This window comes from Nelumbo lutea, chromosome 1 (assembly GCF_056320005.1).
Source record: "Nelumbo lutea isolate HS-2025 chromosome 1, American lotus-T2T, whole genome shotgun sequence".
NCBI classification, from domain to species: Eukaryota; Viridiplantae; Streptophyta; class Magnoliopsida; order Proteales; family Nelumbonaceae; genus Nelumbo; species Nelumbo lutea.
This window is the reverse complement of record NC_142684.1, coordinates 60946646-61075464: the sequence shown is the minus strand read 5'-3', so window position 1 is coordinate 61075464 and position 128819 is coordinate 60946646. Positions and strand designations below refer to the sequence as shown.

The window sequence follows — 128819 nt, the reverse complement described above, 5'->3', positions numbered from 1 at the left end:
AGTGACTTAAAAACCATCCACACCCTATTCTTTTTACCTAACATCAACTTTTTTTTAGGATGCATGCATATTATGGAAATGAGTTCCAATTCCCTTCCGAACCAAACAAGTGAAGAAATTAGAGATTCCAATTCCAACCACTAACCAAATGGACCCTCAAATTCTTACATGCTGTCATAGTATTATTACCTACAAGGGACTAACCTAAGCCTTCAATTGATCTTGGGCCATTGATTACAAAGTGGGCAATGATTATGTTTTACTTTAAAAATGGACATACCTAGTCCATCTCAATATTTCATTGGGCGAAAGAATGAATCCAAGATAGGCCTAGGCGAGTGAACAAGAAGAGGATCTCACATTTCCGCTCCACACCACATCCCCGCTGTGTATTGGGAACATTTCCCCATGGAGATGTGGATTGGGGCGTTGTGGGACAGCTCTCTATGGGGCAGAGATGTGAACTCCAAGAAGAGAGTGTTCAGTGCCACCAAGAGAGATTTGTCTAAGTTCAGAACCGGGTGCCAAGAGTAGGGCTGGCAATTTCCACAGGTAGGTTTTTTGTTTAAAATTTTGATTTTGGGGTGGAGACAGGTTTGGGGATTTTACAATCTATACAAGTATGAGTAGGGTATGATATTAGGTTAGACCTAACTTTTTCTTATATGTATATTGAAATAGCCATGAAGATAACCCATTTTGACACTCTTCAGCTTTTCTATAGCACTTTGATCTTCAAGCATGCTTTAACTAACATCTCAACCAATCTGGGGGTATTTTTAGAATTTTACAAAAATTAGTGTCTAAAGGATCCAAGACCATAGGTACTTAAAGCTCAAAAATCTAAATACAATGACACCAAGATCACCTAAATCTGATACCATTTACCTCTTCATCTTTAGACCTAAAGTCAGAACCAATTCCGATCGTCCAATTGGAGACATTTTGACCCAAAACCGCATTTCACACCAAAGTAGAAATCAAAACTACAAGTATGTAGAGCCCAAAAATCCAAATCCAATGGCACCAAGATCACCCAAATTTGATATCGTTTACCTCTTCATCTTTAAGCCCAAAGCCGAAACTTATTCCAATCATCCGATCAAAGTCATTTTGACCCTGAACCTCAATGCGTTCACAATGAACTACAATATGAATAAGCTGAATGTCAGCGTCCAGGAACTTAGCAATATGTTGCAGAGGGTCGAGGATCTACTCAAGAAGGATGAGCCTGTGGTTATGCTTGCTGAAGCTAACAAATCGGGCAAGAAAAAGAGAAAGGCAAAGAAGCCCTAGAAGAAAGCTACCAAACCCAAAAAACATAAAAAGAACAAGGCATCTGATGTCTGTCACTTCTACAAGCAGACCAACCACTGGAAGATGAACTATCCTACCTACCTGGAATCTAAGAAAGGTAACGTCGAAACTTGTGTCATAGAAACTAATATGTTAGTTACTTCTGTGTCCTAGTGTGTTGACTCCGAGGCTTCAACTCATGCGTGTAACTCATTGCAGGGGTTCAAAGTTAGTAGAAGATTGAGTGAAGGCCAAGTGACATTATTCTTGGGAATGACTGCAAGTGTTGCAGCTGTGGCAATAGGAACTATAGAATTAGTTTTAAGAGAATGAGTGCTTGTACTTAAAGACTGTCTTTATGTATAGAACTTGAGAAGAATTTTAGTTTTTGTTTCTAAACTATGTGTTGATGGATATACTGTTTATTTTAGTAATATGATTACTGTTAAAGGAAATAACAAATTCATCGCATGCGGGGAACTAGAGAACGGTCTCTATGTTCTACATCCTTCTCAAATTAACTTAGCCAAAACTACGTCGGTCGAAAATCCCAAGAAAAGGACTTGAGATATAGTGAATCCCACATGCCTCTAGCATTACTGACTTGGCCATATCGGTGTTGACCGAATCACAAGACTGGTAAAGGATGGTCCTTTGGATTTTCTAACCGTAGAAAATCTTCCCACTTGTGAGCCTTGCCTCCAAGGTAAGATGATTAAGCGGCCATTTGATGGTAAGCTTGAAAGATTTGCAGGCACACTTGACCTAATACACCTGATGTATGTGGTCCCCTGAGTGTCAGGACACGAAATCAATACGTGTATTTCATCACCTTTATAGATGATTTTTCACGATATGGTTACGTGTACTTAATGAGACACAAGTCTGAATCCTTTGAAAAGCTTAAAGAGTTCAAACAGGAAGTCGAGAAACAGTTAGGGAGAGAAATTAAGGCCCTTTGATCAGATTGAGGTGGCGAGTATCTCTTTGATGAATTTAGGGACTACTTAAAGGTCAATGAGATAGTGTCACAATTAACTCCTCCTGCTACACCTTAACTCAACGGTGTTTCAGAGATGAGGAATAGGACCTTGTTGGACATGGTCCGGTCATGGGGGGCATGGATTAGAGACTGCTATCTACGTGCTGAATCGGGTTCCAACCAAACCGGTTCCAAAAACTCCATATGAACTATGGACCGAAAGGAAGCCAAGTGTAAGACACTTGAAGATTTGGGGTTGTCTTGCACACGTTAAAAGAACAAGTGCGGACAAGTTGGAGTCCAAAACTAGTCGTTGCCTATTTATAAGCTACCCAAAAGATTCGGTGGGTTATCTATTTTATGACCCAAGTGAACAGAAAGTGTTCTGCAGTCGAAATGCCCAATTCTTAGAAACCAAATACATCCCGGACACCCATCGTCAGTAAATAGTTCTTGATGAGGAGAGCTCAGGAGCAGTGGGAGATATCCCACAAATTCCAGGTAGTGACAAACCTAGAAGATCCACTCGGGTATCCAGGCCACCAGTCTGATAGGGTTATGACCAAGATAGTTACTTGGTGGAAGCCCTAACTAGCGAGGAGGATCCCGTAACTTATGCAAAAGCTATGTTAGACATAGATTCCCAGAAGTGGGTGGAGGCCATGAGAGCTGAAATGGACTCGATGGAGACTAATGGAGTCTGGACTCTAGTAGATCCGCCCTCCGGGGTAAAAGCAATTGGTTGCAAATGGATCTACAAGAGGAAGAAGGGCCCCGATGGCAGGATTGAGACCTACAAAGCTCGATTGGTGGCGAAAGGGTATACTCAGAAAGAAGGCATCGATTATGAGGAAACCTTTTCGCCCGTGGCCATGCTTAAATCCATTAGGATCTTGCTAACTGTAGCAGCATACCATGACTACGAGATTTGGCATATGGATGTCAAAATCGCGTTCCTGAATGGAGATCTTAGTGAAGATATCTACATGCAGCAGCCGCAATGCTTCATAGCTGCTGGTCAGGAACACATGGTATGTAAACTTAATAGATCCATATATGGACTTAAGTAGGCTTCTAGGAGTTGGAACATCCGCTTTGATTCTGTCGTAAAAACATTTGACTTTGAGCAAAATCCGGATGAACCCTATGTTTACAAGAAGTCCGGTGGGGATAAGATCACCTTTTTGGTGTTGTACGTGGACGATATCCTAGTCATTGGGAATGATGTAGGAATTTTGACTTCGGTCAAGGTATGACTATCCCAGGCTGTTTACATTGACAAAGTTGTCAAAAGATACAACATGGAGAACTCCAAGAAAGGAAACGTTCCTTTCAGGCATGGAGTCACTCTCTCCAAGAATATGCTCCCAAGACTTCTGAGAAGATTGAAAGCATGAGAGAGGTTCCCTATGCCTCAGCTGTAGGGAGCATCATGTATGCCATGCTGTGCACTCGCTTGGACATTGCTCAGGCGGTGAGTGTGGTAAACAGATTCTAGGCCAACCCAGGGCAAGAACATTGGACTATTGTGAAGAACATACTCAAATACCTTCGAAGGACAAAAGAGTTTTGTCTAGTATTTGATGGTAGTTCACTACAAGTTCTAGCGTATACTGATACCGATTTCTAGTCGGATCCAGATGATAGAAAGTCTACATCTGGGTATGTTTTCACCATAGGATCGTGTGTTGTTTGCTGGAAAAGCAGCAAACAGGGGTCCACTACAGATTCCACAACCGAGGCCGAGTACATTGCCGCAAGTGAAGTTGCCAAGGAAGCTGTGTGGATGAAGAAATTCATACACGAATTAGGAGTGATTCCGTCTAGCACATCACCAATCCCGTTGTTGTGTGACAACAATGGAGCGATCGCCCAGGCTAAAGAGCATCGGGCCCACTCGAAGTCAAAGCACATCGAGAGGAAGTACCACGTACTATGGGAGATCGTTGGTAGAGGGGTCATCCTAATTCAGAAGGTAGCATCAACGGATAATGTGATAGACCCATTGACTAAGCCACTGACACAGAAGGTGTTTGAGAAATACGTGGAAAGTATGGGACTCCGACTTATACCAGATTGGACCTAAGTGCAAGTGGGAGCTGTTAGACAGTTTTGTATGCCCTTAGCTTCAATCTGATTTGATGTACTTTTGTTATTTAGTGTAAATAAATAAAACGCATGCTTGATTCATATCGTTTGGTATAATTCTGTGTAAGACCCTAAAACTGGACACTTATAGAGACTCGTGTTAGTTTTAAATGTTCACAACCATTGGATAAGTCTGGGGAGATTTATCCTGCCAAGGCTGATACTGGTGTGCCACCAAGTGTTGGGATGGCCTGTCTCGGCCACCAGGGTAAGACCCAAGGCACATGCAGTATGGGATTACTTGAATCCTTGAACCGGACCATATTTCCAGTATTGCCCTGGACCTTGGAGACAGATGGACAAAACTAGAAAGTTACACCTGACCCCTAGACTCAATTATGACACTTCACTAGGTGTCGAATCGGACTGTCTTTGATATGTCAATCAGTAAGATCCTTAGCGGGGGTCAAAACCTGGGCATGTTGGGGCAGTCTGAGAATTCATTTGAGTGAGTGATCATAGTGACAGGATTAGCCCCTTTGTCAGACACTGGTAATGATCAAGAATACACTCTCTCTTATGGAAACTAAACCGCCAGCAGTTGATTTCGATCATTGGAATTTTGTTTTGCAAAATTAATATATATATATTTGTACGGTTTCAAAATGTTTGCAAATGGTTTTAATTCCCGGGATCCATGTGAGTAGAGAGTGCGGCACTGTTCCTTGTAGCCGAGGGAGAGGTCATCTCTTGTCGGATAGTGCTTGATCATTAAGGGCTGAGAGGCTAAGTGTAAGACCATTTAGGATAGTACCTGATGGGCTAATCTTGCACCTGCCCACAGTCCCTGGGTTTTTATAAGATGGCTTGGCCCAGGGACCACTTAATGTAAGTTTTGGGCCCATAGGGTCCATGTGATGGGTTCAGGGGTTTACTGAGATTTTCAGTGAATTTAGCTGGGCCTTGTAATAAAGGCTGGGCCGAACCCATGTGACTGGTGTGTAGATCAATGCTTGGGTCCCATGCCATACAAAGAAGCCCAACTGGGCAGCAAATTGGAAACTAGTTAAGCACTGAACACTTAATGGGCCAAAAGCCCATTTTGAGCTGGGCTGATATAATCACCCATCTATGGGGCGGATCTGAGATTAATGTTAGCAAAAGGATTGGGCCTTTAACCTTATCCACTATGGGATACCAGATTCAAATCATATTTGAATCTGGTAACCTCTTGACAAGATCAGGAGTAAGCTAACTTAATCTGGAGATAGGATTAAGATCATCTCCTATTCAAATACTGACTTGGATTAGGATAACTCCTAATTAGGAGGTTTCTTAATCAAGAAGAAAAGAGGAGAAACCCTAAGAGAGGAAAACAACCAAATTTCAAACCAAGGGTTGTAAGCAAGAAAGCTTCCTGCGAATTGAGATAAGATCTCATTCACACTCCAGAGAGAAGAAAAGCAATTCAGCCATCTTCATCCCAGGAGTTATCCTCCAGCCACCGCCATAACTTCTTGCAAGATTTGATCTTTGCATAAGAAAGAAATCAAGAAATCAATTCTTGACATTAATCTTGCAGAAAAGACTGTAAAAGATTTGGTGCTCAGAGTTTCCAGAGAGTTCTTGAGAAGGATCCAGTGTGTAGGACGCACTCTGCTGGTTCCGTTCCACCTACAGTTGTGTCATCTTCAGCAAGAGCGGATCTTGGTGTCCTCTTTGGGCGTGAACACCAACTTTGGGAGATACTGCTTCTCTAGATCAGGTATAATCCTCCCTTTTCCTTTTGATTCAGATCTAGTTCGATTATGGTTCAAGTAGGATCCTTGAATATTGTATTCTAAATTTAGGGAATATGATTCCTAGTTGGGAGAAGGTAGGAAAATTTTTGAAATTCGCCCACCCATTCCGCAAGATGGATCCTACCATTCTTTCAAAGGGAGTCGAAGATAAGTGCTGCAATCGAGATTGAAGTCTGAGTAAAATTCTAAAAGGTTGTTGCGTAACAATGGAAGAAAAAGACAGTTTAAGCTTTCTACGAGTCATTTCAGAGGTATACCCTTATCATTATCCCCCTTGTTTTCTACCATGGATGTTCTCTAGTGATGTCTTTGTTCATCTAGGTTGTAATGTGAGTAGTAAAATGCTGTTTTTTTTCTTCTCTGGGTTGTTTTCGAATTAGATGATCGTCGTTCAAGTCATTCACTTCATGTTTCTGTTTTCATAGTTTACATGTTCCAAGTAGCAGTAGGATTGACTTATACCATGGTTTTCAAAACCGAACCGAATCGGACTGTACCAGTAACAAATCAGGCCCCCAGGTCCGGTTACACTAAAAACCAAAAATCTTTAAAAAAATGTTGAAAAAGTCAAAAAAATCGCTAACCTGGGTGGTCGGACCATTAAACTGTTCAACCCGGGTAGCGGTTCGCAAGTTCTCTTTATTATTTTCAATGTTTTAAATAAAATAAAAAAACAAAAATAAAATTCATTTAATATCCCCATTTCAAATCAATTAATCGAATCTAGGGTTAGAACCCTATTTTCATTCTTCCCTTCTCACAGCCCACACACCCAACCAAGCACCTATGGCGGCCAGTACCTCCGGCGTTCGACAACGACTGGCGATGGCAAGTTTGTAGCGGTGGCCAACGTTTTTTGTGATTTGCAGCACTTCCAGGCTTTGCGGCAGGAGATTTTGTAGCGGCGGCCATCCCTCACACCCAACCAGCCACCTGTGGTGGCCAGCACCTCCGGCATTCGACGACAACACACATCAACTGACTGCGACTAACGACGACTGGTGACGGCGAGTTTGCAGCGGCGACCAGCATTTTTTGCGATTTGCATCACTTCCTAGCTTTGTGGCTGGCGAGTTTGCAATGGTGGCCAGCACCTCCGACGTTCGACGGTGACAAACACCGACCAACCGCGATTAACGGCGATAGGCGACGACTAGCATTTTTTGCAATTTGTAGCACTTTTAGGCTTTACGGCAAGCGAGTTTGCAGCACTCCAGGTAAAAATTAGTGTAATTTTTTTTATCAGTTAGGTAAAACTAATGTGTATTGAAGTCTTTTAAAGATCAATCTTGGTTGCATAGCAATCTAACATTCTAGAGTGAATGCTCATATTTCTCCCCTTTTATTTTGGTGCCAGGGGAATCTATCTCTGTGAATCTTAATTTAGGTCAAGGATTTTTCCATTTTAGGACTTAACATCCTAGAGTTTTTTTTTCTGAATTTTTTGTTTTATTTTTCTGATTTTTTTTTTTGTGTTTTTCTGTATTTTTTAGAATTTTTTGTATTTTATTTTTATATTTTTTATGTATTTTGTACTGTATTATTTTTATTTAGATAGTTTTATTTTTTATATTTTCTTTATTTTTTGTTTAAATTTATACTATTTTTTATTATTTATAAATATCTTTTTTTTTTATTTTTAATTTATTTATGACATCATGAGTTGAACCATTCGACCCGAATGGTTGAACCGTTTAACTGGAAACCGATCCCCTGATCGGTTCGTTTTTAAAAACCATGACTTATACTATTTGTCGGAAGGTGAATATATAATTTCTAAATTTTCATTTGTATAATATGACATATTCAAATAAATGATTTTAATTCAGATGCCTAAAGCTTCATTTCAGTAGTTACATGTCATCGTCTTTCAACTATTTTCTTATTGAAATCTGCACTTTTTTTCATATTTTTAGCATCATCGCATATGTCATCCCTTCTCATTTTAGTTTTGCTAACTCTTATAGTGTCATTTGGTAATTTAGTAATTTAATTTCATCTTTTTGTAGCACTTAGCAAGCCAACCCCTTTTTTATTATCTCTTTAGTCCATTTCCAAATAGTGATGGTGATCAATTACTTTTCATTCTATGAGTCTTCTAATTCTAGTACCCATGGTTTTCAAAATCGGATTGGACCGAAAAAACTGGGAACCGATCAGGTCCAATTTTTCTTAAAACTGGATTTTTATAAAAATCATTGATTTTGGTCAGCAAATTGTTGACCCGGGCAGTTAACTGTTCGAATGGTTTTGACAAATTTTTTATTCTTTTTTTGTCAGAACGGATCGACCGTTCAACCTGGTAACCGGACCCCTAACCGATTCGGTCTCTGGGTCGGTTTTAAAAACCATGTTAGTACACATACCCATTTCCTTTGGTATTTACTAGTTTTTCTTTCTTTTAGAATTTCTGTAGGCTATTATATTCGCATTTCAGCCATCCATAATATCCGACTTCTAGATAATTGCATTTGTTGATTGTCTCCTTACTATAAATTCTCTTTTGCATTCATTAATAGCTAGTTTCACCATGAATCATTCAGTCCACTGACTCTTAGCTTCCAATCACTTAGTATCATTTATCAATTTAGTTTCAAAGAAATACCATGTTCTCCAAGAGGTCGCTTCCTTTCTTGTAATAAGAATGTTTTCTTTTACTCTTTTCCTAGGTCTCTCTCGATCACAACCTCTTCTAGTTAGCTAGTTGTTAGTGTAATCTATTCATCTTTGGTATTTTTACTTGGTCTCATTACTTCATTCATTGTTTTGGCATTTCCCCTTAATAGAGTTAGTTCATATTTTAGAATGTATTATTTCATCTTGTCAATCATTCATCTTGCGCCATTTCATTTATGTGTTTGAATTTGTTCATTTTAGCTTAGCCTCTTCATCCATAATTCAATTTGTTTCATTGTTGGCTTTCTTTTGGTAAATTCCACTTCTCTTTTGTCCTAACAAATTTATCTTTGTGAAATTAAAAGCCCAAAATCATGAAAATTTCCTTGGAAATTGGTGAAGTATAAACCAGTTTAATCAAGCATGTGTGGGATGCCTAACACTTTTCCACACCATACGTTGGTCCCCGAACCCTAAGAATCTCATCTCCATTGGGCAATGAGTCACCATGGTTCTAATTGGCATAAGAATCGCTTGGCCTCAGTCTCAAAGCAAGGGCCATAAGCCTCAGTTTTAGTGGGGTGTAGGCCTTTGGCCTTTCGCCTCAATTTACATTAGGCAATAGCCTTAAGTTAAAGGGGTTTTGGGTGGGGAAAATTGGATTTTAATATAGGTAATTTTGGAAAAAAGTAAAAGAAAAATTAAAAAACCCCATAATGTAGGGTTTCCAGTGACCAGAATCTAATTTCTCTATTTTCGTTTTTCAATCAAACTCAAGAAGACCGAACTCATTTCTCAGCCAAACTCAAAATTCAAGAAGACAAGAATATTGGACGAAATCGAATTGTGCAACTGCATACAAGTACTCTTCCTCCTTCTTCTTCTTCTTCTTCTTGAATCTTGTGCATAGGTTCTCCTCCTCCTCCTTTTCATTTTTTTTTATTTTTTTTTGTCTCAAACTATTAGCTTGGAGGGGCGGCATATTTGTGGAAGGTCAGAGACTCATAGGTGATGGTGTGCAAATTTCTTTTAGGTTCACTTTCAGATAATAAGTGTTGTGGTAACTAATAACTAATGAGATGCTTGGATACATGTTGCCATGTTGCCATAAACTTATAATATATATTGTATCTGGATATGTTTTGTCATCTTTCATGAACAACTCTTGTCACAATCGTCAATGAAGTTTTATCATGACAGCCATGGAAATGAGTCTAATTCATTTCAAGATTTGTCAGAAACTTTCGAAAAGATTTGAACAATCAACAATTGTTGAACCATTGATACATTAAGTGACAAATAATTATATAAAACTTCAATTATTTGTTTTTTCATAATTTTTAAGTTTTTAATTTGAAGCTTATGCCTCACCTTTGCCTTTAGCCTTTTAAAACCTTGCGAGTCACCAAGAAAACAAAATGTTTTTCTTGAAAAACCCTAGGTTTTCCTAAATATCCAATCCCAAAATTTTAGGTGGCAACTCCATCCATATCCATATTTTTTCGTCCCCCTTCCAGCTTGGGTAGCCACAAGCCTAGTACATATAATTAGATTGTTGTTGTAAGGCATATGAACTTATGTATTATGTGTTGAATTTAATAATGTTTCGAATCTTATATGAAGGATAATTAATAGTTTATGTATTTTCTACATGTTTCAATCAAATAATTGGAGATTTGGTGTTTGTTCATGTCATTTTGCTTGTTTATTGCTTATATATAATAGAAAAATAAAAAGAAATTAGATGTCACCCACCTCCAAATGTGAGGAAGATAGGGCCAAGGAGGGTTTTGATTATGAAATACAAGCCCTTATGGGTTTTGGGGAGGGTACAAGTTGGGAGGAGGATCTAGAATTTACAAACCCCCTCCTCAAACCACCCCATTGCCAACCCTAACAAGAATCCATGTCTAATATGATTGATTACTTTCATATCTTTTCTTCAAGTTTGTTTATGACTTTTGAAACCTCCTCTATTACATATTTCGTAACACCTTCAAGGAACTATACTCCAATACAAATTCTTCAGTGTCATCATCGTCGTCATCTAAGCCTTACCCTAACTAGGAAACGATATGGGGTCTGTTACATGAATCCTAATTTACAATTTGGTTTTGTTCAGCTCCATATCCATCATTAAGTTATGGCACATACCATATTCGGTATATGACACCCATTATCATTTTTTGAAGGAAAAAAACAAATGATAACTAATGACCGGAATACATTAAATTGGAAAGAACCTATGTATCCCTAGGAAGTGGTGGGAGATCTTATATCATATACCATAACATGGTTATCTTGGTTTCCAGGAGCATTATATCATCAATTCCATACTGGTTATTGCTCAATTTTACATGTAGAAAGGCAGAAATTTATTCATAAGTCAATCTAAATATGAACTAGGAATAGTTATATCAAGCAAGAAAATATCTTATTTAAATGCAAAAATGGTGGTTGCTTTCAATATTGTATACCTTGTGTATTTCTAAAAACCTTGCTGTTAGCACCCGATTTTTGCTCGATCCGCCACCTTAACCCCAATTCACCCCAAATTCACGATCAAACCCTTCTAATCCTTCCAAAACACCTAAAAACCCAAGAAACCCTAATTTTAACCTAAAAACCCTCAAATCCACCATCAAATTTACCTGATACCAATATGATGGCCCCAATCAATCCCCAGTCTATGCTTTGACCCTCAGATCTGACACCACCATCAGACTCAAGACCTCCCAGAATACCTACCTAGAAAACTCAACTCAAACTTGCTTCGTTTACCCGCTCATCAAGAAAATATTTCATTTCGACTCCTCTTGTTAGCCTAAAACACCCACAACCTAGATCCTCTTGACCCAAACACATCTGAGCCAATTAGACCATATGATTAAGCCCTAAACACACCAAAACACTTGCCCATAAAGTTTCAACCCAAAATTCTTCCGTTTACCCTTTCATTTTCCATTAAACTAAGATTTTATCCTAGATCTTATCGTTAACCCAAATTCCCATGATCTTGACACCCCTGAACTGATCAAACATTGCCACCAAATCCCCAATACCCTAAAATACCCACCTATAAAATTTGAGCCCAAAACACCCTTGCTTACCCCTCTATCGCAACAAGATTTCATTTCAAAACTTCAGATTGATAAATTATGCCCTTTCCATATCTACCTAATATGGGCCTAGTTGGGCCCATTCGAACCTACCAATCAACCTAGAATGTTCAGAAACTCTACCTTGTTAAAATTCAACCAAAAACACCCTTGTTTACCCCTCTATCGCAACAAGATTCCATTTCAAAGCTTCGATTAACAAAATTATGCCCTTTCCATATCTACCTAATAAGGGCCTAGTTGGGTCCACTCAACCCTACGAATCAACCTAGAATGTTCAAAAACTCTACCTTGTTAAAATTCAACCAAAAACACCCTTGTTTACCCAACCATTTAAAAATATTCTGTTTCGACCAATCTCACTGGTCTACACATACAAAACCCCTCTACGATTAAACCATCAACCCTCTATTATTTGACAAAAAAATCCCCACCATCAAACCAGAATCCTAGTTTAACCCCCTAGACCCAGGTTGGCCCAACTTTTCCAAATTTACCAAAATATCCATGTATTTCCCTAAATTTACCAAAACACCCTTAGTTCCCTTATAAAAGCGAACCAGATCTCGGTTTGACCTAGTTCGCAAAATTTTAAAAGGGAATAGCGGTAGATCCATCCCCTCTAATTTTTTTCTCACACTCCTCCTTATCGTGTTCACCTTCGTCTTCCCCTTGACATGGAAAACTAGCAATGAAGCAGTAGTACTATTCATCATCTTCCTCGACGAGAACAACAGTTCCAATAGAAACGCAAACCCAATTTCCTACATATATTCAATGGTTTCGTGTTGTTTCTGGGTTTATTCTCAACCACCATTGTCCCTACCAGCGTTCCTTAAGGTTCGTCGCTTCACTGGTCATCTAACACCCTGCTGTCTCCCATCAATTTGGTCGTTCAAACAGAGTCAATTACAGCAATTGGTTTCCAAGATCTTCTTCTCAATCAACCAAAGAAACTCCCCTAGAAGCTCATCCAACCTCTAGAACACTCCCCACGAATGTAATCTTCATTTAAGGTCCAATAGCCTGAGATTGGATCAAATTAAAATCGCCCCCATTCCAGCCATTGTGTTAAGGGCAAAATCCCAACCTAGGTAAGTTTCATTCTCTCATGCTTTCTTCTAGTTCTTTTCCTCTTCTTTTTCTTTCTTGTTTTATTTTTCTTGTCTTTTGCCATGGGTTGATTGGGATCTAAGGAGACCGTTAGAGCTGGTGATGAGGCCATTGCCGAGCCAGCTTCTGAGAACATTTTGACGCCAACCCAGCCTAGGTCTTCCATGTCATTGGTTGCCTCAATTTTCTCATGTTGTTATCTTTTATAACATAAAGAATGCATGTAATCTTGTTTTTCAAAAAGTATTCGATCGTTTCTACTTTTCTAGTTATCTTTACCTCAGATGATATTGCTGATTACAGGTCTATCAATTTCATTCTATTTTTTTTTCTTCCTCTTTAAATATTAAATCCTATTGAACGAAGAAGCCAGTGGGTTACAAATCCATTAAAGTTTTTTTATGCTTAGTTATTTCTCTATATCAATTCGTAGTATCTGCCATGTTTAAAGTCGATCTGAGTGCAAATTTTTGTTGTATTCAACAAACTGTTGAGGAGTAATTTTTTACTGTGTTCGTAATACCTGGTTTACCCAGTTGAGTAGATGCGTATGAATTGAATAGCCTAATTGATTAATAAGTTAAAGAGCAGAGATAGTCTTTCAGTTTGAATATCAATCTAAGCATTCTCCAATAGTCCGAGAGATTTGAACTTCTCTCTCTTCAGACTATTCTACTGAGTCCAAGAGGGAGCAATCTTCCACCCTTTTGCTCAGGCCCCTGCATCCAAAAGGGGATTGGTCTGTGAGTTCGGAAGGGAACATCCTTTCGAGATGATAGAGGATGCGGGTCTTTGATCCGGATTGAAATTATGAAGGGGAATTAGAAAAAAGGAAAGAGAGAAAGAAGGGAAATGCAATATCAAATAGAATTCTGATAAAAAAGAAAATAAAAAAAAAAGTAACAAATAAAAAATGATAGAATAGGGTAAATAAGTGATAAGTCCAACAACTGATAAATAAATTAAAAAATGGGGTTCCATAAGAAAATAACAAAAAATAAAAATAAAAGAATGAATTAAAAAAGAAAGATAATGAATAAACAAATAAATAAGTAAAAATAGTTAAGATTTTCTGCTTTTATAGTTTAATGTCTTTAATGATTATTATCCTATTGGTTTGAATATTTAATTGTGTTTTTTATGCATATGATCATTTTGAGCCCTGTGTGGACCCCACCTATTGGACCCGGGAGAGGGGTGTCTAACCCTTTCCCTCTCCCATCCGTGTCTTACCCAGACTAGCTTAGCCGATGCCTTAGACTCTATAGTCACTATTGAACCAAAATGAATTTTGATGCATTTCCAAAGGTCCCATCACCTCCATTTCCTTAACTAATTGGTGGCGACTCCAAATCAACCCCAAGTGAGCCGTTTTCTTATGCTCACACTTGCAATTGGGATTGTGTGTTATTTTTCAACTGTTGGATTAGGTTTAAACTAATGGTAAGTGCGATCCCTATTTTAGATTAAAGTAGGCTTTGTATATAAAAGGTTTCTTTTGTATATATTTAGAATAAACAGACTTTTTGCTCTTTTTAATGTTGGAGAGGAAAAAAAAAGAAAGGTTGAGAGAAATAGGATGCTCTTGGTTTAAGAGTAGGTTTTCTCTTGTTTTGTCTTTTAGGTTGAGAGAGGAAAGGAAGATGGGTGTATAAGGGTAAAGGTTGGTTTGGGTTGCAAACCACAAGGTATTCATGCTTTTTCTCAATTTCTTTCATAGTTAAGAACGATTTTTGTTTCTCCTATAAATATAGGTGGTAAGGCCAAACTATGTAAATCGTTTGTATTCTTGGTGGTGCATGTTTCTATTTGTCTTATTGAATTCTCTTGGTTGCTATATTGTTTCAAATACTTAGTAGCTTTGTCCTATGGGTGGTTATTATAAGCCCCAACAAAGTAGCATCAAAGGGCCCAAGTTGTTGTTTATAAGGTGTTTGTAAAATTTTCTATGAAATAATGGTGATAAAAGGTGCAAGCTCTCAATTCTAGATTGAGAGGTTAGATGGAAAAAGCAACTTTATAATATGGCAAAGGAAGGTAAAGGAGATACTAGTAAATGAAGGTAAAGGAGTCATGATTCAAATATGCTTAATTAGAGCATTAAAGGAAAAGGATGGGAAGCTTGAAGACATAAAGAATGCAGATTGGGAAGACATCAAGTCAAAGTGTGTTAGTATGGTTCGATTACTCCTCTCTAATAATGTTGTGTTTAACTTTATGTAAAAAAAAAATCTACATTGGAATCGATGAAAAAGCTTGAAAACTTTATTTAGGGAAAATTAACAACAAAATGTATCACATAAAAAATGCTATTTTGCATGGAAAAGAGTAGGGATAAATCTAGAAGTGTATCAACTGCATCGGGTAATGATGGAGGCAATCTCACAACCTATAAAGGTATGTGCACTTTTTCTCCAAATGGTTATAGATTCTAGGTGTTCTATACATGTTTGCTTTAGGATGGAATCTTTTAATACATTCTAAGAGGGGAAGATGAGTGTTCTCCTTGAATGATGGATCTAAGTTTGACATCACGAGTGTTGAGATAATGGAAATCAAAATGTTTAATGGATTGATTCACACTTTGGATGGTGTGGCATATGTTCCAAAAGTGCATAGTAATCAAATACCACTTAGCCGATTAGACTCCAAGGGTTGCAAGGTCATTGTTTTAGGTGGAGCTATGAAAACCAAATGCAACGGTATAGTCTTGATGAAGGGAGAAAAGTGCAAGAGCATATATTATTTAGTTGAGAGTATGATGGTTCCCATGACCTTGATGAAATGCTGGAAATAGAGTGTACAAGATAGTGTGGCCGCACGAAGAGTCTCTTTAAAAATCACAGCAGAGACGAGTGCTATAAGTTTTTAGGGTACAAATGGTGAAAGGAATGTTCCTATAGGAGACAAACTAGTTAAGGTCCTTAGGAGTTAACTACGACTATTAAATTGAATTCAACAACACAAGCGCATTGACGATTTTGTTTGAATCAAATGGAGTCAAGACTGAGTGATTCAGGTTATTTATAGATGTTGGTGTTTTTCAATGCCAAATGGTGTTTGCAATATTTGTGAACAAGTAAAGGCACAAACGTAAGATCACTAACTGAAGGGATGAGATATCCATCATATGGAAAGCCAAACCATGTAGGAAGGTTGGGCAAAATTTCAAAAAATTTTTTCTCTCCCATGTGGGAATCACATTCCCTATTTTAGAAAACAATATTTTCAATGATCAATCTTGAAACCAAACCGGACCAGATCTAAAACCAAAAGGGAGTAGAGGGATATACCTGATACAAAGTAATAATAAACCCCCAGTGAAGGTGTTCACGCCCAAGAAAAAGACCAAAGATTGCTTTCACTGAAGATGACACGATGTAAGGTGAAGCAGAATAAACAGAACAATTCTTCAACAAGAACCAAATTCTTCAACAAGAATATTATGGAGGGCTGGTGAGCACAACTTCAAACCACCTCTTCTAGCAAAAGGCAATATCAAGAACCGTTCTTGATCACTCCCACTGGTGGAAATCGAACTGGGTAGGGCGGTAAGAGCAGGAAAGAACAAGAGCAGAAGACAAGTGCAGTCAAACTGTGTTGTCTCTCTCTGTAATTCAGCAGACTGTGAGTTGTTTTGGAATTCGCCCTGCTCTTCTATTTATAGCCTTAAAGAGAGGATCTCCTAATCCCATTAGGAGTTTCCTAATCCAAATCTTTTATTTGGATCTGGACTCTCTTTAAGAGATAAGGATAACCCATTATCTTATCTACAGATAAAGATCAACATTGCTGATCAAATTAGGAGTTCCTTTGATCCAAATCTTTATTTGGATCTAGACTCTTTAAGTGGATAGGGATAATCCTTTATCCTATCTGCTGATCCAAATCCCAGAACCGCCCCTTATTGAATTAATCTTATTAAGCCAGTTCAAATGGGCTTTAGGCCCATTAAGTCTATGTGTTCATTTAACCTCTTAACCTACTACCCAATTAGCTATCCTTGTATGGCGTGGGACCCAAACATTGATCTACACATCAGCCACATGGGTTCAGCCCAGCCTTGGTTACAAGGCTAGGCCAAATTCACTGTAGGAGACAGTGAATCCCTGAGTTCATCACCATGGACTCTTAATGGGCCCAACATTTACACTAAATGGTCATTGGGTCCAGCCACCTTATGAAAACCAAAGGACTGTGGGCAGATGCAAGATTAGCCCATCAAATATTACCCTCAATGGTCTTACACTTAACCTCTCATCCCATAATGATCAAACATTGTCTGACAAGAGAGGACCTCTCCCTCGGCTGCAAGGTACAGTTCTACACTCTCTACTCACATGTATCCTTGGAATTAAAGTCTTTTGCAAACATTTTGAAACCATAATGTAGATATATATATCTTTATATAAATATATTTTGCAAAAAAAAATTCAACGGTTGAAATCGACTACCGGCAGTTTTGGTTTCCATCAGAGAGACTGCATCCCCAATCATTCACTTTGTCCGACAAAGGGGTTGATCCTGTGACTATGATCACCCACTCAAATGAATTCTCAGATTGTCTCAACATAACCAGGTTTTGACCCCCTCTAAGGATCTCACTGATTGGCATATCAAAGACAGCCTAATCGAGTCTAGGGGTCTTGTGTAACATTCCAGATTTGCCTCTCCAAGGTCTAGGGTAATACTGGAATTTTGGACTGGTTCTGGGTTTCAAGAAAACCCACACTACATGTACCTTAGGTCTCACCCTGGCTGCTGAGACAAGCCACCCCAACCAACTTGGCGGCACATCAGTGTCTGCCTTGGCAAGATAAATCTTCCCAGATCTATCCATTTAATTAAATGTCCTAATGTACTTTATTCATTTATATTAAATGTCATAATGTACATCATTCTAATTAGAACTAAGGGCATACACTGTCTAACAGCTCCCACTTGCACTTAGGTCCAATTGGGTATAAGCCGGAAACCCATGTTTTCCATGTGTTTCTCAAACACTTTCTGTGTCAGTGGCTTACTCAATGGGTCTGCTACATATTCCACTGATGCTACCTTCTGAATCAGGACATCCCCTCTTCCAACTATCTCTCGTAGTACATGGTACTCCTCTCGATGTGCTTCGACTTTGAGTGGCTCGTGGCTCCTTAGCCTGAGCAATGGCTCTAGTGTTGTCACACAACAATGGAATGGGTGATATGCTGGATGGAACTACTCCTAATTCCTGAATGAACTTCTTCATCCATACAACTTCTTTGGCAGCTTCACTTGCGGTAAAGTATTTAGCTTCAGTTGTGGAATCCACCGTGGACCCCTGTTTGCTGTTTTTCCAACAAATAGCACACAATCCTATTGTGAAGATATAACCAGATGTTGACTTTCTATCATTTGGATCTGACTAGAAATCGGCATCAGTATACCCCTGGATCTGTAGTCAACTATCATCAAATACTAGACAAAACTCTTTTGTCCTTCGAAAGTATTTTAGTATATTTTTCACAGCGGTCCAATGCTCCTACCCTGGGTTAGATTGGTATCTGCTTACTACACTCACTACTTGAGAAATGTCAAGACGAGTGCACTGCATGGCATACATGATGCTCACTACGGCTGAGGCATAGGGAACCTCTTTCATGCCCTCAATCTCTTCTGGAGTCTTGGGATTCATACCCTTGGAAAGAGTGACTCCATGCCTGAAAGGAACGTTTCCTTTTTTGGAGTTCTCTGTGCTGTATCCCTTGACTATTTTGTCAATATAAGTAGACTGGGATAATCCTATTATCCTCTTTGATCTATCTCTATAGAACCAAAGACCCAATATATAGGAGGCTTCTCCAAGATCTTTCATGGAGAATTGTTGTGAAAGCCATACTTTCACCATAGTTAACATTCCTACATCATTCACAATGAGTAGAATGTCATCGACATACAAAACCAAGAATGTCAGGTGTAACATTCCAATTTTGTCCATCTATCTCCAAGGTCTAGGGCAATACTGAAATTTTGGTTCGGTTTAGGGTTTCAAGAAAACCCACACACTACATGTACCTCAGGTCTCACCCTGGCTGCTGAGACAAGCCACCCCACCCCAACCAACTTGGCGGCACATCAGTGTCTGCCTTGGCAAGATAAATCTTCCCAGATCTATCCAACGACTGTGAAGATTCTAAACTAACACAAGTCTCATAAATGTCTAGTTTAAGAGTATTACATAGAAGCACACCATAATAACATGAATCAAATATGTACTTTATTCATTTACATTAAATGTCATAATGTACATCATTCTGATGGAGCTAAGGGCATACACTGTCTAACACTAACATGGTTGAAAAATAAGCGAAGATGGAGATTGTTGGGATTGTGTCTTATTTTTCAACCATTTGATTAGATTTTAATCTAACGATGGGTGTGTTCCCTATTTTAGGTTAAGGTGGGTTTTACATATAAAAGGTTTCTTTTATATATAGGGTTTAGAATAGATATAGAGTTTTTGCTCTTTTTTCTTATTAGAGAGAATAAAAAAGAGAAGCTAATAGAAAGAGGATGCTCTTGGTGTAAAAATGGGTTTTCCTTTGTTTTATTCTCCAAGTTGTGGGAGGAAATGAAGAATGGGTGTACAAGAGTTAAGGGTTAGTTTAGGTTGCAAGCCACAAAGTACCTACATTGTTTTCATTTTCTTTTTTAGGCCTTGTTCATTTGTCGATATCTTGTGGAGGGGAGGAAAGTTAGTCAACCGAGTAATTGACTAACATACTTGTAGAAAATTTCTAATCTAGAGGGTGGGTAAGTTGCCTACTCACTAATGAAAAACATAATCATCAACCGCTGAACTCTTTACCCTGGTAAGTGGAAGCGCCAATTTACTCAGGCAACATTTTCCTAGGAACAACTTACCCAGGTAATTGTGTTACCCAAGTAATGAAAAACAAACAAGGCCTTAAGGTGAAGAACAATTTTTATCTCTTCTATAAACATACGCGGTAAGGTTGGGCCACATAAACCCTCTGAGTTCTTGGTGGTACTTGTTTCTATTTGTCTTTTTTTGGATTTCTTTATTTTTGTTGCTATTAGATTCTATTGGTTGTTATTTCATTTCAAATACTGTGGTTTTATCCCGTAGATGGTTGTTGTGAACCCCGACACTTGCTTCAACTTAATCAATCAATACAGCAACCTCAACAAAACACCATATTACCTACTTTTAGTTCATGGTCAAGAACAATTTTTTTTTGCAACATTTCTTCAAATATAGTGAATTGTCCCATGTTAAGTTTGCATAAAAATTTTCAAGAAATGTCTAGCCTAGTTGTCATTATGGAATAGGAAACCCATAAAAATCCATTCTATTTCAAAAAATAATAATGCAAGATTTATAATAGTCGTAGTAGTTCTTATTGTTAGTCTATTAGATGAGGATGGTCTAATAAGCCTAAAGTTGGAAAGTAAAAGTGCCAGGGATGAGAAGAACTTAGGGTTAGGAGGTTTGAAAGTGGAAATGGTTCGGGCAAAAAATGGCCAAGTATAAACAATGGGTGGAAGGAAGATCCCTATTTCAGGGCCTTGGTTCCCTATTTATAGAATCAGGAGTGAACTTACATGCATGAGATGCACATTCTAGAGACTCCTTTGCTTTAGCTAACACATGGGAAAGAAATCCCATTAGTTCTCTCCCCATGGACAAATGTTTGGGGCCACAAGAGGCCATTAGGCCACACTCTTGGAAGCCACTCTGAGTGTGATGTGTACCTGATAACTCTACATTTTGATGCCTTAAAGGCATCAATTCATGGGTATTTTTGGCTTTAGAATAGTCAAGATGTGCACTTTTTCCAGTTAAATGCAATGTTGTGGCCTCTAAGGGTTACTATACAAATTTTGGTGAAAACTAGGAAGTTTTCATGGCCGAAATGTAGATTTTAGGAAGCTGGTGTGAAGTCCAGTTGAGAAATGGGTGTTTTTGTAAAAAACTAAAAGCAGGAGGGCGCCTCCTAAATGCAAAACCCATTTGGAGCCCCTTCTACTGTATTAGCATGCTCTCCACACCTTAGCAAACCCTATGGCACCTTTTAACCCATTCTTTTCACTCTTAACAAACCCTAGCTACCCCTAACTGCTAAATCCCCACCTTCCATCCCTTCTAATCTCCACCATCCATTATAGGGCACTCTCTTTTTAGCATTCTAACCCTATGAGCCACCTAACTTCTAATCTTCACCATTCAGCCTTTAGCCATTAAATCTCATCCTTACATAATATTGGGTGCCTTCTCCTTTTCTTCTTAGCCTTAGGATCAGCCTAAAACCATCATAACCCTTCATTTTAAACCCTAAGGCACCCATATTTTTGCTAAAATCCAACTATCCCCCCCTCTTTCTCTATTCCTAGTTGTGTCCACCCTTCTCTATAAGATGGACCCCAAGGGCCCTGGAGAAGGAGTTGGTCAATTCACCCAATTAACAAGGCTAAGGTTTCTTGAGGAGTTCAAAGGTTGTAGAATGGGAGGACACCCAGATCATGTCAAGAGGGGTTCCTGTAAACTGTTCAACCATTCTGCAACTACCACCACTGGCTCTAATCAACCATTCTTTTCATTTCTTTATTTTCTTTTCTATTATTTTTATTTCTGCAATCTTTTAGATTTAATTCTTGTTCATTTCTTTGTTTTCCATATATGAATTTGTTCAGTTCAAGGCTAAGGTGTCTCGAGGGGTTTGAGGGTAGTAGAAATGGCGGATGCCCGGTTCTTGTCAGGAGGGGTTTTTGCAAGCTATCTGGTCGATCTGTAGCTACCACCATCGGATCCGAATTCTGGATCATTTTTTTATTTATTTCTTTTGTTGATTCCCATACTTTATTAAATTCTTATTTTTATTTATTATCTTGTTTAAATTCAAAACAATTAATTTCAGCAATAATAGATTTTATTTTTGTATTTTCTGCCATTCTCGATTGCATTCTCTTGTCCAGATCTAAGTATATATTAATTTTTCACTTGCTTCCCTGTGGATGGATACGACCCGTTCTCAGACATTTACTACGTTAGTAGTTGTTTGAGAAATGGTAAAAATTATAAATGTTTAAACTGGTGTTTCGGAGTGTTTAACAACATGCTCCATATAACACCAAGTTTTTGGCACTGTTACCAAGGAAGCAATGGACAATTTTTTATTTGCTTTATCTGAATATGTTTTATTATATATATATATATATATATTTTTTTTTTGTTTTATTACTTGATCCATTATGTCATTTTAATTCTTGTTTCTCTTTGATTTTGTAGGACGCAATAGCGAAAAGGTAGGGTACTAGAGTGTTGTGGGACTGTAGAACAAAAGAGAAGAGAATAAAAATTGGATTGTGTTTCAGGTGTAGTCGTTCCATTTTACTTTTGATTCTTTTATTTTAATTTTTGAACTCTTTTTTTAGTTGAATAGTGATTTTCGAATCTTTAATTATTTTTTCTTTCCTAGATCCGATTCATTTGTTTAGTATTATTATTTTTTTCTCTTCAGTTTTGTTTCTAGATCTATTTTTCTTTCTTTATTTTAATTTCTTATTCAAATTTATATCTTATTGGGTTTGTGCTTTTCTTTTATTTAAAAAAAAAAATCATCAATTTTATTTTATTTTATTTATTATCGCATAATTTTCTTTTGTTTATTTTATTTTTGATTTAATTTTTAGAATAGCAATTTTCTTGTTAGAATTTAATTGGGTAGTTGTTAATATTTTTAGCATAATTAATTCTTTTTTTTTCTGATTGTTATAATTATTTGTTGCCTTATCTAATTCTTTTTTTTGTTATTTAATTGAATAATTAATTGTTAACTAGGAAATTGTCCAAATTCTCGAATTTGAATTTAAATTTAAATTTCAAAATTAAACTTAAATTTTAATTTTAATTCAAATCTGAATTTGAATTTCAAATTTCGAAATTTAAATTTAAAATTTCGAATTTCAAAAAATAATAAAAAAATTAAAAATAATAAATACAAAAAAATAAAAATAAAAAAATCGAAAAAAATTAATTAATTTTTTTAAATTTTTGCATTTGCATTCCAACATTTAAGGTTTCATATTCTAGAGCTTGCATCATATAGGTTTATTTAATTACTAAATTATTATTGCTAGTTGTGAATGTGTTACGTTTTCTTATTTTAATTGTTCCTTTGGCTTATTTAATTTGCTTTATTATTTTATGTTATATTGCTGAATTGCATTTTAGAAATAATTGTGCATGCTTTGTAATTAGTTGTATTTGCTTTGTTTATTTTGTTTCTTTCTGTTAATCCATTTTAAGGGAATCCAACTTAATTAAGATAAGGGTGGGGATTTCATCACCCTTCCTTGGCCCAAAAATCACCTCCCTTCACGTGCAGTTCACCATAACCCTAATTTAAAATTTGGATTGCAAGATCCTTTAGGAAAGCCTCACATTTGGTTCAAAGGTGTGTTGAATTTTAGGAAAACTTGTGATTACATTCTATAACTGACGATTGGTGTCTAAAGAAAGAGGTTAAATGGCTACACCTAAGCAGGTTTTGTGGTTACTTAATCAGGTCCTTGTGAGAGCAAGGGGAGGCTCCCACATCCCCAACTCTTACCTGGCTAGCCAAAGGAAGTGGTGCAATTCCAAGTGAACCTAAAATGATTCACATTGGTTGAACCACTAGTTTGGGAAACCCTAGGTCAGCCCATAGGTCGTGTGTGTGTGTGTGTGAATTGCTTGCATTTTTTTATTTTAAAAATTCAAATTCGAATTTAAATTTCAAAATCTGAATTTGAATTTAAATTTTGAATTTCAAAAAAAGGAGAAAATAAAAAAAATTAAAATTAAAATTGAGTTTAAATTTTAGAATTTAAATTTCAAAAGCTAAATTTGAAATTAAAATTCAAAATTGAAATTTCAAAATTCAAATTTAAAAAAAAAAAAGAAGAAAAAGGGGGTTTAAATAAGATAAAATTAATTGAATGGCTGGAGTTTGTGGAATGAGAAACTACTTCTAACCTAAGCCACAAATAGATTGGAACCATGTGTCTCAACAACTAGACAAGATTAAGGGGATGGCCCACAGAATTGACCAAGTCCTTGCATATCGTCAACAAAGTAGCCTATACCCAACCTTGTCATCCTATCCATCATGTTCCATCTATACAAGCCCAACCCATCATGTTAGCCAATGCCCTATAGAGGGCCCATGTCAACTAGTCATTCCAAACCAAGTACATGCGGCCAATAGATCTTTCCAACCCAATGCAAACCCATTCTTTAGCCCTTACAACCCTAGATGGGGAAATCAGCCCAATTTCACTTATAAGGTCCAAAACGAAAAAACCCCCCTACTAGAGAGGCACTCCCAATGGTCTGAAGCCCAGACCCATTGGGAGTACAATGATTACCTTGGGACTTAACCGGCTCAACCATGCCAAACCTACGCACAGTCCCAACAATACCACCCATCTAACTCCATGGCCTAGCAATTTTAGAGGCCATCAGTACGAAGTTTGTTCCAGCAGGTGCACCCTAGGAACCAACCGGCCCAACCGTGCTAGGGTTACCCACAACCTCCGCAATCTCGTTTAGTAGACGATCAATTCATGCAGCTTTAGCAGCTTCTCCTAAATCAGGAACAGTTCATTGCTAGGTTAGAAAGCCAAAATGCAAGGAGAGAAGTAGGGCAATTACCGAGCCAACCGGTTGCAAACCCTAGGAATCAGCCACCAGGTTTTCCTCAACAAATTCAACCACCTCCTAAGAATCCCCAATTCGAAAATGCTAAAGTTGTTACAACTTTAAGGAGTGGGAGAATCTTGGAAGACCTGTATAAGAAGAAGAAAAGTGAAGAAGGAAAGGAGCCAGAAAACCCTAAGTTAGGGGGGGGGGGGGGGGGGGAAGAAGAAGAAGAAAGGGAAAACCTAGAAGAAGAACATAAAGTGAACCAACCTATGGTCCCCTTTCCAACCACACTCATAGTCGGGCCATTGCGGAAAAAGAAAGAGATTCACAACGAGGAGATCAAGGAACTCTTCAAACAAGTTCACATTAACGTCCCTCTCCTCGATGCAATCCAACAGGTCCCGGCTTATGCCAAGTTTCTGAAAGAGCTATGCACTCAAAAGAGGGAGCCACGATCGGCCCTACAAAAAGTGATGTTCTCGGCAGATGTGAGTGCGGTCCTCCTAAACTAACTTCACCGAAAGATGAAAGACATGGGTGCTCCTCCCATCAGCTGTATCATTTCTGGAATCACCTTTGACCGAGCCCTATTAGATCTTGGGGCCAGTGTAAATTTGCTCCCGTCCATCATATACGAAAGGTTAAGGATCGGCGAGTTGAAACCAACCCCTATAATTCTGCAACTCCTCAAGATGTTATCAAGGATGTCATTGTTAGGATAGAGAATTGTTATTTCCCTATAGACTTTGTTTTCCTAGACATGACCCCAACCAAAAAACTGAACCATAACTCGATAATCTTAGGAAGGCCTTTTCTAACAATGGCCAATGCAAATATCAACTACAAGTTGGGGGAAATGGACATCTCATTTGGGGAGCAGAAGGTCCAATTGAATGTTTTTAGTGCTTCCAAGTATCTTGACCTAGGGGAGATGGATTCACGATAAATATACTGGATGACTTTTTACATGACCTGTCTACCCCATGGTTAGCCCAGTATGAGCCTTGTTTGTATACAGAAGAAAATGAGTCTGAGAGTGTGGATGGAAGAAATGAGTGAATGTGTCTGGATGAAAATGTTAAACTTAACGCTAGTTGGGAGGCAACCCAACGTAGTTTTAGTGCTTCTGATTTTAGGATTTGAGTTTTTCTTTTCTTGATTCAAGACTAGGTGGCAAACATTGATCCCCTCAGGAAAACCCTATCCATTTTTCCCTTTGGCCAAAATCCTTTTTGCATCATTCTAGTCATGCCATTAGAGACAATGGCATTTAAGTTGGGGGTGAGGAAAGAGAGAGAGAGAGAGAGAGAGAGAGAGAGAGAGAGAAATAAAAAAAGTGAGAAGCTAAGCCTTTAAATATGCAGAATTAAAATTTCACAGAAAAATTTAAAATTTTTTTCCATTAAAAGAGATTCCCAAATAGAAAAAGTTTAGGAAACGGATAAAAGAATTTTGGATTTTGTAGAAATTGGTAGCAAGTGATAAGAGTCAAAATTGGTCTTTACTTAAATATTGTCGAAACCGTTTAGAAATTGGAAAATACTCCCAAGCTTGCCCCTGTCAAGATAAGAAGAGAAAGATTGAGAAATTAAACAATTTTTTTTCAAATTGTTAGAAATAGTGGACAGCCCTGAACAATGTTGCGAAAAAAAAAAAAAAAGAAGAAGAAGAGAGAGAGAGAATAAAAGGTCAATAGACACCCTAGACTTAGTAACGGGTCTCTTCACCTAAGTCAAGTGTCAAGATTCGTGTCAAACAGTGAAAGGTAACAAAAAAAATAAGTGTGCATATCAAGTTCAGGGGTAGAAATCTACTATAAAAATGATAAGAAGGATACCCACCTGATTTCAAAAAATCAATCTCAGCTTGTCAAAACAGCTTCCAAAAGTTCCTGTAATATTCAAAGTAAGACGATTTTACCCCTAAAACTCAATACCAATCTATACAGAGTTTGAGAATGCTGGAATCAGGATGCTTGAATAATTCTGCCATGGAGGATCTTGAGATGGCAAAGATCTCTATGATCAATGTAATTTTAAGGCTGCATTGCTAGGACTAACAATGTTTAAGTTGGGGGTGTGATAACTCTGCATTTTGATGCCTTAAGGGCATCAATTTAGGGGTATTTTCGGCCTTAGAATAGTCAAGATATGCACTTTTTCCAGTTAAATGCAATGTTGTGGCCTCTAAGGGTCTCTATGCAAATTTTGGGGAAAACTGGGAAATTTTCATAGCTAAAATGCAAATTTTGGGAAGTTGGCGTGAAGTCCAGCTAAGAGAGGGGTGTTTTTGTGGAAAACTAAAAACAGGAGGATGCCTCCTAGCTTCTAAACTCAGTTTGGCGCCTCTCCTACTGGTGTTTTTGTGGTATCTACCCTTCTCTATAAAAAGGACCCCAAGGGCCTTGGAGAAGGGGTTGGTCAATTCATCCAGTTAACAAGGCTAAGGTTTCTTGAGGAGTTGAAATGCTGTAGAGGGGAAGGATGCCCAAATCTTGTCAAGAGGGGTTCATGCAAACTGTTCAACCATTCTGAAACTACCGCCATTGGATCTGATCAACCATTCTTTTCATTTCTTTATTTTCATTTATGTTATTTTTATTTCTGCAATCTTTTAGAATTAATTCTTGTTCATTTCTTTGTTTTGCATATCTGAATTTGTTCTCTTCGAGGCTAAAGTGTCTCGAGGGTTTCGAGGGTTGTAGAAAGGACGGACGCCCGGTTCTTGCCAGGAGGGTTTTCTGCAAGCTGTCTGGCCGATTTGTAGCAACCGCCATCGGATCCGAATTCTGGATCATTTTTCTTTATTTATTTCTTTTATTTCCTTTGTTGATTCCCATACTTTATTAAATTCTGATTTTTATTCATTATCTTGTATCAATTCAAAACATTTAATTTCAGCAATAATAGATTTTATTTTTCATATTTTCTGCCAATCCCGATTGCATTCTCTTGTTCGGATCTAAGTATATATTAATTTTTCACTTGTTCCTCGGTGGATACGACCTGTTCTCACCCATTTACTACGACAGTAGTTGTTTGAGAAACGATAAAAATTATAAATGTTTAAATTGGTGAGTGTTTAATGAGGAGCTTCGGATAACACCAGTGTCCTCACAAACATCAGGTACAAACAATCATGGCTTACCTAAGGCGATTAAGCATCTCGCCTTACGAAGGCTACAACTAGGAGTGTCAATTGAATTAGATTTGGTTCAATCCAATCCAATCCAATTTGAAACCATTATAAATGGACCAGGTCCAATCCAATCCAACCAATTTAGACCGGTCCAATTTAATGTCTGGACCATCCAATCTATTCAAATTCACTTTGATTTAGATTGGTTTCAACCCAAACCCTATCCATTGATACATATATTCTTATCTTATTCAATGGACCATATATTGACTTAATCCAACCCAATCCAATATAAATTTAATATGGATGGACCAAGTCCAATCCAATCTAATAAACATTTTGGATCGGAATGGTCCAATCCAAAATGTCTTATTGATCCATTCAATCCATCCAAATTGATTTTGGATTGGATAGGGTCCAATCCCAAACTGGTCCATTGACACCCGTAGCTACAACAAGGTTCCATTTAGTCTCCATGAGATCAACACTAGTGGGATTACGAGGTTTTTCTTGTGTGGGGTTTTCTATAAGACAAATCTTTCACACTTGCAAGGTTACCTCTTCATATCATGCCCGCAAGGTAAGCATATATCTAGATCTCACTCCTCTAAAGTTCTCTTTGCTAACAATAATTCTTATTTTTCAAACATATTTTTGTTTAATATGAAGAATATATAATATTAATGCATATTCAAATTTTTTTATAAAATTAATAAAAAAATTTATATTTATATTTTTTATTATTTAATTTATGAGATAATAAAAATTACTTATTTACCAAGAGGAAATGCAATTGCAATATATTGTTTGAATATTTGTTTTTAATATTATGGTCAAATCAATTATACATATATATATATATATATATACCATTTATATATAATATATGTTATTTATTATTTATTTATAAATGTATTATTTATATTGCATTTTTGTAAACTTCTTATATGATGAAAATAGTTGAAAAATACTTATATTTTTTGTTTTCCTTTATTGCAACTATTATATTTTCTTTTCCTTTTAATAATTTATGATTTTTTAAATTAAATTGGATCGTATCAGATTCAGATATTCAACATCTTGATCGGATTCAGATTTGAATCAATATTTATCAAATCCGATAAGATCTTTGGATCTAATCGAATTCAAATATACCCTAATTCAAATTTGATATGATCTATTTGCATCCCTACCAAACCACTTTCCTACAATGACCTAGCTAATTAAATCATTGAACCATTTAACATGGTTAATGGGGTCATGTGTTAGACATTAATGTTCCTTATTTTTCATCCCATTTCTATCATTAATGAAAATAATTCTCATTAATCACAGTTTTTTATATGATGAATATATAATATTATAGAATGTACCCAAAATTATCTACAAATTTCTATATTTTCTATAATTTTATGTATTTTATTATATAATAATAACATCATGTGTTGATCCATTTGACATGGATAATTGAACCACTAACACACCACTTGGATGGAAAAACCCTTTTTTTCTTTTTCGGTTGATTTTAAATTATGTATTACATTTTCATCATCAATAAAAGTAATTCTTATTTTTGCACATGGCAATATCAAATGATGATGATAATAATAATCAGCAACCAAATGACCTTACTAGTTGAACCATAAACCTATTTAACCAAAAAAATGGACTATGATTAAGACACTAATTTTTTTTTCTTTGTATTTTAGCCATTTCTGTCTTTACTAACAATAATTATTATTTTTCAAATATATTTTTGTTTAATATGAAGAATATATAATATTAATGTATGTTCAAATTTTTGGATAAAAAATCTATATTTTGTTTTTATTATTTAATTTATGAGATAATAAAAATTACTTATTTAGCAAGAGGAAATGCAATTCCAATATATTTTTTGAACATTGGTTTTTAATATTGTTGTTAAATCAATTATTTATATATATATATATATATAGTATTTATATATAATATATATGCTATGTATTATTTATATATAAATATGATATCTATATTGCTTTTTTGTAAACTTTTTATATGATGGAAATAGTTAAATACTTTTACATATATATTTCAATTATTATATTTTCTTTTTCTTTTAATATTTTTTTTAAATAAATCATATCATATCATACTCGTATATCCGACATCTTGATCAAAATTGGATTTGAATCAATATTTTTATGAAATTCGATCGAATCTTTGGATCAGATCATATTTGAACATACCCTAATTCAAATCTGATCCTACCAAACCACTTGCCTACGATGACCTACCTAATTGAATTATTGAACCATTGGACATGGTTAGTTGGGTCATGTGTTAGTCATTAATGCGCTTTATTTTTATTCTAATTTTTATCCCATTTCTTTCATTAATGAAAATAATTCTCATTAATCACACATTTTTAGATGATGAATATATAATATTATAGAATGTACCCAAAATTATCAATAAATTTCTACATTTTCTAGAATTTTATGTATTTTATTATTTAATAATAACATTATGTGTTGATCCATTTGACATGGATAGTTTAACCACTAACCTACCACTTGGATGGAAAAACCATTTTGCTTTTTTGATTAATTTAAAATCATGTATTCCATTTTCATCATCGACAAAAGTTAATTCTTATTTTCATATTTATTTTTTTTAATATGATGAATATATAACAATAGAATTGTATCAATATATATATATATATATATATATATATATATATATATATGTGTATGTATGTATGTATGTATGTATGTATGTATGTATGTATGTATTTAATCTTCGTTACTTAGTTATGACATCATAGATTGACCCATTTGACCCGGAAGGTTAGATCATTGACCTACCTACCATCTAGATATGGAAATGGTTTCATTTTCAAATTGGTTTTAAATTTTGCATTTCATTTATATCATTGATAAAATAATTATTATTTGTCATTCTTATTTTTGTTTATATTATTAGTATATAATATTATAGATGTGTCCAAAATTGTTTTATATTTTTTGTACTATTCTATTTTAAAAAATTATTTTTAATTATACATCATGAGTTAACATATTTGACCTGAAAGGTTGAACCACTAACCCACCCCTAGATATGAAGATGGTTTAATTTCCCATTGGTTCTAAGTTGTATATTTGATGTCCATCATTAATAAAAGTATGTCTATTTTATCGTATTTATTTTTTAATGACAAATATATAATAATAGAAATGTGTCCAATTTTTTTCCAAATTTCTTTTTTCTATATTTTTTGCATTTTTTATATTTCTAAATTTGTATTATTTACTTATGACATCATGAAATTATCCATTTGACCCAAATGGTTGAAATACTTACCCACGACCTAGATGGAAAATATGATTTCATTTCTAGGTTTATTTTAAAAATATAAAATTACATTCTATTAATAATTATTGTGTATAGATTTATTAGTGGAATTTAATAATGATAAACAAAAGTATAAATGTTGGATTCAGTGAGAGAGAATGTGATTTATTTAATGACTTAAATGTAAGACTTAATGAGAGGTAATTAAATTTACTTAATGGTATTCTTTTAATTACATTTTCTGCCCTTTCAATGGAGATGAATTAAATTCAAAAGAAGGGGTATTTTAGTAAAGAAATTTTCCAGAAGCCAATACCTCCTAGGGATGGCAATTTTCCCCATTTCCCCGACCTGCCCCAAATGGGGCGGGGATGGGGATGAATTTTCCCCTGCGGGGATGGGGATGGGGAAATTTTCATCCCCATTAGCGGGGACAGGGAGAGCAATCCCCGCTCCGCGGGGACCCCAATCCCCGCCCTGTGGGATCCCCACTAATATATATGTATATATGTATATATGCACACATACATCTATATATTAGTATTTTTAAAAATATGGTTGAATATATTTGAATCTTTTTTAATAGGATCATAAATTTTAATTATTTTATTTTTATGTTTTTAAATAAAATAAAAATCAAAAACAAAATGGTTAATATTATAAAAAATCACGGGGAATGGGAATTCTCGTAGGGATGGGGATCCCCGCGGGATGGGATGCAGATAACCTTATCCCCTTAATGGTGACGGGGATGGGGATGGGGATGGGGAGAGGCTCCCCGTCCCTGCCCTGCCCCGTTGCCATTCCTAACACCTCCTCATTCACACTTTTATAGGTAGTATAAATAGATAGATGTATATTGTTTTTTGAGATTTCCTCAATGAATGCAATTCCAACTATTATCAATAAAAAATAATTACTGAAAATGATCAAATCTAGATTTTATTTGGAAAGAATAAATTCAAATTGAATGGTTAATTAAAATCAGACTATGAAGTTTATAGCATAGATGTGTTTCAAAACCAATAAATTATATATATATATATATATATATATATATATATATATATATATATATATATATCACCTATTATTCTTCCTTTATCTGCAAAATCTCATTTAAAATTTTCTTGCACACATGGACCATTTTGGAACCGAGTAATCCGTAGTAACAAAAAGGAATTTTGTAACAAATATTCCCAGCATTGTTGAGCAAAATGCTTCCGGCATCAAAAGACTTCTAATTACATATAAAGAATTCATTCGTACCCTCTATACATGCAATGTCCTCAAAAGTATAACCATTCCCATCCCCAAATGCTAGCTGACAAGAAGGGGTGAGTAACCAAAAAGGTCAAGGGAAAAGGGCAAAATAAGCAAGAGAAAAAACTCATTCACAGAGGATGACCATTGACCAGGACCAATCTAGTAAGATAACTCTAATCAAGCATTACAGGAAGCGAAACAGAGCAACTGTGCTTGATCAGCAATTGAAACCATGGCAAATAGACAAGACGATGATGAGAACCAAAGCGACGAAAATACCCAAAACAATAAGCTTTATCTTCATGTTCTCCCACCACATCTTCCTCTTTAATTTGGTTCCTTGCTGCCGGAAATCTTGTGCCTGAAACAATGATAAAAAAATGTATATAGATATCACTCATTGTACAAACAGAAGAAAATATGAGAAAAGGGATGACATGAAGATCAGAGCTAGGATAAAATCCATAATCCTCAACTGGGAAATGGAAATAATCTCCATATTTTTGTCAGTAGTGTTCACTTAGGCTGAGTTTGGAAAGAATACAAATGCAAATATGTACTGTGCAAATACATACAAAATAATGCAAAATATAAGGTTTTGCACTCTACATATTTGCATTTGTACTCCTTCCAAATGAGCCTTAGGAATACAATCCAAATGAAACAAAAAATAGGTTCTGGTCAAATTCCAACGTTAAACATTTCACCAGCTATCAAGTCAGCTGTTAATACATGGCAAATGCTTCAACTAACCTGCGACCTGAGGTTCTCTGTTTTGTCCACCAGAAGCTCTATTTTCTCACCTCGGTCAAGAACCTGTACATGATAAGATTCTTAATTAAGCATTCAACACATCCCAAACCATGAAACAGCATTTTTTTTTTCAATTGGAAAAAGCAGTGCAAATTATGTTCCAACTAATCTCTGACTGAAGCATGATAATGATATTTAGCAGCAATGTGGAAAAATCAGGTGAACAGAAGAACTTTTCGGGAGAAAAAAAAAAATTACAAGAAATTATTTTGACTTGCCTTCTCAATATTTTCCATCATCACTCCCTTAACTTCTGTAACCTGGGCCTTCACTTTTGCTAGCTTACTTATCTCTTCTGGATGATCAACACAGTATTGCATGTGCTGCTTGAGTTTTGGCCTAATGACATTGATGAAGAAGTATTGTCATTTCTATCATATAATTCCTTGATAACAAATATTGTCAAAAGGCTAGAGATAAGCAGAATACCCAAACTCCTTGTTCAGACTTTTGGCTGAAGCAGTAGTACCCTTTCCTCCTCCATATCTCTTGCTGAAATCATCCTTCACTCGTTCAAGAAAGGCAATGGGAATTTGTCTGCCAGCAGATTCAACTGCCACAACACAGTAAGCTGCAGGATCCAAGACAATAAAAATCAGAACTATGCAATGGTCAAGGAAAAATTTATAGTAATCAAATATTAAAATACTGCTCAAATGAGCACTCCTACATCACATCAATAAACAACTAAATTAGTAGAACAAAATAGATACTAAAACTGATAATTCAGCTTCTTATTACTTCAGGACCCCCATCCTCAGGACAAGTCATGACCATTACAGATCTTACGACATTGTCATTAGTCTAAGGAAATGGCTCCTCCCTAAGTTCAAATAAAGATATTTGATAAATGGCTCCTCCCTAAGTTGTCTAAGAGGAACTGACATCCCAAAGTATATAATATACAAGTCCTACTACATTGATAGTTGACTTAAGAAACTGTGTGCATCTGGATCTCCTCCATTCTTTTCTTGCACTTCCATTCAGTCTGTGACAACTGACAAGTATCTCCTTATATAAGTGAAAATACCCATACCTATGAGAAGACACATGTTACACTGAATACAAGTCTAGTAAAAAAGTGTAGGAGTTCCAGACCTTTATCACGCTTCCCAGACCCTACAGGCTACATCTTCAGATTGTTATTATAGATATAACTAGCTCAAAATATTTAAATTCTGAGACAATCTTTGAACCTCTGTTTCCAAATGTTGAATTCCAAATCCAGGACGTCCATTGGTCTGACCCATATTTACCTAATTTGTTAGATGACTCATAAATCAGGATTAGATTGTAAATCAGTACTTGTTAGATTTTGGAATGAGAAATGTTTGAAATAAATAAGTTAGATTGTAAACCAGGATTATATTAAAGAAACTGCTTGAAATAAGACATCTAACACACTTAGATTCCTATTACATGCATAAATACTCATGTAGATTTTTTTGTGTGAAATACAAAAATATCCCCTGAGGTTTTTGACAATTATAAAAACCTCCCCTGTAGTATTGAAAAAACCTATAGTTACCTCCTTTTCCTAATGCATTAGTTTTTCAAAAGTATCCATTTTACGCTTATATCTAAAAGAATTTTTCACTTTTAATTAAAAAATCCTTGAGTTAGATTGAAAAGAATAAAGTAATTTTACTCTATAAAAACTTTAGGTCTAGTGAAGTTTAGAAGGAAAGATCTAGCATTTTGAATTTTATTGAAAGATTCCCTACTAAGCTATAAGGGTAATTTCGTAACTTTGAAGTCTTCATTACTGAAACAAAGATGGAAAGGAGATAATTACAGGTTTTTGTGAAACAGGAGAGGTTTTGGGGAAAGTGAAACCTCAGAGAAGGTTTTTATGATTGAAAAGCATAGCAAATTAGTTAATCAACTAACACTCCAATAACAACTGAACCAGATTAATATGAACGTAGTAGTGAGTCATGAAGTACAAAACTAACTCAAACCAGCAATAAACTATAACATTTTGTGTCACGAAGATGTAGTTTATACCAGAAAACTAATCGCCGCTTGATTAAAATGCCTGAATAGCAATTCATATCGAAAAAGATAAACATTTACTGTTCATGACAGAAGCTGCAATCATTATCCTTCATCAATTACAATTATCCAAAGATGATCAGGTGCTTTGGACATCAAAAACTTCTTTCCAGAATGGTCAACAATTCAGACACTTAAGAGCAGTATAAGGTGCACTGAAACAGGAAAAAGAAAACTAATAACAATCAATGACTGAAATGTCGATATGCTTGATATGGGGTGTCTGAATTCTTGCGATAATAAGTGAAATATATTATAACTTTTATTAACTTTTGTGTCTACATGCAATCCAAATAAATAAAATATATTTATATTGAACAATTCTAACTAAAATAAAAAGAATAATATTCAAATTTGATATTTTATAAACTAATGAAATAAATAGTACATCCAATCCACATTTATATTTAAAAATGATTTTTAATCTCAAAAAAATTATACACTAATTATTAATAATAGAATTATTATTTTCTAACTTAAAATTTATAAATTTTCCTTGATAAGTGTCTTAAAATTTTTATATATTTTTATAAATTATTATTTTAGTTTACATTAAATAACAACATATTTATTATTGGGTCATTCGCTAAAGCGCCCCTTATAGTTTCATTGATTTACACAAACCTACCCTTTAGTTTTTGTTTTATTAAAACACCCTATAATCATTTTACTTAATTGACTTTTCATTAGATAACAGAGGATGGTGGTAGTTTTGACCTTAACATCCATTTGAATAAATTAATGAAAGGAAAATAAAAATGAGAGTACCATTTTTGCCGCTAGTAAGACATGAGCAACCATTCTATTTGGCTCTATTTGGTTGATTTTGTTTTCTATAGAAAGAAGTGTTAAGGGTAATTTTGGAAATAAACAATCATGGGCCCATGTCATTAAACATTTTTCATTTAGTTTAGGTGATCATGTTACTATTTTCAAATGGCAAAACAAACACTTCTTAGTGAAAGTCAAAATAGGTTGCAAACTATAGGGGTGTTTTAGTAAATGACCATTTATTATTCACAAAAAAAAATATTGTTCACAAAATATTTGAGAATATAATATTAAATTGGATATATCAAATACACTAATCAAAATCTATATCAAAAATTTTTTTTATTTCAGAAAAATTATAGAAATAAAATATTAATAATGGAATAATTATTTTAGTTATTAAAAATTATGAATTTGCATATGATGTATAAGAAAGTGGATTTATATAGTGCATTAACATAGTCGATCCAGTGTAAACCCAAGTTAGATTGAACTGGTTCAAACTGATTGATCACTTAATTTGCATCAATTTAAATACCATAGCTTTCTAGAATAATAACTGAAGGACAAAATAGGAAAAGATAAGATATAGGAAGATTCTAGAAAGTGGGAGGTCCAAAACATTATAAATAGGGGCCCATACCCATATGGGATCCATTATTAAGACCTTTATCAAACCCATTATGAAGGAGTAACCCATACTTTCTCTCTCCTCTTTTCCTCTCTCCTGGCAATCACTGACCCCTCCCATTGTCGCTCTCCTCTAGACCTTCGGAGGCTTGACCACCACTACCTTATCACACTTTGCAGGCTTACAAATAATTGAATTTTTTGTAACCCATATTTTAGATGAATTTTTTGTTGATGATAAAAAGTAAAAATAGTATAATAAAAAATAATTGATATAATAATTGCATATATTTTGTGCCTTGGATTTAAATAGAAAAAACAAAATAATGGCCATGTGCATGTATTAATTTGTAAAAATGTATATAACATGTGTATCGGACACTTGATTGATGAATCAATAAAATTATATGAGATTTATGCATCCTAGTATATTAATATATCATTAAAATTCACATTTCTTATGTATTTATATATTATTTGTGGATATTTTAACTTTAAATTTAGTGTTATTAATATATTTATAAAATTTGTATGTATTTTCTTAATATATCCAAATATTTCCATATTTTTCATCTATATCCATGCATTTATAACACATATTCATATTAGTATCAACATACAAGTTGTCTAATATAATACCCAATATGTTATAACAACAATAACCAGCTTAATAACAATGATCGTTTGTTCTCCTCGTTCGATGTAAACTTCGTGTGGTGTAACCTCTTCCATGCTTTATATCAATAACAAATGAGCATAAATGGATAAGTTAATGCATCTTCAACAATCTACGTCTAATTATCTTTACAGGATGTTTTGTTGACTTAGTCCACCAGTCAGAATGTCAGAAAAATAATCCCAATTCCGAAGGCGACGATATTGAAAACGACGTAAACAGAAAAGAGCAATGGATCTAAACCAGATTATTGTAGTCCTCCTTCAGATTAACAATATCAAAGACACCGGAAATGCACATAAACAGTGAAATCAATGAGCTGCGTAATGAAAATTATCCAAATCAACCAGAACATGCACCGAATGAACCAAAATCAGACGGAAAAGAGGCCTTCATCAGCAGATGAAAATTTAAATAAGTAAATAAAACAAATACTACATCTATTTAAAAAATGTTAACTCCTACGACGAAAGGACAGATCATCAACAAGGAAATATAAAAATCAAGCAAACCAAACATGAATCACACGGGAAACATATCAAAAGGAATAAGGAAAAAAGAAGAAAAAATCTATATGAAAATAAAGAAGAGAACATCCAAATATCATTAGACTTACTGAAACCATTTTCAACGAGATAGTTGAATGTGTGGTTATCGCAGTTGTACGTAAACTTGTTGTTGCTGGCGGGGAGCTTTTGAAGACATTGAGAAGCGACGCTGGTGAAATTCCCTTTGAACTCGGTGTATTCGGCGAGGATCACCGTTCCTCGAGCCACAAAGCTGTAGATCAAAGACTGTTGCCCCATCTCGCAACTCCTAACGCAGCAGGAGTTTCAGAGAGAGAGAGAAGGATGTCAGAGACGAAGATAGAGAGAGGAAGAGAGAAAGAGAAAAGAGGGGGATGAGGGAGGGAGAGAGATGAAGAGAGACGATCGGAGAAGGACGGGTTGGAGCGAAATGTTCGCCGAGATAGGAGAATTATTTTTATATAGAAAGATGTTTTGTTTAAAATGGATTGGAGCGTGAGGACAAAATGCTCCTTTTCTTCCATTTAGTTCAACAGTAACCAATTGCCATTCTTCTTGGCATATAATTACGATAACACCATTCAAATGGTTTATTTATTGCGTGACGTGGCACCTAATCTAAATAATAAGGATTGATTAGAGAATTGCCAAGACTACAGCCAAGATGGCGTGTGGGCCTTCCCTTGCCTCGGAATTCAGATCACCATCCGATTTCATGCAGAACATTAAGTGCGGTGGGTCCCACAAAGTGTTCTTTATGAACGGCGATATGGGTCCTACATGAGAACATTCCTCATTCCTCGTCGAGGGTAACCGGGAACCTTACGACGCTTCACGCTACGTGTGTTTTTTATTTTTACTTTCAATTATGGCTATCGGATCATATCCGAATTCTGCTATTATTTTGTCGGGTCCAAATATGGATATGTTATTTATTTATCTATTTATAAATATGTTGTTTATATTGTATATTGTATTTTTTTTGTAATTTTTTATATTATTTTTTATAAAACATATATAATTAAAATATTATATTTTCTTTTTTTAATAATTTATTTTTTTTTTAAATTAAATTGGATCGGATCATATTTGGATATTCAACGCCCTTATTGGATTTGAATCCAATTCAATATTTGTGAGATCAAATTGGATTGAATTAGACCTATAGTTCATCATATCAAATTCAGATATACCTTGTTTCGAATCCAATCCGGTTCATTTGCATTCCTATTAAGGTTCAAAATATCGATAAGCCGGTAGGGGCATATCGGACTATATCGGTATTGTTTTTTTCATTTTTTTTTTCAAAACTGGTTCAGGGGGGCGGTTTAAGGCTCCTCCACCCTCTGAACCAATCAAAACCCCGACACACCCTTTGTAGGGGGGTATCAAGGAACTCTCAAAACAATACATATCAACCGATACAGGCTAATACGTTTCGATACTTTGAACTTTGATCCCTACTTTCAATGGATCATCATTGGGGTTAATTAGAAAAAGCCAATGGTTCAGATCAAACTTGATTAATCTAATTTTGCCCAACCAATTATTATTCATTTCTATAAATTAGTACGACAGTTGTTCATCAAGTTGTGGGACCAATGATAACACCCACACCAGTCTTTTGATATATAGGACTCACAACCATTCAACATTTTCATGTAGGCCCATGATTTTATCACCTATATGTGGGATCTTATCATTTTATCATTGGTTTCGCAGCCCGTTACACAACCATCCCATTCATCTAAATTAAAAAGGCTGCATTTGGAAATAATGCAAATAGAGTATAAATCCCAGTTCAGGGTAAATTTGCACTTTGATTCACTTATGACTGTGTTTGGCAACATTACATTTATGCATTGACAAATGACAAACCAATGCATATTTATATTGATAATAATCTGTAAAAGTACATTAGTAAAAAAGAATTAAATTTGCATTTAAGTGGGATTTTGATAAAAAAAAAAGCATATGCTTTATTGAAATTCATGTTTACATTCATTACAGCTAAAAGTCTGTTTGGTAAGAAGGTAAATTTGCCAGTGCAAAACTAACCCAATTTTGCAATTTATATGAACCGTTTTACACTCTACATATTTGCATTCACACTTATTTGCATTGTTTCCAAACGCAACCTAAAGTAAACCCATAATTGAACTTATTATTAATCAAGATAATCCGGTCTAATCCGATTAAATCTTATTATACCTATATCTATAATCACTTAAGCTGCATTTGTTTGAGGTGTAAATTCAAATTTTATACCATGGAAAAAATTAACCAATTTAGTGATTGGTGGAAATTAAAACCGGTTGATTTTGAAAATTTACACCTACTTTGTTTGGTTGTCAAGGTATAAATTCGGTGAGATGGTGCAAAGGAGGAGAAGACAATCTACAGAGGAGGAGGGAAGCAGGGGAAGAAGAAGAAGAAGAAAAAGGGGAGGAGAAGAGAGAAAGAGAGAATGAAAGAGGAAGAAGAAAAAGAGGAGAAAATGGGCCAACTGGACTACTTTGTTCGGCGGTGATGAAAAGAGAAAAAAAGGGGGGGAAGAAGAAGAAGAGAGAAGGAGAAGAAAGAGAGAGAGAGAGAGAGAGAGAGAGAGAAGGAGAAGAAGAAGAAGAGAGAGGAAGAAATACCGGTTAATTTTACATCGATAATTTTGATGTATATATTACATCAACCGTCGATGTAAATAAAATTCAAAATGAAATTTTACCCCGATATCCGGTATAAAATTACATGTTTACCAAACGCCAGTAAAATCAAACCGGGGTGTAAAGTTTACCCCGGTTCGATTTTCCACCCCAAACAAACATAGCCTTAATTACATTTTATATGTTGATAAAAAAAGTGTTTTAACCATAATTATTTTATATACGATCAATGAGATTAGAAAAAAAATATAACAACAATTACAAAAAAAAAAAACAAAAAAACTTGTATATATTTTAAATTACATGGTCTTAATTGGTTCGGAACAGAAAAAATGGCCTCAACATAATTATAATGGAAATAAAGAAAACTTGAAATTAGAATCGGAATAAATGATTTGGTTTGACCCGACCCATTTACAGGTCCAATCAAATGATAACATTGTCTTCTTCTTTATTAAACAAAAGTGATAGACTAATTCCTAAATCATAACCCATTTAATAACATGTCAAACAACACTTTGGTGGGCCCATACAATTAGGGGTTTCAATTGGATTGGATTTGGTCCAATTTGATCCAGTCCAATTTGAGTATATTACAAATGAATTAGGTTCAATCCAATTCAATAAATATTTTGGATCATTTTGGATCCATCCAATTCAATGTTTGGATCATTCAATCTGTTCAAATTTGTTTTAATTTAGATTGGTTCTGTTAGACAGAGTATGCCCTTAGCTCCAATTAGAATGATGTACATTATGGCATTTAATATAAATGAATAAAGTACATATTTGATTCATGTTATTATATTTGTGTTTCTATGTAATACCCTTAAACTGTACACATTGAGACTCGTGTTAATTTAGAATCCTCACAGTTGTTGGATAGATCTGGGGAGACTTATCCTGCCAAGGCTGACACTGATGTGCTGCCAAGTTGGTTGGGGTGGCTTGTCTCAGCTGCCAGGGTGAGACCTGAGGTACATGCAGTGTGGGTTTTCTTGAAACCCTGAATCGGACCAGAACTCTAGTATTGTCCTTGACCTTGGAGATAGATGGACAAAACTGGAATGTTACACCTGACCCCTAGACTCGATTATGATACTACACTAGGTGTCGGATTGGGTTGTCTTTGATATGCCAATCAGTGAGATCCTAGGTATGTTGGGACAGTCCGAGAATTCATCTGAGTGGGTGATCATAGTGACAGAATCAGTCCCTTTGTCGGACAAAGTGAATGATCGGGGATGCACTCTCTTTGATGGAAACCAAAACTGCCAACAGTCAATTTCAACCATTGAAATTTGTTTTTGCAAAATATATTTATATAGATAAATACTTATATATATTATGGTTTCAAAATATTTGCAAAATGTTTTAATTCCCGGGATCCATGTGAGTAGAGAGTGAAGCATTGTTCCTTGCAATCGAGGGAGAGGTCCTCTCTTGTCGGGCAATGTTTGATCATTATGGGCTGAGAGGTTAAGTGTAAGACCATTGAGGGTAATACCTGATAGGCTAATCTTGCATCTACCCACAATCCTTGGGTTTTTATATGGTGGCTTGACCCAATGACCATTTAGTGTAAATGTTGGGCCCATTAAGAGCCCATGGTGATAGACTCAGGGGTTCACTGTCTCATACAGTGAATTCGGCCAGGCCTTGTAACAAAGGTTTGGCTGAACCCATGTGGCTGATGTGTAGGTCAATGTTTGGGTCCCACGCCATACAAAGATATCTAACTGGGCAACAGTTTGGAGGGTAAGTGAGTAGATTGACTTAATGGTCCTAAAGCACAATTCGAACTGGCTTAATGAGATTAATTAAAACGGGGTGGTTCTAGGATTTAGATCAGCAAATAGGATAAGGGATTATCCCTATCCACTCAAAAAGTCCAGATCCAAATAAAGATTTGGATTAGGAAACTCCTAATAGTATTAGGAGAACCTCTCTTTAAGGCTATAAATAGGAGAGCAGGGCGAACCCTCAGAAAACAACAGAAATCATCTGAGTGACTGTTGATTTCCAAAGAGAGACAACATAGTTTGACTGCACTGTCTCCTTCTCTCTTGCTCTTGCCACCATACCAGTTCGATCTCCACCTGTGGGAGCGACCAAGAAGAGTTATGGATATTATCTTTTGGCAAAAAAGGTAATCTGAAGTCGTGCTCACTAGCCCTCCATTAGATTCTTTTTGGAGAATTCGGTTGTTGCTGGAGAACCATCATGTTGATTCTGCATCATCCTGCACCGTGTCATCTTCGGTGGAAGCAATCTTTGGATTTTTCCTTGGACGTAAACACCTTCATTGGAGGTTATTACTACTTCGTATCAAGTATATCCCTCCTCTCCTTTTTGGTTTTAGATCTGGTCTGGTTTATGTTCAAAATTGATCCTTGAAAATGTAGTTTTCTAAAACAGGGAATGTGATTCTCACATGGGAGAGAGAGAAATTTTTGAAATTTCGCCCAATCTACCTGTAGGGTTTGGCCATCCATATGATGGATCTCTCATATGTAAGTCCATTACAAATGGATTAGATCCAATCTAATTCAATAAATATTTTAGATCATTTTGGATCCATCCAATTCAATGTTTGGATCATTCAATCTGTTCAAATTTGTTTTAATTTAGATTGATTCAACTTAAATCCGGTTCGTTGACACCTATATTCTTATTGCATATTAATGAATTATATATTAGCTTAATCCAACCCAACATAATATAAATTTATTATAGACAGATCAGATCCAATCTAATTTAATAAATATTTTGGACTAAATTAATCCAATTTAATATATCCTGTTGGTCTATCCAATCCGTCCAATTTGATTTTGGGTCCATTGACACACTTACGTACAACGGCCCACCTACGGGTCGAACAATACTTCTTCTTAGTGGACCCTTTTATTTGATTAATGGACAAGAAGACATGATCAACTACTTTAATTTCCTTTTCTAATGCTGTTTCTCGGATTCTAGATTTTCTCTTCGGTTGCCAGCCGTGTCCTCTGCTCTCTAACCATTAACTTGACTTTTTCTATTCAAATTTGGAAAATAAAAATATTTTCTCTTCGGTTCCTTCTAAATTTTCTCTTAGCTAGGTTGCCAGCCGTGAGGGAATTCAAATAGGGTCTCTAAGGTCAATGGGCCATTATCTTATATTTGTCTCATGTTATTTGTTGGTTCACATCTCCAAGAAGATCTTAGTAGTTTGTTGATGCAATGAAATCAACCTGAGGGAATTCAAGGGAAAAAAATCTAATGGAAATTCTCATGGTGCTGAAAATTTACAAAGATAATGCCCCACACCAATGCAATTTATGACTGTCATAGAATGCCTCGCGCCAATGATAATGCCCCATCCCAATCATAAATGCTAAGTTAGAGATTGAATGATTGTGGGACATGCAATGTTTGAGTGGTATTGGGTGTCACTATTGGTTCCACAGCTCACTTTATAGTCATTGCCAATTATACCTGTTCATGGGCCGGGTAGCCCGATGGCCCAGCCCGGCCTAGTTCGCACCTCGGTCGGGCTTGGTCATGTAATTAGGCTCGTGGGCCTGACCTCGGGCCTAACATAGTAAGTCCGACTGTGTTATGGGTCGGGTTCGGGATTTGTCAAAAAAGCTTAGCCCGGCCTGACTCAGCATTATATATTTTATAAAATACATAATGTGTATTTTATATATAATATAATATTTATTGAAATATATATATATTTATAATTTAATATATACATTTTTTTTATTTTTTTCTTTATAATTTCTCTCTCACTCTCTCCCTCTCTATTCACCCACTTTAGTAGTAGTAACAACATGGGATAAATTTTGGGCTCGGGCCCAAGCCCAGGCTTCAAGTTTTTTATGAGGGTCGGGCTCGAGCTCAAGTTGTAGGCCGATGGTCGGGCCGGGCTCAGGCCATAAAAAATCTATTAGTACAGAGTGAAAGCCCAACCCGAGCCCGGCCCGGCCCGGCCCGGCCCGACCCATGAACAAGTCTATTGCCAATGTATTAAAGGTTTCCAAGTTGATGGTTCAATCGTCCAGTTCAAATGGACAGTCTATTCTAACAAAAAATTAAAAAATATATATTTAAAATAGAATAAGCGGCCAAAACCGTTGAATGGGTCGAATGGAACAACTGTTTGATTGTATAGGTCAATCAATCATTAATCAATTCAACAGTTTTTTGTCAGGGGCCAGATTTGAATAAAACTGAATCAGTTATCTAGATGGTTCCCAAGCCGAACGGTCTAACCATCCAAGTCAACAGCAAATTCAAGACTGTTCAAAAACACTGATCATTGCATTCAATTAATCCTATCTCGTTTTGCTACACATTAAACCTAATAGCGGTTGAAAGTGTCAACTAACTTGCTAGTAAAATCTCTAATTGGTTGCAGCGGTGACTTGGGATCAAGTCTTGTCTTCACCTGGAGTCCAGGGGTTATAGGGAGGCTACCCTTGTTGTATAGCTCATTTACCAGAAAACATACAAACCTAATCAGGGGTAGTGGTAGCAATGATGTAGATTGGCATTCACAATATAGAGATTCTGGCCTTCTATTGGTTTGAACTCATGCTTCTTGAGGTTGTGTTTTGCTGTTTCTACTTGAAATGTTTTAGGCTTTTAAATAAAATGGTGAGAGATATGTGCTGACACATTACACATGAGAGTCACTTCATCTAGAATAATTAGTACCATGGTTGTCTCTATTTGAAACATCAATTTGATATTTCTACAAGCAACCTCCTATACATGAATTTTAAGGTATGCATGTTTCAATTATAAACAGCCGTTTATGCTGTATATCAATTTGTATTGATTAACCTAAAGCATTTTAGCCTTTAGGTAGAAACAACAATAGTACCAAATTCAACCTTAATTGGAGGGATGTCAAATGACCAATTAAAGGAGTTCGGATCTATGATTTATTGCTGAGGGTGTCAAAAGCTATTAAACATGAGTAGGGGGACTCGACTATATGTTGGATTTAAATGAGTGCCGTGGAGATTTTCGAGGCATGGGTAGTAAAATGGGTTGCACTGGGCCGGCACGGCATGGCCCGTGTGTGGCCCATGAAAAGTGCAGGCCAGGCCTCTCTCTCTTGGGATATTTTGGGGGGTTGGCTCAATACTGCCCACAACCCAAGCCCGCACAGGCTGGCCTGTGGACCAAGCCTTGGATCAGGCTAGGCTGTGGATCAAGCTAAAGTTATTTATTTAAAAAATTGAAGAAAAAAACATAAAATTTAAATTTTATATGAATTTTGATGTATACAATTGCTTATATATACAATAATTAAATAAAATAGTATAATAAAATTGAAAAAAAATTGTTTATTTTATTAATATATTATATACTATATATATTATTATATAATTATAATTTATATTATATATATATATGGTTTGTGCCAGGCCATGCCAGCCTGTGAGCCACGAGCGGCATGACACGCCAGTGTGAGCCATGCTAGCCTGACCTGCTGACCTGAAACCCCAAGCCCGACACAACCTATTGGCCCATACAATCATGCCCGGCTGCGGCACGGCCTATAAACCATTGAGCTAGGCAAGGTCGGGTCAGCTCAAAATCGTACCAGGTCGCGAGCGACACAACCCGATTTACACCTCTAGACATAGGGGCCATGACTCCCCTCCACCACCCCTGGATCTACTAGCTATTTTCATCCAACCATACATCAAGAACATCTCTTGTAATTTATATCACCAATATACATGTCATAAAATTCTATATATAAGGTGATTTCATTAAATTAAAACTTGCCATGTGGTGAAAGGGCGTAGAAATGGCCATGTAGGATTTTTGGCCCCATATGATGCCTTGGCCATACAAGTCCGGATCTTTTGAAAACAAAAACGGGCAAACACCTCAAGAGTGTAACATGCATCTTATTTCCCACTTGTGGCTGCATGCAAGTGCACCCAGCGAGGGTGTTCGTACCGTTTTTGCTTTTAAGAGCCCATCTCTGATCACACAGTCTTGCAGTGAACTCCCTAAACCGGTTCATGCAACCTCTGACCATCCAAGACTCCAGAAAATGATAGACTATTCATCATCAACGATAACTTATAAGTTAAGCATTCATCGTTGAAATATGGGCATTGAGATGGATTTTTTCAACCATTTATATAGCTTCTTCAAAGCAGATGAGGTAAAACTACTCAACAGAAGATTAAGCCCTCCTAGACCGAATCAATGATGACCATGAGCTCGGTCTTAACAGAAAATTTCCCTACACTAAGGCTGTATTTGGTTTGAAGAAAAAGGTAGGGAAAGGAATACCTTTTCCTTCAAACCAAACATAACTTAAAATTGTGCGAAAAAATAGAAAAAGGAAAGAAACTCTTATCTCTCTCTTCCATTCCCTATCTTATCCTTCAAACCGAACATACCTAATTGTCAAGTAACTCCTCAACCATGAGCATTTATAGATGCCTGTTTGTAATTTTATTACACTTGAGCAAATACATAAGACGTTAATATACAAATAGAATTGGTCAAAAACCGAAGTATGACTTTCCTTCATTTAATTTGACATCGTTGAAATTTCTTATTAGATATAAGATACGTAAGAAAAGCATGGGAATGCAAATTCAATTGGTAGATATTCATCTGGACCGTTGATCCAGCAAATTTCCTGGGCCAACCAATAACAACATGCCACGTGGATAAAACTAACTGGATTTAACTGTAGACTTAGTAGGAGCAGTCTCGTCAACCTCTTGAAAAGCCCTTACATTGTTTGCCCTTCTATTGATACAAAGAAGAAAGATGTTCCACAGGAATATAACCGTAATGTGGATGATGTGGGCCAGGCCACTTGCGGCCCAATTACTGTAGCAAATGGGTCATGTTAGGCACTGTCCAAACGAGCTTACATCTGTGCCCCACAAGGGGGCCACCCCACAACGTCCCACAGCACATTCCCGCCATGCATTGGGAACATTTCCCTGTGATAGTATCAGCCTCAATGATGTTATCATTGAGAGATGTTCTCAATACACAGCAAGGATGTACTGTGGGACACTGTGGGAAGGATCTGAACTCTGTCCAAACCCCTGGGCCATGTGTTGGGTTGGGGGTTTTAAGTACTATAGACCGATACAATAAATACTATTTCATGAATTTTTCTATTAATTTAATAATATTTTCAAAATGTTATTGTTAATGACCAATATGGGTAAAAGAGATTCAGATAGCATGAAAATACGACCCGCAAATGTCTTCTTCTTGACCCGATTAGGCGCTACAATGTTTGCACAAAAGAATGAATACAACGACATCTCAAGGTCAATAACAGAGCCCTCACCAGATTTCAATGTAATAGAAAAAATATAAACATACAAATATTAGTTAATCATCGCTTTTTCGTTTTTTAATAGAATGTTTTGAACACCGGTTAAATTTATATTTTTAATAATTAATTTCAGTAATTAATTATTAGTAATTCTTCTCGGATAAAAATCAATAACTAACTATCTAAGTAATTATTTAAAGTTTTTAGTAAATATCAGTAATTATTAATCTTTTCATTAATTATTGATATTCTGAGCAATTATAGATATCAATAAATTTATTGAAAATTTTTTGAAAACTAATGTTTTAAGTGTTGAAATTAACTGAAAATTGGTATTTACTGGAAAAAATGCAAAATTAATGAAATTGTATTTAATTTTCCAAAATTAATAAAAATATCAATGACTAATTATTATTGAAAATATCAAATTTACAAAAATGGCAAAAATATTTGATATTTATTGATAAGATATCAAACAAAATTACGAAAAATATCAGAATAAATTGATATTAATTTATTGAAACAAATATCCAAACAAAATGATATTTTTAAATTTAAGATTCCAAAATTACTAAAAATATCAATAATTAATTATTTCTGAAAATAATATCAAAGTAAATTGATATTTATTGAACCTAATATCAAAATGAAATGATATTTTTTCAATTTAATTTTTTTAAATTACTGAAATTTTCAAATATAAATTGATATTTATTGAACTTAATTTTGCACTAAATAATTAATAAAAACTTTCATCAAACATCTGAAAGTATCAATAAATAATGTTTTAGTAAATACTGATACTTAATTGGCTAACTAATTATTTTTCAGTAATTATTGAAAATTTTCAGTAAATATCAATAATTATTAATTTTTTTATTAAGTAAGTATTTCCAAACTAATATCAAAATAAAATGATATTTTTCAATTTAATTTTCTAAAATTACTGAAAATGTCAAATATAAATTGGTATAATTACTAAAAAATAATTATTCAATAATATCTGAAAATATCAATTATCTTATTGGAATTAATTTTAAGAAATTAGTGAAAATATGAATAACTAAAAATTACTAAAATTGAAATTAATTTTCAAAAAATAATTAAATTATTGCTTAATAAAAATATCAAAGAAATCCGTTATTGAGAAATTGTTGTTTTAATGAAAGTTTAATTACTAACAAATTGATAAAATTGATTGAGAAAATATTGGAAAATCAATTAAAACCAGATATTATATTCAAACCTGACCCGATGGCACAGATTTGGTCACCTTATTGACACGAATCTCTTTTACATACTTACATCCCATTGAACCCATTAAAACTTTATTTAACCATTAAAAACCGATTAAACTCTAAAATAAAGGATTGAAGGATTAAAACAAAACATACCTGAAACAACGATTAAAGCTGGTACAATTTACAAACAGCTGATGAGCGCTCAAGTGGATGTGGTATGTCTCAAAAAATGTGCAATAGAGCAAGTAATACTATCCAAAAGAATTAAACTGAGGCACTTGTTAGGATTTCTCTAAACAGGGGCGTAAATCTTAAAACAAGGGCATTCAGTAGTGGGTCTGAGAAGAAGAATGTGAGAATATTATTCATTGGGAACCAAAGTGGTATTATGCCCAAAGTATGGGTACTAATCGAGAATTTTCTCTTTAAATTATTTTTGGGAAATTAATTAGTTAATTAATTTTGTAATTTTACAATAACTAATATTATTCTTGACAATAAATGTGAATTATTTATAATATCAAAAGATATTCCACATAATTATCAAAAGATACTGAAATTTATCAATTATTTTTGAAAATTATAGTTAATAAAACATTATTTATTGGTTCATGATCAGAATCAGAACCGGAATCGGAATGGGAATCCCTTCGAATCGGAATCGGAATAGTCTATTCCCCTTACCTGTTTGGTTCAGACAGGAATCAGATTCAAATTCCGATTGATGCTGCTTGGTTCATGAAGAGACGGGAATTGGAATCAACCATTATTTCCAATTTTGCCCCTAATAAAAATAAAAAAAAATCAGAAAATGCATGAAAATACCAACAAATGCAGAAATTGCAGAAATTTTGCAGGAAAATGCAGAAATTACAATACTTTTGCAGAAAATTTAGAAAATGTATGAAAATACTCAAAATTTGCAGAAATTGCAAAAAAATTTAGAAATTTTGCAGGAAAAATGCAGACATTACAATAATTTTGTAGGAAATTGCAAGAAAATCAAAAACTTGCAGAAATTACAATAATTTTGCAAAAACAATCAGAAAAATTAATGAAAATATCAGGAAATTTGTAGAAATTGCAAAAGTTGCTGGAAAATGCAGAAATTACAACAATTTTGTAGAAAATTATAGAAATTACAGAAATTTTGCAGGAAATTGCAGGAAATTGCATGAAAATACCTGCAATTTTGTAGAAATTTCAAGAAAATCAGAAAATTACAAAAATTTCAATAATTTTGCAGAAAATTTCAGAAAATGCATGAAAATATCAGGAATTTTGTAGAAATTGCAAAAGTTACAAGAAAATGCAGAAATTACAACAATTTTGCAGAAAATTATAGAAATTACAGAAATATTGCAGTAAATTGCAAAAAAAATGCATGAAATACCTGAAATTCTGCAAAAATGCAAGAAAATCAGAAAAAATGCAGAAATTACAATAATTTTGCAGAAACATTAAGAAAATTGCATGAAAATGTCAGGAATTTTGCTGTAAATTGCTTGAAAATACCTGAAATTTTGCAAAAAATTGCATGAGAATATCACGAATTTTGCAGAAAACACAAAAATTGCATGAAAATGCAGAAATTACCTGAAAATTATAGAAATTACAGAAATTTTCATTTACGTTGTAGGAAAATGCAGAAATTACAATAATTTTGCAGAAAAGTATAGAAATTATAGAAATTTTGCAGGAAATTGCAGAGAAATGCATGAAGATACCTGAAATTTTGCAGAAATTGCAGAAAATTCGAAGAAAATCAGAAAAATGCAGAAATTACAATAATTTTGCAAAAAAAAATGCATGAAAATGCTAGAACCTTGTTACCTTTGCCAACCTATCAAACCACTTTCTTAACTTTCTAATCCTCTTCTGAAACCTAAGTACAAGGAAAAAAAACAAAGTTGGACAATAAGACAAAATGAACAATGGCAATCTATAAGAACAAAAAAAAGAACAAACTCTTAGAAAATTCTACAAAAGAAGGGAATTTCCCAATAAAGTATATTCAAAAAACTTTGTTCTAGGAATTCAAGAGTATTATACCTAATATATTCTGGAATATAACATGATCAAAATTCTACTATAGATGTTCTCTCTTTTATAAGCTTTGTTGTAGAATGATAGAACGAATTCAAAGTATTGAGACATCATATGGGTTTTTATTGTTGTTTTCTTTTTGTTGGACTAATCATGTAGATGGCTATTTATTTACTTCATTATTAATCCATTAGCTCAAAGTTCTTTTTCTCCTCTGTATTCGAGCCATTTAACCTCGAAATTAATAAATATTGCTAATAAAGCATCTAAAGTCATCCATCCCAAATAGATTGTTTATAACTAAAGCATACAAAATGACTACTTTTTCTATAATTTAGATAGAATTATGATATCCTCTTTTCTTAAAAGAACAACAAGTATATAACTGAAAATCCTTTCTTTTGTCATATTTCTCTCTGTATGTTTAGCCCCCCCCCTTTCGAAAAAATGAAGATTCTTCATTCCTCCTTTGAATCATTTGAAAAAGAGATCCCTCAAGGTTGACATTGCAAAAGCTGAGGCTAGAAACAGATTCAATCCAATAAAAACCTCCAAATGCAAAAGGGGGATGTATCTGAGATAGAGATCTCTAGTGTTCTTGCTTCATTAATTGCATTATGTGTTATTTCAAATAAATATTGCTTCCCAAGTCCCAACCATGGGTGGCATTAGTTGAGTATTTGGGAAATTGCACCTCTTGTTTGGCCTTCCAAATTAATCTAGTCTCAAGCTGCAACTCTTCTTGCAAATGAACTCTAATCACTTGAATGTGTTCTTTTGTTTCTTTATATTATCTCTACGCTACACTAAGAGGGTTGCAACTTAAGCAACAAAGTAGGGCTATTATGGGCTATTTTATTAATAAAACATACCCTTCTTCCCTATTCTTGGTGCTTTGCTGCAATGCATGCGCATTTACCAATATTCCCTATATTTTATGATCATGACCTAAACTAGAGAACATTATAATCCCTCTTAGTTCTACAGTTCATAAGCTAAATGTTGGCAAAAAATTATAGGATGAAAGAAAAGCTAGTGGCAAGCTTCTTGCCTTTAGCTGGCTAGCTACCATGTATCAATGCCTTGAGCACTCACCACCAAGTTGGATGCCCCACAGCCACAGCGTTCAAAGCATTAATGGTAGTAGGCTAGAAGCTAAAGCCAAGAATTTTTTACCTTCAGTGGTTAGGTTTAATATGCCCACATCTCTAGCAATGTGAATACTTGCGAGAGCAGCTAGAACCTTTGCTTTTATAGAATTAGTGGTTCCAATAGGACAACCGAAAGCCCAACAGATAGTGCCATCTCTTCCTCTTATCACTCCAATCCCAGCTTCACCAGGTTCTACAGCACTTCCATCAAAATTAACACAATCAACCCCTTCTCTTGTACTTAGGCCTCTTAGGAGAGTGAGATGCATGGGGGAGGAGATTAAAAGGTTTGTTCCTGTTAAGATCACTAGCAGAGATACCTTTAAAAGTTTCAGAGTTGTTTCCCCACAAATTACAGCTAAGTTATGTGAGAGATCAATTCCTCCTGAGATTTGGCCTTATTGTTAAAGATGCAATTGTCTCTCATCCCAAACACCCCACCTCACCACATGAACAACAGTGCCAATATTACCTCTACTGCCTAGGCTTTTGCCTTGCCACTGCAAAGGAACTCCACAATGTTTCTTGGTAGCAGCCCTACTTTAACCTATAAGATTAAGAAAGTCGAACAAGATTTTTCTTGTTTCCCGCTAGTGGAGAAGGTGATCAGCTGATTCCCCATCACAGAAGCATAAAATACAAGCATGGGGGGGGGGGATAAAAAGTTTGCCACTGTTCTTTTGTAGAAGGTCATTTTCAATAGTTGTACCAGTACCAGGTTGTCTATTGTCAATGAGAAAGAAATAGATATATTAAAAGGAAGAAAATTAGAGAGAAAGCAAAGTACAAATGGTGGACAACTTAACTCCCAACCTAGAAATAGTACACAACCAACTCCCATTAAAACATGAAAAATAAAAATAATATTAAAAAAAAAATTAGGGGGTGGGGGGCAGGGGAACTATCAGATTCTAGTCAATATCCAATGTTATCAAATGTTTTTTAGGCTTTTCAATCAGCTACTGATATAATGATTCATTTCTACTAGATAAGGAAAAAAATAATCACAACGTCAAAGTCTAGGTAAGAAGGAATATAAGTTTAAGACAAGCAATGACTCTAAGCTTTCAAACAGCAAGTTTGGCGTAAAACCACATACAAAACTACGAAAATCTAAGTTCAACTATGAACTATACTCACCGATTTCCTGAATTGACTAGTGCGAAAAACTTGTTAATGGTTATTCAGATTTAATGTCAAATTATTGAAACTACCAAAAGTTAACTATATTAACTAAAATTATTAATTACCAAAAGTTAACTATATTGAAATTACCAAATGTCAAAAATTATTCCACATATTTATAAAAAATATTGAAATTTATCAACAATTATTCTAAATTATAATTAATAATTACCAACGACTATTCAGAACTAATGATTCAATAATTACCAAAAATAATAATAATTATCGAAAAATAATTATTCAATATAAATATAATTATTAATTATAAAAAATAATTATACTTAATAATATAGATTATCTAAAGTTATTAAATTTACCAAAAAATTAAAGATAATTATAAAAAACAGAAATTACCAAATGCCAAAAATTATTCCACATAATTATTAAAAAATATTGAAATTAATCAATAATATTTGAAATTTATAATTACTAAATACCAATGATTATTCAGAATTAGTTATTCAATAATTACCAAAATTAACAATAATTATTCAATCTAAATGTAGTTAATAATTATAAAATTTTAATAATTAATATAGATTATCTAAAATTATTAAATTTACCGAAAGCTAACAATAATTATCAAGAAAATATTGAAACTACTAAATGTCAAAAATTATTCCACATAATTATCAAAAAATATTGAATTTAGTCAATAGTTATTAAAAACTATAGTTAATAATTACCAATGATTGTTCAGAATTAACTATTCAAAAATTACCAAAAATAACAATAGTTATAAAAAAATTTCAATAATTACAAAAATCCAACTTCATAAAACTAATTTTTAGTATATTTACTAAATTAGAATAAATAATACTTTCTAGAAATTAAATGAACTTATTTTTCAAAAATTTCAAAAATGCATTCATATTTTAATGGAAATATTTATATTAAATTTTAAGTTATCAAATTAGAATAATTTGTTAAATTATTAAATTATTTATTTTATTAAAAACATTTATTTTTTATTATTTTTATCAATTATTTTCTCTCTAATAATTTCCACTATTTCAAATGATACTTATATTATTAAATTTTAATTTCTTTGAAAAAATATCACTTTCCCATGACAAATCCTGCGCGTCTCACGGTTCCCACTAGTAATAGAAACCATTATGATAAAATGTCATCATCAAAACACCCTGATTTTCTATTCTAATAAAATGTAGAAACATAAAATCCTTTGAGAAGTATGTTTGCCACGTGTTCTCATTGTTGGAGGGAGATTCAAAATTTCAAGAATCTCTCTCCTCCCTCTCTTGTTTTTTGTCTTTTCCTCTTCTCACCCTTGAGTGTATGGGAAGATTCCTTGTCCCACATTGTTTGGGAAAAGAATGGAAGTAGATTATATCTATAGTTTTGCTCTCTCTATGGGTACCCATAGAAGGAGAGCAGTATAGATATTCCATGCATGTGGGGGAGTTGGGGGTGCTTTTCACACACACACGCTAAGCAGGGTTGGGGTGTAGGTGTTACAACAAATCGTTTTTTCTTTTAATCGAATTAATCTTTTGAATTTATTTTTGAACAATTTTATTTTCCTGCTCGTGTCTCAATTGTCTTCTCTTGTTTGCATTTTCTGACAATCTGAGCATCAACTCTCTGTGGTTCGTGAAGGTTTAGTAAGCGAGTGCATGCCTACTAGTGGCCTGTGAGTTGTTTTATCTTGGCGAGTGATCAATCGGCTGCATCATAAGGGGCAAATGTAGTTTTAAGGAGAGTGACCAAGTGGCACAACTCAGCCCCCATTCTCTTTGCAATTCCCACTTTCAAGATTTTACAACAACACACTCCTGCAAGTTTCGATTTGGATAGCGATTACCGATAAGTTCCATTCTATTTTCTTTATCATTTTACAATAATCTTAAAATTACACTTATGAAACCTATCTCTACTAACCCCTTTATGAGGAATTGGATATTGTCAACAGTTCCCAATTTCTCTAAAATTGAACATTTCAATGGAATCAACTACAAGCGTTGGAGACAACACCTGCTATTTGTCTTTTAGCAATTAGGGGTAGCCTTTGCTTTGACCAAACTGAACCCATTAAACAGGGAGGAACCAACCCATTCTATTGTCGCAAAACATTGGACTACAGCCGACCACCTTTGCACCAACCATATCCTCAACTGTCTATCCAATGAGCTTTATAATGTCTACTCTTACTACAATTATGTCTATGAAATCTAGAATGCTTTGGACAACAAATATGCTCTAGAAAATGCTGGAAATAAAAAATATGTAATTGCCAACTTCCTGCACTTCACCATGAAAAAAGACATGGACGTGTCTGCCCAAATAGATGAGTTTTAGGTTCTTGTGGGGGAACTAGCAAAAAAAGGCACGATGCTGCTAGATGAATTCATTGTCGGTTCTTTCATAGAGAAATTGCCACATACATGGAATGATTTCAAGACTAGTATAAAGCATAAGAGGAAGGACACTACTTTGGACCAAGTAATGGTCCAAAATAAGATAGATGAAGAGAACAAAAAGAAAGATGAGGATTAGTTTTCTAAAACCAATCTGGTTGAGGAAAAAGTTGCAAAATTCAAAAAGAATCTGAATGTGAAAATGATCAGAAATTCAAAAAGCAACAAAAGAAAGGAAATTGCTATGTATGTGGCAAACCCGGACATTACAAGAAGGATTTCCGATATTGAAAGAAGGACTCTGGGAAATTGAAAGTCAATTTGATTGAGGATGTTATTGCAGCCATGGTAACTGAGGCGAACTTAGTTGATAAGTCGAAGGAGTGGGTACTGGACACTAGTGCTACCAAGCACATATGTGGGAACCGTATCTCTTTCTATGAATATACAACTCAAATTGAAGGAAAGCAAGTTTCCATGGGAAACTCACAAATTTCGAAGGTCATCGACAAAGAAAAGGTGCTCCTGAAACTGACTTCAGAAAAAATTCTAATGCTGAATAATGTGTTGCATGTGCTAGAAATCCGATGAAACTTGGTATTGGTAGCACTCCTCAATAAAATAGGACTGAATCTCACATTTGAAGCAGACAAAGCCGTGTTAACAAAAAATAATGTTTTATATTGAAAAAGGATACAATGCTAGAGGTTGTTTGTACTGAATATTTCTAATATTGTTATGAATAAAAATGTTTCTTCTTCTGCTTATATTGTTGAATCTTTTGATATTTGGTATGCTAGACTATGACATCATAGTGCTCCTTATTTAAAACAATTATGTAAATTAAGAGTTTTGAATGTTCCTATTAACTTTACAAATGAAAAATGCCAAGTATGTGTATAAGCAAAATTCACTAAGAAACCTCATAAAAGTGTATAAAGACAAATTGAATTATTATAACTTAGACACAGTGATCTAAGAGACCTTAAATGTCATGAAGCTAGAGGAGGAAAAAGATACTATATAACTTTTACAAATGACTTTTCTAGATATGCAAAAGTAGTTTTACTTAGATCAAAAGATGAGGCTGATCAAGCTTTCATAAATTACAAAACTAAAGTAAAAAACCAATTAGGAAAGAAAATAAAAAGACTTACAACAAATAGAGGGACTGTATATGATGGACAAACCATTAGAAAATTCTTTGAAGAAAATGGAATCGTACATGAAACCACAACCCCCTATCAACCTGAATCTAATGGAATTGCAAAAAAACTTAACAAAATACTAAAAGAGATAATGAATGCAATGCTAATTAGTTCAGATGCACCTCTGAATTTGTGGGGTGAAGCAATCCTAACGGCTTATCACTTATATAATAGACTACCATCCAAAAAAAAAGGACAAATACCTTTTGAACTTTAGCACAACAAAAAACATAGTTCGAACTACCTAAAAGTTTGAAGCTAACTATCAAGGTCAGAATACCTAAACCTAAAAGAAAGAAATTAGGACCGAACACCTGTGACTGTGTATTCATTGGATATGCACAAAATAGTGCGGCTTATCGGTTCCTTGTAATTAAAACAATTGATAATGTTGTAGAAAATAACACAATAATAAAGTCCCGAGATGTAGAGTTATTTGAACACATATTTCTTTGGAGGAAAAAAATAATAAATACGGAACCTTCTCAAAGCCAAACCAAAAACTAAGAACAATTGAATGCTCAAGGAATCAGTACTTCTCTTAGTCAAGACAACCCCGATTCTAGGAATCAAGAACCAAACGTAAGGAGAAGTAAAAGACAAAGGAAATAAACAAACTTGGGTAACGAAATGTTCACATTTCTGGTGGACAAGGACCTAGTAACCTATCAGGAAGTCGTTACCCCACCTAATGCAGTATTTGGCAAGAAACCATAAAAAGTGAGATAGACTCTTTAGTCACTAATCACACCTGTGAACTTGTAGATCTTCCACCTACAACTAAGGCTTTGGGTTATAAATGGATTTTTAAGAAAAAATTAAAACCAGATGATACAATAGATAAATTCAAGGCCAGGTTATATCTAAAGGGTTTAGACAAAAGAAAGATATAGACTTTTTTGACACTTACTCCCCAGTTGCAAGGTTAACTACCATTAGAGTCTTGTTTGCCATAGCATTCATTTACAAACCAGTAGTTCATCAAATTGATGTAAAAACAATATTTTTAAATAGGGAATTAGAGGAAGAAATATATATTAAGCAACCTAAAGGCTTCATAATGCTAATGCAAAAAAATGAAGTATGTAAATTAATTAAGTTTCTGTATGGCTTAAAACAAGCTCCCAAACAATGGATATAACAGAAATGATTCTAATAGATGTGTCTACATCAAATTTATAAATGATAAAGGAGTCATGATCTGTCTATATGTTGATGATATGCTAATAATGAAAACAAATCTAGAGATAGTAAAAGAAACAAAACAATTTCTAATGTCCAAATTTGATATCAAGTACTTGGGTGAAGCTGATGTAATATTAGGGATTAAAATCCATAAACAACAAGGAAACTTTTTCTCCCAATCACATTATATAGAAAGTATTCTTAGAAAATTTGGACACTATGAGTATCAACCGGTTAAAACACCTCTTAACTGTAATATTCACTTAAGGAAACATGTAATAGAACATGTTTCACAAAATGAGTATGCAAGTATAATTGGGTTTGTCTTATTTAATGAATTGTACAAGACCAGATATAGCTATAGCCGTGGAAAAATTAAATCAGCATACTCATAATCCCGGAAATGAACATTAGGAAGCTCTAGTAAGATTATTAAAATATTTAAAAGGAACCATAAATTTTGGTTTACATTACTCATGTTTTCCTCCTGTTTTAGAAGGCTTTACTGATGCAAATTGGATTTCAAATTCAAATGATAGTACTTCCACCAATGGGTATGTATTTACTCTAGGTAAAGGAGCAATATCATGGAAATCAATAAAACAGTTATACAATACAAGTTCAACAATGGAAGCCGAGTTTATTGCACTAGAATTGGTGGGGTCTAAGGTAGAGTGGCTAAGAAATTTATTGGCAGATATACCACTTTGGCCATGGCCGATTCTGTCTATATCTCTCCATTGTGATAGTCAAGCAATAATAGCCAGAGACAAGAATCAGACGTACAACGAAAAAAAGGCACATATGCTTAAGGCATAACCTAATAAGACAATACCTCAGCAAACGTACAATCACTCTAGACTTTGTAAGATCTAAAAAAAACCTTACAGATTCGTTAACCATAGCATAGACTTCTAAGGTGGTTTATGAGGCATCGGTAGGAATGGGGCTAAAGCCAATTACAAAGTCATTAGTGATGGACACCCAACCCATGTGAAAGGAGACCCCTGGAATTAGGTTGAATGAAAATGAGTCACTAGATGACTTGGGAAAGCACTATCGTTTGTGTTCCATTTTAGATGCCGAGGTAAGATAATTCTCACTACAGTTTGAAGAAGTTGAACAAGAGGCTCTTAATCCGTTAAGAATAGTGTATGCAGTACATGCTAATAACTAACCTAAGTGAGTGTGAAGTGTGGCCGCTTCTAAGAGAGATTTTGGGATGACTCTCTAAAACACTCATAATTCTAAGAGGGCAACAAGGTTAAAATGTTCCAAAACAAAAGAACCACTAAAGAATTAGTGAGTTGAGTTGGTTGGCTGGTTAGCTAGTTATGAAAAAGAGGAAAGGTTGAAGGAGTCTAACTCCACCCATACTCTGTGACATAGCCTGTCATACCTAAGTGTTGATTGAAATCCAAAAGGCATCACCATGAATACTTTTCTCACCACGATGCTCAGATTGTCCAATTTTCTTGTAATTTTGAATCTTGTGGGGGATTGTTGGAGGGAGATTCAAAATTTCAAAAATCTCTCTCCTCCTCTTTTTTTTTGTCCTTTCCTCTTCCCACTCTTGAGTGCATGGGAAGATTCCTTATCCCACATTGCTTGGGAAAAGAGTTGAAGTAGAATATATCTATAGTTTTACTCTCTCTATGGGTAGGGACTCATAGGAGGAGAGCACCATAGATATTCCATGCATGTGAGGGGGTTGGTGGTGCTTTTCACACTTGCACACTGAGCCGAGCCAAGTCGGGGCGCAGGTGTGTGTACGCATACGTGCGCTACACCAAATTATTTTTTCTTTTAACCGAATTAATCTTTTAAATTTTAATTTTGAATTTATTTTTAAACAATTTTATTTTCCTGTTCGTGTTTCTTCCTTTCCGTGTCTCTTTGAACAAGCACACTGTTATGCAAAAGTCCCTATCTAAAAGGACACATTTGTGTCCATTTGGGTCTAAGATAAAAAGGGTGTTGGTCAACCCAGTTTACACACAACAACATTGTTCTCAACTGTCTTCTCTTCTCCATATTTTCTAACAATCTAAGCATCAACTCTATGGTTTGCGGAGGTCTGGTAAGTGATTGCATGAGTACTAGTGGCCTATGGGCTGTTTTATCTTGGCAATCAATTTGCGATCACCCGATTGCACCATAGGGGGAAAATGAGATTTTAAGGAGAGTGACCAAGTGGCATGACTCAACCCTCTTTCTCTCTACAATTCCCAGTTTCGAGATTCTACAACACACTCTTGCAAGTTCCTGTTTGGATAGCGATTACCAATAAGTTTCATTGTACTTTCTTTATCATTTTACAACAATCATTCATGCAAATATTCCGTATGAACTATATATGGAATCCCTTGAATACAACAATTACACCCAAGGTTCTAAAGCATCTTCCTCTTGAGCTCTCTAGTCAAGTAGTCAACTAGTTATGGACTCCTTCAAGCTCTGTAACACATTGAATCTCTAGTCATTGGGTTTCCACTAACACCCAAACTCTTGGATCGATGCAGATTTGCCTCTCTAACACTTCGTCTGTTCACTTTAATAGTATTTTTTGTGGGGATTATGAATTTATTGGCTTCTATTTTTGTCCATTAATGGAAGCAAGGATTTTTTGATACTTGAGTCTTTAGGTTGGTCATCTTCTTTCATTCAATAAAATCTGGAATATATACTTATGGGAATTAACATGGAATTTTAAATTGAAAAAGGTTTAATTTTTTTAGCTTCCTTTCAATGGTTCACGTATGAGTCTAAAATGATAGTGCGAGTTTCTTGCAATTTTTGTTGCATGTTTGAAGTTTGAACCTTAGATTTTCCATGATTGTTACAACTGGGTTCTTTCAATTTGTTTTATTTATTTATTTATTGCAAGGAAGTGTCTTCAACCAAGGTTATTGGTATAAGTGAATTTCAGTTTATTCTTCTTTTATTTGATTTTGGAAACAAGTCTATACTTTTAAGAAAGATACCTATTGGTTCTAAATTTTTCTATTTTAACCACATAAATCAACGTGGTTAAATATTCAAAAACTTAGTCATTCTTCGAGAAGCAAATTAGAATTGACTTAGAGAATCAAATAGATCACAAGTACAACTGAAAATGATGAAAAAGTGTATGCTAAAATCTTCTTCACCATTTTTTGAATTTGAAAACTTGAAATAGGTAAAAATTTACTCAAAGAGATAAATATCTCTTGTTTTTGTTAGTTATTTTTGTTCTTCACTTACTTTTGTGGTGTCTTTTTTATGAATTACATACAAGAGTAGCAAAAGGAACTTCTAATGAGTATAAAGAACCATAATCAGGGAAAAGTTGATGCTTCAATGATCATGGAAATTTTCACATAATGTCAGTTGTACATTAGATGCCAGAGAGTCAAGTCTCTCGTAGCTTGATAACCCTGCATTTTGATGCCTTAAGGGCATCAATTCAAAGTATTTTCAGCCTTAGATTAGTCAAAATGTACCCTCTTCCTAGTTAAAATCAATTATATGACATTTGATGGTCTCTATGCAAATTATGTAGAAAACTGAGAAGTTTTTTAGGCTGAAGTGCAGTTTTTGGGAAACTGTTGTGAAGACTATTTAAGAGATGGGGTGTTTTTGTAAAGAACCGAGGACAAGAGGGCACCTCTTAACAAGAGAGGGGGTGTTTTTGTCAACCTAGTTGACGCCCATCATGTTGTATTACCATGCTCCCCTCTCCTTAACAAACCTTAAGGAGCCTTTTTAAACTAATCTTTTCACTCTTAGCAAACCCTAGCCGCCCCTAAGTGTTTAATCTCCACCATCCACCTCTTTTAATCTAAACCACTCATTTTAGGACTCTCCTTTATAACTTTTAAACCCCAGAGTGCCACCTATTCTGCTAATCCTCACCATTTAGCCCCTTACCTCCAAATCTCAACTACTCCATCCATCTTATATCCCAACCATTCAATCTAGGGCACCACCTATTCCCCCTCACTTCCAAATCTCAACTACTCCCTCCATCTTATATCCCAACTATTCAATCTAGGGCACCACATATTCTTTTAAATGTTTTAATCTACACCCTCCATTTCTGGGCGCCCAAATCTCAGCCCTACATAATATTGGGCACCCTCTCCTTTTATTTTCAGTCATAGAATCACCTCAAAACCATCTTAGCCATCCATTAAAAACCCTAGGGCATCGCTAACTTTGCTAAATCCCATATGCCATCCCCATCTTTCTCCCTATTTCCAGTTGTGCCCACCCTTCTCTATAAAAAGGGTCCCAGGGGCCTTGTAGAAGGGGTTGGTCAATTCACCCAAGTAAGAAGGAATGTTGATCTTGAGAAGTTCAAGGGCAGAGGAAGAGGAGGACGTCCGGGAAAGAGGAGGGTTCCTACTTGTAGTTCGCCAACACCACTACTGCCACCTCTGGATTTGAATCCAAACCATTTTTTCTTCAGTTTTAGAATTACTTTCTGTTCTTTAATTTCCAGTTTAATTTTTTTCCATCCTACAAATTTATTTTTATTAGATTTAATTTGTGTTTCATTTTTTTCTGTAGATATGAAATTCAGCCAAGTAAGACGGAAGGCCTAGCTTGAGAAGTTCAAGGGTCGAAGGAGAGATCCGGAGACGGCTACCTCTGATCGGATTTTCAAACATTTTTATTTTGTTCCTGTTATTTATTTGTCTTTGTTATTTATTTATTCTTTTGCAGTTGTTATTCTCAGTACTGTTTGAATATGGTTTTAACGAATTCCATTTTTTAATTAATTAATTTTTTATTTTTGCAACTCCCACTTGCGCTCTCTTCTCCCAGATTTAATACATAAATATTTTTCCCATGCTTCCCTATGGATACGACCCATTCTCACCATTTACTACGTTTATAGTTGTTGTGAGAAATGGTAAATTTATAAATATTTAAACTGGTGTTCCGGAGTGCTTAACGACGCGCTTCCGGAAACACCAAGTTTTTGGCACCGTTGTCGAGGAAACATAGAGAAAAATTTTTATTTACTTTTTTCGGATCTATTTCATTATTTTTTCTTTTTCATTTTATTACTTGATCTGCTATCTTAGTTTAGTTCTTGTTTCTCTTTGATTCTACAGGACGGAATAGCGAAATGTGGGGTACCGGAGCATTGCGTGACTGTGGGACGGAAGAGAAGAGAAGAGAAATTGGATTGTGTTTCAGGTGTAGTCATTTCATTTTCTTTTTATTTTTCTTATTTTTATTCTCAAACTCTTTATTTGGTAGAATAGTGATTTTTGAATTTTTAGTTAATTTTTTAAAATTTGATTTATTTTTTTATATTATTTTACTTCTATTTTGTTTCTAGATCTATTCTTTTTTCTTTATTTTAATTTCTTGTTCAATTTTTTTTTTGCTTTATTAGGTTTGTGTTTTTCTTTTATTTCAAATTTCAAAAAATAAAAATAAAACAAAAATTTATTTTAATTTATTTTATTTTAATTTTGGTTTAAATTTTAGATTCATTTTTCTCTTATTTTAGATAAAAAACAATAAAAAATAAAATAAAAGAAATAAAAAAAATCGTTTATTTTATTTTATTTATTTTTGCAGCATATTTTTCTTTTGTTAATTTTATTTTCATATTAATTTTTAGATTTGTGTTTTTCTTTTATAAAAAAAACGAAAAAAAAATGAAAAAAAATCAGCATATCTTTTTCTTTTGTTTATTTTATTTTTGGTTTAGTTTCTTTATTTGTATTTTTTTCTTTTATTTTATTTATTTCTTGCATAATTTTATTTTTTATCATTTTATTTTCAGTTTAATTTTTAGAATATCAGTTATCTTGTTAGAACTTATTTTTGGTACTTGTTAATTCTTTCTAGCACAATTAATTTCTTGTTCTATTTTCTGTTTGCAATCGTTATTTGTTGCTTTATTTAGTTTATTTTCTTTTAGTTGTTTAATTGAATAATTAATTGTTTAAATTTTTTAATTTGAGTTTAAATTTCAAATCTGAATTTAAATTTTAATTTGAATTCCAAATTTCAAAATTTAAATTTAAAATTACGAATTTCAAACAAAAAAAATAAAAAAATGGAAAAAAATTAATCTAATTTTTGCATTCCAACATTTAGGGTTTCTTATTCTAGAGCATGCATCAAATAGGTTTATTTAATTGATTACCATAGCTAGTTGTGAATGTGTTAGGTTTTCCTTCTTTTTATTATTTTAGTTGCTTCTCTAGTTAGTTTATTTTATTCTTTTATGTTTAATTGTTGAATTGCATCTTAGAAATAATTGTTCATGCATTGTAGTTAGTTGCATTTTGTTGTGTTTATTTTGTCTTTCCATTAATTCATTTAAGGGCATCCAACCTAAATAAGATAAGGTGGGGATTTCATCACCCTTCCTTGGCCCAAAAATCACCACCCTTCACGTGCGGTTTACCCTAAACCCTAATTTAAAATTTGGATAGCAAGATCCTTTAGGAAGCCTCACACTTGGTTCAAAGGTGTGTTGAATTTTAGAAAAGCTTGTAATTACTTTCCATAACCGATAATTGGTGTCTAAGGAAAAAGTTTAAACGGCTATACCAAAGCGGGTTTTGTAGTTACGTAATTAGGTCCTTGCTAGAGCAAGAGGAGTCTCCCACATCCCCACCTCTTACCTAGCTAACTAAAGGAAGTGGTGTAATTTCAAGTGAATCTAAGAGGATTCACATTGGTTGAACCACTAGTTTAGGAAACCCTAGGTCAGCCCCTAAGTCGTGTGGTTGATTTGCTTGCATTGAAAAAAAGCAGAAAAAAAAGAAAAAAAATCCAACTTGAATTTAGATTTTAGGAATTTAAATTTCAAAGGCTAAGTTTGAATTTAAATTTCAAAAAAAAAAGAGAGTTTCAAATGTTGAGTTTAAATTTCACAATTCAATTTTCAAAATCCACATTTGAATTAAACTCAAAATTTTAATAAAAAGAAAAGGGACTTTTGTGTTGTATGTTGGGAAGAAGATCTCTAAGGAGAGAAACTATAGAACCTATACCTGAAATAGAGAGATACCTCTATCATCAACACTGAAATCAAATGGCTGAAATCAATGATGCCCAACCTATAAAGTTGAAGGAATGCTTCACTCCAACACAATACAACCCTTCATCCTGCATCCAGTTACCTGATGCCCAGGCCTTACAATATGAAATTAAGTCGAGTACAATCCAGATACTCCCATCCTTTTATGGGAACCCAAGTAAGGACCCATACAAGCACATAGATGAGTTTTTGGAAATATGTTCAACTGTAAGGATTCAAAACTTCAATGATTATGCCCTTAGATTGATTATTTTCCCCTTCTCCTTGAAGGATAAGGCCAAGCATTGGTTAGGGACTATAGGGAGACTCATTAGGGCTTGGGCAAAAATGCAACAATAATTCTTTAGGAAGTTCCATCCTGTAGGCAGAACCAATACCATGAGGAGAGCTATCACGAGATTCACCCAAACACCGGGTGAACAAATTCATGAGGCTTGGGAGATGATGAAAGAGTTAATGATAAAATGCCCACACCATGGCCTGTCCTAGTGGCAAATTGTCTAGGCCTTCTATGAGGGCCTGAAAGATCAATACAGGTAGATGGTAGATGCATCGTGTGGAGGGGTATTTATGAGCAAGAGCGAGGATGAAGCTTATAATCTTTTCAAAACCTTGAGTGAGAATTCTATCAATAATCCGTCTTTGTATTCCTATGAAAGGTGTGGGACCCTAAAAAGGGTCCTTCTAGCCCAGAAACCTTGAAGCAAAAATGGACTTGAATGCCATTTCTAGAAAGTTGGATAGGGTAGACCTTCTAGCCCAGAAACTCGGCTAGTTTTTCACTCCTAACTAGCAATCGGGCCCATCTACCTCTTATCCCGAAGTTTGTTCCATTTGTGCCAGCTCGACCCACCTGGTTGATGATTGTCCTATTGCGGTCTAGTTTCCACGTTTTATCCAAGAACAAGTTCAGGCGGCCTAGAGTTTCTCAAGACCCAATAATGATCCATATTCTACTACTTATAACCCTGGGTGGAGAAACCATCCTAACTTTTCTTGGAGGACACATTAACCCAATGTATAGTCCCATCAACATCCATCCAACTTCATGGCCAAATAGTTTCAAAGGCCAGTAGTACAAAACCAATTCCAATATGTGTACCCTAGGAATCAACCGGCTCAACTATATCAGGGCTACCCACAACCCCCTCAATCCCAATTAGTAGGCGATCAGTTTATGCAGCTGCAGCAGTTGATCCTAAATGAACAACAGTCCATTTCTAGGTTAGAAAGCCAAATAGGACAACTAGCTGAATCTAATGCAAGGAGAGCAGTGGGGCAACTACCGAATCAATCGGTTGCAAACCCTAGGAATCAGCCACCGGATTTTTCTCAGCAAATTCAACCACCTCCTCAGAATCCCCAATTTGAAAATGCTAAAGCTATAACAACTTTAAGGAGTGGGAGAATTTTGGAAGACCCATATGAGAAAGAAAGTAAAGAAGAAGAAAAGGAGTCAGAAAACCCTAAGTTGGGGGGGGGGGGAGAAGAAGAAAGGGAAAACTTAGAAAAAGAACCTAAAGTGAACCAATCTTTAGTCCCCTTTCCTACCGCACTCATAGCGAAGCCATCACAGATAAAGAAGGAGATTCGCAATGAGGAGATCAGGGAATTTTTCAAACAAGTATACATTCACATCCCTCTCCTCGATGCAATTCAACATGTCCCGGCTTATGTGAGTGCGGTCCTCCTGATGTGAGTGCGGTCCCACAAAAAGTGATGCTCTCAGCAGATGTGAGTGCGGTCCTCCTGAACCAACTTCCCCGGAAAAAGAAAGACCCGGGTGCTCCTCTTATTAGTTGTATAATTTCTGGAATCACCTTTGATAGGGCACTAGTAGATCTTAGGGGCAATATAAATCTGCTTCCATCCATTTATGATAGGTTCAGGATCGGCGAGTTAAAATCAATCCCAATAATTCTGCAACTCGCTGATGGGTCAGTCGACACTCCTTGAAGTGTTATTAATGATGTCATTGTCAGGATAGAAAATTGTTATTTCCCTGTAGATTTTGTTATCCTAGACATGACCCCAACCAAAGAACTGAACCACAACTTGATAATCTTAGGATGACTGTTTTTAGCAACGACTAATGCAAATATCAATTGTAAATTGGGAGAAATGGACATCTCATTTGGGGAGCAGAAGGTCCAATTGGATGTTTTTAATGCCTTTAAGTATCCAAACCTAGGGGAAGATGAAGGTAGTATGGACATAGTGAACAATCTCGTGAATGACCTATCTACCCCTTGGTTAGCCCAATCCAGTCCTAGTTGGCATGAAAACGAAAGTGAGTATGAAAGTTTGGATGAGAAAGATGAGTAAATGTGTTTGATTGAAGACGTTAAACTTAGCATTGGTTGGGAGTTAACCCAACGTAACTTTTTTTAGTTAATTTTAGGATTAGAGTTTTTTATTTTACTTTCTTGATTCGAGACTAGATGGCATACCTTGAACCCCTCAAGAAAACCCTACTCCTTGTTCCCTTTGGCCCAAATCTTCTTTGCATCATTCTAGTCATGCTATTAGGGACAATGGCATTTAAGTTGGGGGTGAGGAAAGAGAGAGAAATTTTGAACAAATTGTGAAGCTAAGCCTTTAAAGATGGAGAATTAAAATTTCACTAAAATTTTTAAAATATTCCATTAAAAGAGATTCCCAAATAGAAAAAGTTAAGGAAACTGAAAAAATAATGTTGAATTCTGTAGAAATTGGTAGCAAGTGATAGGAGTCAGAAATTGGTCTTGTTTGAATATTGTCAAAACCGTTTAGAAATTAGAAAATACTCCCAAATTTGCCCTTGTCAAGATAGGAAGAGAAAGAGAAATTAAACAAAATTCTTCAAATTATTAAGAGACATTGGACTACCCTGAACAGTGTTGCAAAGGAGAGAGAGAGAGAAAAAAAGAGAGAGAGAGAGAGAGAATAAAAGGTTAATGGACACCCTAGACTTAGTAAACGGGTCTTTTTACCTAAGTCAAGTGTCGAGATTCGCGTAAAATGATGAAATGTAACAATAAAAATGAGTTCAGGGGTAGAAATCCGTTGTCAGAAATAATAATAAGAATACATGTTTGATTTTAAAATCAATCTCATCTTATCAAGACAGTTTGCAAATGGAAGGGTAAATAAGATTTTTAAGCTATGTTTCGGTAATATTCAAAATAATAGTTTTACCCCTAAAGTTTAATACCGATTTATACAGAGTTTGAGACTGTTGGAATCAGGATGCTTGATTAATTATGCTAGGGATGACCTTGTAATGAGAAAGATCTATATACTCAATGTAATTTTAAGGTTGCAATGTTAAGGGACTAGCAATGTTTAAGTTGGGGTGTGATAACCCTGCGTTTTGATGCCTTAAGGGCATCAATTCAGGGGTATTTTCGGCCTTAGATTAGTCAAAGTATACCATTTTCCCAACTAAAATCAATTATGTGACCTCTAAGGGTCTCTGTGCAAATTATATAGAAAACTAGAAAGTTTTCTAGGCTGAAGTGCAGTTTTTGGAAAACTGGTGTAAAAACCAGTTGAGAGAGGGGTGTTTTCATAAAGAACTAAGGGCAGGAAGGCGCCTCCTATCTGCTAAACCCAGTTGGCGCCCATCCTATTGTATTACCATGCTCCCCTCTCCTTATCAAACCCTATGGTGCCTTTTTAACCTAATATTTTCACTCTTTTCAAACCCTAGCCGCCTCTAGGTATTTAATCTCCACCCTCCACCTCTTTTAATCTCAACCACTCATTTTAGGACTCTCCTTTATAATTTTTAAACCCTAGGGCACCACCTATTTTGCTAATCCTCACCATCCAGCCCCCCGCCTCCAAATCTTAGCCACTCCCTCCATCTTATATCCCAACCATTCAATCTAGGGCACCACCTATTCTTTTAATCTTAATACTTCAACCCTAGATGTTCTAATTTACACCCTCTATTTCTGGGTGCCCAAATCTCAGCCCTACATAATATTGGGCACTCTCTCCTTTTATTTTCAGCTATATGATCAGCCTAAAACCATCTTAGCCATCCATTAGAAACCCTAGGGCATCCCTAAATTTGCTAAATCCCAGTTGATGCCCCCCATTTTTCTCCCTATTTCCAGTTGTGTCCACCCTTCTCTATAAAAAGGGTCCTAGGGGCCCTATAGAAGGGGTTTGTCAATTCACCCAAGTAAAAAGGAAGGCTGATCTTGAGAAGTTCAAGGGTAGAGGAAGATGAGGGGTTCCTACTTGCAGTTCGCCAATACCACTACTGCCACATCTGGATTTGAATCCCAACCATTTTTTCTTCAGTTTTAGAATTACTTTTTGTTCTTTAATTTGTAGTTTAATTTTTTTTCCTTCTTGTAAATTTATTTTTATTAGATTTAATTTATGTTTCATTTCTTTTCTGCAGATCTGAAATTCAACCAGGTAAGACGGAGGGCCTAGCTCGAGAAGTTCAAGGGTTAAAGGAGAGATTCAAAGACTGCTACCTCTGATCGGATTCTCATACATTTTTATATTGTTCTTGTTATTTATTTATTCTTATGTAGTAGTTATTCTCAGTACTGTTCGAATGTGGTTTTAATGAATTCTATTTTTTAATTAATTAATTTTTTTATTTCTACAACTCCCACTTGCGTTCTCTTCTCCCGGATCTATGTACATAATTATTTTTCCCTTGCTTCCTTGTGGATACGACCCGTTCTCACCATTTACTACGTTTATAGTTATTGTGAGAATCAATAAATTTATAAATATTTAAATTGGTGTTCCAAAATGTTTAACAACGCACTTCCGGAAACACCATAGCTACCATCAAATTAAAGTACAAAATCAATATGGCCAAGGACTTTTACCAAAACCAAAAGAGAAAGTAAGGCCAACGGTTCCAGGTAGGTTTGATAGGGGTTCAAAATAAGAACAATGTAGAACTAGTATGATATTTTTGTTTAGATTTCCATTAGATGCCTTAATGTAGCTTGTTGGTCAACATCCAAAATTTAATCATAACATACATAAGCTCTTCCTAGATGTACCACATCATTGCATGCATAATAGCTTTCTAGTAGATATTGCCCTTATTTCCCCACCTACAACTATACCAATGGTTAGTAAAATCACCAACTAAGTTTAGGGCCACCCTATCTCAGTTGTAACCTACAACCACTGATGATATCTTAAAAGAATTGTCATAGACAATGCACTCTGTTAGGCTCAACTTTTTTTTTTTTTTAGTTAGGCTTGGGCTTTCTCTAAAAAGGTTGGCTTGAGCCATAATGATTATATATATATATATAGTATGTTGTTTTCGTTACAAATCCTCTCTTTTGTAAATCCATAATAATATCTTTCATTATTTTTGGATTTTGAGGTCTTTTGATGTAAATAAATTAGTTTTGTTATTAAGATTTTTATATGAGGGTTAGGGTCGAACTCAAGATCTAAATCCAATGGTCAGGGTGAACTCGAGCTTGAGCTTAAATGTATTATGTTAATGTAGAGACAAAGCCTGATCCATGAACATGTCTAGTTGCAGCTCTATTGGGTATGAATCACAACTTTTAGGCTTACGAATCTCAAATGTAGGCGACTGTACAACACAAACAACAGGGGATATGGGAGGAGTCTCGGGATCGTAACAAAGAAGACAACAAGGATTTTCAGCACCGTCAAGTCTACCATCAAATATATTAAGGGCCTGTTCATTTCCTCTGAACTCTTATATCTTAGGAGGAATCTTTTAACTTTAAGAAAAAAAATGGTTGTTCATTTCCTCTTATCTCTTTAAGTGCAATCATACAACTTTTTGTTTTCCAATGATACCCCCAAAAAGACAAACAAAAACTCTCATATATGGGGTCAAAATGAATATTTGATAATTTTCAAAATTCAGAATCCAAAATTTAGAACAACATTCTCTACATTCAGAGTTCAGAGGAAAGAAAAGTTCATCAGTGCTAATATACCTCTTAATGTAATTATTGCACTTTCAGATGTCAGACTTTAGAGCAAACCAATAGGCCATAAGTTTCCTCTACACATGGCAAGTTTCTTTTGATGTGAACTATTTCAATTGGTAGTTAAATTACACGTAAGAAATATTAACATAACCGGGGGGCATTTCTTAGTATAATGGTAAAATCTTGGGATGATTGGGTGACAAACTCAATATTAGATTAGCTGAATAAGCAGTAGAATCAATAATAACGCCCCACACCACCAATGAGAAAATACATGGGACCCACATCATTTAATCTCTCACTTGTGGGCCCATGTATTTTGTGGCTGGTGTGAGACCAAATCAGTACCCACAAGATTGCCCCCCAACAACATCCCACAACACATCCCCACTGTGTATTGGGAACATCTCCATATGATAATGTTGTCATCATCGGGAGATGTTCCCAATACACGGCGTGGATGTGCTCTGGGACGTTGTGGGGGCCTAATTTGAACTTGGTTGGTGTAGAGCATTATCATTGGTTTCACAACCCATTGGTTCCATAGCTCATTAAATAGCCATCGTGTTCAGCTAATCCAATTTAGATAAAAACATGATGCGAACAAACACAAGTTCAAGTTAGAAGACAATCCATGCTTAATAGGGGTGCTCACAGTTTGGTTAACCGAACTATGACACTTTTTTTTTTAAATCAAACCGATACAGTATTTTTTGGAAACTAGAAACTAAAATTGAACCAAAACTAATAAGTTAACCAATTGATTGGTGTGGTTTTTGACTAGTTTGGTTCTTCCATTTTTTGGTTATTTTATTTTATTTTTATAATGCATTTAAAAACTCAAGTAAAGATGGCAATTTAACCTGCCCCTGTTGGGGCTCCGACTTACCCCACCTTGATCAGGGCAATTTTTTTTTGATTGTTGATCGAGTTCAACGCAGGTTTTAGGGAAACCTAAACTCTAGTGATCGGGGATAGGGTGGGGTGGTATTTCACCCCAATCTAGCCCTAACCCACAATAAATATTTTTATTGATATTATAAGATGACACCTATAATACATATTATATATAATATTTTATATTATATATTGTATAAAATATATTTTGGGGAAAATTCCCGATAGGCACCCTGTACTTTAGGCCAAATGCCAATTTAGTACCCAAACATTAAAATGCGACAATCTAGTATGTGAACTTCTAAAATGCGACAATTTAGTACCTATTGTTAACCAACCGTTAAGTGTTATGGGAAAAGACACAATTACCTTTCAAGTGTCATCTAATTTTCTTTATCAACCTTCTATACGATCCCAACTTCTCACTAACCAACCTAGACTGGAACACGTTGTAGTTCGCTTGGATGCCTTAGTTCACTTGTGTGATAAAATTAAAAGGCGTACTTGCCCCATTATATTTTCATGAATTTTTGAAATTTACAAAAGTATAAAAAAGAAATTAAACGCAGAGGTCAGCTATCGTGTGTGGGATAAAGACGGATCAAGAGGGGAAAGATATGTGAATGTGGCAATGAGGTGGGCCGGCCCAGATTATAGTTCCATTCCAATTGTATGTCTTGAGAAACCTGCACTAGTCAATGGTCTGAGTCATGTAACCTACTTCCCAGGTGTGGGTGCGTGTGGGGTGGCCATTGGCATTCCGGTGAGTATGTTCTCCTTGCTTAGGAAGCATCAACTGATGTTTTAGAGGTCGCATGCGAGTGGTGACTCCGATTGCTGTAGAGAAGTTGGAAGGAAGGCGATGCAGTGGGAATAGAGGTTGGCTAGTGCAACAAAGTCAAAACCATGCACGATGTGCTTGGCGGATGTTTCAAAGGTCGCATGCCGGCGGTGACTCCGATTGCTGTAGAGAAGTTGGAAGGAAGGCAGTGGAGTGGGAATAGAGGTTGGCTAGTATAACAAAGGTTGCATCTTGCATGCCAGATCCAGATTCTCAGGGTTCAAGACGATTTCATGGTCTGCATTCTCTTCCGCCTCAGATCCATGAACGACATGCTTGGATGGAGCTTAAGATGATTTCAGATCCAGATTCTCAAGACCAATACAATAGACCTCCATCTTTTTCCTCGTTTGCATTTTCTTCTGCCTCATCTCCAGATTCTCAGGATTCAAAGACATTGTTGCATTCTCTTTCTCTCTCTTAATTAGGAGCGTCAAGCGTGGGTCATGGTGGCAACTACAATGGCGAACTGAAAAAACCAGCCCTCCCGCTGGTCATGGTGGCGGCCAATAGCGAACCCTGGACTGTTGAGAGCTTGGCTTGGGCTCAATTTCATTTTCTTGAGAAAGAAGATGATGAACAGTGTGTTTTATTTTGAAGGGTAATTTTAGTATTTTTAAAAGTTTTAAATTGCACATGAGGTCATGTGATATACATAACTGATGGTCCATTAATAGTAGGTACTAGATTGCTGCAAAATGAAAGTTCGGGTACTAGATTATCGCATTTTAAAGTTCCAATACTAAATTGGCACTCGGCCTAAAGTATAGTGTACCTATCGAGAATTTTCTCTATATTTTATACAATAGATAACACTTTATAATCAACCTTAATAAACATTATTAAAAATAAAATTTTAATGAAAATTAATATAGTTGTGTGAAACAATATACACCACTAAAAAGGATGGATTTAATATGACTTAACATAGTTAGGAATGAAATAAGACTTCTCACTCAATTACTTATAACAAATCCCGTGCATTGCACGGGTTCTGACTACAAATATTTATATTTTTAAGTTGGGCTATAAAGACCAATAAAATATGTCTGTACAAAATTTTATTTATAAATTCATTAAAAGCCAACCAACCCAACCAGGACCGACGAAAGCATGGCGTGAGCTTACCAGAGTTATGCTAGCTTAAGCTTGGGTTGATAATTTTGGGCCTGACCTAGGTTGGGCTATGCCCAAACCCGAGATTTGCATCTTTAAGCTTGGGTTGCATCAATCCAATCCAATCCACCCTATTTTCATCCCTAATATTGTTTCTATCCTTCTCAAGACTCCGGATGGTGATGACAATGCGCCTCTTTGGCTCTTTACAGGGGCTACCAATTAGGCTGGCTCGGTAATGAAATGGGCTTGGGTTGCATAGTTGGCTCGAGGGACGGTAATGAGTTTGGGACTAGGCCCATGTCACCCTCATCCAATTTAATCATAACCTCAACCGTTCGATTGGAATCCTTGGGATCCCGTGCCATGGCTATGCGAATACAAGATTACGAGTTTGCAAGGACCAAGGACAAGGAGGGACTGAAAGACGATAATCATACTACTTCCCGAGAAGGATAGATTAGTAATTTCATCTCGGACCTGTGTTACCCGCTCTTTCCTTTCTCTATTTCCCGCCAAGACCTCTCTCGCCGCATTTCCTTCCTCTCTTCCGTTCCGGTAGCTCCGTTCTTCGATCTCCGATCTCTTCTGCTAAGCAGGAACTTCTTTTCCACTTTATCAGTAGGCATGGACATTCCCCTCCCTGAAGAGCTGGAATGGCTCGAAAATCAAGCTTTTCAAGAAGAAGACGAAGAAGACTTCTACTACCCTGAAGAAGAAGAAGATGAGCAAGAACAACTTCCACAGAAACAGCAACAGAGACCTCCAGAGCCTTCTCGAACGTCTCCACCCAATACATCAATTGCTACCTCCCTGTCTAAATCAAGCTCCGTTGCCAATCACTCTGCACTTCCCGAAAACCAGATCAACGGCAAGAAGCGGCAGTGGGCTGGAGCGGACGGCACGGATGCATCGTCTACCGGCAAGGCGCCATCAGAAGAGAAACGGAATAGAGTTGCTCCTCATGAGCCTGGAATGGACGAGGATTGGCTTCGGTATTCGCCGTCGAAGGAGAGAGCCGATGTGGCACCGACGGTTGTTGAACAGGAGAAGTTTATTTCTCGGTTTGCATCGGAGATTGAGGGAGACTGCATTTCGATAACTGGACCTTCCGGCGACAGGGTTTATTCTAAGATCAATCGTTTCGAGGCAAATGATGTCAAAAGGTTAAGCATAGACGGACATGCGAACGGTAGGGCAGTCAGGCATCATTCTCCCCTCCCCCTTTTCAGAAAATATTCCGTGTACAATTTATATGGTATATATTTGCTTTAGTAATTATTCTTGCTTGTTGATGCAATTTCTTAATTAGCGAAGAAAGAATTATGAATTCAAGCATAACTGTGGGTTTTAACTGTATAAGTCGATCCCTTATAGTTGTGGCATAAGGCTTTGTTGAGTTGAGTTGAAGTTAGATATGGGTTTGGTGTTAGAATAACTTGATGTTTAATTTGACATTTTATAGAAAACTATGTTGTAATTAGTCTAAAAGAAAAGAAAATGATACATGATGTCGTAACATGCATAATTCATTTTTTAATCAACGGATGCTAATCATTTTGGTATGTAATGCTAGACTTTCAAGCTTAGTTTGCCGATTGCTAAATTAAGTAAATCTGTTAATCATTCTAAGTCAAAGTGCAACAATGAGTAATTCTCTTCGTATAACAACGATCAGAGAAGTTAATTATAAACAGCATGAGAAACTCTGCATGCAGGAATAAGTTATCTTCTTCCCTATATGCGGAATTTCTCATGCAGGGGGTTGGTTATAAGAAAAATACAATGAGAGACAAAAAAGAAAAGGATGCAAATAACACAAAGTAAGAGAATTTGGCAAGACTTATCCTTTTGGATGATCTATCATTGTCCCTTACTGAACCAGCTTCAAGCGAAACTGTTCCTATTGGTCAAGACTTATCTAAGTGGCAGGGGGTTGATTTCTAAGAATCCTGTAGTGGAGATTAATAAAGATCGAAAGGTGACATTCATTTCATTTCTGATGGTTACATCAAAATCACTGATTTTTGGAAGCAGCACGTGAGCAAAGGGTTAAGAGGGTGGAGGAGCTTTGTTCTTGGCACTTTGAAGTGGAGAAAAGGAGTGGTGTTCAAAAAACATCCTAGAGGAAAAAGGTTCAGGGGTGAGGAAACAAATAAGGAGATTTGGGAATGGGTAGTTACAAGGTTTGACAAGAAGAAAGAGTCAAGTCGTTCGATGGATGATGAGAAGAGTTGCACAATTAAAGTTGGGACACCTATTGTGGATAAAAAAAAGGAGTGCAGGTAGGGTGGTAAGGCGGTTGAGGGTGGTCATCCCTAAAAAACAGAGGATGATTGGAGGTCTATGTAAGTGAGGGAGTCTTAGTGAAGGAGATAGGGTATCACAAAGGAGGGAAGGAAGGTTAGGAAGCAAGGGCTCTCTTAAGGCTCTCGAGACTGATCTCTCCCAAAGACTTTCGAGTCTCTCCCTTATATAGGGAGATTGCTGAGTCTATAATGAGAAACATACAAATAAGGACCTTTTTCATTGGGAAAGTGGATTGCGATTCTTTGGGAACCTAGCGGGTAAGCCTTATCAGGGTTTTGCCACGTGTCTAGTGAGGATTGTTTGGGATTGGGATTCCCCTTCCCTTGAACAAAGCTCTTGGGGTGATGACATGTCTTGGTAACATGGCCCAATGTGATGAGGTGAATTGTTGCAGGACATGTAGCTAAGCATGAGGCAAATTCTATATGTTGGAGTGTCAAGCAATGTTGTCAAAATCTTACGATTTATGATATGATTCACGATTTGATTCATGAATCCCAAGGGTTTTGATTCAAATCTTATGTCTGAATCCTTTTCTACAAAAATCCTACAATTTTTTTTTTTGAATCATACTATTTTTACGATTCACTATGATTCAAATAAATTCAATTAAGAGCTAATTCTCTACTTTTTTTTTCTTGTTTATGTTTAGTTTTGCCATGGGTGACTTTTTTAAAGCCCTTACTAGAAAATGATGTATTTACATTATTCAAGACTAGAAATTGAGTTTATTTTCTATCATATGTAAGTTAAAGGGCCATTGTATTTAGATTTGTTTGATTTTCAAGTCAAACATGATTATATCATCTTAGGCTTCTATTGTATAAGTGATAAATTCTATTGTTTTAAGTACATATATGGTATATATAGATAAAAAAATAGAACAAAATCACTTTCCTATATATATTTAGCCTTTTAACATATCTATATTTAATTTTTTTGACAAGTTTGTATGAAATAGAAATAATCTTATGATTTATGATACGATTCACGATTCGATTCAATTCAAACTTCTCTACGATTTACGATACGATTACGATTTTCAAAACATTGGCTTCAAGTGGCTATGGGCGATGTGTATAGGACATAACAGGCGTAAATGATTGCGTTTGTCACTCACTTTAAAGTGATTCTTAGTCATCGCCAAGGTCTGCGGTTGTGTTTGCTCGGCAAATTTGTCGATAAGCACAATGCTCATCGCAGGTTCTATGGTGATCACCTTTGTATCAACATGATCCTCGTCGCAACGCCTGTGATGCTGATCTACATGAACTTACACAGAGAATTTGGGTAAGCCAAGTGAAATGCTAGAAAGGGAGATAATGACCTCTTTGGAAAACTCTCTGGGAGGCACTTTTGATGTTACAGGCTGGGTCAGAGAAGGGGACTTTGTGGTGGAAGCTTTAGCTCCATTGGAATCTGACTTTGCTATTGATGTGGTAGGCTTGTAGGGAAGTTGTGCAGGGGAAGTAAAGTTGAGTATCTCTAATGGACCTTTGAGAGCAGCTTAGGAGGTTCAAGGAATTTGGAATTTTGAAGAGGAAGAAAAAACAATAAATAAGGAGAGAAGGGCACATAATCATGAGGGTGAAGAGGAGCCTAGGAACAATGGTTGTAGGGAGATAGGGGGAAAATTGTATGAGAGGAAAAAGAAATACAGAACGATGCTAGTAACAAAAGAGGATGAGAATAGAGGTGAAGATGAAGTTTTCATTGATAAGACTTATGTCATTAGGAAAATAGTTGACTTGGAGATAGTAGTGAACAAAGGTGGAGGTAAATAAATCTTTGGGTTTGGTTTTTCTTGAGGGGGGGGGCGATTTGCAAGGAAAAGCATTAAGTAATTGGAGGAAAGGTACCCTATGCCTTTAGAGGAAAGAAAAAAAGATAGTTTGGATCCTAGTGAGACAAGCTCTATTGCAAGGGTTGAAGGTGACGAAATTGGACTAGGTTCGCCTGGAAATATAGGGACTGATATCCATGAGGATGGTGAGCTGGTAGTAGAGAGGACTTTTGAAAATAATGCAGTTTGGAGTTGGAAAATATCATTGATCATTCTACTCATAGGTTCTTGAGAAAATCCTTAACATAATAAAATGTTTCGTAAGTTAGAAGAGTTGACAAACTGTCAAAGTGTCAAAAGTTTTTGCTAGATTGAGAAGAGATTTATTTGGAATGGGGCCCTTAAAGAACCATTAAGAGAAGCAAAGTGGGTTTTGGTAATGTTGAGATTATGTATTGAGGGTAGGGGCATTATTGTCTTTCTATTTTATTTGTATTTGGACACCCATTTAGGGGCATGAATGTAATTTTCATTATTAAGTTAAAGGAGAACTTTTTGGGTATGAACTGTAACACACCTTATTCTCGTGAAACTTTCTCTTCCCCCCAAACTCTTCATTTACAACTTGGTATCAGATTAGGTTGGGACCTTGGAAGAGCTTCCTTTATCAACCCTCGAACCTAGGAAGAACTGTCGACGTTAGATTGTTGCCGGTTGACGTCAATAGTCCGTATAGGTGCTAGTGACAACCCTTGAATCTAGATCAGTTTAGTGTCCTGATTTTTGGAAGATTTTGGTATGGGTCTCATCTCCGCTTCCATTATTTTGATTGGATTTTTCAGTAAAAAATTCTAGAAAAATACATGTGTTTGGGATTTTCTCTTCCCATATGAGGTTGTTCCTTGCTTGAGATCTCTTGTAGGAATGACAATGGGCTTGGGGGTCATATTCCCCATCCTCGACTCTGGTTTTGAAATTAATCCCCATCCCCATCCCCGATCCCTGATGGGGATAAAAGTTGTCCTCCATTGCTGATCCTCGAAATTTTTTTAGATAACAGTATTTTTTGAAAAATAAGTTTACTTAAAATAAATAAAAATTTTAAAATATAAATAGTGTTTTAAATATATTTTGATATATATATATATAAATAATATATATTTCATATAAATATATATATATTTCATATATATATATATATATATATATATATATATATATATATATATAAAATCGGGCCAGGGTGGGGTGGGGACCTCAATCCCCGTCCTCGACCTTGACCCCGATTGAGGATTCTTATTAATCCCCAACCTCATCCCTATCCCGCCAAAGCAATCCCCATCCTGGACCCCATTGAGTTAGGGAAGTTGGGTCCTCGTTAGGATAGGGAAAATTGCCATCCCTAATCTCTTATCCTTAGGTTGTTTTACTTTTTGGAGGTATGGGAAGTGGCTCCACATTTTATGAACCATGGTTTTTATTTTTGGGAGAATTTAATTTTATTCTCCTTTATATTGTTGCAAACTTGGTTTTTAGCCTCTTGTTGGCTCCCAACCAAGTGTTGACCTATTTTGGTTGGTCTGTTGTGTGCTGGTTGGTAGTTGGAGTGTTGTAGGGCTAATAGAGTTGCTAGTCCAAGTCTAATGGAATCATCTAAATACAAACTGTTTCTGGAGTGCTCTTGGGCAATGTTGATTAGGGGTGATCATTTTTGGCCTGACCCAACCTACAACTTTCCGGGCTTGGGCTCAAACATTTGTGTGTAGGCTTGGCCTAGGCTCGGGCCCACATCAAGCCTAGAAAATTTAGGGCCAGGCTTGGGCTTAATACTTTAAGCTTGGCCTAGGCCCGACCTGACCTGCAAGTATATTTTATTTTATATTAAATGTTTATTATTTTATATAATATACAAAAGTTTTAAGTTTTATTTTAACATATAAATAAATATTTATGAATTAAAACGTGTCAACACTTGAATAAATTCAAGTATGAGAATCGTCCTCCTAAGACCTTATATAGATGAAGATAATGCCTTCATTTTCATTCCCTAAGCAATGTGAGACTTGGGAAAACAGTCAATGGTTGCATTAACTATTTATTGTTGTTCCAAGTCCCACATTGCTCAAGAATGGGAATGAAGGCCTTGCCTTTATTTTTGTGCCATAAGGCTAAAACCTAGCTAAGCCCAATTTAACTGGCTTGTGTAATTTTTTGTATGTATTACATTTACATATTATTTATTAAAAAATTTAAATAATTAAATTTTTATTATTTGATATCATGGGCCCAAAGTCATTACTCATTAGGCCCAAAAAGTACGTAAGTCCAGCCTGGGCTAGTGTAGGGCTAGGCTTGGGCTTACAATCTAGGCCTAGGGTGTAAGCCGAGCCAGGCCTAGACCTGGCTTAAAGCTGTTATCATTGGTGCTAAGCCCAGTTTGGCCCATGATCACCCCTAATGTTGATGCTTCTAGTGGTATGATAACCACTATAAAACTTGATGGAACCAACTTTCTAGAGTGATCTTTATCAGCCAAGCTTACCATCGGAGGAATGGGTAAGCTAGGATTCATTATAGGCAAGGAGGTGAAGCTGAAATCTGATGACCCCAAGCTTGCCAAGTGAGAACAAGAAAATTCATTGGTTATGTCATGGCTGGTTTGTTCGGTGCAACCACATATTGCTTACAACTACATGTTTCTCTCCATTGCCAAGGATATTTGGGGTCGTGTTACTACCATGTATTCCCAGGTAAGAAATATAACTTGAGTCTGCCAACTCCAAGGAGAAGCCTACAATGTGTTAGGGGAAAGGACTGTGGCTATGTACTTATCTTCCTTACAATCTCTTTGGGAAGAAATGAACCATCTAAAGGTCTTGGAATGGAAGAATCTTGAGGATGGTGAATGATACTGAAAATATGTTGAGAAGAACTGAGTGGTTGATTTCTTGGCAAGTTTGAATGCAAAGTATGATCAAGACTTCAGTAGTTGAGCATTCGACTTACACGTCGACTAAACCCAAGCAAAGTGTAAATGAGAAGACTAATGAGGTGGTGTGTGAATATTGCAAGAAGGAAAATGATCATCTTTCTACCATGGGAGTTGATTGCCCATCTTCTAGTGTTCAGACTCCTTCACATGATTCCTCTTATGTGATGAAGAAGCTCAGGAGCCTATTGGCCCAATGTGAGAAGTCTGGATCCTTTACCTTAGCTAGCTCTAGTAATCTGTCCAATGCTTTTGCTAAATTAGATATTGCACTTGCTTGTCAATCTTCCTCCTGGATTGTGGACGTTGGAGCTAGTGCAAACATAATTGGTATGCCTTCCCACTTCACTTCTTATAAACTAACTCTAGGGAAAGGTAAGATCATTGTAGTTGATGGACTTAGACTTCAATCTCGGGTCTGGGTGAAGTCAAGCTTACTCATAACCTTTCCTTGATCTCCATCCTTCATGTTTTCAATTGCACAAAAATCTTTTATTTGTTAGCTCTCTTACTAAATCCCATAATTGTTTAGTGACATTTTTCCCTTCACATTGTGTTTTTCAAGACCTGAGCATGGGGAGGACGGTTGGAACTGGACATGAAGCTAGTGGAGTTTACCTTTTTAATCAAGCCCTTGAGTAAGGATTACTATACCAAATCGAGTCATGTCAAAGTGAAAATCTAAGGTTTGATCATGTGTCTTTTAAGTCCATTAAGGTTTTGTTTACAAAGACGTGTTAGTTTGTGTCCAATTTGAGTATGCAATGTGAAGTCTATCATAGCAACATAGAACTACATATCTTGTGAGTACTAGAAAAAATGATGTTGCTTTCAATTTGATACATATTGATGCTTGGGCCTTGGGGCCCATATTCTTACTTGTATGGGTGGCTATAAATACTTTATCCTGTTCATTGATGTTTGCTCTTGATACACATGGCTATATCTAACGAAGAGTATAGATGAAGTTCCCTCCATTGTTTAGAACTTCTTTATTGAAATTACTTCTTATTTATCATACTTTTTTTTTTGTTTAATATGACTATATAATATGCATTCAAAATTTTCTACAAATTTTCTTTATTTTCTATACTTTTGTATTTTATTTATTTTTGAAATTTGGGCTTTGGGGCCCATATTCTATTCTTTGTATGGGTGGTTGTGAATACTTTATCCTGTTCATTGATGATTATTCTTAATACACATGGCTTTATCTGATTTGTTGCAGATTAGGTCTTTGTATTACCAGAGTCTAGATAAGTTCTAGTGAGGACCCTAGGGAAAAACTTGTGGAGGTTTTGACTTTTCAAATGGAAATTTGAATAGCTTGTTTAGATGTGTAATTGAAAGGTTATATTGTATTTCTCACTAAAGTTGGGTGTTGCCTTAACACCTGGGTATGGTGTATCTTTTTTCTTTTCTTTTAATGAAAATTTATTTTTATTTTATTATAAAAAATATCTGATGAAGAGTAGAGTTGTAGAGGTGAAGTTCCCTCCATTTTTCAGAACTTCTTTAGAATGGTGGAAACTCAATTTGAGAAAAACATCAAGATAATAAGGTCTTACAATGCTTAGGAGTACTTTGCAAAGCATCTACAACTCTTTTTTGAAGAAAAAGGGATTATTTATCAGAGTTCATGTTCTCATACTCCGTAGCAGAGAGAAAAAATAGACGTGTGGTTGATGTTGCCAAAGGACTACTTCTCTAGATGCATGTGCCCACTCGCTTTTGAAGAGATATAGTTGAAGTAGTAGTGTATTTCATTAAAAGACTTCCTTTATAGGCTCTTCACCTTCAATCTCCTCATCACCTTATTTTTCTTAATGATCCCATTTTTTGTCTTCCTCTCAAAGTCTTTGGTTGTGGTTGCTTTGTTCATGATTTGAACCTTCTCGCCTCAAACTTGATCCTAAGTCCATCAAATGTGTTTTTTTTTTAGTTACTCTCTAGTCCAAATGGGGTACAAGTGCTTTGATCCTTACTCTGCCTGAAGGTATGTGTATAAGGATGTTACATTTCTTGAGTCTACTCTTTTTTTTTTTTTTTTTTTTTTTTTTTTTTCAGTCACCTCATCCTTCTCTTCAAGGGGAGAGTGTTAGTGAACATCGGACTCTGTTTTGTCTCCCTATCCCTACTTTCCACTTGCAGTGGTAGTCTTGCTCCTCTTCCTCCCACTCTTCCTCAACAATGGTCCTTGGCAATAGTGGTTCATAAGGCGTAGATGGAAGGTTACTCCTAAGGTTGAAGGCCCACAACAATTTGATCACCCGACTCTAGGTAATTCTAAAAGCAACCTTGAACCTAAGACTCCTGTTGAATTTGAACTTCCTATTCCTACTTTTAATAAGCCTCATATCTCACAATCTAACCTTGACCCTCCAATTACAGTTCAAAAAGGAAAATGGAAATGCACTGCCTATCCCATCACTAACTATGTTTCTTATGATGCGCTTTCACCTTCCTACAATGTTTATATTTCTGCCATTTCCTTTATTTCTATTCTTCGTAATGTTACAGATGCAGTGCAGTCCCCTCAGTGGAAGGATGCTATGAATCAAGAGATGGAGGCCCTTGTAAAGAACTAAACTTGGGAGATTGTTTCACTTCCTGAGGGTAAGGTTTTAGTGGGTTGTAAGTGGGTGTATAAAATTAAATATTGTGCTGATGTCTCAATTGAAAGATACAAAGCTAGGTTGGTGACAAAAGGGTACACCCAAACGTGTGGGATTGACTATTAGGAGACATTTGCACTTGTGGCCAAAATGAACCCTATCCAAGTGATTATGTCTCTTGTTGCTCACCATTTATGACCGCCATACCAAATGGATGTAAAGAATGCCTTAATGGAGATCTTCAAGAGGAGGTCTACATGGATTGTCCCCTAGGAGTATGCTTCCCTGACAGTACAGGAAGGTTTATTGTATGAAGAAATCCATTTTTGGTCTCAAATTGTCTCTTAGAGCTTGGTTTAACCGACTCAAAAATGTTGTTCTTAAAATTGGGTTCACTCAATCATTGGCATATCATATTCTTTTGATAAGAAGGGTTAATGGCTTAGTGACTCTGTTGATAGTGTATGTTGATGATATTGTTGTCACTGGGAGATGATAACTTTGGAATAGTTCAATTAAAGTTATTTCTTGCTTCTAAATTTGAGATCAAAGATCTTGGGAGTCTCAAATACTTTCTTGGGATTGAGGTGGCAAGGTCAAAGGAAGTATATTCACTTCATAAAAGTATGTGCTTGACCTCCTTCATGAGGTTGGCAAGTTGGGGTGCAAGCCAATTGAAACTTCTATTGACCCCAATCATAAATCAAGTGCTGATGATGGAGACATTCTTCTAGACAAGGGTGTCTACCAAAGACTAGTTGGTCGGCTTCTCTACTTGTGCTTGACCAAACCTGATATATCGTATGCCATAAGTGTGGTTAGTTAGGAAGATCAAGTATTGGTGTAGTGTTCAGAGATGAGGAGGGAAAGATAATTACTCTTTATTCTGGACCAGTTAGGGAGGGAGACTCTTTTAGAGAGAAGTTTTAGCATTGATGGAGGGTATACAAAGGGTGAAAGAATTGAGCATTAGAAAATTGATGATTGAGGGAGATTTGAAATTGGTAGTGAGTTGGATACAATGTGAAGAAATGAAAATTGGAATTACAACAATGAAAAGAAGAAATTTAGGTGGTTGACGAGAAATGGGAATCTCTTTTAATTGGATAAAGTGATGTGCTAAGTTTGTAGTTGATGCTTTAGCCAAACCAGGGGTGGGAAGAGAGACATTGTTTTGGGCATAGTTGTAAATTAGGAATGTGGGTGTGGGGAGAGACAAGTGTTTTTTGTTCTCACTGTCCTTTTACCATTTTCACTATTGTTTCTATGCTTTGTACAATCAATTAATGTTTTGTTAATAAAACTTTGATATTATCGATAAAAAAAGTGTGGTGAGCTAATATATGCATAATCCTAGAACTTCACATATGCAGGTAGTTAATAGGATTCTTTCCTACTTAAAGGAGTGTTTAGGCAAAGGAATGTTGTACTCTAACCATAGACATCTCAAGGTTGAGGCTTATACTAATGTTGATTGGGCAGGTTCTATGGATTATAAGAGATCCACCTCTAGTTATTGTGTGTTGGTGGGAGGTAATGTTGTATCTTGGAGAAGTAAAAAAGCAATAAGTTGAAGGGATGAGAGATCCATCGTATGGACGCCCAAATCTTGCGGAATAAAGGGGCGAATTTCAAAAATTTTTCTCTCCCTTCAACTGGGAATCGCATTCCCTATTTAGAAAATCATATTTTCAAGGATCAATTTTGAACCATAAACTGAACCAGATTTGAACCAAAAAGAGTAGGAGAGGATTATACTTGATACGAAGAAATAATATCTCCCAACAAAGGTGTTCACGCCCAAGGAAGGATCCAAAGACTGCTCCCACTGAAGATGGCGCTGTGTAGGATGGAGCAGAATCAGTAGTGTTCTTCTCCAAGAACTTTGTCATTCGCAAGAAACAATAGGATGGCATGTGAGCACAACTTCCAATCAATTCTTTCACAAAGAACTGATGTCAAGATCGAATCTTGACTTCTCCCACAGAGTTGGAGATCGAACTGGATGTCTAGCGGCTGCAGGATGGAGGCGGCAAGAAAGATTTTTGCAAGGATTGCAGAAATCATTCTTCTATGATTTTCAGCTCTGAAGAGGATGTGAGTATGTCTTCTCTAAAGGCTGCCGCCCCCTCCTTTGTAACCCCAAAGGATCAGCTCCTAATCCAATTAGGAGTTCCTGATCCAAATCTTATTTGGATCAAAACATCTCTTTAGGTGATAAGGATAAACCCTTATCTTATCTGCAGATTGGATCAACCTTCTCCTAATCTTATTAGGAGGTTTCCAGATCCAAATCACATTTAGATCTGGACTCTCTGAGTGGATAGGGTTAAGGCCCTATCTTATCTGTTGATCCATCTTAGAATTCGTCCATGTTTAACTTATTAAATAAGTCTAGTTCGAAATGGGCTTTAGGCCCATTAAGCTTATGTGCTCACTTAACCTTCTTAACTACTGTCCAGTTGGGCTTCCTTGTATGGCGTTGGACCCAAGCATTGATCTACACATCAGCCACATGGGTTCGGCCCAGCCTTTGTTACAAGGCCTGGCCGAATATACTGTTGTGGATCGTGCACCCCCTGAAACCCATCAAATGGGCTCTATGGGCCCAACACTTACCCTAAGTGGTCCCTGGGCCAAGTCACCTTGTAACACCCAGGGACTGTGGGCAGATGCAAGATTAGCCCATCAGGTATTACCCTCAATGGTCATACACTTAACCTCTCAGCCATAATGATCAAACACTGCTCGACAAGAGAGGACCTCTCCCTCGGCTGCAAGGAACAGTGTTGCACTCTCTGCTTATATGGATTCCGGGAATTAAAACCTTTTGCAAACAATTTAGAAACCATAATATATATACTTTTATATCTCATATAAAAAATACTTTGCAAAACAAATCTCAATGATTGAAATCGGCTGCCGGCAGCCTTGGTTTCCATTAGTGAGAGTGCATCCCCGATCATTACCTTTGTCCGACAAAAGGGCTGATCCTGTCACTATGATCACCCACTCAGATGAATTCTTAGACTGTCCCAATATACCCAGGTTTTGACCCCCGCTAAGGATCTCACTGAATGGTACATCAAAGACAGTCCAATCCGACACCTAGTGCAGTATCATAATCGAGTCTAGGGGTCGGGTGTAACTTTCTAGTTTTGCCCATTAATCTCCAAGGTCCAGGGCAATATTGGAAATTTGGTCCAGTTCAAAGATTCAATTAATCCTACACTACATGTGCCTAGGGTCTCACCCTGGCAGCTGAGACAAGCCACCCCAACCGACTTGGTGGCACATCAGTGTCAGCCTTATCAGGATAGGTTTCCCCAGACCGACCCACTGGCTGTGAACATTCTAAACTAACATGAGTCTCATTAAGTGTCAAGTTTAAGGGTATTACACAAAAACATCCCAAGGGAGCATGAATCAAATATGTACTTTTATTCATTTACAATAAACTCATAATGTACATCATTCTGATTAAAGCTAAGGGCATACAAAACTGTCTAACATAAGTTGTAGCTCGATTTAGTGTAGAAGAAGAATATAGAGCTATGGCTTATGGTGTATTGGAATTACTCTAGTTAGAGACTTTGTTATTTGAGATTGGAATCCAAGATGAAGTTCCAATAAGGCTGTATTGTGATAAACAAGCTGTTATGAACATTGTCCATAATCCACTCCAACATGATCACATAAAACACATTGAGGTTGATAGATACTTTATTAGAGAAAGGATATCCAGTGGAGAAATATGTGTGCCTTTTGTGAAGTCAAAAGATCAACTTGCTAATTGTCTTACCAAGGGTCTCCACAAGCTGAAGCTAGATAGAAACCTAGGCAAGCTAGGCATGATAGATATCTATACTCAACTTGAGGAGTGTTGAGGCTATGTATTGTGTCCAGGGGCATTATTGTCTTTCTATTTTATTGTATTTGGGCGCCCATTCAGGGGTATGGATGTAATTTTCGTTATTAAGTTAAAAGGGAACTTTCTGGGTGTGAACTGTAACACACCCTATTCTCCTGAAACTTTCTTCTTCTTCTTCTTCTTTGGAAGGTCTTTTCCTTGGTGAGTTTTTGATGGTTTTGTAGTTTGGTTCTTCTGGCAATTTGTTGTATTAGGGGAGGAGTATGTCATATGTCATCAAGGTTTTGATGCTATTAGGATGATGGGTTTCTGTTTTGGGTGTCTTGTATTGTTGATTTTGGGAAGCTGGTATCTTTGGACCTTAGATGTGGTTGGTAGTATTTGGGTTTGTTTGTTTTCTCTTGTTGGATGCTATCTTATCACCTTGTTATATCCTTTTTTAATTCAATAAATTTTCTATTTTATTTGTTTCCAATAAAAAGGTAAAACAATTCAATCTCTTATCTCTGAAAGGGGGGCAGGCTCACCTTTGTTAAAGCATTCCTTGCCAATCTGCCTATTTATTACCTTTCTGTGTTCTAGATCCCAATAAAAGTAAATAAAAAAGAAAAAAAAACAGATTGAGAAGATTCAATATGATTTCCTTTGGGAAGGTGGTGGTGAGAAGGGTTGTCATTTGGTGAATTGGGATTAAGTGAGTAAATCCAAGGAGTTGTGGTTTGGGTCTTGGTCGCATTAAAAAAAGGAGTATTTCCCTTTCTTGGCAAATGGTTGTGGAGGTTCCCTCTAGAAGCTAATGCCCTAGTGATTGTAGTCATCAATAGCAAGTATGAGAAGGAGGCTAATGATTGGGATAGCAAGACTCCTTGAATCAGGTAAAAGCAACCAATCCCTGGAAAGTGATAACTTATATCTTTAACACCTTTTTTCCATTCATTAGATACAGAGTCAGCAATTGGAATAGAATAAAGCTTTGGACTGATTTAGGGTGGGGTGAGTCTACTTTGGCAGCTTCATTCCCTAGGATTTTCAACCTTTCCCTCAACGAAGAAGCCACTATCTTGGCCTATGTTTCCTCTCCTTCCCAAGGAAACAATCAAACAACTGGAAACCGTACCTTAGAAGGCCCTTAAGGGATGTGGAAATTGCTGAGGTGACTAACCTCCTCCAATCCTCAAGGGAGGTCTTATTTCACCTTTGACACCCAACCAACGTGTTTGGAACCTTCAACTTACTGGTAATTTCTCAACCAAGTCCTTTCTTTAAGGTATTGATTACTGAAGAGCTTAACTCCCACTTTCCTGCAAAGAAGATTTGGTGCTCTCACATTCCCCCTGGAGTTTGTTTGTGTTTGGGAAGCTTGCTTTGAAGAGAATCAACACTTTAGACCTAATACAAAATAAGAATGGTGGCTAACTGTATTTTTTGCTCTATACTTGTATTCTGTGCCTCTGGACTGGAGAATTTGTAGATCATATATTAATACAACACAATTTGGAATCATTTGTTAAACCTCTTTGGTTATAGCTGGGTTGCTCCAGGGACTATCTTTGGCAATGGCAAGGTAGGGGGCTCAGTAGAAGAGGACAACTTCATTGGACAACAGTGACCCATGTTGTTACATGGGGTGTTTGGGATGAAAGAAACAACCAAATTTTTTATAACAAGGCTAGATTGGTTGAAGAGCTGATTTCTCACATAACTCACCTTTGCAACATGTTGAGTGTGAATTCTGGGTGGTTCAAAGAAATCTCTATGACTTGTAGAGAAATGTAATCATCTGTCTTTACTTTTCTCATAGAAGTCTGTCCCTCCCACTGGGGCCGCCTCCACATCAGGAGGGGGTTGTGAAGCTAAATTGTGATTGCTTTGCTAAATCTTTACTATTTTATAGTCTTGTGTTTGAAATATATAAAGTAATAGATTTAAGATGTTACTGATTTCTAGGTATGATGATTTGTCATGTTTTAGGAGGAAAACCAATGTTGTTAGTAAAAAGTAGCATTAATTTTCCAAATTGTATGCATGTTGATTGGCATATAAAACTAGGGAGTAAACCAATAATTTAGTTTTCTTCCCTCGTAATCCTTGTGTCTAGGTGATAGTGTCTCACAATCACCTTTATGCCTTGACAATCATGTAAAGAAGGTATATTATTGAACTTTAATTGTTAATTCTTCTCAAGCAATGCACCTTTTGTGCAAAGTATTTCAATCCATGCTAATCACCTTGCCATAGCTTAATCATGATCCTCCAATTACTATTTGGTAGAACAATTTGTTTAGATATGAATTTTGTTTTTTCAACTTGTACTTTATGCAGGTCTGACTTTGGAGCCAATTGGTATTCTAATGGAAAGAGCAGAACAAGAGGCTTTCACAAAGGTATACAGTTCACGTAAATCTAAGAAACATGTTGAAAACCATCTAAAATATGCATGCAAGGTGATAGAAGTTTAGAAAATTACCTTCCAATTCATCTTTGAGAGACACTTCCCACAATATTCCAAACCGCTGTCCAAACTTTTGTTGTTGGTCCTTGCTTAATCACAAATACTGGTTACACCCCTGAAACAATTTCTATATTTATTTTTCTCCTGATCAGGAAATAAAAGTTTCTTTCTTGTTGATTTATATGTCCCATTGTCCAAGGAGATTTGATCAAAATCTTAGTCACTCATCTCATCAGTAAGATCCAACTAATCTTCTCCTTTTGTATGAAGTGGAGGTAGGCAAGTATTAGAACTTGGAAGAAGGTAATAGGAAATTATGTCTTATACAAATACTCTAGAATGGAATGCATTTGTTGGTGATTTATTCCTTAATGGAAATAAATGGGATGGGTAAGGACCTAAGGGGCCTTGAATGAAGCTCTAGAAGGACAGAAGATGGAATTCTTAGGAATTGATAGGGAGTCTATGAAGATGAGGAAAGAAGAGGTTAGGGAAGGGGTTTTAGGTTTGTAGCACTGAGGATCTAGAAATGAGAGGTTATAATTTCAGGGAAGTTAAAAATTTACTAGAATGGAGTTTGAGAGATGTAGCATTTGAAAGATAAACAGTAGAAGAGGGAGAGTGTGGGGAAGAAAGGGACTGTCTCATCGTCAAGATGAGTTTATTATTGCCCAGGTGCCTTTTATATTTCGATGATGGTTCTGCAAGGCTGTTGGATGGTACTCAGTGAAGGCTTCTTGGTTGGTGACATGTGGTTTGTTGAGGAAAGTTGCATTTTCTTACCATTAGTCCATTTGCTTTTCTTTTTGGTCTTTGAGTGGTGGAACTTAGGGTTTAACTTTGGCATTTTCTTTTTGGGGTTTTAGGTGCTTTGTTGCTTTGCCGTAAGCAGTCTTGTTTTTAGGAGGTGGTTCCCTTGGTTGTTTTTGTGTTGCTTTCTTCTGGTCCCTTTCTTTATATTGCTTTTCTCCTTTCTCTTTAATATTTCTATCTATAAAATACAAAAAGAACAAATTCAAATAGGTTTTATGAGGTAATATATGGAGCCAAATTAGTAAAGTAATATACTCAACAATAGAAGCTTCAAATTTCAGTCCACTAAAGTCTGAATGATGCGATGATTTAACAAAAGCTTGCAGTGAAAAAATCATATGAGTTATCCCTTCAAAAGCATCAACAGTTGATACTTTATTGAGGAAAAATTTGCAAGTACAAAATACATTAACCTTTTTAAGCCTTGCCTGTTTTACTTCTTGGAACTGAATATTGGTCAAATTTCAATTTGTTACATTAATATATGATTAAAAGATCAGTGTTGTCAATGTGGTGAAAGTGATGACTAGTCATTTTGTCTTCTTTGGTTGATTCAATAGTCGGTGCCTAGGCACTGATTTTTTGATAAAAAAAGATATGCTCTAAATTTAATGTGGAGATGTCTTAGAGTAGCCACCTTGTGGACAATCTGGGAAGAAAGGAATGCAAGGGTATTTAAGGAGGAGGAAAGAAGCACTCTAGCTGTTGAGGACTGTATCTTAACTAGGGCCATTCATTGGTTAAGAACTATGGACTTATTTCATACATTCTTCTTTGATGATTTTTGGGGAAACTGGATAGCGGTGGCTAACAGCCATACAAGGAAGGACAGGAAATCTGTAGTGTGGATGCCTCCACCTGAAGGATGGGTAAAGCTGAATTTTGATGGAAGCAGCCAAGGAAACCCAGGCCCATCGGGGGTAGGAGGGGTGCTGAGGGATAATGAAAGCAAAATATTAGCATTTTTTTCAGGCCCTGTGGGAATAGGAGACTCCAATAGAGCTGAGATGTTAGCGGTGGTACAAGGCACTGAGATTGCAGAACAATTAGGAGTTCAGCACTTGGTAGTTGAAGGGGACTCTGAGATTGTTGTGGGATGGCTGACAGAACGAGCTTCAGCTATGTGGCGACATAGAGATATGTTAAGGAAAGTCAACTGGACCACAAGAAACATGACTGTTACCTTTCTTTGGGTGGGAAGATCAGCAAATTCCTTAGTGGATGGGTTAGCTAAGCAAGGGGCTTCAAGGGAACACTTATTTTGGGCTGCTTTGTAATTTTAGTTCTGGTTAATTCTGGTCAGTTCTGTTTTTACTTGATGTAATACTTGTTAGAAGAGGTAACAACTCATGCCTCCTCTTGGGTCTCTTGTATTTCCTCATATTTCTGATTTAATAAATTATATTCATTCATAAAAAAAAAAAAGATATTGATGCAATCTCATAAACAAGTTCATATAGACTACAATGGTGCAAGAAAAAGAATGATATTGGGCATTTAGTTTACAGCCTTTGTTTTGCAAACAAAGGAAAAAGCTAGGCTGGATAGGGAATCACAACCTTTGTTTTCCAAAGAAAGAGTACAACTTTGACTATGTTTTTTATTTGTGGCAACTCCATGCTAACATGCCACTGATTGGAAGAAAACTTAAAAAGAACTCCTTTGCTGCCTTGTTTTGTTTTATGCTTTTTTCTATTTTATATATCATCCTCCAATCATGTTCCAACACAAATAATTTAGAGTATAAAACAAACACATAAAGCTTTAAAATGACTTTGTGGTTGACTAGTAAACGTAGTTGACACTTAGTCATCCTAAGTGACTGCATCATCAACCAACTAGTTAGTGATGCAGCTCGTCTGGCCCTCAACTGACTAGTTGGTTGACTAGTTGATACATTCATAAAACTGTAAAGGATTATTTGATGGTAAACTGTAAACAGCATTTTGAAATTTATATTTGAAAGTTGCACAGGGAGTAGGTACTTTTACTTATGTGTATTAGACATTCCCTAATTGATCATGGTTGTGGTGTTGAAGGCTTTGAAAGTAAGCTCTGCATCTCCTAGTGATTCTATCCTTCCTGAAATGCCAGTTGTTACTGAAGAACTTTGGGTGGATAAATATGCTCCAAATGCGTTTGCTGAGCTTCTAAGTGATGAGCAGACAAATCGTGAGGTACATGGATTTCTTGAAAATTTGCAATGCTATGCTGTAACTCCTTTCAAGTAAAAATTTAGGGGCTTCTTTATTTTTTGGAGTTATCTAATAATGCTATTTGTTTGTTTGGGCTTCAATAGTTCATGGTACGTTGTTTTTGTCTTCTAGGTCCTCCTATGGTTGAAGCAATGGGATTCCTGTGTATTTGGATCTGAAATTAGGAGCACTACAGATGATGTATTGTCTGCTTTGAGAAGACACTCTTCACGTACTCAACAAAAAAAACCCTCTAACATGGTTCCTAACGGAAAGAATAAAGGATTCCATTTGAGCAATAGAACGTTTAAACATTTGAACCATTTGGAGGGAGAAAATACCAATTTGGAGGACATCCGGGAATTCTGGAACAAGAAGTCAAGGTTTAATGGTCCACCAGAGCAGAAGGTGAGCTGTGTGATTTATTTATGTTGAACAGAAATCAATGAATTTCAGTTCATTTTCATTTTACTGCAACAGAAACTGATGCATATGGTTGGTTAAGCTATTAGTCCAATATATAGTGTTTCTATGTTCTGAACTTGTTTAACCGTTTGGATGGTTATTAACTGAACATGTTCCTTTTTGCAGGTTCTTTTACTTTGTGGTCCCCCAGGTCTTGGAAAGACAACACTTGCACATGTAGCTGCTAAACACTGTGGTTACCGTGTTGTAGAGGTGTCAGATCTTTCTTTCTATCCATTTTTTCTTCTTGCATCTGTATAACTATTTTATTTCATGGTATTTTATTTTTTTGTCATTGTCTTTTTGTTGCTTCTCAATGTCATGATTGATTCATTAAAAAAACATACACCATAGAAGGTAAAATTTTATCACACCAAAATTCTCTTGGTGGACCAATGTCCAGGAGACAATCTCATGGACAGGTATATATCATGCTTTGCACATCAACTGTGACGTGTTTGTGGTTCAGGTGGTACTGTTTGTAACCTAAGTATAGCTTGGCTGGAGGCATGAAGTATGAGATTGGGCTATGCTCGGATCTGGCACCAGTCCTTGCCCAGCTTTAGCTTGAAGTTTCAGTTTGGGCCTTGGGCTGGACTGATCTTGATGTAGGGTTGATAATAGACCTTCCCACTAACACTTGGTGGGTGCTGAAAATAGAAGAATGTTGTTAAAAGAAGGGAAAAAGTGAAGTTTAAAGGTGTTTATGTATGGGAGAAAACCAATTTCCAATGCAACCTTTAGCAGCACAAAGTGTAACCATCGTTCATCCCTTCCCAGTATGGCTCAACCAGATACTCATCCTTAGTCTGTTTAATATGTATATATATGTTTGCTGTTTTCTTCATTTTTCCGTTGAGTGGCTTAATATCTTTTATCCATTCCAAAAAAAGGCTTTGGAGAACTCATCATTTTTTTTGCACAGATTAATGCTAGTGATGATCGGTCATCATCAACAATTGAAGCAAAAATCCTTGATGTAGTGCAGATGAATTCTGTCATAGCTGATTCAAAACCCAAGTGCTTGGTGGGTTTCATTTTCAATGTTCCATGATAAATTTGTCTCTAGAATGAGTAATGATTTTATTATACTATTACAGGTAATTGATGAAATAGATGGAGCTCTTGGTGAAGGGAAGGGTGCTGTTGAGGTTATTCTAAAGATGGTAAGCGATATGCTTTCTTAAATGATGAATATTGTTTTATTGGATGGTACTAGGTGCATATACTAAGTAGTCTTGGTAGTAAATGCTTTTATTTTATTCCACACACACACACACACCATCAAAGAGGTAACGTATTGGTTGGCAAAAGAAGAAAAAGGCGGAAGAGTAAAGACAATTGCAGAAACAAACTAGGGGTGTGAAATAGATTTTTTTTTTTTTGATAAATGATTAGTTCAAGGGTGAGGTCAGTACAAACAACCATTAGAGAGGTGTGAGTTGCGACTTCTCCCATAACAAAGGTAAAAACAAATTAAACAAGAAAACCAATTATAGCTGAGCTCAGTACAACATTTCCCTACTAGTCTCTTGTTTGGCACTTGAATTTCTTGATTTCATCTCTATACCACCAAGTGATAGAGTTCGGATCTTGCAGCCACCTTACCACCACCTTGAAATCTCCTTTAATTATTAACTTCTCCACACTTAGCTGGTTTTAATCTGGATTCCTTGTAGTGTAGCAAGCAGTTCAGCCCTTGTAGAAATTACCTTCCACACCAGGCCTGAGTAAAGTGCGAAATAAAGACCATCCTTGTCTCTCACCAACCCTCCTATTTCAGAGGGGCCTGGGTTTCCTTGATTACTGTCAAAGTTCAACTTCAAATAAGTTTGTAGCAGTGGGGTCCAGACTATGCTTGCTCTATCGCAGTTCAGTTTCTCTAAATATCATTAAAAGAAAACTGATGAAAGTAGTCCAAGGTTTTTCACCATGTATTTTTCTGGTCAACACACACTCCTTGAGTTCTTGTAAACTTTTTTCCTTCTCATGAAAAATTCATACATTTCTGTCTTCCCAAATAGACCAAATCATTCAGCTCTTGTACAGGTCAAATAGTAGGCTTATCTCTGAGGGCAAATTCCACCTGCACCTAGACAGAGAAAAACCAATCCCATAATTCTGCAGCATCAAGACAAGAAATAAATAAGTGTTAATAATCTTCACCATTAGATTTGCAAAGAGTACACCAGTGCAGGGATAAACACAGAGAGGGTCTTCTCTTTTGCAAGTTGTCCAAGGTGTTTACCTTCCCATAGAACACTTCCCAGCAAAAAGCAATAACTTTAGGGGGACAGGCCTGCACCAAACTTCCTTGAAGGGAAATACGTGAGCCTTAGAGGATTGACAAAGGGACTTGAGGAAAGAAGCACACAAAAAAGAGCCCTTAGGATGAGGAGACCAAACCCTTTTATTTGAAGAAAGGGGATCCAAGTAAACATTAGAAAGCGAATTCAAGAACCCATTTATGGCATCAATCTCCTCCCTTAACCCTCTACGGAAACCAAAATCCCAATTCATCCCCAATGGAGTAACAAGAGGTGTAAGGACTTTTGAGACAAGATCCCTAAGAGCAGAGTACAAAAGAGGGGAAGAGATCCCTAAGAGCAGAGTTACCAACCCAAACATCCTCCTAGAAATAAACAAAGTTTTTAGAACACACATCATACCTAACAAACCTAAGAAACTGAGGAAGCAAGCCATGGATTTCCTTTCAAGGAGTTGCCAAAGTAGCCTAATGAGACACACTAACATCCCATCCATTTCCAGTTAACCATGAATCAGTGATTTGAAAGGCGTGCCTAGGCACACAAGTGTGGTGCATTTTAGGGTATGCGCCTCACCAAGGTCCTAGGCACAACCCTTTCAAAAGGCGCATGCCTTATGTGCCTTGCGCCTCGGCCTAGGCATGTGTCTTTTTAGAATTTTATGCTAGGGCCTCCACCCCTGGATCCCCGACCACGCCCCTCGAGGCAAACCCTAACATGGACTTGTTTGGACTTTCCTCAAGGGGTGTAGTACAAAGGCAGCTTATAGAATTAGGAGTGCAATATGTTTTACATCACTTTAACTACTTGAAGTAATGCAATTGAAGAAAGAAAAGAGATTATGGGTTTTACATGCTTGAAAGTGCTTTATATGTTTGATTTTATTTTTAAATTTTCATTTAAAACTCTTTACATGTTATGTTTATGTATTTTAATTTTAGATAATAGGTTTTATAAAACATTTATTTTAAAATTTAAGTTTATATTTTTTATTAATATTATGTTTAATATATATATATATATACATTTTTATTTTTTGCATTTTTGATTTTTTTGGATTTTTTTGAATTTTCTGACATTTGTTTAGAATTTTTTTTTTGTATTTTTGTGCCTTGTGCCTTAGGTGCAAATTGGCCCTTGCGCTTTTAAAACACTACCAATGCTTGGGACCACCTCATGCCACAATCTCTCCCTTTCTAGAGCCCATCTCTACAACCACTGTCCTAACAAGGTTGCATTCTTTTGGACCACATTCCCTATCCCCAAGCCACCCTCCTTACTCTTACAAACAATCCTCCACTTGATTAGATGATCTTTTTTACTTCTCCCAACTCCCACAAAAAATCCCTCCTGACTTTCTCTAGCTTCTTTGCCTCCCTAGGAGGGATCCTAAAGGGAGAAAGGAAATAAATTGGCAAATTAGCAAGAATGACTCTTATCAATGTAATTCTACCTCCCAAAGAGATATAATTCTTTTACCAAGCAGCCAGTCTCTTTTTAGTCTTCTCAAGATTGGGTTCCAAAATCTGCTCTCTTAGGGTTAGTTCCTAGGGGAAGACCTAAGTAAGTCAAAGGCCAAGAGGTGTAGAGCATTCTAGAGTCTAGACAATCCACTAAAGATTCTAAAATCCTTTCCTCCAAATTAACACATGCAATGCAACTCTTCTCAAGATTGATTTTCAGAAGAGATCCTCTCAAAAGACCTAATTAACTCCTTTAGGTTCCTAGCCTTCTTAATGTCTCCCTCTTCACAGAAGATTGTAGTATCATCTGCAAATTGAAGATTGGCAACTAGAATCTCATTTTTTCTAACTCTCCAACCTCTTATCAACACTTCCCAATCAGCTTTTGAAATTAACCTTCTAAATACATCCATTACAAGAGTGAATAGGAAAGGTGATAAGGGATCACCTTGTCATAATCCTTTACAAGCTGGGAAAAAGTCCCGACCATTCCATTGACCAAGATAGAGTAATGACAAGAGCTGATACAACAATTCATCCAATTACATCATCTCCTTACAAAGCCATAGTTACTCAGCACCTCTAGAAGGAAAGACCAAACCACCAAGTCATAGGCTTTCTCAAGGTCCAATTTATACACAAAACCTTCTTGCCTTGATCTTTTCATCTCTTCTACACATGTAAGGGGGGTAAAGTGGAAGGGGGTTAGATTTCAAAAGAACGTACAAAGGCTTAGGTCCAAAATAACGGAGTGGAACAAGGATAATTTTGGGAGATTAGAACAATAAAAGCTTAGTTTGAGTTCCTGGATTGAGGAATTAGATGAGAAAGGGCACCAAAGGAGATCTATCAAAAAAAGAGCACCAAGGGAACCATAATGAACAAGAGAGACAATTGCGGTGGAACTTGAGGAAGGAGCTAGAACAAAATCTTCTTAGAGAGGAGATTGGTTGGAGGCAAAAGTCAAGACATAAGTGGATTAAGGAGGGAGATGGAAACATTAAAATTTTCCACGGATTGGCCAATGGTAGAAAAAAGGAATTTGGTGACTAAGATGGAAATGAATGGGGAGGTGTTTGAGAGTCAAGATGAGATTTCAAGAATCCTTGTGAATCACTTTAAATCAATCTACAAAAGGCCTTTGAGTTGTGTTTTTGGTGTTTAGTTTTCTTCTCTTGGGTGATGTCTTATCACCTTCCTAATGTACTCTCTTTTTTCTTTAATGAAGTTCCTTTTCTTTGATTATCTTAAAGAATGGGAGTGATTGGAGAAGGTTTTAGCAAAAAGAAAAAAATGGCCAGAATAGGAAAATTTCAGGTTTTGATGAAATTTCAAAGGTAACTTACTCAACCAGTTTTTCAGTCCTCTGGGGATGTTAAATGAATACCTTTCAATGAAGAACTTATGGATGGATAGCCTAATGACCTCTTGAAAGGTTAAAGAGAAAATAATTTATGACAAAAGAGATTAAAGGGAAAGTAGAGAGAGAAAACTGAGAATCACTCAACAGGGTACTAGGAATGTAGAATCACTCTAAGGTATGGGAATCACCACAAGCATAATATGCAGAAAACTGTGCTGTCATGGGGCAGAGTGTTGGGCAGTCAAGCAACGACATGCCCAAAAATGAGTGTTATGGAAATATATATATGCTTGAGATGGATGAGTGGAAAAACTAGAAAGGGTAGGATCAGAAAAAAAGCCATTCGAAGGAACCGTAGCTCCAGTATGTGATAAAATGAGTGGAAGTAGACTAAGATGGTTTGGTCACATGCATAGAAGACCACTGATAGAACCTGTGAGGAGTGATCTGTTGCAAGTTGGAGGGGCCAGAAGGGCTAGGGGCGAACCAAAAGGATATGTGCCAATGTAGCAAGAAATGATTTAAATGCTCATAATTTAACAAATTGATAAAAAAAGTTCTCATAATTTAACAATGGGATATGGTAACAAACAGAATAGAATGGCAAAACAGGGTTCATGTAGCCTACCCAATATAGTTTGGATAAGGCTTAGATGATGATAACATGCAGAAAAAACATCCAAATAGCACTCCAATATCTGTCTCCATGTTTTTGACTCTACACATATACATGCATATAGATGCTATTGGGGTGGCCAATCCTAGAACTAGGAAACTAAAACTTACATAATTGCCATTGTCCTTAGAAAATTGAATTACTGTTAACTACTTACCAACTGGTTCTGAAACTTTAAAATATAACTAAAAAAACCTACTTAAGGCAGGATTGCACATACATCTAAAATGACAAAAAATACATAAAAATGCAGAAAACTCCATATTTGGCATGTTGTCTCCTGCATCAACTCTATGGTAGACCTTCCAACCTAATGTAGGCAGAGTGGATTTGTATGTAGCATTAAATGGGGTTATTGAGCCAGATGGCTCAACTGCATTATTATTTGACAAGCTAGGATTCTGTATTCCTGCTGTGTTTCATGTTCTGAAACTGGACTAGACAGCATCACCTGGTTGAACTAAGTCCAACTAGAAATTGGACCATTTCCAGATCTGAAATATTAACCACCAGGGATATAGAAAAAGACTGACTTTGGCCAAGATCTGGTTGAGTTGGGTTTCTTTATATCAAGGTTCCAAATATTGACACCGGCTGATATGCCTTGGTACATTTTTTTAGTTTTATTTATTTTTTTCGAAACCGGTTCAGAGGGGTCGGTTTAAGGCCTGGCTACCCTCTGAACCGGTGGCTGACCCGATACAACCCCTGGAAGGGCATATCGGTAAGCCATCAACACGATACGTATCGGCCCATATCGGTGGATACATATCGATACTTTGAACCTTGCTTTATATTTTGTATTTTTATATCTTAAAATTTACTTATTTATGATGTCTTTTTGATGTCAGTGTTTGAAATGATTGAACCATAAACTAGGGCCCTATCTGCTCCACTCCAATGTTCAGTCTGGTTTTTGATTAATTGATTTCATTTATTTATTTTTCTTCATGAATTAATAAAATATTTTGTAATCTGTTAACAAGGGGTAATTGCTTGGTGCAATTACAGAATCTTGGGCTGACAAGTGTGAGAATGCAGGTTCCAGTCTGAGAGCGGCAACATCATGTAAAAATCCACCCAAAGGTTAGGCATTTATCCTGTCCAGTCCAACCCTCCATGATCGTAGAGCTGAGACCAACATTGGGTAATGACCCTTAGCTGTGATCTGTTAGTGGTAAAATAAAATCCATGCTTTGGGTGATCTAAAGAAGACAAAACCAAAGAGAAGAAAATCCATCTAAATGGGACCAATTTTCAGGGATAGAAGGATCATAGAATCTATTAGTAGGTAATAAAATTTGAAGTTGTATGGTGGAAGATGGCTTTTAAGGGTGAAATTCAAGTCCAACAAATTGGGGAAACCTAAGATCAAGCATTTGGTTAATTGTGGGTAACCACATCTTCATCAAGGTTAGCATTTAGCATTTATATTTTCGCACTAGCCGTGGATAGATTGACTAGGACTGTTGAGGAGGATGTTCCATGGTCTATTCTATTTATTTATGAGATAATATTAATTGCTGAAAATAGAATGCAATTAAAATAGATATTAGATTTATGGAGGAATATTGTTGAATCAAGATGTTTAAAGATAAGTAGGACTAAAGTGGACTATATGCAATGTTAATTTAATAATAGTAGGGGTGAGAAGTGGGATGCAAATTGGAGACCTATGGATGCCTCAGTTTACGTTTCATTAGTTCAATAGTTTCTAATAAGAGAGAGAACGAGGATAACTTTTTCCATAGAATTAGAGTGGGATGGGTGAAATGTAGAGGTGCATCCCGAGTTTTGTATGATTGGAGAATGCCGCTTAGGTAAAAGGAAAATTTAATAGAATGGCTTCCTTTTTTTATTTCTTTCTTTTTTTTTTTTTCGATCAGCAATGTTGTATTGGGTAGTGTTGGGCAGTCAAGTAACATGATATGATGAGTGTGGCAGAGCTGTATTGTTAAGGGCCCGCGAATAGGATCTCGTCACGGGTCGGTCCACGGGAAAACCTCCTGTTTTCCCTTGTTCCTCCCTTTTCTTGAAGAACCTATCTTGCCGCCCTAAAGGTGATTTGTTCAAGAGATCACCAACTCTCCTTTGCTCTCTTTCTTGACTGAAAATTTCGATGATTTTATTCAATATTCTCAGCTCCTTAAATAGGAGATTACAAGAGATAAGAGTCCTCCTTGTAGGAAGACTCCCTGCTAATCTATACCACTTACAGATAAGATAGACAAGACTCCCTAGATAAGGCTCCCTACTTAAGATAGATAAGACTCCCTAAGATAGATTAGACTTCCTACTAATCCTTACTGAAAGCAGATAAGATAAGATGGACTGTAACTATCTAGAATCCGGTGAGAACACCAAATCACTGCTACTGCCGGCGGCAATATTTCTTCCCAATAAATGGGTCTTGGAACTCAATCAAGGGGAGCCAGGTGGCCTCGGTTGATGGCAAGCCGTCCCATTGCACCAGGACTTCGAGAACACCCCGATTGATTCTGGAGCGAACAAGGGCCTGAGGTTGGGGGATGAGTTTGCCGTCTTTCAAGGGTGGTAAGGGGGGAACTCGGTCGGGAGGAATACCCGTAAACGGCTTAAGTAGGGAAATGTGGAAAACATCATGGATTCTGCCGTGCTCTAGCAATTCCAACTGGTATGCAACCGTACCAATCCACAACAAAACCTTGAAGGATCCATAAAATTTAGGAGCTAATTTAGGAGCAGCCCTGTGTCGCAAGGAGCATTGCCGATAGGGCTGAAACTTCAACCACAGAAACTGTCCTGGGTCAAATGACAATTCTCGATGATGCTGGTCATAGGCATGCTTCATGCGTAGTTGTGCCTGTTGCAAGCGAAGAGAAACTTCAGCTAGAAGGGCATCGTGCTCTTGTAGGGAATGATCAATCTCCTCCAAACGAGTAGAACCAGGCTCATAGGATAACAAACGAGGAGGGTCACGGCCATAGACGACCCGGAAAGGTGTCATTCCGAGGGAAGAATGATAGGCAGTGTTATAACAATACTCGGCCCAAGGAAGCCAATCAACCCACTGTCGCGGTTGATCTCCAACAAAACAACGGAGATACATTTTGATCATATGGTTCACCACCTCCGTTTGGTCATCTGTCTGAGGATGATACGCGGAGGAAAAAGCTAAGGCGGTACCATGTAATTGAAACAATTCCTTCCAGAAGGCACTAGTAAAAACTGGGTCCTTCTCGCTGACAATAGATTCCGGCAACCCATGTAAACGGAAAACATACGTAAAGAAAACATGGGCGACTGATCTCCTCCACCCGAAGGCTCAATTAAGTTGAACTTTGATGGAAGCAGCATGGGTAATCCAGGATTATCTGGAGGGGGGGGTGCTTTGAGAAATGAGAAGGGAGAGATTTTGTTGCTCTACTCAGGTCCTTTGGGAATTGAGAATTCCATCAGGGCAGAACTTTTAGCTGCTGTACAAGGGGTCCAATTTGCAAACCAGCTGGGGGTACACCAACTAATAATCGAGGGGGATCCCAAAGTGGTGGTGGGTTGGTTGAAAAATTCTGAAGAGGCTATGTGGCAATATAAGAATGAAATGAAGAAATTTAGTTGGTTGACAAGGAATATGTTGGTCACTGTACAGTGGGTGGGGAGATCAGCAAATACCTTGTCAGATGTGTTAGCTAAGCAAGGGGTAAATAGGGAAGAATTATTTTGGGCTCAGTTGTGATTCCTGTTTTTCTTTCCTAGTTTACTTATAAATTTCAAGGAGGGGCTGCAACTCCCGCCTCTCACTGGGATGATGTATGAACTCACTCTAATTTGCTTCTGAATCAATAAACTTACTATTATTCATAAAAAAAAAACGTGGGCGACTGATGTAGCACTGTACGGATGTGACAGAGGGATGAAATGGGCGTACTTAGAGAAGCGATCCACAACCATGTAAAGAACTAATTTTCCGCCAACCTTGGGTAGGCCCTCAATGAAACCCATGGAGATATCAGCCCAGATTTGTGCTTGAATCGAGAGGGGCTGAAGAAGGCCAGCCGGATGTAGATTCTCCCATTTGTGCTGTTGACACGTGGAGCAATTATGGATAAAGTCCCGAATAGAAGTTTTCATACCTTGCCAATGGAAATCAGCTTGGACGCGATGCAGTGTCTTCTGAGTGCCTTCATGGGTGGAGTTATGAATACTTGAGATGATGGAAGGAATTAAAGAGGAATCTACTGGAAGATGTACCTGACCTTTGTATACACCAGCCCATCATGAAGGGACCAAGTGGAGTCGGCGGCTCCGGACTGAATTTTCTGAACAAGGGCCGTCCACTCTGGTGATTGTGGCAGCGCCTTCTTGATGTTGCCTAACAAGGTGATTCGGGGATGGGAAATCCCACAAAGGAGCATAGTGTCTCTGTCACGCCTAGACAGCATCCGCAACGCGATTAAAGGATCCAGCCTTGTAGTCTACCCGGAAATCAAAACCAAACAGGTTGCTAACCCAATGTTGTTGAGGAGAAATGGTGAGTCGTTGCTCCAACAAGTACTTGAAGCTATAGTGATCAGTTTTGACGATGAATGACCTTCCCCACAAGTACGGTCTCCAATGTTGGATTGCTCTAGCTAACCCAATCAGTTCGTGTTCGTAGGCAAGTAATTTTAAATGTCGGTCAGCAAGTTTGCGGCTAAAGAAGGCAATTAGGTGCCCTTGTTGCTGTACTACGACTCCAATACCTATTCCGAATGCATCGCACTCGACTGTAAACTCGAGGTCAAAGTTTGGCAATTGCAGAACTAGGGTGGAGGAGAGGGCATCCCTTAAATTTGCAAAAGCCACATCGGCTGCGTCGTCCCAATGAAAGGCATTCTTCTTTAGCAGGCTGGTTAATGGGGCAGCCAACAGGCCATAATTTTGTACAAATTTGCAGTAGTATCCTGTCAGACCCAGGAACCTGCGGAGAGCCTTGGCAGATTGGGGTTTGGGCCATTCCTTGATTGCTTGGATTTTGGAACTGTCCACCATGACACCTTGCCCATTGATGACATGACCTAAGTACAGAACCTGGCGCTCCCCGAAAGAGCACTTGGACCGTTTAAGGAAGAGCTTGTGTTAGCACAGGAGCTCAAAAACAGTCCGTAGATGATGCACGTGTTCTATCCAAGATTTACTGTAAACTAAAATGTCGTCAAAGAACACTAAAACAAATCTGCGAAGGTGGGACTGAAATACCTCGTTCATTAGAGACTAGAATGTAGATGGGGCGTTGGTGAAACCGGACGGCATGACTAAAAACTCAAAGTGGCCATGATGAGTTTTGAAGGCAGTTTTCTCTACGTCCTCGGAAACCATTCGGACCTGAAAGTATCCCGACTTGAGGTCTAATTTTGAGAAGTACTAAGCACCATGAAGTTCATCCAACAACTCGTCCACAATGGGAATAGGGAATTTATCCTTGACAGTTCTGTTATTGAGCTCTCTGTAGTCCACACAAAACCTCCAAGTACCATCCTGCTTTGCTACCAACAGAATCGGCGAGGAGAAGGGAGAATGGCTAAGGCGGATGATCCCCTGTTTCATCATTTCAGCACACTGCTTCTCTATCTTGTCTTTCTGCAGATGTGGGTAGCGGTAAGGCCGGACGACGACTGGTTCTAAACCCGTCACCAGAGGGATCCGATGATCTCACGCTCAGGAAGGAGGAAGTCCCTTGGGTTCTTGGAACACATCTGAAAAATCGGTGAGGAGCTTGTCCATATTCGCTGTATGCGTCGTTTCCCCCTGAAGCGTATGAACCTGTGGTTTTTTTGCTTCTACCCTGGTTCCCTACCAAGTAACTTGTTTCCCATTCAAGTGGAATGTCATTGTTAGGGCGCTGAAATCCCATAGGATTGGGCCTAGGGTGATCAACCATTTTACTCCAAGAACTATATCAAATTCATCCAAGGATAGCACAAATAAATCAGTAGAGAAGGATTTAGGTTCCGGGACTGTGAACCCTTTCACCGTTTGCTACGACTACCAGTCTTGGTCTGATTTCCTTAGGTAATTTCAACTGAAGGGCAGCTCGCTCACTTACAAAATTGTGTGTGCTTCCTGAATCAACAAGGATCCATACTGGTTTCCCTGCCACCCGTGCCTATAACTGCATAGTTTGAGAGGTCTTTATTTCGGTGATTGCGTGGAGGGAGATCTTGGGTTTGAACACTGCGGGTTCATCCTCATCTTCCTCTTGTTCGTCCAAGAGGCAAAAAAGTCTCTTGCACCAGTGTCCCGCTGAATAAAGATCGTCACAGTTGAAACACTGCTCCCTTGCCCGGCGATCTGCCATCTCGGCTATGGACAAGCATTTAATGTGGGGTGCCACCATGCTGCTTCCCATACTGGATGCCGACCTGGGGACGTTGCTCGTATGAGTTTTGTTCTCGGCTAGTTGCGGAAGAAGGGGCCATTCCGGGTGTTTCCGGGGGTGCCCATGATGTCGGCGGCTGCCCCATACTGAAGGTTCTGCGGCTGAGCTGCAGCTTGCGTTTGAAGGCGCGAGCTTGATTCATGGCTGTAACTAGGTTGGGGGGGTGTTGCATCTCCACATCCACCCTCAAGGGTTCTGCTAGCCCTGCAGTGAACATGTCTACCTGCTAGTCCGGTCGCACCAAAGCTGCTCTGGCAAGGAGAGTCTGGAATTGGCGTTGGTATTCAGCCACCGTTCCCGTCTATTTGAGGTTGATCAGTTCACCTAACGGGTTGCTCGTCAATGGGGGCCCAAACCTGAGGAGGCAGTAGGATTTGAATTGGGTCCAACTGAGCCCGGGCTCCTCCTGTTCCAATCGATAGAACCAGAGTTGCGCTTCTTCCGTCAAGTGGAATGCAGGTAGGCTTACCTTGTCTCTGTCCTCCGTCCGCTGGTTGCGAAAGAACTGCTCACATTGGTATAGCCACCCCAAAGGGTCTCCGGTGCCATTGTAAGAAGGGAACTCCAGTTTGCTGTACTTGGGAACGACCGCGGCTACCGGGCGACGACTTGCTGTTTGCCGGACGACTCCGTCAAATCTGGTTGGCGGCTGTTTGTGGTTGCAGCCCCTTTTGGATTCCTTTCCTTGTTAGAGAAATACAACTCCATCAAGCGCCGTAACTCTCGGACATCGTCCTTGATTTCGCGTACCTCCGTGCTGTTCTCCACGAGCTTGTGCTCCAGTTCGTGGACTCTGGACGTCAATTGCTCTAGATCGCCCATGACGTTTGGCTTTGATACCAAATTGTTAAGGGCTCGCGAATAGGATCTTGTCACGGGTCGGTCCATGGGGAAAACCTCTTGTTTTCCCTTGTTCCTCCCTTTTCTTGAAGAACCTATCTTGCCGCCCTAAAGGTGATTTGTTCAAGAGATCACCAACTCTCCTTTGCTCTCTTTCTTGACTGAAATGTTCGATAATTTTATTCAATATCCTCAGCTCATTAAATAGGAGATTACAAGAGATAAGAATCCTCCTTGTAGGATGACTCCCTGCTAATCTATACCACTTACAGATAAGATAGATAAGACTCCCTAGATAAGACTCCCTAAGATAGATCAGACTTCCTACTAATCCTTACTGAAAACAGATAAGATAAGATGGACTAAAAACAGATAAGATAAGATGGACTGTAACTAGCTGAATCCGGTGAGAACACCAAATCACTGCTGCTGCCGGCGGCGATATTTCTTCCCAATAAACGTGTCCATATCATGTGAATGGTGAGATGAGTGGGGAGATTAGAATAGATAGGATAAGAAATGTGCATATTTGTTAGAATCTAGGATAACCCCAAGAGGTGATAAAATGAGAGGAAGTAGACTAACATGGTTTGGCCATGTGCATTAGAATATGCAACACCAGTAAGAAGTGATTCATTGCAAGTTAGATTGTTTGGAACAGCTACGAGTAAACCAAAGAGGACATGGGTGAAAGTATCATGGAATTTTATATATAATATGGTTCCATTATTGTAGTCTTATGAAGGGTTGAGAGATCCATCACATGGACGCCCAAAGATTGCAGAATAAGGGGCGAATTTCAAAAAATTTTCTCTCCCTTCAACTGGGAATCACATTCCCTATTTAGAAAATCACATTTTCAAGGATAAATCTTGAACCTTAAACTGAACCAGATCTGAACCAAAAGGAATGGGAGAGAATGATACCTGATACGGAGAAGCAATATCTCCCAACGAAGGTGTTCACGCCCAAGGAAGGATCCAAAGACTGCTCCCACTGAAGATGGCGCAGTGCAGGATGGAGCAGAATCAGCAGTGTTCTTCCCCAAGAACTCTGTCCTTCGCAAGAAACAGCCGAATGGAACGTGAGCACAGCTTCATTTTCAATCCTTTCTCAAAGAATTGATGTCAAGATCCAATCTTGACTTCTCCCACAGTTGGAGATCGAACTGGCAAACAGGGCGGCAAGAGCAGGGAGGCGGCAAGAGAGTATTCGCATGGTGCAGAATTCTCTCTTCTTGATTTCAGCACTAAAGAGGATCTGATGTGTTTCTTGGTCTCTCTCAAGGCTGCCGCCCCCTCCTTCCTTTTGTTAACTTGAAAAGATCAGCTCTTAATCCCATTAGGAGGTGCTTATCCAAATCATATTTGGATCAGCCTTCTCTTCTAGTGATAAGGATAAACCCTTATCTTATCTGCAGATTAGATTAGCTTTATCCTAATCTTATTAGGAGGTTTCTAGATCTGAATCACATTCAGATCTGGACTCTCTGAGTGGATAGGATCAAGACCCTATCCTAATTGCTAATCCATCTCAGAATTCGCCCCTTTAATTAACTAAATTAATAGCCCAGTTCGAAATGGGCTTTAGGCCCATTAAGCTTATGTGCTCACTTAACCTTCCTAACTGCTGCCCAGTTGGGCTTCCTTGTATGGCGTGGGACCCAAGCATTGATCTACACATCAGCCACATGGGTTCGGCCCAGCCTTTGTTACAAGGCCTAGTCGAATACACTGTTAAAGACGGTGCACCCCCTGAAACCCATCGAATGGGCTCTATGGGCCCAACACTTACCCTAAGTGGTCCCTGGGCCAAGCCACCTTGTAACACCCAGGGACTGTGGGCAGATGCAAGATTAGCCCATTAGGTATTATCCTCAATGGTCTTACACTTAACTTCTCAGCCTATAATGATCATACACTGCCCGACAAGAGAGGACCTCTCCCTCGGCTGCAAGGAACAGTGTTGCACTCTCCACTTATATGGATCCTGGGAATTAAAACCCTTTTGCAAACATTTTAGAAACCATAATATATATACTTTTATATCTCATATAAAATATATTTTGCAAAACAAATTTCAACGGTTGAAATCGGCTGCCGGCAGTCTTGATTTCCAACAGTGAGAGTGCATCCCCGATCATTACCTTTGTCCGACAAAGGGGCTGATCCTGTCACTATGATCACCCACTCAGATGAATTCTCGGATTGTCCCAACATACCCAGGTTTTGACCCCCGCTAAGGATCTCACTGATTGGTACATCAAAGACAGCCCGATCCGACACCTAATGCAGTATCATAATCGAGTCTAGGGGTCGGGTGTAACTTTCTAGTTTTTGCCCATCAATCTCCAAGGTCCAGGGCAATACTGGAAATCTGGTCTAGTTCAAAGATTCAATTAATCCCACACTGTATGTGCCTAGGGTCTCACCCCGGTAGCTGAGACAAGCCACCCCAACCGACTTGGTGGCACCACAGTGTCAGCCTTGTCAGGATAGGTCTCCCCAGACCGACCCACTGGCTGTGAACATTCTAAACTAACACGAGTCTCAATAAGTGTCCAGTTTAAGGGTATTACACAGAAACATACCAAGGGAACATGAATCAAATATGTACTTTTATTCATTTACAATAAACTCATAAAGTACATCAATTTTGATTGAAGCTAAGGGCATACAAAACTGTCTAACATCTTATTCCTAAATTGTCAAAACAATGGGAGATTGTGGAAAAGGTATTTGAACTTAAAATTGATTTTTCAAAATGCTGCTTTGTGGTAATCCATTTGGACCATCTTTGGTGGAGAGGGGTGCAGCAGTTTTGGGCTGTGAAGCAAAGGCTTGGCCTTCCTTTGGGGGGTAAGTTGAGAGATGTTCCTTTTGGGAAGTCATTATTAAAATATTCTCAAAAAATTTGGCAGCACAGAATAAGAATTACATATCAAAAGTGGGGAGGATCACTCTAATAAAATCGACTATTTCAAACCTCCTATTGTACTTTTTTTGTTGAAATTGTAGGCTTCAAAGAAGGTAGTGAACGAGATTGAAAAGATAATTAGATTTCTTATGGGACCTAGGGAATGACAAAAGGATCATTTGGCAAGTTGGAAACTGATGGACAAAATAGGGAGGGGGCTTGGAATTGGGAGAATAAATGACAAAAAAACATTGCACTTTTAGGAAAATGGTTCTGGAGATTCCCAATGGAAAACGAGGTGCTGTGGCATTTGGTGATTTGAAGCAAATATAGCTTGGGCTCTAATGGGTGGGATTCTTGACCTGCTAGAAACACTACTAACTACCCTAAAATGTCTTTGGAAAATTAATCTGGCATAACTCCTTATCTTTTCTCAGCATATCAGATATTATTCCATTCCTTTACTCCCTACCGGAGTTTGAAAATCCCCGAACCGGAACTGAATCTACTAGTTAACCAGTTTACCAGTTTTGGTTTTTTGAGAGTTCAGTTCTTTGGTTTGTCAATTTTTTATATTTATAGTATATATTGTATAAATAAATGTATAAATATGTATTATATTATATTATAAAATAGATTATTATAAATATAATATATTTATATATAATGCATGTTATATATGTATATAGTTTTCAAGGTGCCAAGGCAAGGCTAGACGATAGGAGGCGCCTTGTCACCTAGTTGCTTAGGTGATAGATTTTTTTTAAGAAAGAACATATATCCTAGGGTAGTTCCTTAGGTTCCATAACCATATTTCCTTAATAATTATACATAACTTTCATAAGAAAAATATAAGCTTCATGTTAAAGTATAGAATATCAGCATATTCATGAGAAGAAAAAGAAAGAAAGGAAAGAAAACTCAAAGAATAGAGGGGCTGAACCCCTATTTTTATTATAGGAAAAGAAGAAAAGAAAAGGTGGAAGAAGAAGAAGATGTGGGAGAAGAAAATGTGTTGATTAGACAAAATTTCAAATTCTTCCTTGCTTATTGGTTCAGGTTTTGAAGCCTTTGAGGGTTCAAAATAAAGCAGTTAGCAATGTCTGTGTTGATTAAACACTAACAAATAAGAAATTGATAAAAATAAATTTGTATATAAACACACAAAATTAATATTTTAGTTTAATAATGTCTATTTTATAATTTTAAAAGTATAATTATAACACAACATAGAAAACTGCTTGGCGATTAGGCGAGGTGAGCCTTCAAGGGTGCCTTTTCGCCTAGGTGTCACCTTGACAACTATGATATATACCAGTCAGTTCAGTTAATTGCTGGTTTTTTAGGCTAACTGAAAACTGAACTGGTCCTTCGGTTTTTCAAAAGCACTGAACTGAAACTGAATCGATTGGTTCGATTAACCGGATTTTTCGGTTTGGTTTTCTTGGTTTGGATCGGCTTTTTGGATTTTTATGAACACCCTTAATCATGTGATTAAAAAGGTGGAATTTAAGAAAAGGATCAAAAGCTTGAACGAGAAAGTGAATACTTTATTATAATTTGAAGTTGATGTTTACTTTTTGTTTCTGAACCAATGATATTGAATTGTTTGGCTGTGTAAGATATATCTACTCAACAACTCAACAAAGTGTTACCCTGACCACTTATTATACAGTTAGGTTACACAGTACATGATATCTATATAAGTACAAATTCAACCTTTGGAATGCCCACCCTCCTGACTCAGACTACATAGGTTAAACAAGATGTTTATCTATCCAGCCAAGTCTCTGCTTGTTTGATCATGTAGAGTTCTTTTTTAAACCAATGCTATTTAATTATATGATATCATGGTACCTGTACATAGGTCTCTTATCATGTCAAGCACTTCAGTTCCTAGTTTAAATTTTATGTCTGGTACCTTGAAGTCATGTCCTGACAGTATCTTGATGAAATAGATTTTTTTACTGTGTTGATGCTAATTTGCATTTGTCTTGTTTTGCTTGGTTTCTAAATGGAAGAGATGTCCTATTTCTTTTCCTCTTTCCTGTAGTAGTTTTGAGCTATGCATTTCCTTACTATAGAAAGCTTGTTTGTCCAACTAAAAAACACAATTTAATTCAAGCAGATTGCTGCTGAAAAGAAATCTGCAATTGGAAAGGGTAATATTGCTCAAGAGGAACAAGGCAAGACTTCCTCCAAAAGGGGACATAAAACTGTATCACTGTTAAGACCTGTAAGATTCCAAATAGCTGCATTTTTTTTCTTATGCCTTTTGCAATGGCCTGATGAATCTACTATCTGAAACGAAGGTGATTTGTATTTGCAATGATCTTTTTGCACCTGCCTTGAGGCCATTGCGCCAGGTAGCAAAGTAAGTTTTTACCAGTACACCCAAAATGTTAATACAACTTTATTTTGAATTTTTATTGTTGGTTAGTAGTATTAGTCCAAGTGGAAGCGTTACACTTCCTGTATTTCAGTTTTTAGACACTAGAAATCATGGAAGTATTTTGATTTAATGACATTAAGTTATTTGTTTGCTCTACTAGGGTGCATATATTTGTTCACCCAACAATTAGCCGTGTGGTGAATAGGTAATAAAACAGATACTGATTTTCTATTTTGTGGGTTTGACATTTTCATTTAGGACAAAGAACCTCTCCTTGTATGTAATTACTTCATTTGACTATATTTACATTCCTTTCCAAATGTGGTCATGGTAGGCTTAAGCATATCTGTAATAAGGAAGGGTTCAGGACAAGTTCTATTGCATTAACTGCACTTGCTGAGTATACTGGTAAGTTCGCAGTTTCCTCTTCACATGGGAAAATTTACTGTAAATAATTCGTTTGCTCTTTTCGCAATTCTCACTATAGCTTTAAACAAGAAAAAGGTTTGTCAAATGAGTCCTTGAAACATAGAATTGTATTTCAAGTAAAACCAAGAAATATTCAGGAATATCTGCTCAGTTATTTTCTTTTGGTTATGAGAAACTTTTTTTCTAATCTGATATAAAAAGTCTATTTCCTGAAAAGAAAAAGGATTTTCATTTCTTGTTTTCGTAATTTAGATGAGGGCTAACAGGAAAAAGGGGTTGCAACCTTGAACACCATCAAAGACAATCCTAGCTAAACCAATGAGGTAGAAGTTCATCTCATAGCTTGAGGCTGGTGAGGAAACCAACTGCTTGATTTGCCTTGCTGTATACATTCTTAACTTTCACAAGGATGTTCTCATTTATTAACTGGAAGGGGCAGGAATTTCATGAACACAGCTCTATCTAAATCAGTAACAACTGGTGATTATCCTTTGGTCCAACTGTGAGATGGTTGGAAAGGGGATACAGCTGATTCATCAGGACTGTACAGAACCAGCACTTGCATGTAGATTTTGATCATTTATGGTCTCACTTTTCACTTCCTCTTCCTTTTAGAGACTCGGAATCCTTAGTTTGTTGGTTTATCACATATTTTCTGGTTTTGTAGATTATCTCTTTGGTTATATGTTGAATAAATCAGCAACAATCAATTAAAGAATAAATAAATATGGTATTAAAAGAAGAAAATAACAGAGAGAAGAATAAGAGAAAGGAGGAAAAAATCAGTTCGTAGTTCTCATAATGAACCCCCAATCTCTTATATTGTTGCTGGAAATATGTAAAAATTACAAAAGTGCCCCTAATAAAGGACCTGTAAAAACTAAAATAGACCTGTGGCCCAATAACAATAAACCCATAAACTAAATAAAAGAAAAGTAGCAACTAAAAATAGCTAATAGTTCCACTTCTACTACTTTCAACATTATGGAAATGCTATGTCTTTAATAATTGTAAGAATTTGCTTATGGATTACTTACAATTTTTTTTATGTGCCCTGCTATTTTCATTTATCTCAGTTTGTTTATCTTTTCCAGAATGTGATATACGCTCATGCTTAAATACACTTCAGTTTCTCAACAAGAAGAAAGAAACACTTAATGTGGTATGCTATTAAATGCTCCTAAAGCATGGTGTTTTAAAATAAACCTGTCAACTTTATAGCATTTAATTTATTTACTGCTTGTATTCAGTTGGAGCTTAGCTGTCAAGTGGTTGGCCGAAAGGATATGTCAAGAAGTGCTTTTGATGTCTGGAAGGAGGTAATCTAAAACTAGTAATTCCTTTCCTCACCTTTCTTGATTGCTTCACTATCATATCTGGTGACTAAGTTTTGAAGATATTTGTTCCTTAAAGGTTTTCCAAAAGAGGAAAGTGAAACAGGAAAGAAAATCCATGAATAGATTCAGAACTACGTCAAGTAATTTTGACTTTCTGGATTCCCTTATATCTAACCGGTAGGTATGGAATTCCAGTGATCTCACTTTGCATACTTAAGTGATATTCTAGTTCCCTCACAATGTGAATGTTGCTGTACAGTGGTGAATACGAATTGACCATGGATGGGATTCATGAGAACATTTTACAGCTCCATTATCATGATCCACTGATGCAAAAGACTGTGAGTCCCCAGTGCTGTTGCATCTCTCTCTCTCTCTCTCTCTCTCCATGTGCACATGTGGTGTGTGTGTGATTATGGTCTAGCTTCTCAAAAATTTGCATTATCAAAAACAGGGCATTTGACCACTAAAGAATATATATTTTGACTATTGTGTAATGATTTGAAGGTCAAGTGCTTAAACAATCTTGGCGTTTCTGATTTCATGCATCAGTATGTTATGCGGACTCAACGGATGCAACTACAAGGTAAATGCAAGCAGAACATTCTAAGTTTTTACTATCCAATACTTATGATTTGGTTAATGGAACTTCCTCAAAATCTTCTTTTTCAGTTTACCAATCCTCTATTGCAATAGCCATACACAATTTAATAGCTCAGGTTGAAAAACCAAATATTGAGTGGCCAAAATCTTTTCAAAGGTACTTCTCTTCCCACAGACATTAACTTCATTGCCAGTGACACCGTACTTATTTATTGCCATCATCTCAATGCATTCTTTCAGATACCGAGCACTGTTCATGGAAAAGAGGGATCTTTTAAGGTCTTGGCATCACAAAATCTCACCATCTATCTCAAGGCATTTGTCAGCTGGGTATTTTGTAGAAGATGCCATTTCTCAATTGTTACATATTTTGTCACCACCAACTCTGAGGCCGGTAACTGCTGAAATTTTATTCGTTTCTTCTTGTTCCATACTTGTTTTGACACTTTTATTTTGTATTGGTAATGGGAATTTTAGATGATAAAGAAGCCTTCAAATTCCTCGCATTAAACTCACCAATCAAAAAATCCCTGAATTACCTGGATAAAAGGAAAAAAAAAAAGAAAAATAGAGGAATTCCTGGATATAAGCAGAGCACACAATATTGTTTGATTTCATCGCTATTACTTCCTTTTGTTGTTTTATGTCAGCATGTTTGACCTACTACTGAATGGACTTTGAAGGTCTGAAATCCGACCTGGCATCCAATCAGACAATTTCAGATTTGGATCTTGGAACCTGCATCCGTTTAATAATCAGATCAGATGTGGATTTGACCCCACCCTGTCCAATTAAGATCCATGTCTGATTAAAATTTATTTTCTATATGCATATAGATATTATATATAATTATATGAAGTTTATAATTAATAAATTCAATATTTTATATTTATTTAAATTTATTATATATGTATAAGTTAAAAGCTAATTAATCTTTCTTTGTTTTAAACACAATAAAGTTGAAAAAAGCACAATTCGGATGTAATCTGATATATTGGATTTCGAATCGGATTCAGATTTGAAGTTTCAATAAACTACTTCAACCCATGTCCTTTTTGGTCTGCTTCTAGTCCTTCTAGCCCCTTCAACTTGCAACAGATCGCTTCTTCCTTTGGAGCTGTAGATTTCATATAAATATTTTAGATCTTACCCAAAAAATATAAATATTAAATCTTTAAAAAAGAATTCCCTCAGGGTCATCTTTACCAACTAGAATTAGAGAACATCAATGTTGTAGATCTTATTTTGTTTCCTTTTCTTTATTTTTCTGTAAAATTTCCTATTTTCCTTGAGTTAAGGTACAAGGCATTATAACAAGGAGAGTTTATGGACTGGTGATTCATAGTTTCTAGAGTGCGACACAAATATGGTGCTCTACAACAGTTTTATCTTTTGAAAAGAATGATCACAGTGACAACTTTGATAAATAGAGTAAGAGAATATAAATATCAGGGATCTTATTTTATTTCCTTTCTATTTTTTTTGTTAAAGTTTTCCTACTTGAAGCTAATGTACAAAGGCATTATAACAAGGGTAGAGTTTATGGGCTGGTGATCCAGAATTTCTGGAGTAAAACCCAAATATGGTGCTCTGGAACAGTTGGAATCTTCCTTGGCTATTTTTACATTGACATATATATATATATATATATATATATTTTTTGTGAGTGCAAAGCCCCTGTCACTGCAATCATAATTATGTTGACAATCTTAGGACTGTATGTACAATTCTACAGATGTGGCCTAATTTATTATATATATAAGAAGCACATCTGTTTGCAAAAGTTGATGCTAAGGATTTAAATGTTGACACAATACGCCCGATATGGGGCATATCATATCCATATTGGTCAAGGGGGATATGGGAAATGCTACAACTAAACCTGTATCCCTTGAATCGTACATATCACTCTGATATGTGCTTGTATTGGCTTGTATCATATTGTATCAGCCGATACGCATCGATACAATACAATAATGAGTGTTTCAACTTCCACTGTTCCATTTATCTAAAATATGCACGTGGGATGATTTGAATCCAAATCACCCAGCACACAAACCTTAAATACGAACTTCACCCACTAGGCCAAATTTGATCTTGTGATAATAACCTTTATCAATTAAAACATATAAATGTAATCCCAACAAATAACATATATTTATGTTTAACATCAACTAAAGATGAAAAAAATATATTTCAAAATTATTATTTTATAAACTAATAGAATAAATAATTTCTCATATCCACATTTATATCAAAAAGTTGTTTTAATGTCAAGAAATTTATATAATAAAAATTATTAATAATAGAATAATTATTTTAGTACTTAAAATTTATAAATTTGAACATGATATGTATCTTAAAGTTTTATAAATTATTAATTAATATTTTAATTTTCATTAAATAGCAACATATTTATTATTTACAAAAAATAAAAATATTATTTATAAAATACTTGAGAATATAATATAAATTGAATTTGTCAAACCCGCTAATTTATTTTCACATCAAAAAGATTTTTTATTTCATAAAATTTATATAAATAAAAGTATTAATAATAGAATAATTAGTTTAGTAATTAAAAGCTGTGAAGTTTCATATGATATGTATCTTAGAAATTTTAATATATTTGATATATTTTAAGATTATATATTTTTATAAATTATTAATTGAAATTTAATTAAATTTTATAATAAAAATAGTAAAATAGGAAGTAATGTTATTAATATATTTGTGGAATTTGTATGCATTTCCTAGTGTATCCAAGCGTTTCCATATTTTTTTCATTCATATCCATGCTTTCCCAAGGTGTTTTCGTATCCGTATCTGTATCCAATTGATCCGATACGATACTTGATACTGATGCTTTAATCCTTGGTTGATGCTCAGTTAAACTAACAATCTGTATTGTAGTTGATGCATGTAACTGAACTGTGTGATGGGTTGTCATTGGAAAGCTTCATATAATACATGCATCCAAGTAGTCCATATGCTTCTATGCTACAAAAATCTTGATATTACTTCTGGTAGGAAAATTGTGCATGAGTAGAAAATTTAATGTGATATATAATAGAAATGGACTTGTAGAAGTACAAAATTGAATGGAAACCTGTGAAATCTGTATTGTACTTGATGTTCTCTGAGGCATAAAATGACTAGAAGAATGATCTTTACCGTTTCTAGATAGGACTGCAAACCAAGTTTATCATACCTCTCTTTATACTTTTGCTGCATATGGTCTATGGCAGAGGACTTTTTCTTTCTTTTCTTTTTTTTTTGGTTCAATGTAACGAGAATCTTAAATGTGATTCTGTTTCTGCTTCGGGTTTGTGGAATGGTATTTTTCCTTCTCAGGTGGCCTTGCACTTACTGTCAGAGAGAGAGAAGGATGATCTGGCTCAGTTAGTTGATACAATGGTCTCATATTCTATAACATACAAGAATACTAAACCTGAGCCTTTGTCAGCTATCTCAAGACATGAAACATCTTTGGATACCTCAGAACTTTCTTTTGAGCCTCCCATCCATGACTTCATTAACTTCAAGGTTTAACTTGTTTATTTCACCTTTCAGTGCATGTGATTATAACATGTATAAAATTGATTGTTTGAACTGAACATTGTTCTGGTGTTAAACAGGGCTATACATCAGGACATTATGTACTACCTTTACCCATGAAGCAAGTTCTGGTGCATGAGGTAAATGATGAATCTATAGCAGAATTAATTGTTCTCTTACATTAATCAATTTTTAAGCACTCAGTTTTCCATGGTTAATAGCTCAGTTAAGTGAAAGCCAAACTGTTAGCATGTGATGCTAATTTCTTGATTAACCAAAATGATACGGGTTTTAATTTCTAGGCTAGCCAAATTTGTGCCCATTTTAATGAAACCAGTAGAAGGGCATGTCCAAGTAAAAAAAAATAATAAAAGGGTAAAAAGATGAAAAGGCATAGATTTTGAAAGATCTATTTACTGTATTTCTTTAAATGCTTTAACTCGGTGATTGGACTTAGAGATAAAAATATTTGGATAACTGATTTTTTTATGTGTATTGAGAACTGCTGTTTGCAAGCATTGACATTATATGATTCTATTAAAATATCCTGATTTAATTATTATGGCCTGGACGTGAAGCCGAGGCAAGTATTGTCATTATACAGTAAAGATCTTGCTTTGTAGATAAGTTAACTGATCCATATTCTGCAATATAAAGAAGATGGAAATAATTTATTCTTTATAGGTGGCTACTCATTTCCTCATTTTGTATTTCATGTTTCATATTTACTTATTACAAAATGCTCTTTCATCAGTATGGAAAATTGAGGCCTAGTTGCTTGAAGAACCATTCATGTAGTTAAAATATGTCAAAGATATTGTTGTTTCTTTAAAATGAATTTTTACAATGTTTTAGAATATTACAACATATAGTTCTGTATCATATGTTACATATTTGTACCATGTGGCAAATGAGAAAATACACAGATGAAATATCTCTCTGGAACTGGACGTATTGTAGATTTGCGACTTATTGTTACATAGCGACTTATGACATCATCTAAGCCTTATCCCAACTATAGGGAATTGGCTACATGAATTCTGTTTTGTTGGTTCCATGTCCAGAGTTAAATTCTGAGCATTTAAATCATTTCTTACCACCTCAATCTATGTCCTCTTTGGTCTGCCCTTGCCCTTCTAGTCCTTCAATTTATCGTTTTATATCATATAATATTAGTACTTGTCATAATTACCACAGGTTAATTATGATATTATATGGTAAGTTACAATACATAATTTGGATCCCTTTCCAGTGATTAAAAGGCGCGCACAGGCGAGGTGCATTTTGGGGTATGCGCCTCGCCCAGGTCCTAGGTGCACCTCTTTCAAAAGGCGTGCGCCTGGTGCACCTAGACATGCACCTGATGCGCCTTGCGCCTCAGCCCAGGTGTGTGCCTTTTTAAAATTTTGCGCTTTTTGCTTTTTTTGCTGTTAGCCACCCCCTATTTGCTTATGTTGTTCATTCATTCATTGCAATAAAATATCTTCTTAAACAGCAATGAAAGTTGTAAAATCATTGTTTTTTATGTGATAAATAAGAATTTCAGACCCTAACATAGACTTGTTCGGGCTTGCCTCGAGGGGCGTGCTACAAAGGCAACTCATAGAATCAAGAATGCAATATGTTTTATATCACATTAACTACTTGAAGCAATGCAATTAAGGAAAGAAAGAGATTGTGGGTTTTACATGCTTGAAAATGCTTTATATGTTTGATTTTATTTTTAAATTTTCATTTGAATACACTTTACATGTTATGTATATGTATTCTAATTTTAGATAATAGGTTTTTAAAATCATTTATTTTAAAATTTAAGTTTATATTTTTATTAACATCATGTTTAATATTTTTTTTAAATTTTTGCATTTTTTTTTATTTTTTGGCATTTTTTTGGAATCTTCTGACATTTTTTTTTGTAATTCTGCGCCTTGTGCCTCAGGCGCAAATTGGCCCTTGCACTTTTTTTGCGCCTTTCACTTTTAAAACACTGTCCCTTTCTGATCTTCATTTCTCCCATTTCTGAGCATTAAAGGCCCTCCCATCATTAGACAATTACACCAAAACTGACCAACCCTTTAATATTTAATATATCACAAAATGAATTAAAGGAAAGAATTAATATTCCATGCCCCCAGTGTTGTCAGATTCAGACTAGACCCGAGAGTTGGATCATTTGAATCAGGAACTAGCACAGCCAAAACGATTTTTGGGTTCTGGTTCTTAGAATGTTGACTTGGCCAAACATAACCCGAATCCAAATTCATGTATTAATGGGTTTTATAATTTCTAGTATTTATTATTTTAAAATTATTTTGATGTATTTTAGCTGTACAAGATAACCTGAAACTATTTTCTATTTTCCTTTTTCATCTTTTTTTGTATTTTCTTGTTTGACTGAGCTGAATGGTCAAACTGGACTGTTGAAAGGTTCAACCCATGACCCAGTGACCAAAAATGGTTTCATATCCATTCCAAGTCTGACAACATTGCTAAAAGTGGGTCTTGCTTTTCACCCAATGCATGATCAAGATGAATATAGGCTCATAGGCCTTATTGTTTTTTCCCTAACATGTATTCAATATTTATAACAACTCCATGGGATCTTTAATAAAATGAGATTGATATTAACAGTCTTTTTTTTCTTGAGATTCTATGGAAAATTAAAAGAAAAAATGGAAGCAAATGAATACATGTGAATTACTTCGTTCTAGATACATGGATAGGCTTTTTTATTTCTTTGATATGCCAGGTCTATAGGCAATATTTTTTTGGGTACATGAGAATCAGGGGTGGGCCAGAGCAGGATGCACATGAGGCTCAATACCACAGAGAGCGTGCAGTTCTGCAGGTTTGATCCTGTGTCTCCTAAATGAAGGGGGTAACCATCTTGACTGCTGGGTATTCAGCTATAGGCAATATACTATCTAGATATCTTATGTTATTTTTGACATATCTTTTCTGAGTGTGGCTGTGTGCATGTGTTTATTTGCCCAATGATAGTCACAACTATCTCTGTATTGGGATAGAGAATGGATACAGACCTAACCTTTGGATTTTTTTTTTCCTTTTTTGCACCAAGTGGCCCTTTGTTGTATCTATCTATGTATGTATCTATTTATACTGGAAAGGCATAATACCTAAAAACTTATAACCAATCAAATGGATCATAAAAGTGGCAACCAATCAGCTGGTATTCATCAAAATTCATGCAGGAGGATCTGATTGGTCAAAGTTCTTCTGGTAGCATACGTTTAGTGGCATCATAGGTATTGCACCGTATATGCAATGCATGTATGTATAAGAGAAAATGTAACAATTATTTTTTGTCGATATTTCTTAATTACAATAATATTAACCATGCTGCAGACAACTTTAAATATGAGAAAATGATTGCCTTTTGAATTGATGTCATCAATTGCTTATTTTAATTACTGTATGCCTTTTTCTCATACAGTTACAAATGAGTGTGCATGACTTACGGGGTTGAATGAAATCATTTCCTATTGATGTTGTAATGATCATAAACATTGGTTTCAAAATTACGTTGAGCCCTATTTAAGCTTGAACTTCAGTTCAAATTATTTCCAGCATATTGAGGATGATAGTTGTTGCAATGTTCTTTTAGCATGGGCTGTCATACATTTCCTTAATTTTTTTAATCCAGTGTCTTTATCTTGATGCTTGATGTTATATGAATAAATGAATTTTCAGGTTGAAAAGCAAAAGATTCTGAGAGAAAGTGTCATCAGATCAATACCCTCAAATGATGGAAACAATTGCAGAAACCAGGCTTTACACCAAGAACAAAGTGACAAGGCACCCTCTTCCAAAAGAGATGGTGCAGTGGAATGTCAGTACATGGAAAACGAAAAGGATAAGTTGACTAAGACGCAGTGGAAGTTCAGTACTTCCAAAAGTCCATCAGCCTTAGGTTCTGACAGAAGTGCCACGTCAGGCATGAAACTGGCTACTTCTGAAGATGTAAAGAGGCCATCTGGTGGCTCTTCTAGTTTCTTTGACAGGTAATATTGTGCTCTTGTGGCCATATTTCTTAGAAATCGTTTTCATTTGGTTTTGCAAAGGAAAGAGGATATGCAAACTAAAAATAGAAAAATTCATGATGGAACTTGGGAGAATAGATGCCCTTATGAGATCCCCTTCAGGCAATACAGCCATTTCCATTATTTTCAGTCAAACGGAAAAGATACCTTTAGACCAAAGTAAATTGGATCAACATAAAATTTGATCTGAATTCAACTTTGTTATCTTTCTGACATCCTATTTCCTCTCAATTTAGGTTTAGAAAGTCCAGAAATGAAGTGCCAAAAAGTGCTAATGATTCTTTACAAACACCAGCAAAACTTGCGAGGGATGCACATCCTCTTCTATTCAAGTTTAACGAGGTATTTATTGTTTCCAGATCATAGTTGAGATTGATTCTTTATTTTGATGCAAATCATGCCCATACAAAACACATGCATGTCCATGCACATAAAGGTATGGCATGGGTACAGAGTAGTAGTATGGAGTTATGCAAGTTAGAATGTTAGATGATAAGAAGTATGGGATTCATTTTTATGTTTACTGCTAAGCATGCTTTAGTGCCAAAACTAGTACATGATGTTCAGTTTACAATTGTTAAAAATCGAAGCTAGCATGTTAAATTCTGTTCTTCAACAATCTATCATCCATTTCGCCATCCTTGATTTTCATCTTTCTGTCACTGCAATTCAAACTTCTTGCTTATTTTCCAGTGCTGTATATATTGAAATTTGATTAATCCAACGGGTCTGCCAAGTGAATGCTTGAAACTCTTTGTAGCACCCTGTCTGTGCATAGACTTGTGTAATTGCATTCTGGAGTTAAGTTGGTGTATACATACTATCTTATTGTAAACATGGTCTTGAGCCATTGGTTAGCAGTGGTGGCATGTTGCAACTGTGGTTGATTCAATAATCTAACCTATTCCGTTTTTGTTTCAAATGTTAAACAAGGCATAGCTCAAACATGCGCCAACCAAGTTGCCATTGCTTGTGATGAGTGAAATCTAGCACTCTGCATACTAAATGAATGGCTCAGATCGATACAATTGAAAAAGACGGTTCTTGCAATTGATGAATGGACTCTGCAAAAATAGTGCCTAGAACATGGATCCATAGGTTCATTAAATACCACAAGTCCAGGCATGCAAGAAACTACTGTTAAATTGATAAATGCCGACTTTAAATCCCTCAGCTTGAGTTAGGAAAGAGATTAGTTTCATCATCACAAGGCCTTTGGCTGGTTGATGACTTTGAGAATGAAAGCACATAATCCTTGTATCACTAATCAATGATGTAAGAGTATGAATCTAAGCTTTTTTTTCTTTGCTAAACATGTGCCAAATTCATAGATAGAATGAACAGGAACTTATATTTGCCATCTTTTTCTCTTTTCCAAATGTCAGGGCTTCACGAATGCAATAAAAAGGCCAGTGCGGATGCGTGAATTGCTTCTTTGACAAAGGCATGTTTATTAAGAATTAGGATTCATGGAATTCTTGACCTTTATTTTTTGATTTACCATCTTGTTTCTTGATATCCTTCAGTCTCACCCTTGATTGTTTAGCCTTTGTAATTATTCAATTGTATAGACGTAGCATTCCCAAATGTATATTGCAGATGTAATAATATATAGTTGAGTGACTTGAGTCTAAGACCCTGATATATTCTATTTGGGAACTGTTAAGACATTTTCTCTTCTAATTTCTATGAACCTTGCAATTATTCCAACAGAGAAACGATTTCTTCTCCATTTATTCTGTTTCTTTTTTTCGCTACTATGCTATTAATGCCTGTGTTTCGTTATCATTTTTTTTCCTTTTAAAATGATTTGGGAGCTTTGAAGACGCAGCTTTATGGCAGCAATGCAAAAGCCAATTATGATGTAGGTTCAAGCCCAATTGACATTAATGACTCATTTTTTTGTGTACCTCTACCAGATGCAGGTCAGTTTAAGGGAGTAAAACATGATGGGAACTTCATTCTCACCCATGTTTCTGATTTGTTGGAACTTTCCTGCTTTTCAAGGTTACGTATGCAATAATAATAATAAGAATAAGAATGGAGAAATGATGTCGTTTTTGGTAGCATCTGAAGTCGTAGGTTGGCGCACTCACCCTATCATCTGACCTCTAAGTTAAACCTTACTCAAGCATGCATAACCTTTAAAAACAGGACAGTTTCAATAAATCAGAAACAAGGCCTTCAAATTAAAAGCTAAAGTTCTGTACTGGTGCTTTTTTTCATTCTTGTGGTTTTGGAAGATCTACACAGTTGTACAAGTCCTAATACCAGTTGAAAGCAGGCCACAGGAGCAGACAATTTTAGGTCCATGGGCCAACTTATTTGGCCAAATTCCCTCTCTATCACGTCCTTAGAAAATTCTATTTTCCCTACCTTTCCTTTCCTTTCCTTGCCTTATCTTTCAAACCACACACAGCCTTAAATGACCAAACTAATAAAATACAATTCTACAGCAGAATAACAAAAATACTTTACTAAAATTTTCATTTGAGCATTTTAAATGCCCCATATTTCCTTAATTCTTTATGAGTGATGAGGGTAATTTGGTCCTCCCAATTGTATAGCGACACGTGGCCTTCAGATGACACTTTGGCGCATAGTAAGCAAAACAGCTCAGCAAGTTAGCTTGAAGCACCTCAGCTAGGACGAACTAGTAGATCTTGTAAGATTGCAGCAACCTATCCTATGAGCCCGCCAAGCTATAAGAGTCCAAGGCTACCTGCGAGGAAGAGCTCGCTAACCATGCCCAGCAACATGTCACCAAAAGTGTTGGAATCTTGATCGTTACAACAGCCCACCGTACCGCACGCCTCGACTTTACAAGGCCCATTACCAAGGAGGCCTTGAGCACTAATGCCTATAAAAGGCACCTATTTCCACTTGGAAAGGTATGTGCACTAAGTAGTCTAAGCTCTCTCAATTCCTCAGAGAACTCTCGAATACTTATTTAAGCATCGGAGTGCCTTCCCTGGGTAAAAGATGCATGGGCACTCTCATCCTCTTCTCCTTGCAGCATACTTCAACTCGGTCATCCGTATACCAGCTCGGCCCTGTACAGCTCAGCCCAGCCAAGTAAACATCCAAGTCGAAGTCCGAGTCATCAGACACGAAGGAGCTTCCAGATTGTGCAACCTCAATTGGCGCCGTCTGTGAGAAAACTGTGATAAAAGGTTAAGTTATCTCTTATTTCTTTGAAAGCTAAGAAATAACATCTTCAAGCAACTTGCCCACAAATAACAACACCAACGACCAAATCCCCACTGTCATCATTGGCCAAATAGATGTTCCCTTGTATCCAGCCGTTGCACCAAAGAATGTAAATGTGCCTCCTCTGTGGTCGAGCCAGTAGTGGTTCCCACAACAGTTAACGCACGCCAGTTCTATAATCTAGTGCGATGTGTATAGGGCATGAGTGAGCAGCTGAAGTCTTGGGAAAGCAAATATGCCTCCGTGTCGGGGCAGCAGTAGCAACAACAACAACAATATGTGCATCCCTAGCAGGTCCCGAGGGTACCTCAACAGAACATCGGTCTAAATCAGATCGGCCGTGCCAACCCGGTTCCACCCCAGGTCCACAACCAGATTCAGGTCTCCAATGGGGCGCCCGTGCACGACAACAACCAGCCCCACATCGACAACGTGGCCCACAACAACAACCAGCTTTCGGTAAAAAGCCTAGCTACAACTGCAATTGGAACTGAGGCGGCCAGCTCATTTGAAGGGTCCAAAAGAGGGCGCGAGAGACGTGCACACCGCGCCGCCAAAAAGAGCCAACTCACTCCAACAAGGAGCATAACCCAGAGAAGAGCGGACAGTAAAGCAACAAGCAAGCCAGATGTTTTGTTTGAACAACCACACCTAACCCTTGAATCACCACTTGCAATGGAGATCCTCCAAGCCCCAAGACCGAAGAACTTTAGGGCACTGACTCTCGAGACCTACAAAGGTAAGACAAACCCAATTGAGCATGCCGACAGCTTCCAAGCCCTCTTGCTGCTTCATAGAGCTAATGATGCGAGCATGTGCATTGCCTTCCCCACCACCCTGAAAGAAGAGGCCTGGCTTTCGTACTCAAGCCTGACCCCTGGATCCATCAAGAATTGGGACCAGTTCGCTCAGATGTTCTCGTTAGTCAGTTTGCCACCAGTAAAAGACACTCCAAATCAGCCACATGTTTATCTCACAGTGGCAAAAAATGGCGTACATCACCCCAACTTATGCTGGGAGATCGAATTGAACCCACCAACCACCATGGAAAAATTCCTCACCATTGCAAACAAGTTCATTAAGGCCAAAGAGGCCTTGGGATCGAGGTCTGAGCTGTTTGGGAAGAGAAAGTGGGCTGAATAAGAGGCAAGCAGCAATAAGACCAAAAGGAGAAGCAGGTCACCGAAAAGCAGGCATAGTAGCTCGCCACGAAGGAAGAGCAAGTTGCCACCTCGGATTTCGACCCAACAAAACTGTACCCCACCCTTGTACAATAGAACTTGCACTCCCGTGAATACAAAAAGGGGAGAAATTTTAATGAAAAAAAAAAATCCAATGACTATGTAAAGTGGTCGCCCAAGATGAGGGGCGACCCAACCACCAGGAACCCCAACAAATATTGTCACTTCCATCGCGATGTTGGTCATGATACTGAGAATTGTTAGAACCTTAAGAATGAAATAGAAGACCTAATCAAATGGGGTTACCTGAAGCAATACGTCAAGGATGAACGCCAACCTGAAGATCAAGGCAGAGAAGCACCTCAAGCCACTCGGGAGCAGGAGGTAGTTCCCAGGAACCAATAGTAGGAACGACCCGTCCGAGGGACCATCAACATGATCATAGGAGGATCGATCATTGCTGGATGCACCACCTTGGTAGGTAAAAACTCAATTAGAGAATTGGAACAAGCGGATAACAACCCATCGAAGCACCCAAAAAGAGAAGAGGTAATCTACTTTACTGAGGACGACATGCGCAGAATTCAATACCTACATTCCAATGCTTTGGTGGTAATGTTACTTATCAATGACTCCAGGGTAAAAAGAAATCTTGTCAACTCCGGTAGTTCGGCCGATATCTTGTTCTTAGAGGCCTTTGAGCGCATGGAGCTCGAGAAAACTGGCCTATAGTTCGCTGACATCCCCCTAGTAGGCTTCAGCAGAGAGGTAGTTTGGCCTATTGTTAAGGTAAGAGTACCAGTCAAGGTTAGGGGTGATCATGGGTCGGGTTGGACCCGGCCCGACCTGGGGTTCCGGGCCTGAAACATAAGCCCTAGCCCAGGTCTATACGGGCCTGGGTCGGGCCGAGCCTAATTTTGGGCCAATGTCTTCCATATATAAAACATTACTTATCTATAATATTTTATATTAAATGACATAACATGCATATAAAATTATTTTATACATTATATAATATAAATTATACATGTCATGCTATAATATTTATATATAAAATATATAATCTAATGTAAAATAACATGTATACATATGTATACATTATAAATAAAATGTGTAAGTTTAAATATATGCGGGTTAGGCTTAAAGTATTAAGCCCAAGCCTAGCACTAAAATTTGTGGGCCTGGGTCCAGGCTTGGCCTGAACACAAAACCTAGGCCCAAGCCCAAAATTTTTGGGTCGGGTTGGAATGATCACCCCTAGTCGAGGCAGGCTCGCCTCCTCATACAATGTGGTTTGATCACGACTTCCTGGCAGTCGCCACCCCTTCCCCATACAATGCCATATTAGGCCAACCTATCTTACATACCCTACGAGCTGTCATCTCGACATATCATTTGGCAGTAAAGTTCCCTATGGACATAGGCATTGAAGTACTGCGAGGTGACCAGCTGGAATCTCGCAAGTGCTATGTAGCAGCCTTGAAGGCAACGGGCAAGATTGCTATCGACATCGACCTAGAGCCACCACTTGAGAATACAGAAGAGAGAGCTCGACCCACCGAAGAAACCATTCTGGTTCCAATCTCCAAAATAGAGCCAAAAAAGACAATACAGATAGGAGCTCACCTAACAGAGCTAGTGCACTCCGAGTTGGTAAGTTTTTTACTTAATAATGTAGATGTGTTCACTTGGTTGGTTGCAAAAATGCCCGACATAGACCTAGAACTTATAACTCATAGATTGAATGTTGACCCACCAATTAGACCAATCTGGTAGAGGAAAAGGAACCTCACCCTGGAAAGATGGAAAATAAATAGATGAAGAGGTGGGGAAGCTGTTGGCTGTGGACTTCGTGAAGGAAGTCCAGTACCCGAGTTGGATAGAAAATCCGGTGTTGGTGAAAAAGGCTAACGGCAAGTGGCGTATGTGCGTCGACTACACAGACCTAAACCGATCTTGCCCTAAAGACAGTTTCCCCTACCCTGGGTAGATTGCCTGGTGGATGCGACCTCAGGGTTTGAGTCATTGAGTTTCATGGATGCATACTCCAGCTACAACCATTTCCTAATGGAACCAACAAACTAAAAAAAAATGGCCTTTGTAACTGAGATGGACCTGTACTGTTACAAAGTCATGCCCTTTGGACTAAAAAACATTAGAGCAACTTTCTAGCGGCTTGTAAATCATGTATTTTCTTAATTGGAAATAAAATGGAGTATTATGTTGATGATATGGTACTCAAAACTCATTTTTCAAATGATTTAGTCGTCGACCTTAACCTCATTTTCAGTGTTTTAAGACGACATAACTTAAAATTTAATCCAAACAAGTGTGCCTTCGATGTAACATTGGGTAAGTTCCTTGGGTACTTCGTCAGCCAACGTGGTGTCGAGGCAAACCTAGAAGAAATCCAGGTAATCTTAGATTTGTGACCTCCTAGTATGGTTAAGGAAACCCAAAAACTAACTAGCCGAATAGCTGCCTTAAACCG

General features: G+C 36.5%; 2 protein-coding genes and 1 non-coding gene across 4 annotated transcripts; 1 reads left to right on the top strand and 2 right to left on the bottom strand.

Moving 5' to 3' along the window:
• Window positions 1–32319: 32319 nt before the first annotated feature.
• On the bottom strand, window positions 32320–38343 carry LOC148874812 (putative vesicle-associated membrane protein 726). The gene is made up of 5 exons (XM_088964457.1): window positions 38001–38343; window positions 33682–33823; window positions 33471–33591; window positions 33193–33255; window positions 32320–32800 (listed from the first exon to the last, which is right to left on the bottom strand). The coding sequence occupies exons 1-5, from the start codon at window positions 38188–38190 to the stop codon at window positions 32657–32659; spliced, it is 660 nt and encodes a 219-aa protein (XP_088820583.1). The 5' UTR covers window positions 38191–38343; the 3' UTR covers window positions 32320–32656.
• A 27375-nt stretch (window positions 38344–65718) lies between these two features.
• LOC148874811 (small nucleolar RNA R71) lies at window positions 65719–65825 on the bottom strand. The gene has a single exon (XR_016106365.1). It is a non-coding gene; the product is annotated as a small nucleolar RNA R71 (small nucleolar RNA).
• An 8813-nt stretch (window positions 65826–74638) lies between these two features.
• CTF18 (P-loop containing nucleoside triphosphate hydrolases superfamily protein) lies at window positions 74639–123669 on the top strand. 2 transcript variants are annotated; one of them, XM_088969835.1, is made up of 23 exons: window positions 74639–75334; window positions 90033–90094; window positions 93015–93152; window positions 93303–93578; window positions 93762–93848; window positions 94561–94662; window positions 94736–94801; window positions 111686–111793; window positions 111870–111931; window positions 112110–112154; window positions 112284–112357; window positions 113473–113540; window positions 113629–113697; window positions 113792–113892; window positions 113975–114056; window positions 114223–114301; window positions 114388–114475; window positions 114559–114712; window positions 117673–117864; window positions 117957–118016; window positions 121588–121898; window positions 122174–122279; window positions 123323–123669. In XM_088969835.1, the coding sequence occupies exons 1-23, from the start codon at window positions 74770–74772 to the stop codon at window positions 123374–123376; spliced, it is 2949 nt and encodes a 982-aa protein (XP_088825961.1). In that variant the 5' UTR covers window positions 74639–74769; the 3' UTR covers window positions 123377–123669. The 2 variants fall into 2 exon arrangements, with proteins under 2 accessions (XP_088825961.1, XP_088825972.1); XM_088969846.1 differs by having other exon boundaries at window positions 74645–75400.
• Window positions 123670–128819: the final 5150 nt, after the last annotated feature.

Coding starts and splice junctions, on each gene's coding strand:
- CTF18 (XM_088969846.1), top strand. CDS start 74,770: ATGGACATTCCCCTCCCTGAAGAGCTGGAATGGCTCGAAAATCAAGCT. Junction 75,401..90,032: donor TTCCGTGTACAATTTATATG/GTATATATTTGC, acceptor TACTTTATGCAG/GTCTGACTTTGGAGCCAATT. Junction 93,849..94,560: donor GTGGTTACCGTGTTGTAGAG/GTGTCAGATCTT, acceptor TTTTTTGCACAG/ATTAATGCTAGTGATGATCG.
- LOC148874812 (XM_088964457.1), bottom strand. CDS start 38,190: ATGGGGCAACAGTCTTTGATCTACAGCTTTGTGGCTCGAGGAACGGTG. Junction 33,824..38,000: donor TCTCGTTGAAAATGGTTTCA/GTAAGTCTAATG, acceptor TGGATCCTGCAG/CTTACTGTGTTGTGGCAGTT. Junction 33,256..33,470: donor TGATGGAAAATATTGAGAAG/GCAAGTCAAAAT, acceptor TATCATGTACAG/GTTCTTGACCGAGGTGAGAA.